The following is a 144,179-nucleotide window of genomic DNA, read 5'->3' on the forward strand; positions in this document are numbered from 1 at the left end:
CAGACGAAGTATCGGATACCGGGTGTAGGGAAGTCTCTCTCCATTTGTCATCAGGTGGTATCCCGGAGGATTCAGGAGGCAACAGGGGGTCCTCTGCCAGGTAGTAGAGATGCACAGACTCGGAGGTAATCACTGCTTCAGAGTACCCTTGGACAGGCTCACCGATTAAAGTGGGTGAAGCATCAGATACCGTGTGCAGGAAGTCCTCCAGTGTGGATTCTGGGTAGGCAGTAGTCTCTTCGGGCAGGAGAACTGGTGCGCTACCCATGCACATTACCCGTCGAGGCTGCTCCGGGATACCAGGAAATGAAGCTTCACAAGGAGCCTCAAGGTTGGAATCAGGAGGTCTTTGGGAGAACAGACCTTGGCGTGACGGCTTGCCTCTACGCCTAGCACGTCTGGACTGCCTCTTGAGGTCGTGAGAAGTATTCCGGAGAGCGTAGTCATCCTGTGTGGATTCTGGGTGGGCAGTAGTCTCTTCGGGCAGGAGGACTAGTGCGCTACCCACACACATTACCGGTCGGGGCTGCTCCGGGATATTGGGAAGTGAAGCTTCAGCAGGGGCTTCAGGGTTAGGGTCCTCAAAGACCATACGAAAGGCCACCAGGAAGGCCTGCAGGTCAAGGACGACAGGATCCCATGCTTCCCATAGGGGGGTGACCCATTTCAAGGCATCACCCGCTAGGTAGTCAATCATAAAGGCCACTTTAGCCCAATCGGAAGGAAAATAGAGAGGGTAGGCCTTAAAGTGTAGCATGCATTGCTCCTCAAGTGCACGACTCTGTCTTGGATCCCCATAGTACTGTGGCGGATCCGCAGGAACGAGTGCAGAAAGATCCATCTGGACGGGTGCGTAATTCGCCTGGAACTCAGCTAAAGAAAAAAAAAGAAAAAAAGAAATAAATATATATTTTTTTATTTATTTATTTTTAATGCACGTATTCGCTGGAAAACGTCTCAGAGAGCGAAGGCCGTGGGGCTCAACGGGAACCATGGCCTGAGCATGCTGTAATGCACACGCCCGGGCTGAGTGGCGTGTGCGTGTGTATGTAGTGATTCCACTGTGCCATGAACCGGAGAGTGCCTGGAGGGGCGTAACTAAGTATCTGCCCGATCCGACCAAGGTCGCACGATGGCATATGACGCCAGTGCACCAGGGAGGAACCGAGCAGAGGGACCAGGGTCTACTCCAGGTCAGACTTCGGACACGGCTGTTGACCCACACCGGGGAATACAGGAACAGGCAGACTAGAGCGCAGGCTGGGTAGGGTCCAGTACAGACTGGGAGACAAATTCGAAACCGCAGACGCGGTGGACAGGGCAGAGAAAAGCGAAACCGCAGACGCGGTGGACAGGGCTGAGCAAAGCGAAACCGCAGACGCGGTGGACAGGGCTGAGCAAAGCGAAACCGCAGACGCGGTGGACAGAGCTGAGCAAAGCGAAACCGCAGACGCGGTGGACAGAGCTGAGCAAAGCGAAACCGCAGACGCGGTGGACAGAGCTGAGCAAAGCGAAACCGCAGATGCGGTGGACAGGGCTGAGCAAAGCGAAACCACAGACGCGGTGGACAGGGCTGAGCAAAGCGAAACCGCAGACGCGGTGGACAGGGCTGAGCAAAGCGAAACCGCAGACGTGGTGGACAGGGCTGAGCAAAGCGAAACCACAGACGCGGTGGACAGGGCTGAGCAAAGCGAAACCGCAGACGCGGTGGACAGGGCTGAGCAAAGCGAAACCGCAGACGCGGTGGACCGGGCTGAGCAAAGCGAAAACGCAGATGCGGTGGACAGGGCTGAGCAAAGCAAAACCGCAGACGCGGTGGACAGGGTTGAGCAAAGCGAAACCGCAGACGCGGTGGACAGGGCTCAGCAAAGCGAAACCGCAGGCGCGGTGGACAGAGCTGAGCAAAGTGAAACCGCAGACGCGGTGGACAGGGCTGAGCAAAGCGAAACTGCAGACGCGGTGGACAGGGCTGAGCAAAGCGAAACCGCAGACACGGTGGACAGGGCTGAGCAAAGCGAAACCGCAGACGCAGTGGACAGGGCTGAGCAAAGCGAAACCGCAGACGCGGTGGACAGGGCTGAGCAAAGCGAAACCGCAGACTCGGTGGACAGGGCTGAGCAAAGCGAAACCGCAGACGCGGTGGACAGGGCAGAGCAAAGCGAAACCGCAGACGGGGTGGACAGGGCAGAGCAAAGCGAAACCGCAGACGCGGTGGACAGGGCTGAGCAAAGCGAAACCGCAGACGCGGAGGGGACAGGGCTCTGTTCACACGGAACAGACTGGAAGGGAAAGGCAGAACCAGATACACACAGGATACTTGCAATGAAGTAGAGAGTGGACTCCAAACTCACAAATGGGAGTACAGAGACAACGAGTAGGAGATAGGTACGGGATCAGATTCTGCAAGAAAAGGGAAGGTACGGACATAGAGAAAAACAGATAACAGGCTAGAAGAGTATACAAACAAGAGCAGGCAAGATACAGGAACGGGTCTAGGTATGCGGCCCCTAGAATGCGGAAAGAACAGGCTAGGAGCGTGTTCACACTGGCCTGGAAATACAGCCTCCAGGATAGGCAGAAGACAACAGGCTAGAGAGCGTGTACAGACTGCAGGTTAGAGTACACAGGTAGGACACAGTACAGACACGGGAACAAATACTGCAAGACAGGTAACATACACAGGACCTGGCATGTCAGAGACAAAAAGCCAACTGACAGGGCAAGATGCTCAGGCATGGGTTAATTGGAGCAGCTGGTTTAAATACCAGGTGACAGACAGCAATAGGCTGAGGACGCACAAGGGGTGTGCCTGCAGCAGGTATAAAAAGCAGGAAGTGATCGGGCGCCGCCCTTAAGCAGCAGAAACAGAGACAAACAAACAGCATGGAGGGAAGCCAGAGAGACATTCTGAATTGGAGATCAAGTGCACTCTCTTGCACAGTGGGAGATGGACCACTATGCAAGGACGCCGCCAGGTATGTTGCACCTTTCTTCTGTTTCTGGGGTATATCGTTTCCGAATCCAGCCTGAAAATGGATCCCAAGAAGGTATCTGCCGTCTTGAAGTGGCCCCGTCCAGACAGTCTAAAGGCTATCCAGTGGTTTCTCGGATTTGCAAATTATTACCGTTAATTCATTCCTCATTTCTCCTCTTGGACCGCTCCTATTTCAGCCCTGACCCACAAGGGTGCCAATCCTAAGGTGTGGACTCCAGAAGCAGAAAACGCCTTTGCGTCTCTGAAACAGGCCTTCTCCTCGGCTCCAGTGCTGCATCGTCCAAACAATAACAAGCAGTTCTTTCTGATGGTGGATGCTTCTTCCTCAGGGGCCAATGCCTTTTTTACTCAGAAGTCTTCATCCAGTCGCATTGTGACCTGCGGCTTCTTTTCCAAGATCTTCTCGGCTCCTGAACACATTTACACGATAGGCGATCGAGAATTGCTAGTGATTAAACTGGCTCTGGAGGAATAGCAATACTCGCTTGAAGGAGCGATGCACCCTGTGATTATATACACTGACCACAAGAACCTTGCCTATCTGCAATCCGCACAGCGACTTAACCCTCGACAAGCCAGGTGGTCTTTGTTCTTCACCCGCTTCAACTTCACTCTCCATTTTCGGCTGGCTGATAAAAATGTCAAGGCGGATGCTCTTTCCAGATTCTTCCAGGCCTTCGACCAGGAGAAGGAGCCTCAACACATCGTCGAGCCGCCCAGAATTGTTACGTTGCGCCATTGGATTTGTCTCGGCTCCCTTCCAGAAAGACCTATGTGGCTGAATCTGCCAGGAAGCGAGTTCTTCTGTGGGGTCACTAGTCTAAGTTGGCTAGCCATGCCGGACAGAAGAAAACGGCACTTCTCATTTCCCGACATTATTGGTGGCCGACCCTGCGCAAGGATATTGCAGATTTCATCTCTGCCTGTCCCTCTTGTGCCCAAAACAAGACAATAAACAACTTATGACCAGCCGGCTACTTCCTTTTCCCGTACCGTCTGCCCCATGACAGCATATTGCAATGGATTTTATCACTGATCTTTCAGTATCGGCGAGTGTACCGTCATCTGGGTGGTCGTGGATCGCTTGTCCAAGAAGGCCTATTTCACTCCACTATCTGGTCTCCCGTCTGCTTGCAGAGAAGTTCATTTTACATATCTTCTGCCTCCATGGCCTATTGCTCCACACTGTCTCGGATAGAGGCATCCAGTTTACTTCTCGCTTCTGGAGGGCCACCTGCAAATTAATAGACGTCACTCTGGATTTTTCCTTTGGCCTACCGTCCTCAGTCTAATTGCCAAGTAGAGCAGGTCAATCAGATCCTGACCAACCTCTTGCGGCACTTCGTCAATGCCCACCACAGTGACTAGGCCGAACTCTTGCCTTGGACTGAATTTTCTTACAACCATGTCAGTGAATCCTCTGCCAAGTCTTCATTTTTTGTGGTCTATGGTCAACATCCCAATATTCCTTTCCCTGTTTCTACTACTGCTGATATTCCTGTTGCTGAATTCTTCGTCAGGGGTTTTTCTAGGATCTGGGAGGACACCAGGTATACATTACTGAAGTCCTCTGAACGTAAGAAGAGGCACTGGGTCCTCAATTCATTGGTCCATTTGAGGTTCTGAAGCAGATTAATCCAGTAGCCTACAAGCTCAAACTCCCAGCCTCTCTACAGATCCCCAATTATTTTCATGTGTCTTTCCTGAAGCCTATCATCCTCGGTCCTTTCTTTAAAGATCCTGGTGCCACTCCTGCTCCAGTCAGCACTGAAGACGTTTTCGAGGTAGAGAACATTCTGGCCACCAAGAGGATAAGAGAAAGAACCTTTTTTTCTGGTGTATTGGAAGGGGTAGGGTCTTAAGGAGAAGTCCTAGGAGCCCAGGGAGAACATCCATGCCCCACTCCTCCTGGAGAGATTTCTTTTGGGCTTGAAAAAGAGGAGACGTAAAAGGAAGGGGGTACTGTAGCGCTGGTGTCCCTGCACACTGTCCCTCTTCCCCGGCAGGGACACCGTCTCACTCACCGCCACGGCTCCAGTCCCGCACTTCCTCCTCCTTCCGGGTCTGTGAGCACTCGGGGTGTGCGCAGATCCCCGGGCACTGTGATTAGGGCGCGTGCTCCATGTCTGTTAAAGGGACCTCCTAAAGTGTCCCTAGCCAATTGCTGAAGCCCTCCGGGCTCTCCTCGGACCACGGCACAGTGGTTCTGCCACCCAGCCTGTTACAAGGAGTAATTTTCATATTGCCCACACCCAGGGCCGGCTCCAGGTATTTCTGGGCCCCGGGCGAAAGAGTCTCAGTGGGCCCCTTTAACACATACCACGATTCATGATGCAGAGATACAGCGGAGAAATTTATATATATATATATATATATATATATATATATATATATGTATAGTACAATGCAAAGATTTCACTTCTTACATTACATGAGTGATATCTATTGTAAATTCCACAATAGCTCAGAAACCGGTGAATCGCTCCACACAGAATACTGGCCCCCATATAAGGCTCCATACGGAATACTGGCCCTCATATAACGCTTCATACAGGATACTGGCCCCCATATAACGCTCCACACAGAATACTGGCCCCCATATAACGCTCCATACAGGATACTGGTCCCCTTATAAAGCTCCATACAGGATACTGGCCCCCATATAACGCTCCATACAGGATACTGGTCCCCTTATAAAACTCCATACAGGATACTGGCCCCCATATAACGCTCCATACAGGATACCGGTCCCCTTATAACGCTCCATACAGGATACTGGTCCCCTTATAACTCTCCATACAGGATACTGGCCCCCATATAATGCTGCATGCAGGCTGTTACCCCCCACATAATGCCCCATACAGGCTGTCCCCCCCTTATAATGCTCCATGCAGGCTGTTACCCCCCACATAATGCCCCATACAGGCCCCCCCCTTTTAATGCTCCATGCAGGCTGTTACCCCCCACATAATGCCCCATACAGGCCCCCCCCTTTTAATGCTCCATGCAGGCTGTTCCCCCCCACATAATGCACTATGCAGGCTGCCCCCCCTTTATAATGCCCCATGCAGGATGTCGTCGTCCCCTTTATAATGCCCCATGCAGGATGCCCCCCCTTTCTCTTTATAATGCCCCATGCAGGCTGTCCCCCCACTTCCTCTATATAATGCCCCATGCAGGATGTCACCCCCCCCGTTTATAATGCCCCATGCAGGATGCCCCCCCTTCTCTTTATAATGCCCCATGAAGGCTGTCCCCCCCCTCTATATAATGCCCCATGCAGGATGTCCCCCCCTCCTCTATATAATGCCCCATGCAGGATGTCACCCCCCCCCTTTATAATGCCCCATGCAGGATGCCCCCCCCTTCTCTTTATAATGCCCCATGCAGGCTGTCCCCCCCCTCTATATAATGCCCCATGCAGGATGTCCCCCCCCTCTATATAATGCCCCATGCAGGCTGCCCCCCCCCTCTATATAATGCCCCATGCAGGATGTCCCCCCCCCTCTTTATAATGCCCCATGCCTCCATACATTAAAAAAAAAAAAAAAAATACTCACCTCCCTTCTCCTCACCTGCTGCCGCTGCCCGCTGCTCGCTGCTCAGCTCCGAACTCCAGCGTTGTCGGCGTCTTCCCGTTCAGCGCTCCCTGTGACGGCTCAGGGGAGGGCGCGGTGAAAAGATGTCACCGCGCCCTCTGACCTGAGACGTCACAGGGAGCGCAGAGCAGGAAGACAACGGATCTGCGGAGGCACGGGGAGAGGTAAGTATCGGGCTGCCGGGGCCCTGAGCAAGCGGCGGAGAAGGGCGGGCGCTGACACCGCTCTCCTCCGCCCATAGCCCAGCGGGGTGCGCGACCGCCAGTGGGCCCCTCTGCCTGCTCAGGGCCCCGGCATTTGCCCGGGTGCGCCGGGTGCTGACGCCGGCCCTGCCCACACCTGTTACCTGCCACAGGTGAGTTCAAACAAGCATCACATGCTTGACACAAAGTTGTTTAACCACATTTTTGGAAAGGTGGCAACAATTTTTTCTGGACGATTTTGGGGGTTTAGTGTAAAATTATATCCAGTTAGCCTTTTTTTCTGTTTTTTTTGTTGTTCCAATACACACAAAGGAAATACACATGTGTATAATAAAACATGTGTAATTGCAATAGTTTTCTGGGAGAAATACTTAATTTTCGGGAACAATTTCAAGGCTGACAACACTTTCGGCCATGACTGTATATCTACAGTCCATAATTCTCATATGGAGACAATCGCTGCACTCACTGTGAACTGTAAAATGATAACTACTCTCATAATAATCTGTACAAGTTTCTCTAGCATCAAAAAAATCACCGTTACATCAGTTCTTTTTATGGACAGTGCTCTGTTTTTACTGGCTGTCCAGGAATTTCTGGTCAGTTGGCAACCCTGGTTCCCACATTACCCCCATTCGGTAGCCACACTTTATGGGCCACAGAGCCTCAGATTGGAGACCTCCGTTCTAAGGGGTACTTCTATTGTCTTCCTGCTGCATTGTTTTAAGCCATGGGGGTATTTTCATCTAATGTATTTGAACAGGGGATAGTTGGCTTAGCAACATTAAGTAACACCAGGATTACTTTTCAATATCTGTAACGCTGTGTGAAGCAGAACCCCCACCTCTTCTGAAATGGGATTCTCCATATCTGAGTCTTTAGGGAATAATATATTTTATCTGAGCAAGCAATACTTATCATGGCACGTTGCAAAGCAATATATGCAGTTATCGGGTACTACCGGTAAATGCTTACAGGTAACGTTAACCTGCTGTTCGAATCTGTTAAAGGTATTTGACCTCTTTTTTCTGAAAAGAATAAAATTAGAACATTTTGATACATAAAGGGATGTTCCAGGGAAAAAAAGTATAAAATTCTCAAAATGCTTAAAAAAAATCACTGACCACAGTGGTGACCTGCTAATGCCATTGATCACCACCTTGATGACATTGCCTTATAATGATAATGTCCAATTTGTTAAAATGTATATTTAAACCGTTTTTTTTTTACCAGATGAAGTATATAAGATAGATATTAATCAGTTTAGCTTTTAAACAATTTCTTAATACTGAACAAAGTCCAAATAAACTTGCAAATTCTAATTATTTATCTGCATAGTCTTTGTATGACTTTAAAATGGTGAACAGAAAGTTTACATCACAGAAATGTTAGTGACCAGGTTAATATATAAAAGTCCAGCTAAATGTTAACCACTGGCATTAGAGCCTTCTTGTGACTGAGTTACACCTCCCATTCTCCTTCTTTGTGTCCTTTGTGTATTGTAGTGTATAAATGACACAAGCACTGCAGGGACCCCCAATACAACCAGAGGGTTAGTGAGTACGGGTTTCTTCTGAAGAATAAGCTGGCCTCTTAAGACATTTGCAATTCATTTGGCATCTGACCTAGCTTTCTTCAAGCCAATAACCCCAGCATTTACTGATTAATCGCTGCCATTAATGGATACAGACAGTCTGTCCAGCAGATCCTCCTCACCAGAGCTGGAGAGAAAAGACATCATCACCGTGAATCCTGGGCAAATGTTCCCGAAAGTGTGCCATGTACAAAAAAGGTCATCTCGAGGAAAAATAAGATCCTGCAGAAGAGAGAGTCAAGAAGATCCACATGGGCTTCGCTTAAAGGTGAATAGTCGTGAACGTCAACGAATGCACGACCTTAACCAAGCAATGGATGGCCTGCGCGAAGTCATGCCATATTCCCATGGACCATCAGTACGTAAGCTCTCTAAAATTTCAACCCTGCTGCTTGCTCGCAACTACATCCTTATGTTATCCAACTCTCTGGAGGAGATGAAAAAACTCATGACTGATGTTTGTTGTGCTCACCGTCTACCCAGCTGTTCAAGATCTTTGCTTCCCCAACATGTGACTGCACTACCCCCTGTCTTACAAACGTTGCCATCCTCAAATGTTGGCAGTTACATGGGATTATTGATCCAAGATGTCCATCACAACCCTGTTCTTGCTTCTCACAAAATTTCAGGACTTTTCTGCTCTTGTGCCATGTGTCAGCAATTTCCACAACATCTGTCAAGAACTGTTTCTACTTTACCAGCCTCAGGACCTCAAAAATAATGGCCCATTAAATATCTGTATGTATATAACTAAAATCATATCAAGCTTCTTGTGGAACTCAACGTCATGCGTATATAATGCTAAAGACAATTGACATTACAATTATGATCTTTTTTTTATAGCTCATTCGGCTAAATGTGAAAATATTCACCATGCTTATCTGTTCTGCTGTACAAAGCTTGTTGTATATGTTTCATAGATTTAGTAATTTTGAAGATGAACTACAGAGAAATACAATTTGTGAAGTCTCTATTTTAGTCTCCTTTGTACTTGTGGCCATCCACTTTAAAGTGTAACTCTCATTTTAGATGAACTTGCAGCAGAATGTCTAAGTCTACTTCTAGTACGTTTTACTCCTTACGAATAGAAATTTATGAGCAGCAACTGTCATCTTAAATCTCAAGAACGAGAAAATCTGTCTGCATTGAAGACAGATTTTACCCATGGGTTAAGAGTGAATGATCAGCCAAGAAGGAGAAAGAAGCAGATTTCTTTGATAAGTTACATTACAGGAAAAATATTTCTTTGTACCATGGTAGCCAGTAGATAGAAAAATATTAAAATTTGAAAATCATTATTGCCATCTTTTCAGTTAGCTTTTTAAGATATATTACAAAATTTCTAATCTTACCTTCACTATTGAGTCATGAAAAATAATGAATAAAAATGAAGGTTACTCTTTTGACATCAATATCTCCTAAATTCTAGGCTGATTTATTTAGGCTCTGATAATGTTATTCTGATAATATTCTAGCAGTATGCAATAAGTGCTATAGACAGTAGTAGATAAAAAAGGAAATCCAATGGCGCTGTCTTATTAAAACCAGTTTTATTGTTGATATGTTAAAACCAGGATAAAACAGTGGTAAATTACAAAAACAATGAAAAATAATAAAAAATGTTAACATAGTTTAAACTAACACATTTTTGGCTCTGTACCAGGACCTTCCTCAGGTTTAATATGTTCAACTAGTTAATGAATATAGTTCTTCATAGTTTGATGAACTATTAAACTTGACGAAGGTCCTGATGTGGGTCTGAAAATGTGTTTCTTCAACCTTTGTTAACATTATTTTTTTATTTCTTTTGTAATTTAACATGGTTTTATCCTGATTTTAACATACCAGCAATAAAAGTGGATTTGATCATGTGTTGTCCGCACAGGAGTCAACAGGCAGTCTGCACAGTTTGCACATTACTATGCTTGGTTGCATAGTGCCCAGGTAAGAGCTTAAAGGGGTATTCCCATCTCCAAGTTTCTATCCTAATATGTAGTAGGTGTAATAATTCTATTAGCAAATACCTCCAATTAGAAATGTAGTATAGTTCTTCTCATTCGCTACATCGCTTACCCCATGTGCAGGCATTACAGTAGCTTAGATATCCATGGATACGACCACTATCAACTAACTGTCACTATATGAGGGGTCATAACCATGCATACCTAAGCTACTGCAATGCCCTGACATGGGGTAAGCAACTTAGTGAATCAGAAGAACTATACTACATTTCTAATTGGAGGTATTTGCTAATATTATTATTATTATTACACCTACTACATATTGGGATAGCATCTTGGAGATGGGAATACCCCTTTAATTTTTAAAGCTATCCATATCAGATATTACAATATCACTAATGGAAGTACACTTGAATCCCTGATTTATTTATTTTTTGCTAGTATTTAAAGAACCACTAGTGGAAGCTTATTGCATATATGTTTTGTGAGTAGTACTCCGTGGTAGACGTTGGTTCACACACAGGAATGCAGTTTGTTGTTTCAAACAAACAGGCGATTTATTAAATGTCCATAAACCATTCAGGATAACAAAATAAAACAAAAGTTAATATCACAATTAGGATATAAAGTTATTGCCAATAACTACTGATGGGAGCCCCCCACACTTCAGCATTTCCAGAAAAAAATACCCATTCAAAGTTTATAGAAAGTCATTAAATATATCTATATAAATATGCATACAATAGTCAAAATTTATTTTATATAATTCATCTTTATTTATTCACACAAAAGCAGAAAACTGAATAAAAAAAATCCAAAATCATTGGCACAAACTTGATAATGCACCTTTTTGCATTTTTAATATGTGATGCTGTGTTCTCTGACATATATATATTACATTATTCAGTATAGATGATGTTTAAGCGGGACCTAGTGTTATACATCGGATCCTGCTGATAAATACAACTAGCAGCTATATAGAAATATATTTCAGGAGTAGTGCGTATACTTGATTATAAATTTAGCAATTTATTTGTACAGGATAGAGAACAATATCAATAAATAGATATTTTGGCTATTGATATTAAATTGTGTATTGTATACTAACTATTTTTGTACTCTGTTCTGCACCTGTACCAGCTTTGGTGATGAAGGCCGCACTATATTAAATAACCACAAGAGGGCAGTCTTGCCCTGAGAATCTGAAAATGTGAACAACAATGAATTATTCAAGAAATATTGAAAATAATTGAAATGTATTTAAGCTATATAGATTCTCTGATGTTCCATCTTTTATGGTTTAGATAATATTGTGCTTAAAGCTGAGTGGTTCTATACATATACTTGCTCATATGGCTCACGAAAACCATCTGTGGGAGAGCGCCTGTGCCGCGTCATCATGACCTCTCCCCCTAGCCTGGCGGATCTCACACTACGCGCACATGCCCATCTCGACTTCTAGGACGCCGGCCACGGGGAGCGACGCATGCTGGGCGGCGTGTAAGCGCCCATCAACACAGGGGATCCGTGCCTGTATCACCATAGCCTCTCCTCGCTAAAGGATTTTACAGATAACATTATCACTCCAAGTCACACCATGCAGATACAGAATAATATTTACATCCAGGCACTTACCGCTGACGTCTCGTCTGATTAGAGTCAGTTTCTGCTGCTTCTTCTTCATCTGGTCAGACCTTCATGTCGAGATCTCTCAGCCACGACTCGTCTTGTCACGATGATCACCGCAGCCCTAACAAAAACTAGGTCACATATATTGTATACATATATGTGTCTCCCCGACACTGCGTCCCTGAATACAGATATGTACCCCACCATTAATATACTATTAGCCACGCCCCAATCAAAATATATTCATCATTGTTCTATCTCCCCACACCTCCATCATTGTCATATCTCCTCCCATCTCCATCACTGTCATATCTCCTCCCACCTCCATCATTGTCATATCTCCCCCAACTCCATCATTGTCATATGTCCCCCACCTCCATCATTGTCATATCTCCCCCACCTCCATCATTGTCATATCTCCCCCACCTCCATCATTGTCATATCTCCCCCACCTCCATCATTGTCATTATCTCCCCCACCTCCATCATTGTCATATCTCCCCCACCTCCATCATTGTCATCTCTCCCACCTTCATCATTGTTTTCCTCACCCCCAACATTGCTCTCCCCACCTTCATCATTGCTCTCCCCACCCCCATCATTGTACTCTCCCTCACCTTCATCATTGTTCTCCCCATCACCATCATTGCTCTCCCCCACCATCATTGCTCTCCCCCATCCCCATCATTGCTCACCCCATCCCCATCATCGCTCTCTCCCACCTCCATCATTGCTCTCTCCCACCTTCATCATTGCTCTCCCCCACCTCCTCCATCATTGCTCTGCCCCAACTCAATCATTGCTCTCCCCACCCTCATCATTGCTCTCCTTATCCTCATCATTGCACTCCCCATCCTCATCAATGCTCTCCCCATCCCCTGTCAGCAGCGTGCCCATAGCACATTAGAGGGCAATCTGGCCATGGGCCCCACGGAGCCTGGGGGTCTGAGAAGCAGGCCACATTGCCATCATTATTCGCCGCCCTACAAGGGCCCCCCTGCATCTTCGAGTCCTGGTGCAGCAGCTCTGGCGGTGTGTCCACCACTGCGTCAGCCGCCGGCCACTGATAGGTCGGTGGCCATGATAACCAGCGGGTCCCCTGTGCGTCCTGCTTGGAGGCCTGCCAAGGACCCGGGCCCACCGGAGAATTCTCCGGTGTCCCAGTGCCCCAGTCCGACCCTGTAAATGAACAGAATTTGACCCAACAGGTGAGTAAGAGAATATTTTAACAAAAAATAAAAATGAAACACAGCTTTACATAATTTTAGATCCCAAATGTTTCATTTTCACAAGGAGAAAATGTGCCACTTAACTCTAATTGCAGTCACATGATAGTAAGAGCCAATCAGTGCTTACTGACTGCTGCCTCAGTTTCTGCAGGATTAATAGACTCCTGAGTATCCGCTGGTCTCAACTGTGCAGGAGGCAGGAGAAAGCCGCTGCTCCTTGGAGATGGCGCTGATGGAGCAGTAGAGCTGCTGGTTAGTAGCAGTCTCCATGCATCTTCTCCCATCGGCTCTCGCTGATAGAATGAAGCTTGGCCGAGTACAGGATTCCTGGGAAAACCTCAGCCCAACAATGAAGTCCTCCAGTAGTGAAACATCCCAGCTCCTGTCCTTTCTGTAGTTCTGCTGGAATCATAAAATCTTCTCTGGTGTTTTCACATCTTCGATAACCCTTACCTCCCCTTCTGCCTTCAGTATCTGTGCTGAACTTCCTGTACAGAAGGAGTTAACCTCTCAGACCTGCTCCCTTCATGCAGTACAGTATGTCCTATGTGCATTGTATTAGTGTTGAATCTGCACAATACACCTGCAACCCCCCTCCATTATGAATATATGTCATGAGGTGCAAAGAGGTTAATTTGCCCAATTTATATTATTTGTTATCCTCTGCTGACCTCTTGTGGAGAAATGAAGTATTCCATAGGTTCAAATAGGGAAAATGTTTCCCTTTTCTCTACAACTGAACTTCAATTATAGACCTTGGGCGGGGGAGGTAATGCCCAAGATGATGGGATTTGCTGGAGGTGCCACGGCCCAGGCCATATAGCCGCCCGTTGTGCCCTGACCCTCGAGCAGATGGAATGCAGCTTAGGACGCCGCTGTTCATACTATGCGTATCCGGCCTGCAGTGTGAACTGTCCACCCAGCGAGGGGCCACAAGCATGTCCTGTGAAGGTGAATGGTTGGCAGGTAACGGGACTACTAGACTCCGGGAGTCTGGTGACCCTTGTGAGGGCCACACTCCCTCTCCAACTGATCCCAGGAAAAAAGATTGGCGTACAATGCATTCATGGTGATGCTAGGGACTATCCCATGGCCAGGGTGGACATTGAAACGGCCCACGGTACTGAGTCACACGAGGTCGGCATTGTCCAGGACTTATTGCACCCCATTATTATAGGCTGGGACTTTTGTTTGTTTTGGGATCTGTGGGGGAAGGGTTCAGGGTTCGCTGGCTCGGTTAAGAAACCAGTTAATCCTGAAGAGGTATCACCACACCCAGAGTCGGACGGGATTCCCTTTTGTATTCTGGTGGGGGATGAGGAGGTAGTGTCCCCTGAGTCTGACATGCCGGAGTTAGGAGTGACCAGTGAGAATTTTGGGACTGCCCAACATAGGGATCTAACTCTAAGGGAAGCCTTTAACAATGTCACAGTCATAAATGGGATTGCACAGGAGCCGGGGGGCTGACACAAGATTTGCCTATTTTATGCTGAATGGGGAGTTGTTGTACCGTGTTATGAAAGTGAGGGAGGAGCTGGTGGAACAGTTAATAGTGCCGGGCCCCTATAGACGGAGGGTGTTGGACATGGCCCATACACGTCTTTTGTGGCCATCTGGGAGTGGAAAAAATGCAGGAACGGATCATGCAGAGGTTCTATTTGCCCGGTTGTCACCGGGAAATATTAAAGTATTGCAGGTCCTGCCCTACATGCCAGTTAACCGCCCCCACCTCTCAATTTTGAAGTCCCCACGTGCCATTGCCCAATATTGAAATGCCGTTTGATCGAATTGCTATGGACTTGGTAGGTCCCCTGGTTAAATCTGCTCGTGGGCATCAATATATATTGGTCATCCTGAACTATTCCACACGCTATCCTGAAGCGATCCCCCTGAGAAACGCCTCTGCAAAGAGTATAGCCCGCAAATTGGTCCACGTTTTTTCCCGGACAGGTTTACCAAATGAGATCCTAACTAATCAGGGAACACCCTTTATGAGTAAGGTGTTGAGTGAGTTATGTAAGGCCCTACAAATCTCTCTTCAGTGTACCATCCTCAGACAGATGGCCTTGTGGAAAGGTTTAATAAAACACTGAAGAGTATGCTGAGGAAGGCCATAGAATAGGACGGTAGAGACTGAGACTGTCTCCTACCATATCTGTTGTTCTGCATCCGTGAGGTTCCACAGGCCTCTACGGGGTTCTCGCCATTTGAACTCCTGTATGGCCAACATCCGTGGGGTCTCCTTGATATAGCAAATGAAACCTGGGAAGCCAAAGTCACGTCCCACAGAAGCGTCATCGAGCACATTGCACTGATGCAGCAGAGGATTGTGAAGGTAATGCCCATCGTAAAAGGACATCTTCTCCAAGCACAAAAAGCTCAGGACAGGGTCTACAATCAGTCAGCCAGAGTGAGGTAGTTCAATCCGGGAGACCAAGTGCTCATGCTAATTCCTACTGTGGAGAGTAAATTCTTGGCCAAATGGCAAGGGCGGTATGAGGTGGTGGAGAAGCTTAGTGATGTGAACTATAAGATTCATCAACCAGGAAGACGGAAACCATATCATATCTACCACGTCAACCTCATCAAGCCATGACAAGACAGAGAGCCGGCTGAAACTCCGTGCTTGCTGGGCAAGCCAGAAGACGAGGTTGGAGGTGTCGCCATAGTGGAGACACTGTCGAAGGCCAAAAAACAGCAGTGTCGGGAGCTGCTGCAGAAGAAAAGGGACCTGTTCTCGGAATTGCCGGGGTGCACAAAGGTCATAAAACACGAAGTTCTGACGGAGCCACATGTGCGCGTAAACTTGAAGCCCTATCGAATTCCGGAGGCCTGACGAGAATTGATCTCCATGGAGGTGGAGCGTATGTTGAAACTTGAGGTCGCTGAGGAATCCAAGAGCGATTGGTTGAGCCAGATTGTCTTGGTAGCAAAACCCGATGGCAAATGGAGGTTTTGCAATGATTATCGGAAGTTGTTTGAAGTCTCCAAATTCGACGTATATCCAATGCCGCGTGTTGATGAGCTGATCGAGAGACTTGGGCCAGCAAGGTACATAACCACTTTGGATATAATGAAGGGATATTGGCAGATCCCCATGTCACCAAAAGCCAAGAAGAAGACTGCATTTTCTACGCTGGACGGATGCTTCCTATATGTCCGGATGCCGTTTGGACTGCAGGGGGCCTTGGCCACCTTCCAGAGGGCCATGGACTGAATCCTTGCACCCCATAAGGAATATGCCGCAGCATACCTGGACGATATTGTAATCCTTAGCCCAGACTGGGGAAGTAATTTGGAAAAGGTCCAGGCATTGTTTGATGCCCTAAGAAAGGCAGGGTTTTCAATAAACCCCAAAAATGTGCCGTGGGGAAAGAAGAAGCCAAATACCTGGGATATGAAGTGGGTAGAGGCAAGATCAAACCCCCAATCAGTAAAGTGGAGGCAATCCAAACCTGGCCAAGACCATTTTCGAAGAAGCATGTTAGAGCCTTTCTAGGAATCGTGGGATACCACAGGAGGTTCATTCCAAACTTCCCCATGATGGCCGCACCCCTGACTGACGTCCTTAAGGGGACGATATCAGCCATGGCCCACTGGTCTGAAGAGGCAGAGACGGCCTTTCAAGAAATGAAAGGGGCTCTGTGTAAGCAACCGGTTCTGGTTGGCCCCGACTTCAAGAAAGAGTTTATACTCCAGACAGATGCCTCAGATGTCGGTTTAGGAACAGTCCTTTCCTAGGAGATACACGGCAAGGAGCACCCTGTTCTCTACCTGAGTAGGAAGCTGTCCTCGAGTGAAAAGAATTATGCTGTCATAGTAAAGGAATGCTTGGCCATAAAGTGGGCTGTGGAAACACTACGGTATTATCTATTGGGACGAAAGTTTAAATTGGTATCAGACCATGCGCCACTCAGATGGATGAGAGAAAAAAAGGGAAATGCTAGGGGGAAGAAATGCTGGGGTCACTATGATGATACAGCGTAAAATCTTAATTATGCTAGACATACTTTCTGATGGCAAGAGAAGCATACCTTTATTTTTATGTTGACTCTTTAATCTGTGTTCTTCTTTAGTTGATTAACACAGACTATTATTTGTATAACCCTGAATGTTATCTGCTCTTTGATTCTGAAACAATGATGTGTATTTACAAGAGCCCCTGTGATACAAACTATGTAAATAGATTAGCCAGAACAATGAATGTTTGCTAGATATGTTAAATACCATTGTAGGGTGTTTGCCAGTCAATCTTGGGGGATGAGCTGTGGATACTCAAGCCCTGTGAAATAATATCATCCCTAATTCTTAACCTGTGGATGTGTATTTAAGAAGGGACATGTGTTTCTGTGACAAAGTGAGTCTTGGGACAGAGATTCAGAAAGACCTTAGAAGGAGAATGAGAGACATCCTTAATGATAGCAGATGGATTGCACGGCACCCAAAGAGACACAGATTTGAATTCTATATGATTCTGGCCTAAGGGTATCGGCCCTGACTGGAAAGATTCGGATCTGCTCCATTGACCACCAGAGAGACCATGGATACTTTTGGGAAGTCCAGGAGAGGAAGAATAAGTCAGCTGGCCCCATGGATATGTTGTTTTGGGGTTGCTAGGAGAGACCCACCGGTCGCCTAGAACCCATGGAGACATTTGGAGTTACCAGGAGGGACCCACCGGTCGCCTGGCCCCATGGAAACTCTTGGAGAGGCCAAATTTGGACCCTCGGGTCTGCTGGTCTTGTACCTCGATGGACTACTAGCTTCCTAAGCTTGCCGCTACCTCCTCTCTGTGGGGGCCCGCCAGAAGCGGGGGGCAACTGGTTGAGGTAGTTGGCCCTGGAAGTCTCCAAAGTTGCAGCTGTTCTATCCCACGCAGGTCAGCGGAAGGGTGAGACTCTGTAATGTTGTACCATCTTGGGTATTTGCTGGGACTGTTCTGTGTTTATTGTCCGCTTTGTGGTTCAATAAAGTATTGCCATGCTGTTTTGCCCTCACCCTGCGTTGTCTGAGTAGCGTTACGCCCATGGAAGACCCCGGGTATTCACAATCACCCACTGGTTTTTAGCCCTACAGGATTTCAATTTCCATGTAGAACATAGAACAAGGAAGCTACATGGTAATGCCGATGCCCTCTCGAGATCCCCTGTCTAGTGGTAAAAGGTGCCAAGCCCCACGGCTTTAGGCAGAGAGGGAGGTATGAAAGGTGGCTAACGGACACATAGTCGATGGGAGGTATGTATCACAGAGATGACTGTCCTCTGTGATGTAACCCTGAATGTTGCTCTAGTGCACCTAAGCACTGGTGCACCTGGGGCCGGGTTACGGGCAGCTGTGAGAGATGGGCGGGTCTGGCTGCCCACATACCTCACCTCTGGGTGTGGTTAAGATATAAAATGGAGGGAGAAGGCCTCCTGTGTGTTGTTGTCTACAGACAGAGCCAGTGAACTGGACACCACCCAGCCTGTGTGCCCACAAGACTGGCTAACCAGAGACTTTGCATAAAGGACTCTTTGCTTTGTTTGCCTGAACAGAAAACTGTTTGTTTTCCTTTTGCTTTTTCCTTGATTTATGAAGTGCCTCCTGTTTGCCTCCCGACGCACCCAAGTGAGTAGAAACCCCACACTATCTATCTATCTATCTATCTATCTATAATTTATGTACACTAGTAGCCAAAATTGAGGCAACACCCTCAGGATTTATGAATTTTAGCATTTTGCCAATACAAATCCAAATTTCATAAATGTTTTTGATTTCACAGTAAAGTTTTTAAGTAGAAATAACAAAATCTCATATAGAAACACAATATTAGCAGGAAATTTGTTCATTTGTCAACAAATTGGACACTATTGTCACTCAGATGACTGTGGGAGAAAAGCCATTTATTTGTCCTATTTTCATATCTAACGCTAAAAAGTTAATACTTAGTTGGATAGCCCTTGGCCTTGATAACTGCCTGACATCTACTTGGCATGCTATCTACTAGTTTGTTTAAATTAGATAGTGTGATGATATGAAGCCATGATTTGATGATGGCTGCAATGAGTTCCTGCTTGTGTGAAGCCCGCTGTTTTGACACCGCTCTTTTGAGCCGAGCCCAGAGATTCTGAATAGGATTGAGATCTGGGCTGTTTCCTGGCCAATTCAATAGCTGGACATTTTTGTCCTTGAACAAAGAGAGACATTTTTTGTATGGCATGGGGCTCCATCTTGCTGAAAAATAAACGGTGTCCCTTCACCAAATACATCACGTGCCGAAGGAATGAGTTTAGGCTGAAGGACTTCCATGATGTAATTTTCACCATCAACTGTTCCTTCAATTACCTGCAGCCTACCAACTGCATCTCTGGGCTTCATGGTGGGTACTGTACACTCTGGCAAGCAATGCTCTCCAGGTTGTCGTCGAACGTAGTGGACATCGTTGCTGCCAAAGATGGATATGCGTGTCTCATCGCTCCATAAAACATTTCTCCATTGTTCAATGGTCCATTTAGAATGTTCTTTGGCCCACTGCAGACATTTCTGACGCTGTGAGGCATTCAAAAATGGCTTTTTACGTGGTATTCTGGCTCTTAACCCCGCGTTTACCAATCATCGTCGAACCGTCCGGTCGGACACTGTCACTCCAGTGTTGACAAGCTTCTTGTTGATGTCAACAGCAGTTGATTACTGATTACCAGTTATTTAGGGTGATTTTAACAATTCTTCTATCAGTCTGAGGAGTTGTAGCCTTCTTCCTTCCTCTACCTGGTTTATTCTGTACGAACCAGTCTCTTGAAACCCCTTACACACTTTGAGAATGCTGGCCGGTGAGATCCCTTTTCCAATTCGTGTTGCAATTTCCCTGTAGCTGTACCCTTCTTTAACAGCTTTGGCTCTCTTCTTAGGTGACCACTCCTGTCTAATACTGCTGCCACAATATCGGTCTTAAATCCCACCCAGGTCACTATAAACAAACATAGAATACACATCGCAGAAGAGGCGTGTGTTCAAGTAAGTATGTCAGTGAAAACTTTCATTAAATATCTATCTAAAAATAGGAAAAGCAGGAGAAGCACCAGAGTAATGTGAGTGCAGAACCTCCCTGGCAAAAACCAAACCATCAAGAAAAAAGTAACGAATGGAGGCAGCACACAAAGCACTATGTCAAAATGTCAAAAAAACAAATAGACAGTTTATTAGCCCATAGTGGCGGTTTTGTTATATAGATGTTCCTGTGACCTATAGGGTGAGTCATCTGAGCTAAATTTAATTATTGTGATTTTTTTCACCTGGTATTTACCTGCATAATTAAGCACTATTGCACTTTTTTTTGTACACTGTGATACTATAATACCTTACACTTACAGGTATTTTTAATGTACAGTACAGACCAAAAGTTTGGACACACCTTGCCATAATACAAATTCTAACAGTCTATTCAGTAGGACTATCAGCTGTGTATCCACCTGACTTCTGCACAACACAACTGATGGTCCCAACCCCATTTATAAGGCAAGAAATCCCACTTATTAAAACTGACAGGGCACACCTGTGAAGTGAAAACCATTTCCGGTGACTACCTCTTGAAGCTCATCAAGAGAATGCCAAGAGTGTGCAAAGCAGTCATTAAAGCAAAAGATGGCTACTTTGAAGAACCTAGAATATAAGACATATTTTCAGTTGTTTCACACTTCTTTGTTAAGTATATAATTCCACATGTGTTAATTCATAGTTTTGATGCCTTCAGTGTCAATGTACAATTTTCATAGTCATGAAAATACAGAAAAATCTTTAAATCAGAAGGTGTGTCCAAACTTTTGGTCTGCACTGTATATGCATGTGGTTATAAATCTGTATATTGTATATTCATCTTGTATATGTATTTTTATGTGTTTTATTACATTGTACAATCACCTTCCTAATCAATTTGCCTTTAAATATATGGCATTTGTATCCTATCACTGCTTGAGAAAGGTTCATACCTCAGGACCAAAACGTTGCCACAGCCCCTAAGGGCTAATAAACCATTGTTTTTTACCATATTGCTTCATGTGCTGCCTCCATTTGTTACTTTTGTCTATCTATCTATCTATCTATTGCAGGGGCATTTATGCATGTAGCATTTATGCATACTTCATCGAAGTGCTATAGTTTATCAAAGTGTATCGGCAGTTAGATATGGCAGTTCTAATATTCATCTCTCTTCTCTTCTTACAGGTATATATATCTCACTCCTCTGCTCCGTGTTATCTCTTCTAAAATCTACATTGTATCTCTATGTTACTTGCAATGCTCTGCAGCTAATCACTGGTATATATATATCATTCATCTACGTTGTTTAATCCATGATACTTTAAGGTCATCACACTTACTTTAACAGTTTATGATCCATGTTGAGTTGCCAGTCAGTTTTTTTTTTCTGCAGTTTTATTGTCTCCTGTTGTCTTAAGCTAGTTGATTGATTGCTAACGAGTTAAATCTGTGTAGATCTAAGCAGATACGTCCCTATATATTGAGACATAGTCAAGGGGCAGCATTTATGCAGGGGAATTTATGCATATAGCATTTATGCATACTTTATCGAAGTGCCATAGTTTATCTAGTTTATCAAAGTGTCTCGGCAGTTAGATATGGCAGTTGGACAGGGCAGGAGACAGGTAAGACATGCAAGACAATTAAACAAACTTGCTTCCAGGTCATCTGTTTTGCAAACAGTATTCACCATTTGTATTCGTGCCATTTACATTCTGGCTGCTACAATCATCCACATTCACCGTTCTCCCACAAATTCGGCACACTTCATTCATATTAACCCCTCTCTCCTCTCTTCTCCTATGTACAGCTGTCATGCTCTCTTCACAATGTTATACCACACAGATCCATTCATTCCCACCATACAACACAGGAAACGCTCACACAAATCACTCAACCATCTGCTCACTCTCTGTATCTTCCTTCTCTTAGTCGCAGGTGATATTTCTCCTAATCCAGGACCCTCCAGTAATAACACTAACTCTTTCCCTGTTACATTCAGTAACCCTGCTAATTTCATTAATATTCCCTGCATATCTTCTGTCTCATTCAACTGTGCCCTTTGGAATGTGCACTCAAGCATGTAATAAACTCTCTTACATCCATGACTTTTTCCTCTCTAATTCCCTCAACCTTCTGGCTCTCACTGAAACCTGGATCCAGCAGTCGGACACCACCGCCACTGCAGTTCTCTCCTATGGTGGCCTACATTTCTCTCATACTCCGAGACCTGACAACAGATCAGGTGGAGGTGTTGGTCTGCTTCTTTCAACAAAATGTACTTTTCAGGTTATCCCTCCAGTACCCTCCCTTATCTTCCCTTCTTTGAGGCCCACACAGTCAGACTCTACCGGCCCGTCTCCCTGTGAGTGGCGGTTGTCTATCGCCCTCCAGGTCCCTCCCGTCAGTTCCTGGATCACTTTGCTGCCTGGCTTTCAAATTTTCTATCCTGTGACATCCTCACTCTAATCGTGGGAGATTTTAACATCCCAATTGGCGATTCTCTTTCCCCATCTGCCGCTCATCTTTTATCACTAACCTCCTGCTTCGACCTTTCACAGCTTGCTAATTCTCCTACACATGAAGACGTAAACACATTGGACCTGATCTACTCCCGGCTTTGCTCAGTACATGACTTTACTAACTCTCCCCTTCCACTCTCTGACCATAATCTTTTTTTCATTCTCTGTCAAGAAATGTGACTCTACTCAAGACACCCCCACTTTCCGCACTTATAGAAATATACGCGCCATTAACACCCAGAAATTTATGAAAAAGTTGCAATCATCATTGGCCCCAATCTCCTCCCTCTCATGTCCCGACTTTGCATTGAAGCATTATAACGAAATAATGCTATGTGCCCTGGATGAAGCCGCACCTCCTACACAAAGAACAATTCGGCATAGACGGAGACAACCCTGGCACACGCCTCAAACACGTCTTTTCCAGCGGTGCTCCAGGTGCGCTGAAAGGCTGTGGAGAAAATCTAATCTGCCTGAAGATTTCCTCCATTATAAATTTATGCTGAAAACATATAACTGCGCTTCACCTCTCCAAACAAACCTACTTTAACAACCTCATCATCTCACTTTCCAATAATCCTAAACTACCCTTTGACACGTTTCATTCTCTCCTCAATCAAACAGCACAGGCCCTGATCACCGACCTCAGCGCTGACGATCTGGCCAATTATTTCAAAGAAAAAATTGACCATATCCGACAGGAAATTTTCTCCCAATCCCCAAACGCTATGCATGCTCTCCCCCGCCACATTGTGTCTTGCTCACTTTCTGACTTGGAACCAGTCACGGAAGATGAAGTGATCAGGCTCCTTGCATCTTCTCGCCCTACCACCTGCACCAGTGACCCTATTCCCTCACATCTCCTTCAGTCCCTTTCTCCAGCTGTCACCACTCACCTAACTAAAATGTTCAACCTCTCCCTCTCATCTGGTATCTTTCCCTCTTCTTTTAAACACGCCAGCATACATCCATTACTTAAAAAGCCATCCCTTGACCAGAACTGCACTGCTAACTACAGACCTGTTTCCAATCTTCCCTTTATCTCTAAACTCCTGGAACGCCTGGTCCATTCCCGTCTAATCCGCTCAGACAACTCTCTTCTTGACCCTTTACAATCTGATTTCCGCTCTTTACATTCTACTGAAACTGCCCTCACTAAAGTCTCTAATGATCTACTTACAGCTAAATCTAATGGTCACTACTCCCTGCTCATTCTCCTGGATCTCTCTGCAGCATTCGACACTGTGGATCACCAGCGCCTCCTCACTATGCTCCGCACTATTGGCCTCAAGGACACTGTTCTCTCCTGGTTCTCCTCCTATGTCTCTGACCGCTCCTTCTCTGTGTCTTTTGCTGGCTCCTCCTCCTCTCTCCTTCCCCTCTCTCCTTCCCCTTACTGTCGGGGTTCCTCAAGGATCAGTCCTAGGCCCCCTTCTTTTCTCTTTATACACCGCTCCCATTGGACAAACAATCAGCAGATTCGGTTTTCAGTACCATCTCTATGCTGATGACACCCAATTATACACCTCTGCTCCGGACATCACCCCTGCATTACTACAAAAGACCAGTGATTGTCTTTCTGCTGTGTCTAACATTATGTCCTCCCTCTGTCTAAAATTGAATCTGTCAAAAACTGAACTACTCGTATTTCCTCCCTCCACTAACCTACCTGTGCCCGATATGCCATTTCCATTTGTGGTTCAACCATTACTCCCCAGCCACAAGCCCGCTGTCTTGGGGTCATTTTTGATTCAGATCTTTCCTTCACTCCTCACATCAAATCACTCGCTCGTTCATGTCATCTACACCTCAAAAATATCTCAAGAATCAGGACTTTTCTCACCTTTGACTCGGCAAAAACTCTTACTGTAGCTCTTATTCATTCTCGTCTGGACTACTGCAACTCTCTACTTATCGGGCTCCCTCTTACTAAACTCTCCCCTCTCCAATCCATCCTTAACGCAGCAGCCAGGATCATATTCCTCACCAACCGCTACACCGATGCCTCTTCCCTGTGCCAGTCATTGCATTGCTTGCCCATCCAATATAAAGTTCAATTTAAACTTATCACGCTTACCCACAAAGCGCTCCATGCTTCAGTAAACCCCTACATCTCCTCCCTTGTCTCAGTCTACCACCCTACACGTGCCCTCCGTTCTGCCAATGACTTAAAACTAAAATCCTCCATAATCCGAACTTCCCACTCCCGTCTCCAAGATTTCTCGCGTGCTGCGCCAATTCTTTGGAATGCACTACCCAGGACAGTTCGATTAATTCCCAATACTCACAGTTTCAAGCGGACCCTAAAAAGCCATTTCTTTAGACTGGCGTATCGCCTCCACACACTATCTGTCCGTCCCAGTTTTCCCCCATATTAAAATCTTCTTCAATTTCAGGTTCATACCAACCATACACTTAATAGCCTCGGTCAGGATTGTACACATACTGGCAAGCGACCAGTCCATGTATTATTATTTATCCTATTTAGTATATCAAGGCTGCGTTATACAATATATGTACCTTCTACCTTTTGTGTTTCCCCCATTTCCTCATAGACTGTAAGCTTGCGAGCAGGGCCCTCACTCCTTTCGATATGAGATATGCTTATTCTGTATTGTCTGTATAAGTCCCCCCTAAAATTTGTAAAGTGCTGCGGAATATGTTGGCGCTATAAAAATGAAAATTATTATTATTATCTATCTATCTATCTATCTACAATCCTGCTCATCATTATTGGCACCCATGAAGCTTAAGTACAATATGTGAAATAACTCCTCAAAAAAATGAATCAAGTGAAACAGTTTTTTTGTATAGAGCGCTCGTGATAAATACAAAAGAGCAAATGATAAACAATAATTTAAAACAAAAAACAATGGGAGGGAAGAATAGAAAAACCTAAAGCTTTCTGTGACACTGGTATTGGCACCCTTTACATTAATTTAGTATGGAAACAGATTTTGACTCACCTGTGTTAAATCACAAAAGAGATTCTCCTGTGATTAATTGTCGGTGCTCATGTGACATGAATTAGCCAATGAATGATGACTTCAATGTTTTAAAAAGCCAGATGGTAGGATGTGTTCCTTTGTCACAATGGTGAATACAAAGGATCTGTCTGAGGACATCAGAACTGCTATTATTAGCAAACACAAGACTTCCAACGGGTATAAGGCCATATCCAAAAACCTTGGTATCCCAGTTTCAACAGTGCGCAATGTTATTAAGAAGTTTGCCAAGAATTGAACAGTCAAAAACCTTCCTGGAAGTGGGGGAAAGAGGAAAATTGAAAAGAGAAGTCTTCGAATGTTGTTGCGAATAGTGGAAAAAAACACCACGTTGAACATCCAAAGACCTGAAACCCAACCTGGAACAGTCTGGGGTCATGGTTTCAACAAGTACATTACTCTGCACACTAAACCAAGCAGAGCTTTATGGACGAAGGCCAAGGAAGAAACCATTGCTGAAGAAAAGACATAAAAAAGAACGACCGATCTTTGCCAAAGAGTATCTTGACAAACCACAATCCTTCTGGGAAAATGTTCTGTGGACAGATGAAACAAAAATAGAGCTTTTTGGCAATGCAAAGCAACAATTTGCTTACAGACGGTGCATTTAAACTTATAAGGAAAAGAACACCTTACCAACAGTTAAGCATGGTGGAGGATCCATAATGCTGTGGGGTTGCTTTGCTGCGTCTGGTACTGGAGGCCTTGGCTGTATCACAGGAATCATGAAATCAGAGCAAAATGTCATACCCAGTGTAAGAAAACTTGGTTTGAGTCGAGGATCATGGGTCCTCCAGCAATGACCCAAAGCACACATCCAAAAGTACATAGGAATTGTTGAAATAGAAAAATGGACTGTTTTAAAATGGCCAGCAATGAGTCCTTACCTCAATCCCATTGAAAATCTTTGGGGTGAACTGAAATCTGTCATTGGGAAAAAGAACCCTGCAAACATTCAAGAGCATGAACAAAGTGCAAAGGAAAAGTGGGAGTTTTCTTCCAGAATGGTCCTGTATTTGGCTCCGTCCATCTTCCCATCAATTTTAACCATCTTCCCTGTCCCTGCTGAAGAAAAGCAGGCCCAAACCATGATGTTGCCACCACCATGTTTGACAGTGGGGATGGTGTTTTGAGGGTGATGAGTTGTGTTGCTTTTACGCCAAACATATAGTTTTGCATTGTGGCCAAAAAGTTCGATTTTGGTTTCATCTGACCAGAGCACCTTATTCCACATGTTTGGTGTGTCTCCCAGGTGGCTCGTGGAAAACTTCAAACAAGACTTTTTATGGATATCTTTGAGAAATGGCTTTCTTCTTGCCACTCTTCCATAAAGGCCAGATTTGTGCAGTGTATGACTGATTGTTGTCCTATGAACAGACTCTCCCACCTCAGCTGTAGATCTCTGCAGTTCATCCAGAGTGATCATGGGCCTTTTGGCTGCATCTCTGATCAGTCTTCTCCTTGTTCGAGATGAAAGTTTAGAGGGACGGCCGAGTCTTGGTAGATTTGCAGTGGTCTGATACTCCTTCCATTTCAATATGATCGCTTGCACAGTGCTCCTTGAGATGTTTAAAACTTGGGAAATATTTTTGTATCCAAATCCGGCTTTAAACTTCGCCACAACAGTATCTCGGACCTGCCTGGTGTGTTCCTTGGTCTTCATGATGCTCTCTGCACTTGAAACAGAACCCTGAGACTATCACAGAGCAGGTGCATTTATATGGAGACTTGATTACACACAGGTGGATTCTATTTATCATTACCAGTCATTTAGGACAACATTGGATCATTCAGAGATCCTCACTGAACTTCTGGAGTGAGTTTGCTGCACTGAAAGTAAAGGGGCCGAATAATATTGCACGCCCCACTTTTAATTTGGTAAAAAAGTTTAAAATATCCAATAAATTTTGTTCCACTTCACGATTGTGTCCCACTTGTTGTTGATTCTTCCCCAAAAAATTAGAATTTTATATCTTTATGTTTGAAGCCAGAAACATGGCAAAAGGTAGAAAAGTTGAAGGGGGCCAACTACTTTCACAATGCACTGTATCTATTTAGATAGTTGGGTAATGTAAAGCTGAAACAGCTTAAAGATGTGCCAGGAGGAACTGAAATGCTGCTGTAACCACATGGCTTAATAAAAGCATAAGATTTTCTTTTTACTTGAATCTTGAGTTCTTCAAGGTTCATTGTACTTGCACACAGTTTTTGAAGGAACTCAGCAGGAGGTTATTCCAAATATCTTGGAGAACTAACCACAGATCTTCTGTGGAAGAAGCTTGTGCAAATCCTTCTGTCTCATGATGTAATCCCAGACAGACTTGATGATGATGAGAGTGACGCGCCCCCTGGGCCGTGTGTGGGGGAATACCCGGAGCCGGGTCTCTATGTAATGTCGGGGGTTGTAGTCTCCGTGGCGGCGACCCGGTCCCGTGGCTCAGGGTGGTCAAACCAGTGGCGGATCTGTTTACTTGGTTTTTAATGTTTAAATGTCCGACTACGCCACCCGTGGATTGCGGTCACTGAGAACCGCCACTGCGGGGCAGACCGCTGAGGCTGATGTTGTGTGCGCAGCAGAGGGTAGTATAACTCCCCACGGGAGGAGTATGGCCTCAGGGCAGCGTGTGTAGATGGTGAGGGTTGTGGTGCATGGGCGCAGCAGAAATGACTCAGAGTCCGTGCAGTGCAGTTCAGGGTCTTTACTGTTGGTAATGAAGAAGGCCCTGCCGGGAGTACTGGCTAACATTAGAGGCCTGGTCAGTCTGTGAGCGAACAAGAGTCCCCCTGGCCAGGTGGAGGTGTAGGCCTTCCCGTCTGACTGCACTCTTCCTGGCTACCTTGCTGTAGTCGTGTAGTAGCCCACGTCCCTGAGTGTACTGTGTGGTGCTCACCCGTATGGCTGGTGACTAGGGGCCTTTGGTGCCTTAGGCTCCTCGATGGCGGTGCCGGTCCCTTGCGTGTGACTGAGCCTCCGGGCTTTCTATGGCCAGAGGACCTGTAATCCCCTGCCAGGTGGTTTCTGCTGCTGGATGTGGATATCCTCACAGCCTCGGACTCCGGTGTCCGGTTCTCTGCGTCTTCTGCCAGGATGAGCTCTATCAGCTCCAATCCCTGGCTCTCTGCTCCTGGCTCCTTCAGAGCTCCTTGCTGCTCCTCTGTCCCTTCCTCTGGAACTAACTCCCTAACCCCGCCCCAGATCCAGTTTATAAAGGGCAGGTTCCTCCCCTCCCTGGACTGGGGCAGGAGGCGTTGCATGCAAATGTGCTCCTAACCGGGAAATCCCATGCTCGCTTTCAGACATGGTATTTCTACCACTGTGGCAACCAGACCCCTGGGGTGCCACAAGAGCATGGCTCTGTGGGGCCGTATCATCACTTCCAGGACTCCTCCTTCTTCTTTACACTGAAGATATTTCTTAATGACGTTGGCTGTACGTTTGGAGTCATTGTCTCACTCCAGAATGAATTTGAAGTCAATCAGACGCCTCCCTGATGGTATAACATGATGGATAAGTATCAGCCTGTATTTCTCAGCAATGAGAACACCAAGAAATGGACAATGTTCAAGACTGTAGATGCAGCGGTCGGGCAGTACTGGGATCTGCCTAGAAGTGGTCCTGTTGGCTATCTGCAGCCTAGTCTGTCTACACCATTAGGAGCTCCAGTGAACACCAGGTAGGTACTTAGCTACCCCCTACCTAGGCAGACGTGGCCCTGTGGCACAGTGGGTCCTCAAATCCACTTGCAGCGTAACACTGGACAGTGAGGGCGGACCTGCAGCGGGCGTTCAATCAAGTCATGATACTGTAGTGTGCTCCTCAGTGGGAGGGGGGAGCAGCCCAGTGTCAGGGACAGCTTTGGTAGCCTTGGCATCTCCGAGTGCTGTTACTGTTGATCACTTATGCCTGATGATGCTGAGGTCAAAATGTCACCCACTGCCGTTGCTGGTCCAGCAGGTGTGAATGTGGTGGTGGGTGTGAATGAGGCAAATTCATTGTCTATTGGTGTGGGTGCTGGTGTAGTGGAGATAATGATGTAGGGACTAATGTAGTCACTGGACCTGTTGCCCCGCAATAGTTATGCTGGTTTCACCTTCGGGGGAAATAGGGCGTCCCCCTCCTCTCCGGGCTCTGGGGACGTCATGTGACAGTGGCATCTCTTGGAGGCTCTAAAGAGGGGAGAAAGATAGCTAATTTTAGAGGGTCGAGAGTTTGATCTATCCTTCTGGATAGAGAGGTATGGCCTTGGCCCCTTCCGAGACCAAAAAAGGGGGAAACAGTATAGTCCCTCCCGACAGCCGGGCAGGGCCATGTTCGTAGGAATGTGGACTGTCTTTGGTGGAGTAGCTGTTATGTGTGTCCTCCTAGGTTTAACATTGTGGAGCTCCTGCTGAGGATGGGCTTAAAAGCAGTTGACATCTATGCCTTGATCCTTTGCCATGCCTGATGTCAGCTTTGTTCGGTCAAATTATGAGTTGGTAAAAAATTGAGTCGGCTGGCGTGACTTTGCCATTCAGGCAGTGTCTCTACAAGATCAAGTCAAGAAGGTGACCATGATGACTTGTGATGAGTCACTTTCTTGTTATGACATCATGGCGTGGCTTGGTCAGTACGGAGAAGTTGTAGAAATGCCAAAGAAAAAATGCGACAAGTTTGGTATCTGGTCAGGGGCCTGGACGTTTATGGTAAAACTTAAGTGTTTTGGTGTATGGTAGGTAGGGTATGGTAGCCCACATTCCATCATCTGCTTTCCTGGATAGGGATCATATGCTGGTCTTCTACCAGGGGCAACCGAAGCTCTGTCACAAGTGTGGCAACCTCTCACACTTCATTGCAATATGTACTGTGCAGAAATATGCATTGTTTGGGGATGTCGGCCATCTTGCTGCATCTTGTAAGGAGATTAGGTGCCACTTTTGTGGTGAGTTAAGTCACTCATTCAGCCGTTGTCCTCACTCCTTCACTAATGTTGTTGTGACCCCGGTGAGAGAAAGCCATGAGGCTGATTCAGCTGTGGAAGGGACTAGTAGAGGCGAGGGGGCTGAGGGGCTAGGGAGGAAAAGCAAGAAAAAGGCACCTGCCCAGCAGAGGCGTCTAGATAAGCGCAGACAGGAGAGGGAGCTGGACAAGCCCCGGGCTACCGGAGCGGCCCCTGTCCTGGATGCCAGTCTTGCTGCTGAGGCCCCAAGGGGTGGCGAGTTGAATGCAGAGATCGGGAGGGTCCACAGGGAAGTAAGCACCACTTCCTCAGAATCCTCCCATTATCAAAGTATAGATGAGGACAGTAGGCAGTGGCAAGAGGACAAGCATAAGCTCGACACCAAAAAGAAGAGAAAGAGGAGAGATAAAACATCTTCTCGTAACTCACACATACACGGGTAACGGGAATAATAAAGCCTACAACACAGAGAAGCCACACCCACACACTACTAGTCCCTGTACAGACTAGAAAATCCCTAACTGCAGAACTAAAAACACCACCTCGGACCTGGCTCCCTAAAAGGCAGCCAAGGGGTTTCTCGCACCTTCTGAGGAACCAGAGAGGAGGCTACTGAGCACAGCTAACTAGGAGAGGGAAATTGTGCATTGGGATACGATGATCCAGGGTGAGGAAACTTAAAGCAAGTGCATGAAGGAGAGCTTAGGACAATAATAAATTAAACCAGAATAATCTCCCACCAACCTGAGGAGAAAGAAAAGATGATGGGAAGGCCGACAGACACAGCAGAAATACAAATGGTGTTTTGCCTAGCATGGAAAATCCCTTCGCTGAAGGGCTCGAACTCCTTAGCACTAGTCCACTTAGAAATATAGCCAGCAAGGAAGTGTAGTGAAAGGAGAATATATACAGTGGGGAAAATAAGTATTTAATACACTGCTGATTTTGCTAGTTTTCCTACCTACAAAGAATGGAGAGGTCGGTAATTTTTATTGTAGGTACACTTCACCTGTGAGAGACAGAATCTAAAAATAAAAAAACAGAAAATCACATTGTATGATTTTTAAATAATTAAATTGCATTTTATTGCATCAAATAAGTATTTGATCACCTACCAAATAGAAACCTTCTTCCCTCAGTAAGAGCATTGAAGATGGGTCGTGGCTGGGTCTTATGACAATGACCCGAAACACACAGCCAAGGCAACTAAGGAGTGGCTCCATATGAAGCATTTCAAGGTACTGGAGTGGCCTAGCCAGTCTTCAGACCTGAACCCAATAGAAAATCTTTGGAGGGACCTGAAACTCAAGTTTGTCTAATGACATCCCTGACGCCTGAAAGATCTGGAGAAGATCTATATGGAGGAGTGGGCCAAAATCCCTGTTGCAGTGTGTGCAAACTTGGTCAAGAACTACAGGAAACGTCTGACCTCTGTAATTGCAAACAAAGGTTTCTGTACCAAACATTAAGTTCTGTTTTTTTATTGTAGCAAATACTTATTTCATGCAATAAAATGCAAATTAATTTTATAAAAATCATAAAATGTGATTGTGATGATACAGAGTAAAATCTTAATAAGCCAAACATTTAGATTTATTAAGCCAATAGAAGTACACTATTGAGTTTAAATTGACTTGTAAATATATGTGTATCTCTGTGGCTGTGGACAGACCAGTGTTTGTATATTTGCATAACCCTGAATTCTATTCATTTGGAAACAATCATGTTTACTATGCTGACAAATTGTACTAAAAGCCAGCTAGAGGTGTATTTACAAGAGCCCCTGTGATACAAACTATGTAAATAGATTAGCTATAACAATGAATGTTTGCTAGATATGTTAAAGTTGTTTGCCGATCAATCTTGGGGGATGAGCTGTGGATACTCAAGCCCTGTGGAATAATATCATCCCTAATTCTTAACCTGTGGATGTGTATTTAAAAAGGGACATGTGTTTCTGTAGCAGAGAGTCTTGGGACAGAGAATCAAGGAACATCAGAAAGACTTTAGAAGGAGAATTAGAGACATCCTTCAGGACAGCAGATGGATTGCATGGCATTAACCAAAGAGACACAGATTTGTATTCTACATGATTCTAGTCTAAGGGTACGGGCCCTGACTAGAAAGATTCGGATCTGCTCCATTGACCATCAGAGAGACCATGGATACTTTTGGGGAGACCAGGAGAGGACAAAGAAGTCACCTGGCCCCATGGATATGTTGTTTTGGGGTTGCTAGGAGGGACCCACCGGTCGCCTAGAACCCATGGAGACATTTGGAGTTGCCAGGAGGGACCCACCGGTCGCCTGGCCCCATGGAAACTCTCGGTCTCCTGGCCTTGTACCTTGATGGACTGCTAGCTTCCTAAGCTTGCAGCTACCTCCTCTCTGTGGGGACCCGCCAGAAGAGGTAGTCAGCCCTGGAAGTCTCCAAAGTCACAGCTGTTCTATCTCAGGTGGGCGGAGTGGAAGGGTGAGACTGTGCCATGTTGTACTATCTTGGGTATTTTGCTGGGACTGTTCTGTGTTTATTGTCCTCTTTGTGGTTCAATAAAGTATTGCCACACTGCTTTACCCTCATCCTGTGTTGTCTGAGTAGCGGTACGCCCACGGAAGACCCCGGGTCTTCACAGTGATTTTCTGGACTTTTTTTTTAGATTCTCTCACAGTTGAAGTGTACCTGAGATAAAAATTACAGACCTCTCCATTCTTTGTAGCTTCGGAAAACTTGCAAAATTGGCAGTATATCAAATACTTATTTTCCCCACTGCATATATTGTCTGTGGGGTTTAAATTTAATTATCTGCATATGTATATACACTGCACAGTACCACTTCTCTCCTGTATACTGGGTGTAATCAGTATCGGAATCAGGATAGCTCCACACGAAATTAAAAAAAATCGTCCGATTTTCATCCAGTAAGTGGGATGATTTTTTTCTCACTTTTCATCCGTGTGCAGTTTTTTTTATCAGCTGCTATTAATCAATTGCAGGACCATTTAGGCTATGTGCACACGGTGCATTTTTGCAGCGTTTTTTCCCGCACGGAAATGGGCCAAAAACTATAGGGAATCCTTGTGCCAGCTAATGCAATGACAATCCTGAAGTGCTGTGCACATGATCATGAATTTTCCTGTCAGGATTGTCATTGAGTTTAAATCTGCAGCATGTCAGTTCTTTGGGCGTTTTTGCAGCGTTTTTCACCCATTGACTTCATTTGAGTCAGTCAAATCCGCAGCAAAAACGCAGGTATAAAAATATTTGTGGATTTGCTGTGGATTGTTGCTGCATATTTAACTGACTCAATTCAAGGCAATGAGTCAAAAACGCATAAAGAATTGACAGTGGGAGACTACTCTTCCCATCACATCAACCTAAGGCCACTCCCGCTAATAATAGAGAGAGAAGGTGCCTCTGAGGGGAGAAGTTACTCATGCAGCACTGATGCAGTATGTGAAGCCCCGATAGCTCAGCGCTATACACTGACAGGAGTACACTCCTGTCAGTGTATACAGTGCTGTCCTCTAGAACAGTCACATCAGTGATTACTGATGTGGCTGCTCTAGAACTGACCCAAATCTTCGTGGGACACTCTGGATTATGTTGTCACTTCGGACTTGTGAGGGATATTGTTGTGTTTTAATTTTGTTTTTTTTTACAGGTGACAATGGCTTCAGCGGAATGGGTGTTAAGTGAGTATACTGTGCTTTTCTTTTAAATAAATGATTAAAATCGACTGGAATTTTATTTAAAATAAAAGATTTTATTCTTGCCGTGTCTTTATTTCCAAACCTTTACTACGGGGTTAGTAATGGGGGCGTCCATTACGAACCTGGGCTTCATGTCAGCTGCCAATACAAGGCTAACATGAACCCCCAACCCTATTACCCTACTTGCCACCACACCAGGGCAAGTGGGAAGAGCCGAGGCTAAGCACTAGATTTGGTGCAACTTATGGATGCACCAGTTCTGGGGCCACTGAGAGCTGACATTATTAGCCTCAGAGGAGGCCAGGATCCATGGCCCCTTCCCTGACTATTAACATCAGACCTTACATCAATTTTTTTCTGGGGTCCCCCTGTAATCTAGCCCTTAAAGGCTAAGCCAACAGCTGTGGGTTGTTATTAATAGCCAGGGAACATTTTTGGCTAATGGCCCCTTCCTCGGCTAGTAATATCAGCCCCCAGAGGTTGGCTTTACCTCTGCTGGTTATAAAAATGATGCGGGAGCCTATGCCATTTTTTTTATTTTAGGCTATGTGTTCACAATCCGGACCTAGCAGCGCTTTGGACGCAGCATAATTTTGCTGCATCCAAAACGCTGCATTCTATTGAATGCAGGTAAATCCACATGTGTTCAATGAACTATGCAGATTTACCTCATTCAATACATTGTAGTGGTCAAATTTCTGTTGCGGACACTAGCGACTCCGCAAGAGAAATTGACATGCTGAGGTCCTGAAAGACGCACCGCATGTCAGTGTCCGTGGGTGATCTGCAGCCTCAGATGCACGCATAGTGGTATTCTAGAAATACCATACACTATGCTGTAACATCTAGCTGCTGCGGGTTTGATGCTGCATAAATATGCAGCGTCAAACCCGCAGCAGTTCCTGATCATGGGCACATACCCAAACTCACCCGCATGTCAATTTCTGTAGATTTTGACAGATTGAAATGTTATTACAAGTGGTGGATCTGCATGTACTGACAAAACAAGTGAAGCATTAGAAGTAATTTGATTAGGGTTAATGGGATTAGGTGTCGCTGACACCTAACCCTAGCTTTAGTAATGAAGAGTTGTCAGCCAGACATCCTCATTACTAAACCTGTAAATAAGAAGGTAAATAAACACACAGAGAGTAAAACACTTTATTTGAAATAAAACAGACACATTCTTTAATCATTTAAATTTACCAATATACTCACCTCAGGTCTGACGGTAATCCAAGGGTTAAAACGATGTCTCACATTTCTTTTTTCAAATATCTTTATTTAGCTCCAAAAAGCATTCATTGCTTTACAAAAACGCATCAAGAAATGCAACAAAATGGTGGCAAAATGCACGTTTTTGCCGCAGTGGTTTTGCAGCCAAAAGATGCAGAAATTTCTGCAATCAAATACTGAACGTGCGCACATAGCCTTAGTTTCCTATGCTACAGTATTGTAATGTATCCGTAAATATCGGATGCTATACTCCGGCACCTGATTTTTTTTCTTGCACCCATAGACTTGGATGGGTGAGTCTCATCCAACTTCAGAGTCAAATCGCAGCATGCTTCAATTTTTTTTCTCATACCGAATCGGTATGTGAAAACAATGTTTCTCTGTACTGCCTCAGTGCATAACATCGATCAGTGTGCTATCTGATAAAAAATTGGATAGCACACGCTTGTTTGCATGAGCCTTTGGCAGCATTGGACATCTGGATGTCATTATTGGTTTATTATAGTCTACATTCCTATGGGCAAAAAAAATGTTTAAATGGGTTATCCCAAGTTTGGAAGTTATCCCCTATCTTCTGACTAGATCACTGCAGATCTGACCTCTGGGACCCTAACAATCCTGAGAAACATAGCTTTGAAGAGCACAATGTAAATGGAGCTATGGTTGATCATGTGCATTGCCGTGTCATTCAGATGTGATTCTTCAAATAACTCCTATAAGACAGTGGTGAGGGGAATGACTAAGTAAAAGCAGAATTCACTGATCGGACGTGGGGAGTGTTAATAGTATGTGGGCTGGTGGGGTTTGTGTGGCAGGGCTTGTCCCAGTCGGGCCTTGATAATGTTTAATAAAATGTATTGCCTTGTATCCCTGGGTGTTCCCCTTTTTTCTGCATTGAGTTTTCTTTTCTTACCTACACCAGTCTTCTGTATGGCTATATTCATACATCCATGTGTCATGGTCCATAATGATAAGCATATACACTGTGCAGAATAATTACGCAATTTGTGTTTCTGATGATTAATTTTATTAATGAACAACTACAGTGCTGTCGGTCAATCCAAAAGGTTAATAAACCAGAATATCTAAGAAAGAAAAGTGAGGTTTTTTCTTAGGAGAATATCAGAATTATTGGGCAACTAAATAGAAAAACGTACATTTTCCCATCTCAATGGTTTAGTTTAATCTGACAAAGTTAAAATAATAACCAAACAACTGTGACATGTAAAAGTAGTGCTGTTGCTTCAAAAGCATCTAGCAACTATTACAAATAACACAAGCACAGGAGACAGGAAGTGTTGTGCTCCAGAAGCATCCAGCAACTAGAGGGGTTAAGACAGTCACAGGAGACAGGGAGTGTTTTAGCAGGGGGATTGTGGGGAACTTGTTATTGCAGTCTCGCTGGAGCCGAAGAGAAAGGTGGTGTGTTATCAGTATCTGACAGAAGGCAACTGAACAGGATTCAGATCAGGAGAGAAACTAAACACAGGTCAGATAAACTCCCTGAACTAACAGTGCAGAGTATTATTGGGCAGGAAGATAAGGACTGGAAGGAATTGTGTCACAGGGATCATCTCCTTCATCAAAAGTTCTCCATGCAGGATAAAGAATGCTGTGTACTATTGTGTCCTTGTGAAGGAAAAGCCTGTGGTTGTGTATGCATAGAAGTGTGCTGCTAAGAGATCTAATCTATGCTGAATTATGCTACTGAAGAGACTGTAATACTGTGCCTTGTGAAGAAACGACTGTATTGTTACTGGAGCTGGCTGCTCAAGAAACTCAGACTGTACTGTAATGAAGATTGTTTCTGTAATATCCCTGAATTGCACTGGCCGTGCTTCAGATTAAATTCCACTGTTAAACTGTTGAAAAAGACTCTTGTCACATGTGTCTGGTCAGCAATTGAATCTATCGTGTGCCTGAGAAAAGTGGCCGCCTATGGTCTCCCTGAGTAACGGTTCCCCCAGGATTCCAAAGAATTCATGAAACCCGTCTTGCCCTATCTGAACCTAGCGGCGTGCGTGTAACACAACTCAAAATGGACAAAAATACATTTTTTTTGACATTTTAAAAATATATATCAGTGACCAATATCGCCACCCTTCTCTTCAATAACAGTCATAAGCCTTCCATCCATGGAGTCTGTCAGATTCTTCATCTGTTGATGATCAACTTTTTGGGCAGCACCAACCACAGCCGCCAAGACACTGTTCAGAGAGGTGACTGTTTTTCTTCACCATAAATCTCCCTCTTAAGAAGGTCCCACAAGATCTCAATAGGGTTTAGGTGAGGAAAGGAAGGGGCCAAGTCATTATTCTTTCATCTTTAAGGCCCTTACTGGCAGCCAAGCAGTGTCCTGCATAAAAAATCATGGTTTTCATGAAAGATGCTGACTTTTGCTGTACCACTGCTTGAAGAAAGTGTCTTCTAAAAACTGTCAGTAGGTTTGGGAGTTGATTTTGAGTCCATCTTCAACCCAAAAAGGTCCAACTAGGTTATCTTTAATAATACCAGCCCATAGCAGTACCCCACCTCCACCTTGCTGGTGTCTGAGTTGCAGTGAAGGTCTGTGCCTGTTACTGATCCAGCCACGGGCCCATCCATCTGGTCCATTAAGAGTTACCCTCATCTCATCAGTCTATAAAGCCTTTGAACAATCTGTCTTCAGATATTTCTTGGCCCGGTCTTGACACTTCTGTCACCTCACTAGGGGGCCGTCTAGAATGGAGTTACTAAAATGAGGTCCTCAAAAAAATCAACTCCAATCTAATAACGGGTGGAGATTTGTGGGAAGGGTTGTGACAATGACGGAGCGCATCCGACAGAATCATCATAAAAGTGGCGTAAATTATAACAGAAATGCTCTCCAGTGACCCCGGACAGCTCCGTAATAATTTATGTCACTTCTGTGCTGTACATTATGGTAACTGTCGGGGCGCTCTTTTACGCCTTTCCCCACAGAGCTCCATCCACTCACAATGTCGGTGCTGTTGGACAGGACTGGTGGACATACAGCAAAAGCTTAATTTTGGCTAAACTGCGCTTTATATTACAAAAAGCGACAATAAGGTTATGTGCCCACGATGCAGAAATGCTCCGGATTTTTTCCTGAGCGTTTCTGCATCTCCCTGGCAGAAAAAACGCATGCGGATTGTACATGCGGATTGTACATGCGTTTTCCTGCCAGGGACATGCGTAAGTGAAGCGTTTGGATCATGCGATGTTGCATGCGGGTTGTCCAGCGCTTTCCAAGCGATTTTAGCATCACTTGGAAAGTGCTTGTCAACTTGGTCACACTATATAAATCCATGCAAACGGCATGGATTTATATAGTGTGACCGTAAAAGAATGGTAAAAAATAAATATTATACTTACCTTCTGATGGCCCCTGGTGTCCTTATTCGATGTGTCCCGTCTCCCCGGTGTCTCGCGGTGGTCTAAAACGTCCTTCCATGACGTCATTTGGTCATGTGACCTGTCACATGACTAAATGACGTGATGGCAGGTCCTTTTAGACCATCGCGAGCTGCCGGGGAGACGGGACACATCGAATAAGGACACCAGGGGCCATCAGAAGGTAAGTATAATATTTATTTTTTATTTTATTCTTTTTTTTTTACAGGTTCTATGGTATCTGGGTCCGGAGGAGAGTCTCCTGTCCTCCACACCCGGGTACCATCCGCACATTGAATCGCTTAATATCCAAATGTACAGATGCAGTGATGCGGATTACATGCGTTCCAATGCAAGTCAATGGCGGCTAAAAGGCCACGATTCCGCAAAATAATTGGTAGTGCTGCAGATTTTTCCTTCTACCAAGTGTTTTCTAAGCGTTTCTGCAGCAAAATTGCCGCAGGGAAATGCTTAAAAAACGCATAGTGGGCACACAGCCTAAAAATGTAATTTTTAGTAATCAGGAAAAAAAAGAATTTTGCCAAATATATAAAATATATAAGTGTAAAAATTATTCATGTCTGACTTGTGATGTTTCCTCCATTTCATTAAAAACTTGAGGATCCGGGAACAGCTCCAGTTTAGTCCTGTCAGTGATGGCCGTCTATATCGGAGGGGATCTTTTAAGGTCCTCACTCCAGCACTCCAGTCACCTCAGCACTGAACTGTCTGCATTAAGATGGAGGCTCCGGTGAGATACTTAAAAGATCAACGTCCCTCTAGACGCAACCGCCCGGTGTGCACAGTGCCCTCTGATTGTACAGACACTACGCACTTCCGCTGTGCTACCGGAACTACGGGGTCAGAGTTCGGTAAATATTGGTGATGTCAGGCAGCCGACATGGCGGAAGGGTGAGAGTGGTGTTTTGTGTCCCGACATCCCCGCACGGTTTGTGTGGTCCTCCGCTGTTAGCTCGGTCCCTGTGCACTGTGCTGTGAGCTGTCCTGTGCCCGGCTCTCCTGCTCTTATCCCGGTCCCTGTGCTGTGAGCTGTCCTGTGCCCGGCTCTCCTGCTCTTATCCCGGTCCCCGTGCTGCCAGCTGTCCTGTGCCCTAGCTCTCCTGCTCTTATCCCGGTCCCTGTGCTGTGAGCTGTCCTGTGCCCGGCTCTCCTGCTCTTATCCCGGTCCCCGTGCTGCCAGCTGTCCTGTGCCCTGGTCTCCTGCTCTTATCCCGGTCCCCGTGCTGCCAGCTGTCCTGTGCCCGGCTCTCCTGCTCTTATCCCGGTCCCTGTGCTGCCAGCTGTCCTGTGCCCGGCTCTCCTGCTCTTATTCCGGTCCCCGTGCTGCCAGCTGTCCTGTGCCCTGGTCTCCTGCTCTTATCCCGGTCCCCGTGCTGCCAGCTGTCCTGTTCCCGGCTCTCCTGCTCTTATCCCGGTCCCCGTGCTGCCAGCTGTCCTGTGCCCGGCTCTCCTGCTCTTATCCCGGTCCCCGTGCTGCCAGCTGTCCTGTGCCCGGCTCTCCTGCTCTTATCCCGGTCCCCGTGCTGCCAGCTGTCCTGTGCCCGGCTCTCCTGCTCTTATCCCGGTCCCTGTGCTGCCAGCTGTCCTGTGCCCGGCTCTCCTGCTCTTATTCCGGTCCCCGTGCTGCCAGCTGTCCTGTGCCCTGGTCTCCTGCTCTTATCCCGGTCCCCGTGCTGCCAGCTGTCCTGTGCCCGGCTCTCCTGCTCTTATCCCGGTCCCCGTGCTGCCAGCTGTCCTGTGCCCGGCTCTCCTGCTCTTATCCCGGTCCCCGTGCTGCCAGCTGTCCTGTGCCCTAGCTCTCCTGCTCTTATCCCGGTCCCCGTGCTGCCAGCTGTCCTGTGCCCTGGTCTCCTGCTCTTATTCCGGTCCCCGTGCTGCCAGCTGTCCTGTGCCCTGGTCTCCTGCTCTTATCCCGGTCCCCGTGCTGCCAGCTGTCCTGTGCCCGGCTCTCCTGCTCTTATCCCGGTCCCCGTGCTGCCAGCTGTCCTGTGCCCGGCTCTCCTGCTCTTATCCCGGTCCCCGTGCTGCCAGCTGTCCTGTGCCCTAGCTCTCCTGCTCTTATCCCGGTCCCCGTGCTGCCAGCTGTCCTGTGCCCTGGTCTCCTGCTCTTATCCCGGTCCCCGTGCTGCCAGCTGTCCTGTGCCCTGGTCTCCTGCTCTTATCCCGGTCCCCGTGCTGCCAGCTGTCCTGTGCCCGGCTCTCCTGCTCTTATCCCGGTCCCTGTGCTGCCAGCTGTCCTGTGCCCGGCTCTCCTGCTCTTATCCCGGTCCCCGTGCTGCCAGCTGTCCTGTGCCCGGCTCTCCTGCTCTTATCCCGGTCCCCGTGCTGCCAGCTGTCCTGTGCCCGGCTCTCCTGCTCTTATCCCGGTCCCCGTGCTGCCAGCTGTCCTGTGCCCGGCTCTCCTGCTCTTATCCCGGTCCCCGTGCTGCCAGCTGTCCTGTGCCCGGCTCTCCTGCTCTTATCCCGGTCCCTGTGCTGCCAGCTGTCCTGTGCCCGGCTCTCCTGCTCTTATTCCGGTCCCCGTGCTGCCAGCTGTCCTGTGCCCTGGTCTCCTGCTCTTATCCCGGTCCCCGTGCTGCCAGCTGTCCTGTGCCCGGCTCTCCTGCTCTTATCCCGGTCCCCGTGCTGCCAGCTGTCCTGTGCCCGGCTCTCCTGCTCTTATCCCGGTCCCCGTGCTGCCAGCTGTCCTGTGCCCGGCTCTCCTGCTCTTATCCCGGTCCCCGTGCTGCCAGCTGTCCTGTGCCCGGCTCTCCTGCTCTTATCCCGGTCCCCGTGCTGCCAGCTGTCCTGTGCCCGGCTCTCCTGCTCTTATCCCGGTCCCCGTGCTGCCAGCTGTCCTGTGCCCGGCTCTCCTGCTCTTATCCCGGTCCCCGTGCTGCCAGCTGTCCTGTACCCTGGTCTCCTGCTCTTATCCCGGTCCCCGTGCTGCCAGCTGTCCTGTGCCCTGGTCTCCTGCTCTTATCCCGGTCCCCGTGCTGCCAGCTGTCCTGTGCCCTGGTCTCCTGCTCTTATCCCGGTCCCCGTGCTGCCAGCTGTCCTGTGCCCTGGTCTCCTGCTCTTATCCCGGTCCCCGTGCTGCCAGCTGTCCTGTGCCCTGGTCTCCTGCTCTTATCCCGGTCCCCGTGCTGCCAGCTGTCCTGTGCCCTGGTCTCCTGCTCTTATCCCGGTCCCCGTGCTGCCAGCTGTCCTGTGCCCTGGTCTCCTGCTCTTATCCCGGTCCCCGTGCTGCCAGCTGTCCTGTGCCCGGCTCTCCTGCTCTTATCCCGGTCCCCGTGCTGCCAGCTGTCCTGTGCCCTGGTCTCCTGCTCTTATCCCGGTCCCCGTGCTGCCAGCTGTCCTGTGCCCGGCTCTCCTGCTCTTATCCCGGTCCCCGTGCTGCCAGCTGTCCTGTGCCCGGCTCTCCTGCTCTTATTCCGGTCCCCGTGCTGCCAGCTGTCCTGTGCCCTGGTCTCCTGCTCTTATCCCGGTCCCCGTGCTGCCAGCTGTCCTGTGCCCGGCTCTCCTGCTCTTATCCCGGTCCCCGTGCTGCCAGCTGTCCTGTGCCCGGCTCTCCTGCTCTTATCCCGGTCCCCGTGCTGCCAGCTGTCCTGTGCCCGGCTCTCCTGCTCTTATCCCGGTCCCCGTGCTGCCAGCTGTCCTGTGCCCGGCTCTCCTGCTCTTATCCCGGTCCCTGTGCTGCCAGCTGTCCTGTGCCCGGCTCTCCTGCTCTTATTCCGGTCCCCGTGCTGCCAGCTGTCCTGTGCCCTGGTCTCCTGCTCTTATCCCGGTCCCCGTGCTGCCAGCTGTCCTGTGCCCGGCTCTCCTGCTCTTATCCCGGTCCCCGTGCTGCCAGCTGTCCTGTGCCCGGCTCTCCTGCTCTTATCCCGGTCCCCGTGCTGCCAGCTGTCCTGTGCCCGGCTCTCCTGCTCTTATCCCGGTCCCCGTGCTGCCAGCTGTCCTGTGCCCTAGCTCTCCTGCTCTTATCCCGGTCCCCGTGCTGCCAGCTGTCCTGTGCCCTGGTCTCCTGCTCTTATTCCGGTCCCCGTGCTGCCAGCTGTCCTGTGCCCTGGTCTCCTGCTCTTATCCCGGTCCCCGTGCTGCCAGCTGTCCTGTGCCCGGCTCTCCTGCTCTTATCCCGGTCCCCGTGCTGCCAGCTGTCCTGTGCCCCAGCTCTCCTGCTCTTATCCCGGTCCCCGTGCTGCCAGCTGTCCTGTGCCCGGCTCTCCTGCTCTTATCCCGGTCCCTGTGCTGCCAGCTGTCCTGTGCCCGGCTCTCCTGCTCTTATCCCGGTCCCTGTGCTGCCAGCTGTCCTGTGCCCGGCTCTCCTGCTCTTATTCCGGTCCCCGTGCTGCCAGCTGTCCTGTGCCCTGGTCTCCTGCTCTTATCCCGGTCCCCGTGCTGCCAGCTGTCCTGTGCCCTGGTCTCCTGCTCTTATCCCGGTCCCCGTGCTGCCAGCTGTCCTGTGCCCGGCTCTCCTGCTCTTATCCCGGTCCCCGTGCTGCCAGCTGTCCTGTGCCCGGCTCTCCTGCTCTTATCCCGGTCCCCGTGCTGCCAGCTGTCCTGTGCCCTAGCTCTCCTGCTCTTATCCCGGTCCCCGTGCTGCCAGCTGTCCTGTGCCCTGGTCTCCTGCTCTTATTCCGGTCCCCGTGCTGCCAGCTGTCCTGTGCCCGGCTCTCCTGCTCTTATCCCGGTCCCCGTGCTGCCAGCTGTCCTGTGCCCGGCTCTCCTGCTCTTATCCCGGTCCCTGTGCTGCCAGCTGTCCTGTGCCCGGCTCTCCTGCTCTTATCCCGGTCCCCGTGCTGCCAGCTGTCCTGTGCCCGGCTCTCCTGCTCTTATCCCGGTCCCCGTGCTGCCAGCTGTCCTGTGCCCGGCTCTCCTGCTCTTATCCCGGTCCCCGTGCTGCCAGCTGTCCTGTGCCCGGCTCTCCTGCTCTTATCCCGGTCCCTGTGCTGCCAGCTGTCCTGTGCCCGGCTCTCCTGCTCTTATCCCGGTCCCCGTGCTGCCAGCTGTCCTGTGCCCGGCTCTCCTGCTCTTATCCCGGTCCCCGTGCTGCCAGCTGTCCTGTGCCCGGCTCTCCTGCTCTTATCCCGGTCCCCGTGCTGCCAGCTGTCCTGTGCCCTGGTCTCCTGCTCTTATCCCGGTCCCCGTGCTGCCAGCTGTCCTGTGCCCTGGTCTCCTGCTCTTATCCCGGTCCCCGTGCTGCCAGCTGTCCTGTGCCCTGGTCTCCTGCTCTTATCCCGGTCCCCGTGCTGCCAGCTGTCCTGTGCCCGGCTCTCCTGCTCTTATCCCGGTCCCCGTGCTGCCAGCTGTCCTGTGCCCCAGCTCTCCTGCTCTTATCCCGGTCCCCGTGTTGCCAGCTGTCCTGTGCCCCAGCTCTCCTGCTCTTATCCCGGTCCCCGTGTTGCCAGCTGTCCTGTGCCCGGCTCTCCTGCTCTTATCCCGGTCCCCGTGCTGCCAGCTGTCCTGTGCCCCGGCTCTCCTGCTCTTATCCCGGTCCCCGTGCTGCCAGCTGTCCTGTGCCCTAGCTCTCCTGCTCTTATCCCGGTCCCCGTGCTGCCAGCTGTCCTGTGCCCTGGTCTCCTGCTCTTATTCCGGTCCCCGTGCTGCCAGCTGTCCTGTGCCCTGGTCTCCTGCTCTTATGCCGGTCCCCGTGCTGCCAGCTGTCCTGTGCCCGGCTCTCCTGCTCTTATCCCGGTCCCCGTGCTGCCAGCTGTCCTGTGCCCGGCTCTCCTGCTCTTATCCCGGTCCCCGTGCTGCCAGCTGTCCTGTGCCCGGCTCTCCTGCTCTTATCCCGGTCCCCGTGCTGCCAGCTGTCCTGTGCCCTGGTCTCCTGCTCTTATCCCGGTCCCCGTCCTGCCAGCTGTCCTGTGCCCTGGTCTCCTGCTCTTATCCCGGTCCCCATGCTGCCAGCTGTCCTGTGCCCTGGTGGTCTGCTCTTATCCCGGTCCCCGTGCTGCCAGCTGTCCTGTGCCCTGGTCTCCTGCTCTTATCCCGGTCCCCGTGCAGTGAGCTGTCCTGTGCCCTGGTCTCCTGCTCTTATCCCGGTCCCCGTGCTGCCAGCTGTCCTGTGCCCTGGTCTCCTGCTCTTATCCCGGTCCCCGTGCTGCCAGCTGTCCTGTGCCCGGCTCTCCTGCTCTTATCCCGGTCCCCGTTCTGTGAGCTGTCCTGTGCCCTGGTCTCCTGCTCTTATCCCGGTCCCCGTGCTGCCAGCTGTCCTGTGCCCCAGCTCTCCTGCTCTTATCCCGGTCCCCATGCTGTGCTGCCAGCTGTCCTGTGCCCCAGCTCTCCTGCTCTTATCCCGGTCCCCGTGCTGCCAGCTGTCCTGTGCCCCAGCTCTCCTGCTCTTATCCCGGTCCCCGTGCTGCCAGCTGTCCTGTGCCCCAGCTCTCCTGCTCTTATCCCGGTCCCCGTGCTGCCAGCTGTCCTGTGCCCCAGCTCTCCTGCTCTTATCCCGGTCCCCGTGCTGCCAGCTGTCCTGTGCCCCAGCTCTCCTGCTCTTATCCCGGTCCCCGTGCTGCCAGCTGTCCTGTGCCCCAGCTCTCCTGCTCTTATCCCGGTCCCCGTGCTGCCAGCTGTCCTGTGCCCCAGCTCTCCTGCTCTTATCCCGGTCCCCGTGCTGCCAGCTGTCCTGTGCCCCAGCTCTCCTGCTCTTATCCCGGTCCCCGTGCTGCCAGCTGTCCTGTGCCCCAGCTCTCCTGCTCTTATCCCGGTCCCCGTGCTGCCAGCTGTCCTGTGCCCCAGCTCTCCTGCTCTTATCCCGGTCCCCGTGCTGCCAGCTGTCCTGTGCCCCAGCTCTCCTGCTCTTATCCCGGTCCCCGTGCTGCCAGCTGTCCTGTGCCCCAGCTCTCCTGCTCTTATCCCGGTCCCCGTGCTGCCAGCTGTCCTGTGCCCCAGCTCTCCTGCTCTTATCCCGGTCCCCGTGCTGCCAGCTGTCCTGTGCCCCAGCTCTCCTGCTCTTATCCCGGTCCCCGTGCTGCCAGCTGTCCTGTGCCCCAGCTCTCCTGCTCTTATCCCGGTCCCCGTGCTGCCAGCTGTCCTGTGCCCCAGCTCTCCTGCTCTTATTCCGGTCCCCGTGCTGCCAGCTGTCCTGTGCCTTGGATGTCCTGCTCCTATCCCATCCCCGTGCACTGTGCTGCCAGCTGTCCTGTGCCCGGCTCTCCTGCTCTTATCCCGGTCCCCGTGCACTGTGCTGTCCTGTGCCCAGCTCTCCTGCTCTTATCCCGGTCCCCGTGCTGCCAGCTGTCTGCTCTCCTGCTCCTATAGCGGTCTCCATGCTGTGCTGCCAGCTGTCCTGTGCCTTGGATGTCCTGCTATTATCCCGGTCCCTGTGCACTGTGCTGCTAGCTGTCCTGTGCCCGGGTCTCCTGCTCCTATCCCATCCCCGTGCACTGTGCTGCCAGCTGTCCTGTGCCCGGTTCTCCTGCTCTTATCCCGGTCCCCGTGCACTGTGCTGTCCTGTGCCCAGCTCTCCTGCTCTTATCCCAGTCCCCATGCTGTACTGCCATCTGTCCTGTGCCCTGGTCTCCTGCTCTTATCCTGGTCTCCTGCTCTTATCCTGGTCTCCATGTTGTGCTGCCAGCTGTCCTGTGCCCCGACTCTCCTGCTCTTATCCCGGTCCCCGTGCTGCCAGCTGTCCTGTGCCCCAGCTCTCCTGCTCTTATCCCGGTCCCAGTGCTGCCAGCTGTCGGCTCTCCTGCTCGTATAGCGGTCTCCATGCTGTGCTGCCAGCTGTCCTGTGCCTTGGATGTCCTGCTCCTATCCCATCCCCGTGCACTGTGCTGCCAGCTGTCCTGTGCCCGGCTCTCCTGCTCCTATCCCATCCCCGTGCACTGTGCTGCCAGCTGTCCTGTGCCCGGCTCTCCTGCTCCTATCCCATCCCCGTGCACTGTGCTGCCAGCTGTCCTGTGCCCGGCTCTCCTGCTCCTATCCCATCCCCGTGCACTGTGCTGCCAGCTGTCCTGTGCCCGGCTCTCCTGCTCCTATCCCATCCCCGTGCACTGTGCTGCCAGCTGTCCTGTGCCCGGCTCTCCTGCTCTTATCCCGGTCCCCGTGCACTGTGCTGTCCTGTGCCCAGCTCTCCTGCTCTTATCCCGGTCCCCGTGCTGCCAGCTGTCGGCTCTCCTGCTCCTATAGCGGTCTCCATGCTGTGCTGCCAGCTGTCCTGTGCCTTGGATGTCCTGCTATTATCCCGGTCCCTGTGCACTGTGCTGCTAGCTGTCCTGTGCCCGGCTCTCCTGCTCCTATCCCATCCCCGTGCACTGTGCTGCCAGCTGTCCTGTGCCCGGCTCTCCTGCTCCTATCCCATCCCCGTGCACTGTGCTGCCAGCTGTCCTGTGCCCGGCTCTCCTGCTCCTATCCCATCCCCGTGCACTGTGCTGCCAGCTGTCCTGTGCCCGGCTCTCCTGCTCTTATCCCGGTCCCCGTGCACTGTGCTGTCCTGTGCCCGGCTCTCCTGCTCTTATCCCATCCCCGTGCACTGTGCTGCCAGCTGTCCTGTGCCCGGCTCTCCTGCTCCTATCCCATCCCCGTGCACTGTGCTGCCAGCTGTCCTGTGCCCGGCTCTCCTGCTCCTATCCCATCCCTGTGCACTGTGCTGCCAGCTGTCCTGTGCCCGGCTCTCCTGCTCCTATCCCATCCCCGTGCACTGTGCTGCCAGCTGTCCTGTGCCCGGCTCTCCTGCTCCTATCCCATCCCCGTGCACTGTGCTGCCAGCTGTCCTGTGCCCGGCTCTCCTGCTCTTATCCCATCCCCGTGCACTGTGCTGCCAGCTGTCCTGTGCCCGGCTCTCCTGCTCCTATCCCATCCCCGTGCACTGTGCTGCCAGCTGTCCTGTGCCCGGCTCTCCTGCTCTTATCCCGGTCCCCGTGCACTGTGCTGTCCTGTGCCCGGCTCTCCTGCTCTTATCCCGGTCCCCGTGCACTGTGCTGTCCTGTGCCCAGCTCTCCTGCTCTTATCCCGGTCCCCGTGCTGCCAGCTGTCCTGTGCCCGGCTCTCCTGCTCTTATCCCAGTCCCCATGCTGTACTGCCATCTGTCCTGTGCCCTGGTCTCCTGCTCTTATCCTGGTCTCCATGCTGTGCTGCCAGCTGTCCTGTGCCCCGACTCTCCTGCTCTTATCCCGGTCCCCGTGCTGTCCTGTGCCCGGCGCCTGCACTCTGCCCCCAGCGCACATATGTCGCCCCAGCCCGGAGCCTCCCGTCAGGGGAGAGGTCGCCACTTGTTGCTTCTCCTTATGGTCCTGCCCTCACTTACTTGTCACTTCTCTCACATACAAATCCTTTCCTGTGCCACAGTTCTCCATGTGCCCTTATATCTCTATGCAGATGTAGCAGCTGGCACTGCCATAGAGCCTCAGTGTGACGAGCTGTGCCAGCTCTGCTACATCTCTATCCTCCTCCTATGTGGCCTCATGGCTTGGTGTACATTGACCTCTGATGTCTTTTCCTCGGCAGGGAGGATGGGGGTTGGTGGAGAAGCTGGCTACACCAGAGTTACAGTAGTGTCCGGGAGAAGGTACGTAGCCATTGTCTCCTACTAGTGATATATCCATTGTAACATCTGCAGCCTGCTACTCTCCACACTTCATAACACCCATTATAATGTCCTTTATTAACAATATGCCCACTTACTCTGATTATGGCTGACTGCTCCTCTCAGTCCTATCCTGGGGCCGGTGCAGGGAATCTTACTGCACTTCTCCCTCCAATAGTGTATATCTACACTCTGCGCCGCCTGCCTCTGAATGTGCCCATACTGGCTACCATCCCCCATCCAGGAGTTGCCTCTGAATGTGCCCATACTGGCTACCATCCCCCATCCAGGAGTTGCCTCTGAATGTGCCCATACTGGCTACCATCCCCCATCCAGGAGTTGCCTCTGAATGTGCCCATACTGGCTACCATCCCCCATCCTGGAGCTGCTTCTGAATGTGCCCATACTGGCTACCATCCCCCATCCAGGAGTGAGGTTCATGTAAACACTTCTGTGCACAGGCTGCCATACTGGGAGAGGATAGATTGTGTCTGATCCGTTCCATAACGCTCCTCCGATGGCCAGACAAGTAGTTGCCACATCTCACAGGAGGCGCCATGTGTGTCTTAGGCTCTGTTCACACGTCTATTTTTGGGAGCATAAAAATGGAAATAAAATGTGCAATTAAGACACATTCATTTGAATGGGTTTTTGGTTCCTATAAGGGCATCTTCTCTGTTTTTGGTCAATTTAAAAAATAAAAAAAAAATAGTGCACAAGATTTTTATCTTTCCCAAAAGACTGATAGCAAGTGGATCTGTTATCTTATTTTTTTGGACATTACATTCTATCCGAAATGGATAATAGCAGATGGTCTTCCGTTATAACATGTATATATCAGACAGCCTCTAATAAAAACGGATCAGCTCAAAACAGGAAAAGGAATGGATACAAAACGGGTTCATATGACATCTGTTCATGGACGTAAACTTTTAGCTTCAGCTTTACATCCTTTTTTATTATGCTATAAAACACATACCAGCTTCTTTTTTTTTTGTACTGTATTTGTTACAAGCTCATAGCCTTACTGCCGCTTTCCTCCTTATAAGTAATACTACTGAAGAAATAAATATATTCGAGGGGGAAGACTGATGACATGGGCACCTAGCAGAGTTGACAACTTGACTTTTTCTTTAGTTTATCAAAAAATAAAAATCCAGGACCGACAATATTTTTTACAGACATATTGGACAACCATAATAAATCATTCTGATTGTAAGTGATACATGTCCACAGCCCATAATTCTGATATGAATCTGTATTCACTGCAATCTGTAAAATGGTGATAATTACAGTCAAAATAATCTGTAGAAGTTTCCTCTAATTCAAGAAATTCACGGACACCTTACATTTTTTTTTCACAGACAGTGCCCTATTTTTAAGGACTGTCCTGGATTTCTGGACAGTTGGCAACCTTGGCACCTAGTGGTTTATTTCCTCCTGGGGCATAAGCAAGATTTTGTAAGAAGGGAGGTTCACGGCTATGAACATGTACACACTTGCTTAGAATACGCACACCCTTTGGTTCATGTACACCAAATAAACACTGACACACGTACATATATTGATACCCACACACAGTGACATCTAAAAGAAAGCAAGTGTGATTTTTATAGGTGGCACAACAGAACTGGAGTGTTCCTGAAATTGTGAATCGGGACCTTTTTCTCCCCATCCATAGTCTCTACTCTTGGGTATGCTGTTTGTTCTGCATTCTGCCATCTGCTGGTAAAAGGTGCACGTCTCCCATGTAATGCTCTCCTCTCACCAGTAGATGGCACAGCAAATACACCACAGAGCTGTGGGGGATGAGCCAGCGAAGTATAGAGGGCACATAGGGGAGATTGTAACAGTCCTCGTGTACAACCCTGATCTCCTGGTAAACTGATCAGCAAGAAAGGTTCTGTTAGTTTAGGTATGTGGTACTGTAACAGCATTGTGGATAACTATCATTTGCATGATGAGTTTGGTGGTGGGGTTGACTCCACTGATATGACAGTAAAATCTGCTTATTAAAGCTTGGCAGTGCTGTAGAAGCGTCATTGTTGGGAATATTTGATATTTGGAGATTGAGCCCGTATGCCTGAAACCTGTAAGAGATTGGAAAATAAAAATACCTGTTTTCAGCCCTGCTGTGTAAAGCTCAGAATGGGCTGACGTGTTCATTTGGATCAGTGTGATATAATAAAGATATAAGGTTACACCTTCCATGAGTTCTGATACTGCACCATAACTGGTCGCTGTCGGGGCATTATCAATGGTGGGGGATCAGAAGTTGAATGAGCCACATGATCAGTCTTATGATGCTACTTCATATTTACTCCATCTGTTAAATGTCTTATCGTGGCAGTAATTTGCACAAAAATGTTGGTGCAGTTTTGGCACATAATTTGCACTTCAAGCCATAGCCTCTTTCACAGTAAGCCACAGGTCTTGTTGGGCCACTGTGAAGTATCTAAAGCACATAATAAATCTGGAGCAAGGCATGTATGCCTTTTTTTTGTATAACTTATACTAGAATTCTGGCTCGTTTAGTAAGACTCCCCTAATATCTTTGAGGCTTTGAGAATATACAGGCCTGAGGGGAAAAGCTGATGTTGGTGCGGGACAGGAAGATAAATTCTAAAAATAGAGAAAAATATATTATGTGTCTATCACTTCATTGGGGGACACAGGACCATGGGTGTATGCTGCTGTCGGTAGGAGGTTGACACTAGGCAAAAAAAGGAAAATGGCTCCTTCTCCGCACTATACAACTTCTTACAGGCACCAAGCTCACCAGTTTAAGCTTAGTGTCTGTAGGAGGTAGACCTGGATCTTCACAGATCCAACCTGTTGTGTTTATTAATCCTTGTTTTTTCTCTTTCAGATACAGCTCTTCAGGCTAACAGGGAACACTGCGTCCCCTGTTAACCCTCAAGCGACCGAGAGAGCAATGTGGCCACCCCCACATCGCCCACTCTCTGACCCGCTGGGCAGGACTTATCCCCTGTCACCTTAGGGTGTCTCGGGGTGATTTCGGTGGCCAGTCCTAGCCTGTTCCCCACCCCAGCTCCCTCCTCGGAGCGGCCTGGGAGGGAGATGGTGGTCCCTGCGGGTGACCTTCCCCCAGTTTTCTGGGGTTGACACCGTCTCCTGTACTGTCCAGGACCGGACAGTGCGGGAAGGAGGAAAAGCCAGGACCCCCCCCCCCCCCCTATCCAGGAAGGCATCCTGAGACCATCCTCAGAAGGAGAAAGGAAGAGGTGATTCCGGACCCACTAGGACAGGTACTTCCCTGTCTTTCAGCTGTAGGTCCCAGTCCCCCGGCGTTACCTGCCTTCCTCCCCCCTCCCCCTCTCACCAAACATGGCGCTTAACAGCTCTTCCCTGGGCCACTTCCTCCTTCTTCACTCTGCGCGGCAAATTTGCCGCGCTTTTCTCCGTCGGGGGGGGGGCATGTCCAGTGGGCAGTCCCGCTCCGACGGCTATACGCCCCCTCCTATTTGACCAAACAGGGCCGAGGAGCATAGTGACGCTTCAGTCACGCCCTCGAGCCTTCCGTGGACCTATCAACGGGGGGCCTTTCAAGCCACCCCCCTTCCCATCCACCTATCAGAGCCTCGGCGTGCTCCGTCATCAACGCAGCGTCCTCTGCTCCTCCCCCTACACAGACGCCATCACTCTGCCGCACGCAGCTCCCTACTCCGTCGGCACCTACTGTGACCCTCTCCAGCCTCACCTTCGGAGCCTTTCAGGGGGACACGGGACCGCTTCTCTGCAGGATCTTGTAGGCTGTGTCCTGACACCGACCCCCACCCTTCCCTGCCCACAGCGCCTTCCTCTGCAGTATCCCTGGTCAGGCACATATGCCCAAACCCAGGGAGCTCTCAGTCCGTCCCTCTCACATTGTCACATACTACGCCTGTGCTCTTTGCGGTACTAAGTGGCCCGCGGGTCTCACTACGGCCTTCTGCTTGACCTGCAAACCTCCCGCCATGCTGGCACCCCAAGATACCCCCACCCCTCAGGACGTGGTAACCCGCTTCCCTCCGGAGTGGGCTGTTGCTATGTCAGTCTGTCTCTGACCTCACCAAAGTTTCTCAATCTCTGGTGCAGATCTTAGAGTGCTTGCCAGAACGTTTGCCTATGTTATCCACGGCCACCAGCGATCCGAACTTCCCCACAGACGATTCGCAGGCACCCCTGTCCCCTCCTCACAGGGACAGGCTGACTGCACGTTTTCAGAAACGGACTCACACAAGCTCATCCTCCAGCTCTCCAGACTCCAAGATGCTCCCTGCGTCTCAAACCTCTTCCCCGGAGGTCGCCCTGGGATCTAACTCTGCTTCAGATTCAGACTCTGGTTCCGACACAGACCAGTATTCCAAGATCCAGGACATGATAGACAGCCTTGTAACAGCTGTCAATCAGACTCTGCATGTTACAGAAGACGAGAGCCCTTCCCGGGACTACTCAGTTTCCTTCAAAAAGATTAAGCGTCCTGCACGCACTTTTTCTAATCATGCAGAATTTGACAGAGTTTTTCAAAAGCAGTGGGAGCATCCAGAAAGGCGCTTTACAGGAAAGAAACAGTTAAACGTCCTATACCCCTTTAACCAGGACCTTGTCAGCAAATGGACGGAGTCCCCATCTGTGGACCCTCCCGTCTCTCGCCTTTCCGCCAAGACGGTACTCTCTCTTCCGGATGGTTCCTCCCTTAAGGATACCACGAATAGACAGGTTGAGGCCCTCACTAAGTCAGCCTTTGAGGCCACGGGCACCTCCCTTTGCCCTTCCTTCACCACAACTTGGGTATCAAAAGCAGTGTCCGCATGGGCCAAACAGCTCAGACAGGGTATCCTAGCAGGGGCCTCCCCGGACGATCTGGCCGACTTAGCTGATCAAATCGGCCACGCTGGAAAATATCTACTTACGGCGTCCCTCGACTCCGCTGCATGCTCAGCCTGGGTTTCCAGTAATCTCGTTGCCCTCTCAGACCCAAGTCCACACTCCCTTTGCCTATGCATGAGTGTCCTGGGAAAGATGGTAGCAGCCATGGAGGCAATTCCGTTTGCCCAGTTCCATACCCGGTCTCTTCAACTAGCTCTTCTCTCAGCTTGGGACAAGAATCCGTCATCTCTAGATAGACGCATCAAGTTACCTCGTCAAGTAAGACGGTCGCTAACCTGGTGGTCCCGCCCTTCTTCCTTCAGACCCGGGAGATCATTCCTTCCGCTTCGCTGGCAGGTGGTCACGACCATAGGCAGATTATAATGAGGGCAATCCGGGCTACCGCCCGGGGCCCCGAACCTGCAGAGGGCCCGCGGCTCCGGGCGGGGTGTATAATGCCGGATTGCCCTCATTATATGTGCGGGCCGCCGCGGCACATACCGGTAGCAGTGGCGGGAGGGGGGCCCCGGACCGCTCCTCCAGCAGGGGCCACCGCTACTTCTTCATCGGCCAGGCCAGCACTGCAGCAGTTAACTTCCCTGTGCTGGCCCGGCCGCGTCACTGCTAGGAGACACTGCCTTGTGCGCGGCCATGTCATCTAGCTGTGACATCACGCAGTGCGCGCCCGGCCTGCACTGCTGCAACGGAGAAGTCAGAGCAGGCAGGAGGAATGGAGCCGGGGGATGGTGAGTGTGTATACATATATGTGTGTGTGTGTGTGTGCGCGCGCAGGCAGATATCATTGTGTGATGTCTGTTTATATGTATTTTTGTGTTTCAAATGTTTGTGTGTGCGCGTGACTGCGTGCGGCCTCCTGCTGTGTATAGATGGCGCCGTGCGGTCCCCTGCTGTGTATAGATGGCGCCGTGCGGTCCCCTGCTGTGTATAGATGGCGCCGTGCGGTCCCCTGCTGTGTATAGATGGCGCCGTGCGGTCCCCTGCTGTCTCTGGGGGGGGGCACTGTGCGGCCTCCCGCTGTGTATAGATGGCTACATGTGCTCAATATTGAGTCATACAATTAATGTAAGGCTATGTGCCCACGATACAGAAATGTTCTGGATTTTTTTTGAGCGTTTCTACATCTCCCTGGCAGAAAAAACGCATGCGGATTTTACATGCGGATTGTACATGCGTTTTCCTGCCAGGGACATGCGGATGTGAAGCGTTCTTCACTTGCATTTCCGCATGCGGGTTGACAAGCGCTTTCCAAGCGATTTTAGCATCACTTGGAAAGTGCTTGACAACTTGCAACCAGCATGGATTTATATAGTGTGACCGTAAAAGAATGGTAAAAAATAAAAAATATATACTTACCTTCTGATGGCCTGCCAACGTCAGCGGTCGCGTGACCAGTCACATGACTAAATGACGTCACGGCAGGTCCTTTTCAGACCATTGCGAGCTGCCGGCAAGCCAGGACGCATCGGATAAAGACACCGGGGGCCATCAGAAGGTAAGTATCATATTTATTTTTTATTTTATTCTTTTTTTACAGGTTCTATTGTACCCGGGTCCGGAGGAGAGTCTCCTGTCCTCCACACCCGGGTACCATCCGCACATTGAAACGCATGGATTCCGCATCTACAGATGCAGGGATGCGGATTCCATGCGTTCTAATGCAAGTCAATGGCGGCGAAAACGCCACGCTTCCGCAAAATAATTGATAATGCTGCGGATTTTCCCGCAATGATAATCCGCAGCGGAAATTTCCGCAGCATGTGCACAGCGCATGCGGATTATCATTGGGGAACATGGCAGACCTTCTACCAAGCGCTTTTTAAACGTTTCTGCAGCGGAATTGCCGCTGCGGAAACGCTTAAACGCATAGTGGGCACACAGCCTAAAAAAAAAATATAATTAATATTGTGCCAAATTAATTTCCCGTGAACTATCACATGATCTATCACAGGGGATCATGTGACATGTCACGTGATAAATCAGGTGGGGGGGCGCGCCTTCTAAACTGCCCGGGGCCCTTGCTACTCTTAATCCACCCCTGGTCACGACCGATGCCAGTCTCATCGGTTGGGGGGTAGTTTTTCTACAACACATGGTCCAGGGCCGGTGGAGTCCCCACGAAGTCTCCCTTCCCATCAACATTCTGGAGATAAGGGCGATTTACCTGGTGTTGCGTCACTGGCAGAAGATCCTGGCAGGGTTCCCAATCCGTGTACAAACGGACAATGGCATACATAAACCATCAGGGAGGAATGCGCAGCAAGCCCGTTTTAAAAGAGGTGGCAAGAGTGCTACTTTGGGCCGAGAAGACTGTCCCGGCAATCTCAGCAGTCCACATTCCAGGGTTCGACAATTGGGCGGCCGACTTCCTCAGTCGGCAGGGCCTCGCCTCAGGAGAGTGGCTCTCTCCATCCCGAGGTGTTTCACCAAATCTGCTTACAGAGGGGCACGCCGGACGTCGACCTCATGGCGTCCCGGTTAAACCACAAGGTTCAGTCCTTTGTAGCTCGGTCCCGGGATCCACTAGCAATCGCCCAGGACGCGCTAGTCATATCATGGTCACAGTTCCAACTGCCCTATCTCTTTCCACGTCTACCTCTGATCCCTCGAGTCATCAAAAAGGTCAAGACAGAGGGAGTACCAGTTCTCCTAGTAGCCCCAGATTGGCCCAGACTCGTCTGGTACGCAAATCTGGTAAATCTGCGTGTCGACTCCCCCTGGAGACTACCAGACCGTCCGGACCTCCTCTCTCAGGGTCCTATTCTTCATCAGAGTTCTCGTTCTCTGAATTTAATGGTATGGCTGTTGAGGCCGCGGTGTTGAAGACGGCGGGCTCTACTGACAATGTCATTCAGACCCTAATTAACGCCAGAAAACCCGCTACCTCGCGCATATACCACAGAACTTGGAGAGCCTTTTTTCGTCACTGCGAACAAGATCAGCTGACTCCTATGTCTTTTTCTTTGCCAGTCATTTTGGCTTTTCTTCAGTCTGGCCTAGAGGCGGGACTCTCTCTCAGCACTCTCAAGGGCCAAGTTTCGGCCTTGTCCATTCTATTCCAACGTAACTTAGCTAGCCACCCTCAGGTCAGGACGTTTCTACAAGGGGTGGCCCACCTGGCGCCCCCCTATTGCCCTCCAGTGGAACCATGGGACCTTAATATGATCCTAAGCGTCCTACAACAGCCTCCGTTTGAACCCATTCAGGACATTCCAGCCTCTCTTCTTTCCTGGAAGATGGCTTTCCTGGTGGCTGTTACCTCTATTAGAAGGGTCGCAGAACTCGCAGCCCTCTCTTGTTGGTCGCCTTTTCAGGTATTCCATCAAGACAAAGTAGTGCTCAGGCCGGTGCCTTCCTTTTTGCCAAAGGTGGTTTCTGCTTTTCACATTAATGAGGACATCGTTTTGCCTTCCTTTTGCCCTGCTCCAGTGCATCCACAGGAGGAGTCCCTGCACAAACTGGACCTGGTCAGAGCTCTACGTGTGTACCTTTCTAGAACAGCCTCCCTTCGGCGCTCGGGTGCCCTTTTTGTCATCCCTGAGGGGGCATCTCAAGGGTCTCCCTGCTTCCAAGTCAACCATCGCCCGTTGGATACGTTCGACCATCTTGGAGGCACATCTCATTTCAGGCAAACCTCCCCCTCCCGCATTAAGGGCTCATTCCACTGTAAGGCCGCAACGTGGTCTTCTCTTCACACCTTTTCAAGGTTTTACAAGGTCCACACTTATTCTTCGGCTGATGCCAGTCTTGGACAGAAGGTCCTGCAGGCGGCAGTTGTCGCAGTCTGACCTAGTCTGTGACTATCTTCTGTTCTCCCACCCAGGGGACTGCTTTGGGACGTCCCATGGTCCTGTGTCCCCCAATGAAGCGATAGAGGGATTTTTGGTACTCACCGTAAAATCTTTCTTGGAACCTTCATTGGGGGACACAGCACCCTCCCTGTTTTTGAACATATGTCCAGTTGGCCATGTTGGGCATTTCATTTAGTTTTCACGGTTGTGCCCCGTTGGGCAATGCATAGTTGGTTATTTTATGCTTCTCCTACTGCTCTAGCCACTAACTGGTGAGCTTGGTGCCTGTAGGCGGGTGGATACTGTGGAGGAGGAGCTATTTTCCTTTTTTTGCATAGTGTCAACCTCCTAGCGACAGCAGCATACACCCATGGTCCTGTGTCCCCCAATGAAGGCTCCAAGAAAGAGATTTTACGGTGAGTACCAAAAATCCCTCTTTTTTTAAAATTTCTTTTATTGGGGGAGGGGTGGGAATAGGGGATTGACTACTAATTCACAGCAAATTGTAACATTTTTCTTTCTTGACCAAACTGGTGTGTTTTGCCTTTTATATTGACACCTAGTAACCATTTCACAAATGAAATTCAGCTCTTCTGACATGTCTGTTTTATAGTGGTACAATAATTGTCCTATATGTTATTATAGAATAATGCAGAGGCTCTCTTGTATGCCTTGTGCATACCTGTTTTAGCTGATGTGCTATTTCTCGGTTGTCTGGCATTTTGGCTCCTAGTTTCCCTCTGCAGACTGTGTTCCCATTACATGTGTGGCTGTGCAGAAGGAACCCTGTCATCACGTGATTGATCAGTGACCATGAACTGCTGTCCCCTGACTCACACTGCAATCTGTGTATCTTATGTGATTCAGCTTCGTAATGAGCAGTCTTAGTTTATTCTTATGTTATGCTGCTTCACACTACGAAGTCTGTGTATTATATGTGATATAGCGTCAGCTTGTCTCCCCTTCCTCCTGCTTGTGATGGGTTTGACCTTTTCAGCTTGTACAAGCAGAAGGCAGGGGAAAACAATAAAGCTGTCTCTCAAATGCACTGGAGATTCTGTACAAAGCACATACAGAAAGTATAAACCGGTGGTGTGAGTCGGAGTTATATAAGTTAATTATTGTAGGGACCCCTCTACTATGTCATTGCACTCCTCCTGCCATGAGACTGTAATGATTTTGATTAAACACAGGGCAGAGCTTGGTGTGAAGTAGAGTTTTCTGAGAGTAGCCAGGAGATATTATATATTGTAGTTCACAGTAATTCAGAGAATGGCCTCCGGTCTACAAGAGAGCGCATGTACTAGACTGGTGGTCACACTGAGATCACATGAGACAGCTGCCCATAATAGAGGGGTACAATGCAAGAGATGGGATTAAAAAATTACTTCTCAAGAAGATTGCTGATGAGTCGGCATTATGAGTAATCCAGTAGCTGAAGTGCTTCCCTAAGTAAATGCGTGAATTCTCTATGACATCAATGCCGAATGTGTTTAGTTAGAATTCTTCGTTGTGTTGTCCCTCTATTATTCTTCCTGGAAATGTAAATAGGCTGGGATGATACAAACCTTGCCGGCACTGATTAGACAGTCCCAGACTCTACAAGCACACAGCCTACTGTGAGGGAAAATGATAATACCCAGTTGGATAAATGTCCAACATATCCATGAGGAATGACTTAATGCCTGTATGGGTTTATTTGAGTTTTCTTCTACATTGTCTTCCCAGTCTGCAGAGGCTTTGGAGTTTATGAAGAGGGACCTCTCGGAGTTCTCGCGAGTCGTGCAGCATGATACAGCGTGCACCATTGCAGCTACCGCTACTGTTGTCAAGGAGAAGCTGGCGGTGAGTTTGACACGGAAAGGCTTTGGTAATGTGCGCGGCTGCTAAAGAATTGGCAAAGAATGTTAGCTATGACACAGATTATTAGACATGACAGTGATAAAATTTAAAAAAAAACATGCTACATGAGAGAGATGAATTATGAAGGACCGTGCACCCCAATTGTAAAATGTAATAACAAATTGCATATTTGTATTTGACTTTTTCCTTTTTTTCTAAGCAGTGTTTAGACTGGCAATAAAATGCCAAATAGATGCTTATGTGGGGTCCTCTGATTGGTGTTTGGCTGCCACAGAAACCCCTCAGACCCCCACAATTGGGTTGCGGTGGCTGACCAGTGGACAAAGAAGACCCTTCCACACACAACTTTCTAATATCTGCACAGAGAAGGAGAGCATCAAATCTTCTATTTACTAGTTGTTTTTGGTTATGGGTGGAAAGGCTCTAATGGGGTCCTAGTTTGCGCATTTTTGTAGTAAAGAAAATTAGTATAATCCTGTATTATGTATGAATATATATGTAAAAATGACCTGGTGCATTCATCAATAATGGCCCTTATTAAAAGATTGGATAACTGTTGAATCCATCATTTCCTCCTTTCTTAGATTTTTGTACTATCTGTCCTGACAGGTGGAAGGTTCCACAGGGACTACAGAAAAGGTGAAGAAAAGTCTTTCAGATTTTCTAGGAGTGATCTCCGACACTTTTGCTCCATCTCCGGACAAGACAATTGATTGTGATGTTATCACGTTGATGGCCACACCCTCTGGGACTACAGAACTTTATGACAGCACTAAGGTACTAGATCCTGACTTTCCCCAGAGATGACTAATGTGTTACTTGAATGTCTAGTTCTTTAATAGAAGTGACAAACCAATCCTGTTTAACTACTTTCCATCATTCCACTGCTTTTTCATGTCCTAATAGAACATGCTAGTTTCCATTAGGACGTCAAAAGGCAATACATCTTCCCTGTAACATCTCCCACTTGTAGCTCAGACAGAGCAAGTAAGAGCTGTCAGCAGTCTGCAACGACTCAATTAGCTCCGTAAATGCTGCGGTAAGTAGCAATCGCAGCATGTAAGGGGTTTGACAGAGGGAGATCACTACCTCTGTCTCTCCTTCAGCTTCCTGCAATACAGTTGCGGGGAACAAATGGTTACTATGGCAAGCAGAGTTGTAACAAGTACCATAGATCAAAGCTTAATAGATCATACCAGAGGTCAGCGTATATCATAAGTAGTGAGGTGTTTTCTCTATGCAATCAAAGGATTGTATGTTCAAGTTCTCTTGTGCAGCTAAAAATATTGGGAAAAAATTAACACCTGTTTCGAAGTGTTTAAATAGTAACTAAACCTTTTTCTAAAGTTTTTTTTTGTTTTGTTAGTTTTTTCCATGTTTTAGTGGCTTTATAATTGCAATTAGATAGGTGGGAGCAATGAGACCTCCACAGATCTTTCTCGCTCTCTTTCTCGCTCAGCAATACGGATTTAAAACAAAGAATAGGCTTCAAGTCCTATGCTTTCTATTGAATCCATACTCCACATTCAGAAAGGAGCCGTGTTCACTCCTGTCTTCTGAACTGTACACCTTTCGGGGGATGAGAGGGGTTAGGAAATCGGTGGTGGTCTTGGGACACAGAACCCACCGATCTGCATGGGCGATAAAATATGAAAAAAATCTTATAAAGATTTAGTTACTTACAATTAATGTAAAATAAAACGAATTGAAAAAGTCTGCATTTTTGTTTTTTTTTTTTTTAATTGAATAAAATGTAGTTTTATCTAATAAAAAAAACGCCAAAAAAGAGACACACATCTGGCATCCCCGCTACCATACCAAACCATATCCAGAATTTCAAACCAACCTTTTATTTTAATATAGCTTCCTCTGCTTGCATTAACTCTTTAAAAGGGTTCTTCGGGTGTGAGCTAAATTTCTGTAGCCACTCATGTAACTGTATATTGGTGAATCCTGAGAATGTGCACTATGCACACTGTAATGATTCCCATTATTTGCTAAATCGAGCGGGTTGTTACATGACCTCTAGTGTGCGATGTGCATACTGGCAATCACATGCAAAGTAGATTCTCATCCGCTTCTCTCACTAGAACATTAAGGGAAGCGCATGAGAATCTTGGCGGCACCTGACCGCCAGTATGAAAATAAAACATTGAGAGTCGAATGAGAATCTATGTGGCACGTGACAGATTGAGCAGGCGGTTGGGTGACACCCCCCCCCCACACACCCCCCCAGTATGCAATCTGGCAATTGTGGGGAATCCAGAGTTTGTGTAATGCACACTGTCAAGATTTTCCAATCTGCCGTCACAGAGACTGATATCAGAAATTTAGCTTAAGCACAGAAAACCCCTTTCAGGGGTTAATGCAAGCAGTGGAAGGGGTTGTCCGGGTCTAAATTGATAGGTCTGCAGTCTCTCTGTACCTGCAGACTTATGATTTCCCCCAGCCTATTTATCTGTCTATCTGTGGATTATCATTCCAGCCACATAAGCATCAGCAGAGGGCACTACTACAGGTGAAAATGTAATGTATATACAAACCTGAACACTATTTTTAATGGATGTTTATTGCAAGTTCACTTTTCACACATTCTATTGAGTTTTGAACAATATTGTAAATATGGAATTTAAAGGGAATCTGTAAGCAGGTTTTTGCTATTTGATCTGAGAGCAGAGTGAGGTAGGGACTGAGACACAGATTTCAGTGATGTGTCACATATTAGGCTGTTTGCTGTTGTTTTTATACAATGAATGTTTTATCAACAGGAGATTATCACTGCCAGGACTATAGCTCACGTGAGCCCTGGTCTGACCACGCACCTTCTCCTAATAAGCAGTTTATTGCCAATAGACAATATATACAGAAAGCTGTGGGTGGGGTTAGCTTTCTGAGCTCTGCTACATCAAGAAACTCTGATTGTGTCACAACTGCTGCACCCAGTAATCTAAGTGATACATCGTTGGAATCAGGATCTCTTTCCCTACATTACGCTGCTGTCACATTTCCTGCCCATCAAGCTGTACCAAGGTTCTGCAGTCAGCCTCATTCACTGAAACTCCCCTATGCAGAGGGAAACAAGACAGTGCTTCTGACCCTTTATTTTCAGGATTAGTGAAAGTCCTAGAAGTGTGGCCTCAAAATCGACTATAGTTTAGGTGTTTGTGTCTAGTATTTTTTTTTTTTTTTGCCAATGGGTTGGTTTTTTTTTTCACATTGTCTACTGCAACCTTTCTAGATTTGTTTGCTTTTGTTTCAGAAAATCCACATGTACCTTGGTCTCAATAAACTGACTCAGACCATATCTTTTGTATTAAAACTTTTAATCATGAGCATGTGCAAAGGTCATTGTGCAGGGAGGGGGATACAGGTTCAGGGCATCACCTATTGTGAATTGTAGATCCTGTGTGATCAACTGTGTATTGACATATTATATGACATTGTAATCCATTCTGCCTCTGAAGATAATGAGACTTCTGAAAAGTCTTTTGTGAAGAGCAGGAAGTATGAGTCTAAAATAGCCCAAATGGCCAGTGTGAAAATTGCAAGGTTACTAATTTTAGTTGTTTTGTTTTTTTAATACAGATCATGGTATGAAAAAAAAAAAATTTCATTTTTGTAAGAATACACAAACCTGATAATAATTGCTGATGTAGACAATCAGATCCCATACATATGAGAAAGAGTCAGTTTTTTTTCTGGGTGAAAATTGGAAGATTTTTCTATACGCTTATGCGTACTTGGCCTAAATATGCTGGCGAGTCTTTATCAGTGACTTGACAGCTAATGGAAAGTGTGATCAGACTAAAAGTGGTCTTCTTTTTAAATGGGTGTTGTATTAGTGAGGATACCACTTTAAATTAAAGTGCTTGTCACATCGTTGCTTTAATGTTTATTCAACGCACCTAATACTAATTTGTTTTTGCCTTGTATTGGTAAAGGAGGTGCTGATAAAATGCTGGAGATTATGGGACAGCCTTCTCACCAGCAAGGATACCCCCACAGTACAATAAGTATTCGTACCTCGTGATACTTGCTCTTTAAGGTTTAGCTATAAAGCTGGATCCTGACAATGGGAATCTCGTTCATCCATTTATGCACTCCACCTGACTGATTTTTGTTTTATAAGGATCTGCTCTTACAGATCTGTTTTTATTCTTTTCACAGGCACGATTATACAGTTTGCAGTCTGATCCAGCTACATACTGCAATGAACCTGATGGTAATTTATTATGTAATTCAACATGTGGCTGGTGTTTACATTTAATTAATGCTCCTAATCCACTATCAGGATATGACATTCCTTAATGCAAAGTGACATGATTGCCATCTGCTGTGCTTGTCAGATCATAGTGGGACTCTGACCTTAGCTGAAGTTGTGATTTTGGGCTGACGATGGTTTGCTATGGAAGCTGGGGGCCTAGCAATGGCCATGTGTCCACCATCTTAGAACATCCTTTAGTCACGGACAGAGGAGAGGCTTAAAGGAGTGGTCCGAAACTAAATTTGAATTTCCACTTAAATGTCTATCTAATTTATTAAACTAATGACCTTTCTAATACACTTCAATTAAATGTTCCCTACCGTTCCTTCTCAACTCTATCTTCCTGCTTATTTTTTTTTTTTCAATACTTCCGTTCAGATGACGTTTTGTTTCAGAATCCCCAATGCATGTGGGAATGCTCAAATAAGACCTCATAAAGTTGCTGAAGCCGCAGGTACTGACTCAGCTGCTTTTCCCTTTCTGAAAAAAAGCATAATCAGTGACGTCCTTTTCAGGAGCTGGGCTAGTCCCTGCTAAGCACACTTTGAAATAAATCTTCTCTTTGGCTGACCTGAGGCTGGAGAAAAAAATGATTTTGCTTAGTCAGCCAATTAGAACATTTATTTCTTCTCCTGTCACTCCCTTCTCCTGCAGTCCCAGTATGTGTGCTTATGATACCGATCTTTTGACAGCTCCAATGTTGTCAAATGTTTGTTCAAACTGTAGCCCTTCTTGACATTTGACTAGGATCTGCTTCCGTTTGCATTTTGTGACAAAGGACATTTTATTACATCTTTTGAGAACCTCATGAGGGTGAAACAGAGCAAGTTGTTCACTACTCGACAACCCCTTTTTAATACACCAAACCAAATGTGCTGAATAAAATAAGAAAAAAACGTCCTATCTACCCCAAAATGGTATCCCTGAAAATATCAGTTCAGACTGCAAAAAAGAAGCCCTCACCCAGCCACTTCAGCAAAAAAAATGTAAATGTTACAGATCTCAGAAAATGGTGAAACAAGCTATTTTTTGTGAATTTCTGAATTTTTTTTTTTTCTACTTCACAAATGTAAAAAAATCCAAGTTTGGTGTTGCTGTAATTGTACTGACCTGGAGCATCATACTGCTTGGTCATTTTTAGTGCACAATGAATGCCATTAAAAACAAATTGCAGAATTATATCACATGGTAAAATGGATTGTGTCATTGAAACATACAGCTCATCCTGCAAAAAGTAGACATCATATGGCTATGTTGAAAGTAGAAAGTTAACCGCAACACTCGATCATGACTTCCAGGAACCAGGTCACCATACCCACATGGATGCAGAGTCCTGGTCTCCAAGGAGCTCACTTGGATAAATTAATCATGAGTAGAATAGAAGGACAGCATCCAAACTTGATTGAAGTTAAAAAATCTTATTATTCTGCCAAATACAGTGCAATGTTTCGACAATCCCAATCTTTATCAAGCATGCAAGTATTCTACTGGTCATGTGGTTATGTTCTCAGAAAAATACAAATAGTTATGGCTTTTGAAAGAATACAAGAAAAAAATCAAAAGCACAAAACTTAAGTCTTCCGGTCCTTCAGGGGTTAAGGAGGAGCTCTCTACCCCAATATATTTTACAAGACATTAAAGGTTATGGACAGAGTTGAACCCAGTTTTTATTGCATGTACTTTTACAAATAAAATGGGTTTTCTATAGGTTTTCATTAAATTGTCTACCTTTTTGGCTTCTGATGAATGACTGACTGTTTATGCATTACAATGCAAGCTGCTTGATGTTGTGCTGCCATTCTTCTATCAGACAGCTCTCTGACAGCTGTCAGCTCCCTTGAGTACTAATCAAAAGTTGAATTTAAAAAGCTATAGATAAAACCAAATCTAATAAAAATAGAGTTTGCGCTTAGTTTAGTTTCAGGAGAATTCAGAGAGGGGCAGACTGACAGCTGTCAGTAGGCTTTCGGGTAAAATGAGGTAAGAACAGCATTGAGCAGTTTGCATTGTATTGTATACACAGACAGGCTCCAGAAAGCATAAGAGTTTTCCTCAAAAAATAAATAAATCAGCTGATACATTCTATGGAGCTTTAGAGAAAAACGTAGTTTAATAGCTGCTAGGGAGACTAGTTGGACAGGTGGGTTCTGGCAGCTTCTACCCGCCTGCTTCCCTTGAGTGATGGGTCCCTCACATTCAAGGAAAGACCAGTCACTCCAAAGCCGCTAGGGACCCGTTTGTCTGACTAATCTCCCTAACGGCTATTAAAATATTTTTTTTTTCTCTGAAACACCACAGCGTTTGAGTCAAACATACATGACTGAGATTGTACAGCCAAAGTCTGATACATGATGCCTGTGGATCAGCTATCAGGTTCCCTTTGATGAAAATCTATAGCAAACCTATTTTTGTTAGTAAAAGTATATGAAATAAAAAGGTTTCAAAGGTGTCTGTAGCCTTTAATTATTACCATAGATAATCATATCTGTTCCTTGCTTTTAACTAACTCACTATTTTAACATGTCTTATGAATGACAGGTCCCCTGACACAGTTTGATGAGTGGTTGACATCCTGGGACTCCGAGGAAAGGAAAGCGGGGATCTCAGAATTACTGGTTTCCAGCCCTTCCATCCGTGCACTCTACACAAAAATGGTAATTCTGTATGAATTTCTTGAGTACTAAAGCTGTGTATACTGGGTATATATGTAGAAGTGTTTAAAGTCAGACCTATATATTCTTCCCTGGACAGTTCATTGGCTTATAATATAATCTTCTTGGTTGTTGGTTTAGACTTTTGATTTAGAGCACTGAGTTGTTGTGGTAGAGCAAATGTATTTGACCCCTTACAGACATCTTGCCCGCATCTTTCCCGGCAAATGATGGTTGTGATATTCAGCTATCATCTGCTTCTAACAGCCACGTGTGGTGCGGAGCTTTACCCTAAGGGAACTAACAGATACAGTAAAACGTAAAAAAAATATTTTAAAAGTTCAAATCACCACCCTTTTTGTTTCATTAAAAATAAAGAAATGGGGCGTGGCCTAGCTCTTGATGTGAGAGGTCGGGTGGCAGTGCCTCTCCACCACCATTAGCTTCAATTATCCTGCACAGAGCCCGAATCAGCCAAATCCCTTATCAGGAACTGCTGTCTGAGGGTCCCGGGAGTCAGAGGCGAGCTTCTGCCAGACTCAGAGAGACCAACATGGGCCGCAAAAGGCAGAAGGATGCCGGGGCCTGCAGCAGTGCCTCAGCCCAAGATGGCACCGAGACAGAGGAAGAGGCGGGAAGGAGGAACACAGCCTATGCACGGAGGCTGGAGGCTTCAGCACGGCTGCACAGGTATGCGAGGGGCATGGAGGCAGATGAAGAAGGAAGTGAAGGCAGTGAGAAGCATGGAGATGAGGAGGAAGACGGTGAGGAGATGCCTGTGCTACATAATGTACAGCAGGAGGAGGGGGATGGTGACACTGTGCTGGCAGCTGAAAGTTCAGATGAGGCAGAGCCGACTCTGCGAGATGTATTCCAGGCTGTCTTATACTGCAAGACTGCTTTAACTGCTCTGACAAAGCAGGTGAATGGTCTGAAAGCTGACATGGGAGGCATTGAGGCTTCTATGCAGAAAGTTACAGCCAGATTGACTGAGGTGGAGGGCAGAGTTGGCGTAACAGAAGATCATTTAACCTCAGTGCAAAAGACGCAACAACAGCACACTCAGAGGATCACGGTAGTGGCTAATAAAAACGATGACCTGGAAAACCGGTCACGCAGGAACAATTTGCGTATTGTGGGCATCCCTGAAAGAGCTGAGGGTGCTGACCCCACGACCTTTGTTGAAACCTGGCTGCTGGGAAAGTTTGGGTCTAATATCCTGTCGAGGGTGTTTGCTGTGGAGCGTGCCCATCGTGTGCCCATGAGACCCCCAGTGCCTGGAGAGGGCCCTCGTACGATGTTAGCCAGAATCCTGAACTGCAGAGACCGGGACACTATCTTACGTAAGGCCAGAAAATTGACAGATCTCACCCTGGAGGGCAAACGCATTGAAATATACCCGGATTACTCGGCTGAGGTGCAAAAGCTGCGGCTACGGTATGGTGAAGTGAAGAAACAGCTCCGCTCTTTGAATGTGAAATACTCTACAATTTATCCTGCTAAATTAAGAGTGGAAGCCTTTGGAAAGGTCAATTTTTTCCCGTCACCGGTAGAGGCCGCTTCGTGGTTGGAGCGGAACCGGAGCAAATTGAGAGAAGCTGAGGACTCTGCACGGTGAATACACGACCCTGCTATCCTGACTACTGGACAGGGTTGTGGTTCTACATTGCTCTGCGAAACCGCAGAGGAGGGGGAGAAACCCCCGCTGGGATCTACGTTTTATAGTTTTATAGTTAATTTGTTTGATTAATGGTTCGGGACTATGCATACTATTGATTATGTGGTGGAGAGACTGCCAATGCTGGAGGAGGACACGGCGCATGTTGATATGCGGTATACTACGATGTTGCTCAGGTTCTTTGAGCTCCCACTCTCACGTTGGGAAGAGAGCGACAAGAGAAGGGTGGGGGGGGGAGGGAGGGAGGGGGGGGGGTGGATGGGTTGGATTTGCGGGAAAATGGGGTTGCTTATGCTGTTTGACCTGGTATGCTGGGGAACAAAATGGAAAGATGTTACTTGATGATGGTGGATTGTTTTTTCTAATGCACAATGAGTAACCGTACGGTTCGGATTTTAAGTTGGAATGTACGTGGTATATCTGACAGGATTAAGAGGGCAGCAGTTCTGAATCACATCAGATCTTGTGATCCTATGATTGCGTGCTTACAGGAGACCCATCTCACTAGAGATACTAGGCACTGGCTATCGAGAGGGTGGATGTTAAAGACATATCATTCTACTTATTCCTCGTACTCCAGGGGGGTGTCAGTCCTAATACACAAAAACGCTCATTATGAAGAGCTGGCAGTGCAAGTAGACAGTGAAGGGCAGTATGTATGGATTGCGTGCAGATTGTATGGACACAAAATGATTTTAGTGGCTTTATATATCCCTCCACCTTATTCTAAAAAGGAACTTCAAGCAGTAATGGACTTGACGGCCAGATGGGGGGAGGCTCCGATGTTGATTATGGGAGATGTTAACAACACCATGAATGATCACTGGGATAAAGTACGTCCGGCAGGTATGGAAGCTGGACGGGACGGAATGACTGCATTTGGCACCTACGTGGGGGAGCTGGGGCTGGTGGATCTGTGGAGAGTACGAAATGAGGGTAAGAGGACCTTCTCGTGTCACTCGGCTACACACGGAACACTGTCAAGGATAGACCTGGCTTTTGGGGATACTGCTATGGATGGGATGGTGGGGGAGGTGGAATACCTACAGAGGACTCTATCGGATCATAGTCCTATGGTTGTCACGCTTCTAGTGGGATCTGCTCAGGGTCAGAGGGGAGGTTGGCGTCTTCACCCGACGTGGCTTAAAGTGGTGGATATGGGTGGCATAACCAAAGAACTAGAGCACTTCTTCCAAGTTAATGAAGGGAGTGCTGAGGCTACAGTGGTGTGGGAGGCTATGAAGGCATTTACGAGGGGACTCTTTATAAGTGAGATCTCACGGTGTAAGACCAAAACTAAATTGGCAGATCAACAAATAAAGGATGACTTGACAAGGGCAGAGGCAGACATGATTTTGGCGCCAACGAGTGTAGCTCACAATAGACTAAAATTGGCACAGGAGGCAGTTAATAAACTGCACATGATGCAAGCCGAGAGGAAAAGGGCATTTCAGCAAGCCCAATTCTTTGAGGAAGGAGAGAGAGTGGGTCGCTTGTTGGCGGTGATATCTGCGGCACAGAGGGAGTCTTCCAGGGTGTACAGGTTGAGAGACCAAGCGGGGACGACTCTGACAGACACAAAGGACATATTGGAGGTCTTTAAGGAATATTACATGGCACTGTACAATTCAAGAGTACGGGACACAGAGGGGGCCGTAGAGGAATTCTTGGAGGGCATCTCACTGTCTAAATTGTCTGAGGAAGATAGGTTAAGGTTGGATGAACCTGTGAGTGTGGAGGAGGTGGAATGTGCAATTCTGTCTATGCCCAATAACAAATCACCGGGTGCTGATGGTCTACCTGGGGAGGTGTACAGGGAGCTGGTGGAACTGCTAGCCCCAAAATTGAAATCTGTGTTTGTTTGAGGCTTTGGAGAAGGGGACGTTACCGAGATCAATGGAGGAAGCGGTGATAGTGGTTCTGCCAAAGGAGGGGAAAGACCCCATGGATGCGGAGTCGTATAGGCCCATATCGTTGTTGACAACGGATGTCAAAATACTCGCTAAGATCCTGGCCACCCGGCTCACCGGGGTTGCGCATACTGTTATTCACGAGGACCAGTCGGGCTTTATGCCCAACCGCTCCACGGCTGTTAACTTGAGAAGATTATTTCTTAATATGCAGCTGCCTGCTGATAATGGTGGCGGGAGAATAGTGATGTCGTTGGACGCTAGGAAAGCATTTGATAGTGTGGAATGGGAATATTTATGGAAAATCATGGAAATAATGGGATTTGGCCCCGCATTCATGGCCTGGGTGAAGTTATTGTACTCATCCCCAAGGGCGGTAGTTAAGGTGAATGGTGAACGGTCCGGGATGTTTGACTTACATAGGGGCACAAGGCAGGGGTGCCCGCTGTCCCCGCTATTTTTTGCGGTGGCAGTGGAGCCCCTGGCGGCCAAAATAAGAGCTGAGAGAGGAGTGGTCGGATTTAAATTTGGGAGGCTGGAAGGAAAAATATCACTGTATGCCGATGACATCCTGTTATTTCTGGAAAATGCAGGAGAGACATTGGGGTGCACGATGGATGTAATTAAACAATTTGGGAGCATTTCGGGACTGGAGATAAACTGGCACAAGTCTTATGTCATGGCTGTAGATAGACCAATAAAAGCGGAGGAGATAGATGAGAGGGGGAAGCAGCTCCAGCTGGTTTCACAATTTAAATACCTTGGGATATGGGTGGCGCTTCCATTGACACGATTCACGGATCTGAATTTAGTTCCTCTGCTAGAGAAATTTAAAAAGAAAATAGGCGCATGGTGCCAATTGGCTTTGACGGTGACGGGTAGAACTAACCTGATTAAGATGGTCCTTATGCCACAACTAATGTACGTTTTGCACAACTCACCGATATGGCTACCAAAAAAACGGGTTCAGGGTATTGATTCTATCTTCAGATCCTTGATATGGGGCAAGAGGCAGGCAAGGATTAAATTGGGAACGCTGCAAAATGGGAAGGAGGAGGGAGGATTGGCCGCTCCCAATCCCTGGGTCTATTTCTTGGCAGTACAAGGCCAGCATGTCAGGGGATGGAGAGAGCCCGATTGTGGAGGGGCAGCTTGCCGGGTGCTGGTACATGTGTCGGGGAGACGCCCACTGGTCCAGGCGTTAGAGGATGGTACCTTTAAGAAATTGGGAGCAATATATCCTACCTTAGGCTTGACTCAGAAGGTATGGGACACTATTAAAAAGATCAGGGGGGTGGACGGGCTGACTAAGTACTCACCGGTGTTGGGCAATGAACATCTGCCGGAACTTAATAAGCTGTGTCAAATGGGCAATTGGAAGGCGCAAGGAGTGAGATATGTGTGCCAGCTGCAGAGTGGAACGGACCTGAAGACCTTTGAGAAATTGAGAGAAGAATTTGATTTGCCTTTGGTATGGGGATTTCAATACTATAGGCTTCGACATGCTTGGAGGGCACAGTGTGGATTGGGAGACATGACGGTTCAGGGTGACATTGTACTAGACTTTGTGTGTATGAAGGGAGGGACGAGGGGAGTCATATCGAGCTTATATCATGACCTACTGCACTCCTATCTGGGGGGGAATCACCTCATTGCAAAGAGTAAATGGGAAAGGGAGGTGGGTACCCTCACAACAGAACAATGGGAGGCGATTCTAGAATATGTCCCAAAGATCTCTTTAAGCGAGCAGGCACTGATTTCCCAATTATACATAATACATAGGACATACAAAACACCGCTGCGCCTCTACAAGGCGGGCTTGAGGGGAGATTCCAATTGCCCTAGATGTGGCACGGACCAGGCCGGACTGCTACACATGCTATGGTCATGCCCACAGTTGGTGGCTTATTGGTTGTTCGTTGTCAGCAAAATTGAAAGGGCTTATACATGTACAATTGACAGAAACCCGGTGCTGTGTGTTTTGGGGGAGGTGGATGGAATACCTGTCTCAGAACATTACAAAGTAGCGATAGCGCGATTGCTATATGTGGCACGCAAACTAATATCACGAAAATGGACAGATTCGGAACCCCCCACTAGGAGGGAATTTATTGCTCAGACACGTACGGTAATGCATTTAGAGGAAAGCATTTATAGGCGGAGGCATGGAGAGAGAACTTTTGGGAAAATATGGTCCGCATGGATGGCGGTAATATGATTGTCAATGTTCCCAGGTATGCCCGGCATAAGGAGTATTGGCGGGAGGGGGGAGGGGGGAGAGGGTTTTGACTGTATTATTACACGTTATGTGAATTGTTATATGTATATTGATAACTGTTTGCTGTTAAATTTTTGAAACCTAAATAAAAATAATTGGTTTAAAAAAAATAAATAAATAAAGAAATAAAAAATCTGCATACGTGGTACCATTACGTCAGTAAAAGTCCAATTGGTAAACGGCGTAGAGAGAAAAAAATCTTTATGGCAGAATTACACTTTTTTGCCTGCCGCAACACTGCAATAAAATGTACTAAGAGGCGATCAAAACATTGTACCTACCCCAAAGTAGTATTTGATAAAAATTTTCGCTCAGGGCACTGAACATAAGCCTTCGCACAGCCCCACTGACCAAGAATTGAAAAGTTACAGTTCTTAGAAAATGATGAGACGAGCCAAATTTAATTTATTTACAAATTTTCATTTTTTTTGTTTTTACTAAATAAATGTTAAAAAAAAAAAAAAAAAAACTGTGCATGTTTGGTATCTCCATAATCATACTAGCTTGGAGAACATGCCAGGTCATTTTTACCATATAGTGAACATGGTAAACAAAAAACAATTATGGAATTTTTCACAATTATGCCACACTTGGAATTTTTTTCCCCGCTTTCTAGTACATCACGTGATAAAATAAATGGTGTCATTTAAACGTTCAACTCGTCTTACAAAAAACAAGCTCTCATAAGGCTATAAAAAATAAAACAGTTATGGCTCTTGAAAGAAGAAGAGGAAAAAAAAGAAAATCGCATTATCAGGAAGGGGTTAAAGACTGTCATCCAAAATACATAGTCTGGTTAATTGATTCATTCATCCCAAGCTTATCTACCGTGTACCTAAGGTATGAGAATCACAATTCTCATGCTTCATTTGTTAGATTGTTTATTTCATAGTAAGGAATCACCTATCAGTATTTTATGAGTGTAAAAGGTAGTTTTCTTGTCTCTTGAGTTTCTGCACAGCAGAGCTTTGGAGACCTGCCCGCAATGTAAATCTAATGACTGATGATCTGTAATGCAACAGTCATTAACCCCTTCCTCATGTGGGATGTAATAGTACCGTTGAAGGCCCCCATGGTTGCCATCTTAGTCTTCCTGTGAAGCCCAGCCATTACTGCAATACTAAGAGGGGGAAAAAAACTATTTGGCATTGCCATGTCTGTAAAATATAAAATTAACCCTGATGATAGAAATGTGACAGCCTGCTCAGCACTGATGCACTGTAGAGCTGGCTGTCAGTCAGTGCCGGGCTGTGCTTCCAGCTGCCGCTCACTATCTACTGAGCGGTGACTGAAGCAGTGCTGACCGCGCCTCTTTGACTGGAAGCCAAAGCTGAATGAATCAAGTTCATTTCCTCCCGGTAGCCAAGCTTTCAGTGCCGCAGCCACATGGCTTTAGAAAGCTGTTATCCTGCAAATTAACCCCAAATATGCAGGATAATACTGTTTTTTGACATGATAGGTTCCCTTTAAGTATGAGAGTAGCTCTTTTCTATGTGTTCATGATGCAGTATGCTGTTTTCCCTGCTTTCCTACCACCAATTCAGAGTTTTTCTTATGGACCGTAATATGGAGAAACTAAGTCAGAGGCTAGAGGGCAAGGGATACCCTATTATGAATATATTAGACTCCAACTGTCACAACTGTGTATGACCAGACTAAAGAACCTTGATACCTGATCTGTTGACTGTAATTCTTTTTAGCTGGGTTATTGTTGAACTTTTAGTGCATTTTTCAAAGATTGTTTTTAGCAATAAGAAATTCTTCTGATAGACTTATGGGACTGCAACCGTGTATTAATTTGGGAAACACAATATTGCCAATATTCGTTCTAGCTATAGTTTCATAATTTTCAATTGGTGTATATATATGTTACAGGTCCCTGCAGCTGTTTCACACTCTGAATTCTGGCAACGATATTTCTACAAAGTTCACCAATTGGAACAGGTATATTAAAATGCATAATCTTGTTTGCTCCTTTTTTTTATGTAATTGTGCTTTCCTCTGCCATAGTAATTTTACTAGTTAGACTGTGTGTTTACACCATGAATTTTTGTTTATTTGGCCAGAATATGGCTGCATTCATGCAGGCTAATAGATTAAGATTACAAGTTGCTATTACCTCCCATGTACATTGTACCATTTTGACTGCTGTTTCTCTTTTGTAGATGCATTCTAGTTTTTAACCGTCATTTTTAATATTTATTTTGTAAATAATACACATGAAAATAAGCAACTTTGCAATATATCTTACCAGAGAAATTATTTATTATCATAGCGCCATTTATTCCATGGCACTTTACATGTGAAAAGTGGGGTATACATAGCAAAAACACTTACAGTAATCTTAAACAAAACGAGTCCGTGTCTGGTACAGGAGGAGAGAGGACCCTGCCTGCGAGGGCTCACAATCTACAAGGGATGGGTGAGGATACAGTAGGTGAGGGTAGAGCTGGTCATGCAGCGGTATGGTGGAGCGGTGGTTACTGCAGGTTGTAGGCTTGTCGGAAGAGGTGGGTCTTCAGGTTCCTTTTGAAGGTTTCCATTGTAGTCTGCGGAGGTTGCGTGTAGGTAAGTACCGGGAGACTAGGTTACAGATGTATGGAGGAGACAGGTTGTGGATGGCTTTGTATGCCAAGGTTAGGGTTTTGAACTGGAGTCTCTGGGTAACGGGGAGCCAGTGAAGGGATTGACAGAGGGGAGAGGCCAGGGAGTAGTGGGAGGGAAAGGTGGATTAGTCGGGCAGCTGAGTTTAGGGTAGATTGGAGGGGTGCGTGTGTGTTAGAAGGGAGGCCACAGAGCAGGAGGTTGCAGTAGTTGAGGTGGGAGATGAGGGCATACACTAGTGTTTTTGCAGTCTTTGCTGAGGAATGTGTGAATCTGGGAGATATTTTTGAGTTGGAGTCAGCAAGAAATGGAAAGGATTTGGATATGTGGTTTGAAGGAGAGATCAGAGTTCAGGGTTACGCCAAGACAGCGAGCTTGTGGGACTGGGGAGAGTGGACAGCCATTAACTTTGACGGATAGGTCCGATGGAGGAGTTGAGTGAGGTGGAGTTTTATCCATGTTTTAGAAATCTAGCGGAGAAGGATGAAATAGCGGACAGACATTGTGGGATTCTGGTTAGTAAGGATTTGATATCAGGTCCAGAGAGGTAGATCTGTGTGTCATCAGCATAGAGGTGATACTGAAAGCCGTGAGACTCTGAGCTGTCCCAGGCCAAAGGTGTAGATGGAGAAGAGCAGGGGCCCTAGAACTGAACCTTGGGGGACACTGAGTGGGAGACTCTGAACGTTCGGTCTGTTAGGTATGAAGAGATCCAAGATAGGGCAAAGTCTGTGATGCCAAGAGATGAGAGAGTCTGTAGTAAGAAGGAATGGTCTACTGTGTCGAAGGCAGATGACAGGTCCAGGAGTAGGAGGACAGAGTAGTGTCTCTTGGATCTGGCGGTTTATAGGTCATTGGTGACTTTAGTCAGGGCAGTTTCAGTGGAGTGATGCGGTCAAAGAGGGAGCAGGAGGAGAGGTGGGAGGACAGTTCAACATGGATGTGTTGTTCCAGTAGTTTTGAGGCATAGGGGAGAAGTGATATGGGGCGATGGCTAGTCAGAGAGGATGGATCAAGGGAGGGCTTTTTGAGGATGGGTGTGATTAAGGCATGTTAGAAACATGAGGGGAAGACACCAGTTGTTAGTGACAGGTTGAAGAGATGAGTTAAGGTTGGGATGGAGACTGTGGGTAAGTTTAGGGATGAGTGGGATGGGATTGGGTCATGTTCACAGGTGGTGAGGTGTGATTTGGAGAGTAAAGAGGAAACTTGATCTTCTGTAATGGTGGAGAAGTTGGTTTTGGATGAGGAAGGTTGAGTAGATATGATGAGGGTCTGTGGGGACTTTAGGAAAAAGCTTTGTCTGATGTCAATCTTCTGCTTGAAGAATGAGGCAAGGTCTTCAGTTGAGATGAGAGGAAAGGGAGGAGGCGCTGGGGGACGAAGGAGAGAATTGAAAGTGTTGACTAGCTGTTTAGAGTTGTGAAACATGGAGGATATGAGAGATGAGAAGTAGGTTTGTTTTGCTGCAGTAAGTGTGGACTAGAAAATAGTGAGGGATTGTTTGAATCCGATGAAGTGCTTGTCGGAGTGGGACCTTTTCCGTCTCCGCTCAGCAACCCCAGGAGGCCCGTCACAGTTCTTTAGTCAGGTTGGTGTGTCAGGGTTGCCTTATTTCACCTTAACCAAGAAACTTTTATTAAAACCAATGTCAAAAGTAACAGCAGAACAGTTGGCAATAGACAGATCCTAATATAACTCTGGTACATGAGTAGCGAGTATATAAAGCAATGTTCATATATTTTACAAACCAAATTCTTCCCCCTCCCTCCGATTAAACACCCTCCTCCCTTATCCCCTCCTTCCTCTGTCCTTTGTGGTGTGCAATGAAAGATGACCAATCAATGTAAGACCGGATTAAAACGTCTCTCAGAACCAACAGACTGAAAACAACATCCTTTGCCAACACCTCAAACTACAGCTGGGCATCTAATCCAGTCTCCCCATTGTTTCCCAAATTTACTGATGGCTCCTCTCTTAATATAGACCTTTTTATTCCATTTAGATTGTATTGTTCAAGCCCTGGATCACTACATCCACCGAGAGAGGACCATTTGCCATCCAATGTTTGGCAATAAACTTCCTAGTTTGATAGAATATTTTAGCAATTGCACTTGGGAAGATCCGCTCACGTCCTCCAACAGGCCTAACACACAGGATATTGATCTGAGTGGTATCTGGATATTATACACCTCCATAATCAATCTGCCAATACTTTTCTCATATCCCAACTAATCGAGGGCATGTCCAAAACATGTGCATTAAGTCTGCACCCTCCTCTCCAACGTGGACAAGCCATCAGCCCTAAGGCCCATTCTATACAATACTTTTAGAATCCTGTAGACTGTTTAAGAAACAATTGGGACCTACTCTGCATCGTATCTATTGAGACCAATCCTGTCTTCTAGCACGTCATTTCACTATTCAGTGGAAATGCTGCCCACGTCCCTCTCCCTCTTAGCCCTGACCAATGGCATTTGATTTCCCATAAATTTTAACATTTAGGAGTTAAATAATAAAGATATAATTCCCTTAGCTTTTGTTGTACACATTAAAACTACTAACGACCCATTAGGAAATGGTAAGATCAGAGATGGTTTCCTGAGCCCTTAATGCATGTCTTAGTTGCAAGTACTTAAAGTTGGAATTAATCAAGTTAAACTCCTGTTTCTGGTGGTCAAATGAACAAAAATGGCCATCTAAGAACAAGTGATAAAGATACTTCAGTCCCTGATTTCTCCATTCTCCAAATCCCTGTAGATGCTGCAGTTCCCTCAAGTTAGGATTATTCCAAAGAGGAGTAAATTTTGAGCAGTCCTGCATCACTAGCCATTTTTTACATGTCCATCAAATTTTATGAACTATGGATAGGGCGGGGTGGCATCTCAAGTTGCCCTTAAATTTGTGAGATTCTAGTAAATTATCTCCCCACCCACCCCAAAATGTTTTAGTACTGTCAACCCTGCCTTCTGAGTCCCCTCCAAAGCCCATACCCTAAAATGCTGAAATTGGGAAGCTAAGTAATACCCCCAGATATGAGGCCAAGCTAATCTCCCCCTGATTTTTAGGTAGCCGCAGCTTTTCCAACTTTATTCTGGGGACCCCTCTTTTCCACACTAGATCTCTGACTAGATTATGCATTTTCCTGAACCAGTACTTAGGAAACCAGATGGGGGAGATATGCAGCACATACAACATACATGGCCTAAGGCTCATTTATTAAGGTTCGTTCTTTTGGTTACCAGAGGGCTGAGATTTAAAGGGATATAATCATATGGCTTTCTGGTAATGTAATTACCCAGGTACTTAAATTTCTGTAACACATGAATATTTAACAAACCATCTGACAAAGAAGTGTCCATAGTATCTAAAGGAAGCAGAGCAGATTTTGACCAATTTATAATCAGGCCTGAAAAGGTTCCAAATGTTCAAATTATTAACAAATAATAAGAAGTCATCTGCGTATAAGGCAATCCTTTGCTCTTTATTCCTATACTTAAATTCCTCTGTGAGATTTAAGTATAGGAACAAAGCAACTAATAGAATAGTATTTAACAGGGAGAAATGCAAGATTCTACATCTGGGCAAGAAAAACGAAAATGACATCTACAGAATGGGTGGAATAAAACTAAGCAGCAGCACATGTGAAAAAGACTTGGGTATACTACGTAATATATCACAGACTGCACGAGACAACAGTGTGATGCAGCAGCAAAAAAGGCAAACGCAGTTCTGGGATGTATTAAGAGAAGCATAGAGCCTAAATCGCGTGAAATAATTATCCCCCTCTACTCCTCATTGGTCAGACCTCATTTGGATTACTGTGTCCAGTTTAAAAATTACTTTGAAAAACTGGAGCAAGTTCAGAGAAGGGCTACCAGGATGGTGAGAGGACTGCAAACTATGTCCTACGAGGAACAGTTAAAGGATCTGGGAATGTCAGTGTAGAGGGATCATCCTTATTCTCATTTGCATATGGAAACACGAGAAGTAATGGAATGAAATTGAAAGGGAGAAGATACAGATTAGATATTACAGAAAACTTTTTGACCATAAGGGTGATCAATGAGTGGAACAGGCTGCCACGAGAGGTGGTGAGGTCTCCTTCAATGGAGGTCTTCAAACAGAGGCTGGACAGACATCTGTCTGAGATGGTCTAGTGAATCCTGCATTGAGCAGGGGGTTGAACACTATGACTCTGGAGGTCCCTTCAAACGCTAACATTCTATTATTCTATGATCCCTTCTCCAAAGCGTTTGATACCGTGCCACACAAAAGGTTGGTATATAAAATGAGAATGCTTGGTCTGGGGGATAATGTGTGCAAGTGGGTAAATAGCTGGCTGAGTGATAGAAAGCAGAGGGTGGTTATCAATGGAGTAAGCTCAGGGTGTGTCAGGGTTACTAGCGGGGTGCCTCAAGGGTCTGTCTTGGGCCCTATATTATTTAATATATTTATTAATGATCTAGTGGAAGGGTTGCATAGTAAAATGGCAATATTTGCAGATGATACTAAACTTTGTAAAGTAGTTAATACAGATGAGGATAGGGCACAGCTACAGGAGGATTTAGATAAATTGGGGAGTTGGGCCAAAAAATGGCAAATGGGGTTCAATGCCGTTAAATGTAAGGTCATGCACATGGGAAAGAAAAACAGCAGTCACCCATACATATTAAATGGGAAACCTTTGGGGAAATCTGACATGGAGAAGGACCTGGGCGTCTTGGTTAACAGCAAATTAAATTGGAGTGCCCAGTGTCAGGCAGCATCTGCGAAGGCAAATAGTCATTGCATGCATCAGAAGAGGAATAGGGGCATATGATGAGAACATTGTTCTTCCTCTGTATAAAGCCCTGGTAAGGCCGCACTTAGAATATTGTGCACAGTTCTGGGCTCCGGTGCTCAGGAAAGACATATTTGAGCTAGAGAGGGTACAAAGGAGGGCAACTAAGGTAATAAAGGGAATGGAGGGACTAGAATACCCAGAGAGGTTGTCAAAATTAGGCCTATTTACGTTGGAAAAGAGAAGGCTTAGGGGAGACCTCATAAACATGTATAAATACATCAGGGGGCAGTACAGGGATCTCTCCCATGACCTGTTTATACCAAGGATGGTGACAAAGACGAGGGGGCACACTATGCATCTGGAGGAAAGGAGGTTCCTGCACCAGCATAGAAGGGGATTCTTTACGGTCAGAGCCGTGAGACTCTGGAACTCTCTGGGAGAGGAAGTGGTGATGTCCAACTCACTTAATGAGTTCAAGAGAGGCCTGGACGCCTTTCTTGAGAACAATAAAATTACATCTTATGCTTAGTGATAGTTAATTAATCCAGGGATTTAATCTGACTGCCAGATTGGAGTCGGGAAGTGAATTTTTCCTCAATGATGTAAATTGGCCTATACCGCACAGGTTTTTTTTGCCTTCCCCTGGATCAACGCTGCGGAATAGCTGCAGTGCACAAGTAATAGGCTGAACTGGATGGACGCTTGTCTTTTTTCGGCCTTATAAACTATGTAACTATCCCGATGTGTCTTTTAATGATGCATGCTAATGGTTCAATTGCAAGAGCAAAGAGTAAGGGCGATAAGGGGCAGCCATTTCCTGTACCCATAAAAAGCTCAAATCCATCAGATATCTCCCCATTAGCATTTACTCTAGCCATCAGTGGACTTGTATAGTAGCATAATCCATTTTATAAAGTTGCGACCAAACCCCATATCCTTTATTACCACCCACATATAGCTCCACTCCACACTGTCAAATACCTTCACCCCTTCTAGGGAGACAATTGACTTATTTCTCGGGTCAACCTGCATCACTTGCAAATTTAGGAAAACCATATTTAAATTAATGGCTGGTGATTTTGAGGACATGAGCCCAACCTGGTCAGGATGAATAACTGAGGAGATGACAATTCTCAGCCAAGATCTATGTAGCGTGCTAATGGACTCATTTGTCATATGCGTATCTTGCAATCCAACAATCGCCACATTAGATTTTCTAATATGTTAAAAATTACATGTGTTTTAGAGCTGTCTCTCATACCGCGAATGTTCCATGAGACACTTAACTGTTAAGCCCATGTAGTAGGAGGAAAGATATTAGCCCATATTGTCAACATAACATCATAAAACAGAACAGGCAAGCTTAAAATTAACCAGAAATCCTTACATTTGCACACCAAGAGGAGAACCTCCCCTCCCCCCCCAGATGACATGAACTTGCCCTTACCCTTAAGGGCTGGGGCTCAAAAACACCAAGCCATCCAATATGCTCCCATGCTGATTGTAACCAAAAATATAACACACTATAAAACAACTTGAATCTAATACAGAGCTTAGTCAATTATTGAAACCCTCCCCCTCCTCCTCTCCACAAGACTGTGCCAAGAGTCCACATTCAAAAGTGACGGAACCAGGACCTCACATACAACATCTTAAACTTTTAGGCCCAGAGGCGCAGTGCTTATTTTATATAGCGTCAATGATTTAAGACCTTCCGGCCCTCATTTCCTGGCAGATCTGATGATTGAGTTTCCATCCATTTGAAGGTATCCTTCGGATTCTCAAAAAATGTAGTAGATCCCAGAGCAACCACACTCAACTTTGCAGGATAGATCATGGAATATTGCAGGCCCAGTGCACGCATTCTTCTTTTGATATCTAGGAAAATGGCCCTCTTTCGTTGAACTTCCACCGAAAAATCTTGAAAGAAAAATCTTTTGCCCACCAAGAGTAATATCTTGCTTACCTCATGCCTTCCTCAGAATAATGTTTCAATCCTTAAAATGGAGGATTTTAATCAGAATAAGCCTAGAAGGTCTACCCACTGGTCGTGGTCTTGTGGGGACACTGTATGCCCTCTCCACCGGAAACAAAGGAGCGAGGGTCTCTTGTTCCAAAAGTGTCCAGCAGCCATTTCTCAAACAAACTGTCAGGGTCATTCCCCTCTACTTTCTCCGGTACCCCAACCAGCTTAATAATATTGCGTCTTTTGGCTATTTTCCAAGTCGTTGACCTTAGGAAGTAGTCCCGCCACAGCCTGGAAATGACTTTGAATGTCCTTAAGAATGGTGGGGGAAGAGGATCCTCCAGCTTGCTGACTCTGCCCTGGACTGCTGTATCCTTTTGGATATTGTGTCTGATTATGAAGATGGATTCCTGGATGTGACCAACCTGACCCATCAGCATATCAAGTGTGGAATTGCTTTTGATTACTGCATTAGAGACCTACAACAGGGAGGGGGATTCCTCCAGCAATACTGCACCAGGATTGTATTCCTTTCCCTTAAGAGAATATCCTGCCACTGGAGGTTCCTGAGAAGACTGGACCAGATCAGGGGGACCATCATTCTCTACTTTTTCCAGTGCTAAGGCCGTGTATCAAGATTCTGTTGGATGTATTCTGTGGCCCTTGCAGATGTGCCCCTAACTCCTGTTACCCAGAAACTCCAGGGTGAGCATTATGGGCACATTTTCCCATCCTTGCTGCTATGTCCCCAGAGACATCTATTTGCCTCTACCCGCAAGACGCACAGGTGCCATCTTGGGACACAGCCTGCAATTCTCCATCTTCCAAGCCCATCCTTTGGCTGCGGTTCATAGCAGCATTTCAGCCTTAGACACAGTCACTCAGATAGCCAGTGACTTCTTCCCCTGAGCTGAAGCTCCTTATATGCACGAGCTCCAACTGCAGGATCTAAGTACTGGAGGCTTTAGGACACAGGGAATTTCCTAGTGCGGCGTTCCCGGAGACTGCACATAAATCAACCCCGCACTCAGGCAGTGAGCTTTTCATCAGCAGGGACCTATGGTACTCCTATGGGAGTAAGTCTTGCCTTGTCGTCATCATGCCGTCTGTTGTACCTTCACAATGCTGGGGAAGCGCACCTAACATGGCTGCCCTCACTTCTCAGCGTGCCAAGAGCCGAAGTCCACCCGACAACAGCGCTGAGGTCCTCAAGCATCAAAGTGTCTCACAGCACCACTAACTACTCTTCCCCCTCCTCCACCTGTATAGTGCAGCTAGTGACAGGGAAAATGGGTTTTAAAGCAGGATATCTATCCAGGATAACGGGAGCTCTGCTCAAACGCGTCTACTCAGTACCTAAGCATGGCCATGCCCCCCCATTGAATGACAGATTTTCTTTTTAATGTGATAGCAGGTGACCGTTGCATTAGCATAAGATTGCAGCCATGTTTCTCCATGTTGCGCATACATCAGCGTCCATCCAGCACTACTGTACAAGCGTATGTTGGTTAATAATGGCTGTGGAGTCCCCTTCACCAGGCATCCTTTGTTAGCTGACTGAAGATAACTGAACTATATAGCAGGATCTAAAGGAATGCGAGGCGTCCTCACAGCCAAGAAACCACAATCGCATGATTACAAGGAAAAAATAAAATAAACATCCAGCAGAAGTGAATGCAGATTATGATACAATACGAATAGGAGCATTTACAAATCATGTTATTACTAATTAATACATATGATTGGTAATCAATAGTGATGAGCGAGCGTGTTCTGTTAACCCTTTTGGCGACCATGCTCGGGTGCTCGCTGAGTATTTGTGGCGTGCTTGAATGTTATGTTAGTCACTCGGTGTGCATGATTTGAGACTGCTTGACAGCTTTAATACATGTGAAGAATGCTGCAAAAACAGGCATTCCTCACATGTATTAAAGCTGTCAAACAGTCGCAAATCATGCACACGGAGTGACTCAAACATAACATTCGAACACGCAGAAGATACTCTGAAAACACCTGAGCATGCTCGTAAATCTCGAGTAACGAGCATGCGCGCTCATCACTAGAAATTAATCAAGTGTCATAGGAAAACCTCACAAATAAGTTATTAATCTTCCACCATACAACATAACTGTTAAAGAAGCACTCTTCCCATCAAAATTGTTCTCCTCTTAATATATTGCAATCATTATGTTATATGGCACGGTTTACTTACAATTGCTCATTTTGCCTTTCTACCCAGTTAATTCTTCTATTTTCCATTAGGTCTATGACATCACGTGATTAAAAACTGACTTACTGAGTCCTTCTAAGGCTATGTGCCCACGATGCAGAAATGAAGCAGAAAATTTCCGCTTCATTTCTGCATCTCCTTGCCCGGAAAAACGAGTGCGAAATTTGACACTCGTTTTTCGCGCGTTTTCACATGCATAATAGATGTCGCAGAAGCTGCCTAGTACAATACAGTAGGTGGCAGCATATATAGAAAACCTACAGAAGCAATGAACATCCCAAGATTTGCCATATGAATAGAGTACAAGTCCTCTTTTTCTCTGAAGAGGCAATTTGCATATTAAATTTCCAGAGGAGCATTGCATGGCGAATAAGCCTCATTACCTTGACCTGCCAGAGCTGGTATGTCACTCTCCATAAGGAGAAACGCTGCCCCTTAGACCTTTTAGTAAAAAAAAAAATTAATACAAAAAACAACAACAAATGTTTATAGATTGTCAAATAAGCATAACCACCTGTGTTGACTAGAGATAATGAATATAGAGACACCATCATACTGTAGAGGTCATAGCTGTCAATCCTGTTGAAGACGCACTACATGATAATATTAAAGCGCTTGTATAATTAGATACTTGGGACTCCAGGTAAGCCAAAGTCCCTCTGGACTCTTTTCTTCTTTTAAAAAAAAAAATTGTGGTGTGACCAGGGTTCTGGTCAACCCTTAACCTGCACCCCCACCAATTGTATGGCATTTAGGTTTGGTGGCAGTCAGATGTAACGTTTGAATGGGACTGTGCAGCTCCGTTCAATATGTAGCTGGCCGGGTGCTATAGACGAGCCCTATTCTCTTGAATAGGAGCTGCAGTGCAGTACTCGGCAGTGTCCACTACACATTAAACACAGCTGCACAGTGCAGCTCCCTTCAGCCTTTACATCCAAAACAGCTGATTGGTGGAGGTGCTTATTATTGGAGCTCCACAATCTAATATTGATAGCCTGCTTTAACCCCTTCACTCCCGGGCGAGTTTTCATTTTTTTCCTCTTCTTCCAAGAGCCACAAGTTTTTATATTTTCCGAAATAACACCTGTGCGTAGCCACAATAGCCAGACCCTGCCCTATCTTTTGTATTGGTGCCTAATGAGGGTGAGCAAAGATCATTGGCAAGGAAGGGGAACAGGGTCAGCTGTGTCATTGCCTATTATGATAGGTGGATCCTGTGTTATCAGCTCTCCATAGCTGTTACCTGTCATTGTAAACCTACCTCTGATAAGAAACCTTTTCCTAAAAGGACAGAATGTATGAGTCTAAAAAAAAGCTCCTTTGGCCACTGTAAAAATTGCAAGATTACTCTTTGTTTTTTAATAAAAATTGTGATCTGAAAAAAAAAAAAAAAAATCCCTGGTTACAAAAAAATGTAAAAATACTTGTAAGGCTGCGTGTCCACGATCAGTAATAGCAGCGTTTTGGAAGCAGCTCACCTGCGGTGCGTCCAAAACGCTGGGTTCTACAGGGTGGGCCATTTATATGAATACAACTAAATTAAATGGAAATGGTTGGTGATATCAACTTCCTGTTTGTGGCACATTAGTATATGGGAGGGGGAAAACTTTTCCAGATGGGCGGTGACCATGGTGGCCATTTTGAAGTCGGCCATTTTGGATCCAACTTTATTTTTTTCAATGGTAGAGGGTTATGTGACACATCAAACTTATTGATAGTTTCATAAGAAAAACAATGGTGTGCTTGGTTTTAACGTAACTTTATTCTTTCATGAGGTTTTTACAAGTTCATGACCACTTATAAAATGTGTTCAAAGTGCTGACCATTGTGTTGGATTGTCAATGCAACCCTCTTCTCCCACTCTTGACACACTGGTAGCAACACCGCAGAAGAAATGCTAGCACAGGCTTCCAGTATCCATTGTTTCAGATGCTGCACATCTCATATCTTGATGGTATGGTGTGGTATATGGGGTACAAAGATAGTGGGGCCATTCTTCATCAATGGAAGCCTCAATGCCACTGGATATCTGAAATTGCTACATGATGATGTTTTGCCCTCTTTATGCACTGAAGATGGCACGTTCCCTGAGTTTTTCCAACAAGATGGTGCACCACTACATTATGGGTGTCGGGTCCGAGCGTTCCTACATGAACAGTTTCCTGGAAAGTGGATTGGTCATCGTGGGCCAGTTGAATGGCCACCAAGGTCTCCCAATCTAACCCCCTTAGACTTTTATCTTTGGGGTCATCTGAAGGCAATTGTCTATGCTGTGAATATACGAAATGTGCGGCATCTGAAACAACGGATACTGGAAGCCTGTGCTAGCATTTCTTCTGCGGTGTTGCTATCAGTGTGTCAAGAGTGGGAGAAGAGGGTTGCATTGACAATCCAACACAATGGGCAGCACTTTGAACACATTTTATAAGTGCTCATAAACTGGTAAAAAACTCATGAAAGAATAAAGTTACGTTAAAACCAAGCACACCATTGTTTTTCTTGTGACACAAACTTATTGAGAATTTCATATGACCCTCTTCCCATTGAAAAAAATAAAGTTGGATTCAAAATGGCCGCCATGGTCACCACCCATCTGGAAAAGTTTCCCCCCTCCCATATACTAATGTGCCACAAACAGGAAGTTGATATCACCAACCATTCCCATTTAATTTAGGTGTATCCATATAAATGGCCCACCCTGTACATTAGAAGCACAGTGGATGGGATTTATAAAGACCTCATGCCCACTGTGCTTCTGTGACGCCGCGTAAATGCACAGGCGGCACGGGTTTACAATTTCTGTTGAGGAGACGCTAGTTTCCCCAATAGAATGGATAGGGTGCGGTAACTCCACGTGTGTTCAATGAACACATGGGGATTTACCTGCGTGATCAGACGCAGCGAAAATACGCTGCTTCCAAAGCACTGCTATAACCTGATTGTGGGCACATACCCGAACACAAAAACCTGATTTAAACAATGTCATTTTGTGATGATAGCTTCCCTTTAAGTTATTTGGAGCTGGCAACTCCATTTCCTCACAATGACAAGGTCATCACAAGAGGAACAGTTTGCAATGAGCCCTAATACTGCGCATCAGAGAACAGTCTACATCTGTATAGTTTTCATTCAGATTTGATGAGCCCATGATATTCTTTATTTGTATTTATACTCCACTACTAGCTTACCAACTATGTCTTGTGGATGTGGTAATATGCAAGGATCTCCTCACTGTATCGCTTTCATGTGTCACTTTGTATGTAACAGAAAGACTTGACAATGGGTTTATGTTTTTAGGAAGAAGCTCGGAGAGATGCTCTGAAACAGAGAGCAGAGCAGAGTGTTCATTTTGAAGATCCAAGATGGGAAGAGGAAGAAGGTGAACACATTTCTTATCAACACTATTAATCAATAGTTTTATTCTCTCTATAAATCTAAACCGCTTAGATGGCTGGATGCTTCCTCTTGGTTCACTTATTGAAAACCCTCCGTGTTGGTCTTTTTACTCAATTAAAGTTGAAATAGGTGTCTGTTTTCTCAATTTCACTTTTTCCTCATCTTTTTTTTTTTCTCTTACTTTATAGTGCTTGGAGAGTTTTAAGGTGGGTTTACACCACCTGACTAGTGTCACTAAATGACCAACAATCTGTACATTCCGCATTTAATGATACGCACTGAACCATCTGTAAAGCCCCCGTCTCACATAGCGAGATCGCTGCTGTGTCACGGTTTTGGTGACGCAACAGCGACCTCACCAGCGATGTCGCTATGTGTGACACTTTGCAACGATCAGGCCCCTGCTGTGAGGTCGCTGATCGCTGCAAAGTGTCCTGGACCATTTTTTGGTCGTTGCCCTCCCGCTGGTCAGCACACATCGCTGTGTGTGACCAGCGGGAGCAGTGATCAGGCTGGTAACCATGATAAACATCGGGTTACTAGGGGCACACGCGCACCTAGTAACCCGTTGTTTATCATGGTTACGAGCCTGCTAAAGTGAGCGGTAACCTCCCGCTCACCGTAGCAGAGTGGTAACCATGATAAACAACGGGTTACTAGGGGCACGTGTGCCCCTAGTAACCCGATGTTTATCATGGTTACCAGCCTGCTCCTGGTTCAGCAGGCTGGTAACCGGAGCAGGACATCGTGGAAAGATTCTTTCCACGATGTCACTGCTCCCCTGATCGTTGGTGAGCCTGCTTGTTTGACAGCTCACCAGCGACCACATAGCGACACAGCAACGATCCCTGACAGGTCGTATCGTTGTCGGGATCGTTGCAGCGTCGCTAAGTGTGACGGGGCCTTAACAGATCAGTGTGCATAGACTGAGTGTTTACAGAATTGCTGGTACAGTTTACACAGGACAATGTGCTGATGAGAACAATGTGCAGTGCAACAGATCATTTCACCAGACGAACAAGAGTTTTACTTGTTAATCGGATGATTTGGGTTCCTAGGATAATCATGCAGTATAAATGGACCCTTACTTGCTCATGTTTACTTTAGGAACCTCAAAATGGGTTTGGATGACTTGTTGGCGATGTATTCAAAGAGACTTTTTTTGTTTAGTTACTGAAACCAATGCATTAAAAAAAAAAACAGTTATGTTTAAGTGAGCAGAATCCCTATATTGTAGCTAAAATTGGGATAGATTAAAGCTTTCAAAAGTATTTTAGCATTTATTTAACCCCTTAGCAACAACCACCATATATGTACAGTGACCATGCATTTCATGGAGCAGGCTCGGGAGCTGAGTCTGCTCCATGCACCATAGGTGCTGGGTCTGTTTCAGAGCCGTCACCTGACAGTAAGGGCAGGTTCACACGAGGTAAAAAAATCATTCATCCAGAAAATTCAGACTATTTATTTCTCACTTGTCATCAGCTTGCAGTCCATATGCAATATGTTTTTTCACACCAGCAGTTATTAATCATTTACAAAACCATTTACAGTTTCCTATGTTACAGAAATGCAATGTATGTGTAAAAATCTGATGCTTCACATGGTATCCGTTTTTTTGTTTTTTTTTCTGCTCACCGATAGACTTAAACGGGGGAGTCTCATCCGATTTACTGAAGAAACTAGTGCATGCTGCGAAATTTTTTTTTTATTATTTTTTTTTTTTTCACAAGCAGATTTTGTTATTGAAAAAATTGCTGCACTGCCTCATTGAATAACATTGGTCCACGTGCTGTCTGTTTTTTCCACAGACAGCACTTGGACCAAAAATATGCTCGTGTAAGCAAGCCCAAACTGGTGCAATGAGAAGCTGCTCAGATAGCATCAGTTTAGATCCTTAGATGCAGCTGTCAAACATAATTCAGGCAATTCCAAGCCTTCAACATGATGGCTAGCACTTCTTAAGGCTGTTGGAATTGCGAGGTTTTAGTTAGTTTTCAGTAATTGGTATTGCCACTTGCATAATTGCCTGAAGTAATAAATTGTAAAAATATTTATCCCATAAGGTGAGCACCGAAACAAAAAAAAAAGGCCAAATCTGCAGCAGTGGCAATGACATAACGGCACCGCTCAGATCAGAGTTATTATCGGTGAGAATTTATCAGGTCCGGGCACCAGGGCTGCGGCAGGTACGTCATCCAGTGGTGAGTACACGTGATAGGATGAAATCGCCACCGGATCGTTGGTGCCCGGATTTTGTTAGCTTTCATCTGCAATTACTGTGATCTGGGCCAATTATAGGTGACAGCACTGGTCTACAATAAAATGGCCTGCCTAGTTTACCACAGTTAATGTAGATAAACACTTGCCACTCAAAAGGGATTGCAGTGAACGAAAAGTTTTTTTATTTTGGTAATCTTTATAATTAACATTTTGGTCCTACACTAGGACCTTTGTCAGAACTGATTACCACTGGAAAGGGGAGACACTGCCTCTGTAGCCCTAATGTATGCGATGCACGTCGCTCAGGAATAGCGCCATACCCTCAAATGAAAATAGCAGCACCCAGTTATAAAAACAAGTAAAAACACCTTTTAAAGGGAATCTGTCTCCACTTTGGAGATATCAGACCTCTACTATGGGCATACAGGTTATAGAAAAGTAAATCTATACGTACCTGTATGGCCCATAGTAGAGGTCTGATTGCAGAGAAGAGCTTTAATCAATTCTATTTTGTACAGGATTGGCGTCCGGGGGACTCCAAGCAATCCCTGCCTATGTGCTTACTATTCCCCCAAATCCCCACCTATATGCTTAATTATCATATTCCCCCCCTCCCCTGCATGTCACAAGGCCCTGTGGCGTGCACTGTGCTCCCTGACTCCCCTGGCATGCGCAAAACACAGCTCACATAGAGCGCGCTTTGCTTCATCCCGGCCCCGTCTGTCTGTGCTCTGCGCCACAGGGTTCTATTGCACAGGCGCCGGGAAGTGAGGGAGACCAGTGCATGTCACAGGGCCCTGTGACGTGCCGAGGAGGGGGGGGGATGTGATAATTAAGCACATAGGCGGGGATTTCTTGGCGTCCCCAGGACGCCAAGCCTGTACAAAATAGAATTGATTAAAACGCTTTTCTCTGCAATCGGACCTCTACTATGGGCCATACAGTTATGTATAGATTTACTTTTCTATACCCTGTATGGCCATAGTAGACGTCTGATAACTCCAAAGTGGAATCTGTCACCTCCAAAGGTGACAGATTCCCTTTAATTGCATACATTTTATTAATAAACTTTTTAACAAATTCCACTCATTTAAAAAAGCAACAATAAATTGTGACATATTATCCTAAGGGATTAAAACTCTCACATGAGTCATGTTACAATCTTGACTTGTTTCAAACAGATTGGCTTCTTAACAGGTACCATGGAATGAACTCTCATATATTGTTTGCTTAAAGAAGTTTCTTTTTTATTCTCCCAACGGCGCCTTTTTTATTTTTGGGTTTAATTGAGATGATGTGTGAAACTATCTAATGGGTTGTTGTATCTAGTATAAGACTAAAAGAAACAGTTCTGAAAGATTTTCTTCAGCTAAAGTTGGTTGGAGGATCAACATATGATACATTATGTATTGAATTTACTATTTTTTTTATACTGGGTTTTGGTTGTTTGAAGTTTGCTAGTGTCATGTAGAGACCAAGTGGATTTAGAACAGTCCGCCTTTAAATAATGAAGCTGCCCATGTGGCATTCATAGGGGACACTGTACCCTAGCATTGGAAACCCTAATGGGCATCATAAAATTGTTCACTTATTTTGTGAGAGTCTTTTGACATGTGCTAGGAAGGCTTTGCCTTAACAAATATACTGTTCTGCTTGCAAACCTCTTATCTTCTGGTCAGTAATCTCAAACCTATGCCTCTCTATAGTTCTGTAGGATCTCAGTATATCTTTAAGACCATACAAAGCTGCTGCATTGAACTATGGCTGAATCTGCTCTGGTTTCATGGTAAATGCTCTTCCTTCTGAGCATTGAATTGGTTAGATATTGTGAATACCTGCAAGGATTCCAAGATAGAAACATTTATAAAATAAAGCGGTATCTCTAGTGCTTTCTCTAAAGACTGGTAATTTTTTAGCCTCCAAGAGTTGGCAGTTTCTTCCATGTTCTAAATCTTACAATCCTTAGACATTTGCCTCCTTGTTCTTTGGCAGTTATTACTAGCTGTGTATGTTCCATCATTGGTAGGCAAAGTATGACGATATCCTATACAGTGCCTACAAGTAGTATTCAACCCCCTGCAGATTTAGCTGGTTGACACATGCGTAATTAACTTGGCATTGTGACATTTGTACTATAGATCAGCCTGGAAGTGGGAAATGCACTGCAGCAAATTTTGTTTTTGTTATTTTTTTTATTTTTTTTTTAAAACGTTAAAAGTTAATTCAGAGTGTCATTTATTATTCAACCCCTCAAACCACAAGAATTTTGTTTGGTCCCCCTAAAGTATTAAGAAGTAGTTCAGGCACCAAGAATAATGAGCTTCACATGTGTGGATTAAAGATCTCTTTTGCCAGCCTTTTCTGACTATTTAAGACCCTCCCCAAACTTGTGAACAGCACTCAGACATGGTCAACATGGGAAAGACAAAGGAGCATTCCAAGGCCATCAGAGACAAGATCGTGGAGGGTCACAAGGCTGGCAAGGGGTACAAAACCCTTTCCAAGGAGTTGGGCCTACCTGTCTCCACTGTTGGAAGCATCATCCGTAAGTGGAAGGCTTATGGAACTACTGTTAGCCTTCCACTGCCAGGACAGCCTTTGAAAGTGTCCTCCCGTGCCGAGGCCAGGCTTGTCCGAAGAGTCAAGGCTAACCCAAGGACAACAAGGAAGGAGCTCCGGGAAGATCTCATGGCAGTGGGGACATTGGTTTCACTCAGTACCATAAGTAACGTACTCCACCGCAATGGTCTCCGTTCCAGACGAGCCCGTAAGGTACCTTTAATTTCAAAGCGTTATGTCAAGGCTCGTCTACAGTTTGCTCATGATCACTTGGAGGACTCTGAGACAGACTGGTTCAAGGTTCTATGGTCTGATGAGACCAAGATCGAGATCTTTGGTGCCAACCACACACGTGACGTTTGGAGACTGGATGGCACTGCATACGACCCCAAGAATACCATCCCTACAGTCAAGCATGGTGGTGGCAGCATCATGCTGTGGGGCTGTTTCTCAGCCAAGGGGCCTGGCCATCTGGTCCGCATCCATGGGAAGATGGAAAGCACGGCCTACCTGGAGATTTTGGCCAAGAACCTCCGCTCCTCCATCAAGGATCTTAAGATGGGTCGTAATTTCATCTTCCAACAAGACAACGACCCAAAGCACGCAGCCAAGAAAACCAAGGCCTGGTTCAATAGGGAAAAAGTCAAGGTGTTGGAGTGGCCTAGTCAGTCTCCTGACCTTAACCCAATTGAAAACTTGTGGAAGGAGCTCAAGAATAAAGTCCACATGAGACACCCAAAGAACCTAGATAACTTGGAGAAGATCTGCATGGAGGAGTGGGCCAAGATAACTCCACAGACCTGTGCCGGCCTGATCAGGTCTTGTAAAAGACGATTATTAGCTGTAATTGCAAACAAGGGTTATTCAACAAAATATTAAACATAGGGGTTGTATAATAATTGACCCACACTTTTATGTTTAAAATTTAATAAAATTCAACTGAGCAACATAACTTTTTGGTTTGTAAGATTTATGCTTCTGTTCATAAAACCTACTCTCGTTTGCAGTTTGAAGGCTCAAACTTATTTGCATCTTATCAAACCAGCTAAATCTGCAGGGGGTTGAATACTACTTGTAGGCACTGTATCCATTAACATTTTAGAATACCTAATTCCCCAAAATGATAGGAAAACACTGTTTAATAGGCTAAAATGCTCAGTCTGCAGGCTTGTTTTTTATATTACTAAGGTGGTGTTAGGAATTGAGGGGCAAGGAGTCCCGCTGTGCAGGGCAAATTCTTCAGGGAATGCCACACTTAGTGTCCCTTCATTGTCATGATTGGTAAGAGTCTTAAAGGTATTGTCACCAAAATTCGTAAAATTAAGGCATATGTCGTCACAGGATAGGAATAACTTTTTCATGATGATATTGTTAAACTGACTGTGAATATTATCTTTAAGCACATGAAAGCTTAAATATATTCTTGATTTTATCCCAGAAGAATTTGTTGGAGCAGGCTCATCTCGTAAAGCTAGCTATGAAAAAAATGTAAGGATATTGCCTTCTGCAATTCCAACTCTAAGTGTGGAAACCAGTTCTGAGGAGCCAGAACATCATGGCAAAGAAACTGTCTGCATCACAAGTCCTTCAGAGAGCAGTGAAAGCATCTCCCCTATCACTCAGATTGACAATCCAGCTTACCATGGTCCCACAGCTCAAGATGAAGACTCTGCCTGCCCATCTACAGTAATTGAAGAGTTACTAGAAGACAAACCAAATAAGCAATCTCCTCCAAACTCTGAAGATCAAGCGGCCAAAGGAAACACACAGAATGCAGTTCGTAAGGATGAACCACCTTCGGATCTTCGGGTGTTTGAGCTGAACAGTGACAGTGGGAAATCCACACCCTCTAACAATGGCCAGAAAGGTATAAGCCCTACCGGAATTTTTTTATGTAACTTTTTCCAAAAGTTCAGCCAAAGTTTTTGTATACATTTAAGATTAGTGTTATGCTGGTGCCAATTATTAACTGAATGAACTGTCCAGTCAAATAAAATAATACCTAAAGTCCTTTTCCTGGCATACATATTCCTGTCCACCACTGTAGAATTGAGTGGGTGGGCAAAATCTGGTGACCCAACCTCTGCATGTTTGCCACATTGGAAAGACTGTGCTGACTTATGATCAAGGGTTTTTTCTTTGAGCAAAGCACATTTTAAATTACAGTTCTTGTAATAAAAATAATTTCCACAATTAGATGTATTAAAAGAAAAAAACAAACGCTCCTGTGCTGAGATAATCTTATAAATGGGTAATGTCTGTGTCTCACTGTGCAGGGACATGATCTGATCACTCCATATCTCCTGGGCTGGGGAGGAAGCAAATGAGAGTATACAGACAAGACAGCATGGGATCGCAGTTAATTCTCTCTGTGACGTAAAACATTTAAAAACAAGCCGCAAATGTTTTACCTCACAGAAATCGGCAGCAGTGATCCCATATTGTCCTGTCTGTATACTCTTTTATTCCCCCACCCTGCCCAGGAGATGTGGTATGATGAGACCATGTTTCTACATGGTCAGACAGAGACATTACACAGTACATAGAAGGAGCACAATTATGATTGTCTCGGGAGAGAAACTTTTTTTTTTGCTTTTTTTTTTTTAACACATCCAATTGTGGAACTTATTTTTATTCCAAGATCTATTGATTAACTTGTACTTTGTTGGTTGGAAAACCTCTTTAAGTGCCAGCACTGCCAAGGGGAGGTTCTCTGACTAGCCACCTACCATATATTGTCACTGGCACCATACAAATGCGAACAATGATGGTGCAGGGCTGATTGATTAGAAATTGCCAGTCCGTCTGTTCAGTTGTCCTAATTGTTCTATGGTTGATGTAATTTGGGATTTTCTTTTTGCAGGGTCAAGTACAGATGTCAGTGAAGACTGGGAGAAAGACTTTGACATGACAGAAGAGGAAGTACAGCTGGCCCTGTCCCGTGTGGAGGTATCGGGAGAGGTGAGCGCTTGAAGTCAGGTTGACTTTTACTTGAATGTTGTTTTTCTACCTGCTAAGTATTCTGATGTTTATGTGGATAGATATCCTCACATCAATTAAATGAAATGTCACCTTTGTCATTATCAAAAAAAATTGCATGAAAAAAAACCCCACCTTTTTTACAGATTACCATTTTTTTTAATGCCTTTATTTTCCATTTTTTAAACAGAATGAAAATATTAACAAGAGCAACCATTAGTCAATAAGTATCATCAATGTCCACTGAAGCCAGTTCAATGTCTGACTTTAGATCAATATAATCTAGTTGCATATAATGTATTAACAACTAAAGAATACACACAATCATACCAGTCCCCATGCCCATCATCTCGCCCCCTAAATGTCATTAAATATCACCTTATGCCGACATTTTATACTCCGTATAGGGAAGGCTCTGCTTGGAGTCCTTTTGGGCAGTGTCTGCTATTGCTAACCACCATGCCCGTACCTTATCAAATTTATAAGCACATCTATTCATATAGAGGACTTTATATACTGGAATATATTTATTGACTAATTGCAGCCAATGGAGCAAATGTAAGCAGGTTGCAGCAGCGCAGACAATGAGGAGACAGTGGTACTTAACCAACGCGATTTATTTAACTAACAAAAAAGGAAAATTTATTTATAAGTAAGCACTAGATTACTGGTAACAGTAACAGTGTCAATACAGTATATTATGACCCAGCAATACGACTTAATACAATATCTATACAACGTTCTCTTGCATACACAGTTCTTGTTATCTAGCAGTTAAATGACAGTTAATGCCTTTCTGTCTCAACTTCACAGGCGTCACTCTCAGTACTAGGGCCGTCCTCGTCGTCATCCCTATAAACACCTCTGATCGTTACACTGGCCCTACCGGAGGTCACTGGTACGTCCTGCTAGGCCTCAAGTCCTTGATATGTGAGTCACTGGGTGTATAGTGTGCTTGTCGCACTGGCCGTCTCCATTCCCTGAAGCACGGCCCCAGCCCACACTCTGTACCAAACATCTGCAATGGAAGGAACGGCCCACAGGAACGGTCTACAGCCAGGTTGTCTCGCGAGCTTGGTTCGGATCTGGTCACGGACTTCTACTGTCGCTGCTTATGGATGTTTTACTGGTGCTGCTTACGGATCTTCTACTAGCTAGGGGAATGAATCTTCCTCAAAGCTCAAGCCTTCTCCGGCATCTGATCACTCTTGGAACCTTCTGTGGCGATGTTGGTTGTAAGCCCACCTAGCAGCCACATGACCTGTTGTGGTACAGGTTCTTGTGCCAACTGCCTCTTCTCAGCCTGGCCAGGCCTTTTATGATTAGTATCTGCGACACAGTTGTCCCTGAGTTGGTGTCCTCTTTAAAACTTTTCCTGTGGTAACATAGGTTCCCACTATTAGGTTCCTACTACTGTAATTCTTTCTTTACTTTCGCCTTCGACCCGCAGATGGCGGTGTTCGCTTGCAATTACCCAGCTAGGCATCAACGTCAACTGTATTTCTCCTGTCTACTTCCTTACGCATACAGGGGACGTTCATGGATTTCCATGCCATTCTAATTATTTTTGTAGTACAGAAAAACCGAAATCTAAAAAAAAAAGTCTATAGTCGAAGATTTTTTAATAAGTTCATCTATAATACCCAGCAAGCACACTTTAGGGGGACAACACCCTAGGGAATTCAAAGTGTTGTCCGGGGTGTAATAAACTCTGTTTAGAAATTTTATCTGAATCAAACAGTCCCTAGCACAGATTACTATTTAAATGCTGTTTCATGAAGCCAGTTCCTTTTTAAAAAAAAAAAAATACAAAATTAGGTGATTCCTTCTTTTTACATGGGTCTGGTTTCTCCAATTATAAACTATTATTTGTTATTCCTGTGGAAATCCTAATTTTCCCTGCAGTGGTTTTCATCCACACGAATAGCCAGCCATTACAGTGTCTCTGTTCTGGCCTATAAAGGTGGATCCTTCTGAGTGTCAATAATACCTAATAAAGCATTGGTAAAGGAGTTGGCAAACTAAGATAACCATTTAAAAAGGTTTTTCCACTCTTATATAAAATCTAATCATTGTTAAGAAGTGCACACATTTCTATTATATTTTGGTGTTTTCTACAAATGGAAATATTTCAGAGTTTGCTACAAATGTATCTTCTGTATGCAAACTTCTGTGAGCTAAATATAGTGGAGTCTAGGCTGTTATATTTTCTGTCAATGTTCCCATGACAGCGAGCAAAGCTCTTGAAAATGGTGAAAAGTTAAAGTATTAGTAAGTATTTTTTATGCAATAATTTTCCTTGTCAGTCCTTGTAAAACAAGGACTACATAATACCCTAAAGCTGTGTTTACATGTTGGGGCCAATGTGCTTTGCAGCAAAACACTGCACATTGGCCACAAAATGTGAACAACGTCAAGAGGTATATTAATTAGCAAAAGGAGAAGAAATACCGGAGTTTTTAGGCTAAAAAAACATATTGCATATAAGATACACAGTGGTCCTAAAACCAAATGCAAACATCTAGCATGGGTTAACGTGGGTTTACAGCCACAATGAAATCTTTAGTGTGAGTGTATTAATATACTCGCCTACCACCGCTCTCTCCGGTGTCCAGTGCTGTTCTGTTCTGCTTCTGAGTGACCTCACCGCAGTTGCGACTAGGCGGCTCACTTTATGCCAGAAGTCTCTTTTTACAATGAAAGCCTATTGTGCCTCATTCTGACACTCCATAGACTTACATTGTAAAAGGCATTTCCGGGTCACACAGAGTAGTAGTGTGACCCAGACTGTCTGCAGAGCGGAGACGTCACTTAGAAGAGAGAGCAGCTATAGGTGAGTATATTAATACACTCACACTACACTACATGCACATATACACATATTTCATTAAAAATTATACATGGGAGTGCTTATTTAATGACCTACCAAAGAAGTAGAGGCTAGAGGAAAGGAGGTATGACAGCAGGAACATACACTACATATGGTTTCCCAACCAGAAATTACACCTAGTACATAAAACCAGAATACCAGTCAATCTGTAAAAGTAGGGGACTTTTTCCATTGTTTGTGATATTAATTTTTCTTTTAAAGGCTGTTGGTACTTCAACAGGTTTTTGTGAATGAAATGGTCATCATTTTACATCTCGTAGTGAATCCTGGTAATTAGTTTATATTGCCATGCTGAGCTATAGACAAGTATTTCTTATAATCTTTATCATTCATTATGGTTTTCCAACTTATATAAAAATCATGAGCAGCCGACAGTTTTTACAGACAAGTTCTTCAGGAAAAAAAAGAAACCTTTTCGTTAAATTTGAGTATTTAATAAAATCTTTTCAAACATGGACATTTAATTTTGGTAATTTCTCGAATAACTACGTAACTCGGCCGTAAAATAGGCCGTGTTCACCTTTGTTACACTAATTTTGATATATTTTCTATATCCCTTTACCATAATTAAAAAAAATAAAAATAATAAAAAAAAGTGAGATTAGAGGGTTTTTTTTATGTGATCACTAGGACTAATAAAGGCATAGTTATTGCCTCAATTTTATATAGCGTGCTCATGGAGGGATACTCCATTTCATGCTGGATTGATTATTCTATATCAAAGTAGTTAACTCTCTTGTCCATATTTTCAGCTTGAGGATGAAGACTGGGAAAACTGGGAATAACTAATAGAAAAGAGATCTCTGCTTCTTCACCTGGACACTACATGAAGAGCTGAAAGCTTCCTCCTCCAACTCCATCTGCCAGACATCCATCATGCTCCTCTAATCTGTACTGGGTGACACATCATTTACACAGGAGAGATGAAATGCATTTGTAGGCATCGGCATAGCAGGGTTTTAAGGCATAGTTGAATATTTTGTCTTAAGTTTGCCCTTTCTCTGCAGGACCTTGCCTTTACGTTTGATTAAAAGGCAATGTCTCAATCCTGTTGACATTTCTTGCTATCTGGAGGCAATGCATGTGGATGTGATGTTCCTTGGCAGGACTGCTTAGTAGTTGCTTTTTTGTGTTGTAAAATGCCTGAATAGATTTGCATTCTGATTTGGGAACATGACATTGGAATAAAATGAACTGATCAATGTGGTAAAATAAAAAAAAAAAAACACCTTAATTTGCTCATTTTGGGGCAAATTGATTTAAGTGAATAAATTGCTTATGCAAAGCATAAAGCAGAATTCACCGTACAGAATGCGTGGTTCATATAAGATTAGGTTTCCTAACCTGCCGAACGTTACACCTTCTATGGCACCTAATTTGAGGCTTTCCCTATATAGTAACATTTCAGACAAATATCGACTCAAATCGTTTCATTCAAACCTAGAAACAATAAAAACATAATCTGTCGATTTTAAATGTTGCCAAATGGATCGGAAGACTGCTATACACTGCTAAATGATCATTTCTGTGTGGATAATGTGGGTGTCCTTGTTTTAATCATTATAGGGACCCAATTAAAACGAAAAGAAGAGATGCTCACCTCCCACAGTTTTTGCTATGTCAGCACCACTATTCCTTACGGGTCACTTGACGTTGTTACATCATGTAATCATCAGTGAGAACATCAGCTCTGATGGAATATTGTTGAGCTGAAGCTGATCAGTAGCTGCTGATTGGCTGCAGCGGTTATGCGACACCGACGTCGCAGCAACTGTGGTGGGTGCATATCTATTATTTCTAAATAGAGCTCTGAAGTGATAAAGCAAGGGTTGTCCAGCAGTAGACAACCCCTATAATGCAGTAATATGTTTGGGTTCAGCATTTTGCTGTGGGGACCATATTCTAAAGTGTACAGGCCCTTGTTATATTAGCCTTTCTTATCCCTTCATCCTGCTATACAGTCGTTGTGCAATATATATTTCCTATTTATTACAGCAGAAAGGTGGAGGAGGGCAACATTTTAGGGGAAATCTCTCAAAGAAATTTCACATCTGCTTTATGGTCTTTTTTTTTTTTCCAACTGAAACTTCCACCAGACTTTCATTTAGAGGTTAAGACTGAAATGGTTGGATGAGTTACTCTTTACACTTACTGCATAGAAATCCAACAAAATGCTCCTTTATTTTATAGTAAATAAAGTACGTTACGCAACCCTGTACCTCTTCTGAATGTATTATTTCCAGGAAATGTTGCATCAATTTTACGTTTGGAGTCAGACCTCCATGGGCTTAAATAGCTTTGGGTAAAATATTTTTGCTGCTGATGGATTACAGCTAAGTGACTGACTGAATAGCCCTCTTAGCAGAGAGTAGGAGGAGTACTTAATTTATCACAAGGAGATTACTTAATTTTAAATTACACAAACATTTAAAAAAATCTTTCACTTTTCACACTGGTCATAAGGGGAATTAATATGCTGATACTTTCTGTTCATGTAGGTTCCTTGTCAGCTTTGCTGTATATACTGGGATAGTATGAGTGGAGCCATTTAATTACCTTGAGAGAATATGTGAGGAAAAAAGAAAACAAAAAAAAGCAACATTTTTTATTTTACAGACTTAAATGTAATTAATTGAACACAAAAAAAATCAATTCTCAAAAAGGAGTGGGGATGATTTTGTTAAAAGTACAGCAGAATAACATAAAGATGTGTGCATCCAAACATGGGGTCACTGTTTGCGGCAAAGTTGAAAGTAATGTCAAAATATGTTTTTCTCACCTTTAAAAATTATAGAAAATGTTTCTTTGGGATTTAGAAACTGTTGATGGGTTTAAAACTGACACGGCTAGACACTTTTTTTTTTCTGTAGTATGGTAATTTATCCCTAAATCAACAACCACAGTTTCAACAAAACAGGCTTATTTTTTAGGGTGCTAAGACATGATGTCCCTTCTGTTATTTCCCCTATCCCTTACCCATAGTTATTCCCTTCTGGATCCTGCACTTGCCTTTCACCTTACTGAACCCAGCACATGCCTGCTCAGTGATGACCGTGTGACTGAGTGTTGCATGTCAAGCAGCTCGATCTAGCATCTGCTTTTTCCCTCTCCATTTTCAAATAGCTATAACTTTTTTTTTTTTTTTTTTTTCCTTCTCCGATATCGCAGTATGAGGGCCCATTTTCTGTGGGATGAGTTTTTTTGTAAGAGGAAATACCCAAAAAACGAAAACACTGAGGACATCCTGAAAACATGATCAGTTGGTGAGCATTGAGCACTGGAGTTGAGGAACACTGCCTTAGGAGACATGAACCTGAAATCATTTGATCATCTCTATACAACAATACCAGCAGTATTGTTGTAAATAGTAAAAATGGCAGCCTCCTATGATGCCCAGCCACAGGCTAGATGTCAAAGGAGAAATCATATAACGGGCTATGGGGCTTTCTGTTGGCCCCCGACTGTCATAGCAACCCATTGGCTCTCCATGATTGATGGTCTTTGTGCAAACTATGATGTCTAAACCGGCAGCGGGTTTCTTGACCCATGCTTGACAGTCTCAAAAGTGTCCGGAGACTATGGCCTGACCAAGCATGCTGGATCTGTGAAATCAGCCTAAGGCCTCATTCACATGTCCATGTTTAAATACACACGTGAAAACCACATTCGGGAACCAATAGACTTGTATTGGCCCTTTTCATCTGCGATACCGGAAAGAAACAAACATGTATCCATGAGTTTTGCACAGGCTCACGGTCTGGGAAAAGACACGGACGTGTGAATAGTACTATAGATTATAATAGGTACGTGTTATATCCGTGAACAAAACGGATAAAGACATGGATGTAGATTGTACAACACTAACACAGATTTCAGACTCTCTGCTATGATTCTTAAAGAGAATGTGTGTGTTTAAATCATGCTTTTTAACTGGGTTTTTTTTTGTTTTCAATTTTTGCAATGTGTTTTTTTTTTTTTCTCTAACATAAATCTTGCCGTTTTCACATGAGCCGCTAGGATTATTTTAGACTCTTAACTTCCTCCTTCAGGAAGTTCACATGTACATTAGCAGCAATAAACTTGCCTTACTTTTGTATTTAAGCATTTAATGAGCATGTGCAAAGGTCTTTATAAAGAGAGGGGGGAAGTGGTGAAATCACCTACTGCAATTGCGGGAGCTTGTGGTAACAGCAGTTTCCTTCTCCCAGGCAGCATTGTAATGACAGGTAACACCTGTATCCTCAGCAGATAACTGTTTCGGTAAGTATGAGTCTAGTCACCCCAGTGTCCAGTATGAAAATTGCAAGATTACTAACTTTATTTTTAATTCTAATCGTAATATGAAAAAAAACATGCATTCAAGTTAGGGAAGTTTTTATCATAAAATGACCCATTGTTTACATCAGGTTTTTGTTACATATGGTTTTTTTTTTTTAAATGGCACTTTTTTCATTTCACGATCTTTACACTTTTTTTTTAATAATCTTACAATTTTCACAGTGGCAACTGGGGCTTTTTGAGACTCATATTTCCTGTTCTTTCAGGAAGAGTTTTCAGCAAGGCTCCATATTATCAGAGGAAGGCCACGGCCCTACTATCAGTATTTGGTCAGTATTCGGTCAGTATTTTTTCTCAGGAGTGGGAGCCAAAATCAGGAGTGGGTGATAAATACAGAATTGGTGACTTGTTTCTATTATACCTTTTCTCTGATTGTTCCTCACCTGGTTTTGGCTCCCACTCCTGAGAAAAAATACTGACCGAATACTGACCTAATACTGATAGTGGGGCCGTGGCCATAGGATTACAATGGTAACACCTCTATACACAGCTGATAACACAGGATCAACCGTTCACAATAGGCATTTCTGATGATACGTTCCCATTAAATTTGAGATAAAGTTGATTGTTAAAAACAAGATGCACCTTGAGATGTTTCCACAGCGTGATTGAAGACTACTGCGGTAAATTGATATGATATGGAGATTTTGTCAATGCAGACCTGTGTGTATATTAGGAACTGTCAGAAGATGGTGACAGAAAGTGCTGCAGCATTAAAAGTCCCAAAAAGTTTGGTACAAAATGAGTAATTGAGGGTGAAGGGCATTGATTAGGAAAGTTGAAGAACAAGAGTTGAGCGAACACGCCAGTATCGGACTACAACCTGTCAAGAGAAAGGTGAAAGTAGCATAGTACAGAAAGTTCCTTGATGAACAACTGTAGATGTCTGAGTGGCTGAGCTTCACCAATCACACGGTCTTGAGAAAAGCGCTGTGTACCAATACGCCACATTCAACCTGTTAGAATACAAGAAGACTTGCAAAGATAAGAAAAAAAAAAACAATAAGGTGTGACAAATTTGTAGCATATCCAAGAAAACTTGACAGTAATCACTTTAACCCCTTCACGCCATGGCCCTTTTTTTTTTTTTTTTTTTTTTTACTTTTCGTTTTATTCTCTCCTTCCAAGAGCCATAACTTTTTTCATATTTGTGTCAGTATAGCCGTGTGAGGGCTTGTTTCTTGCAGGACGTGTTGTACTTTTGAATGACGCCATTCATTTTACGATATAGAATACTGGAAAACAGGAAAAAAAAAAAACAAGTGGGGTGAAATTGCAAAAAACAGTGCAAATCCCCAATTGTTTATTTACCATGTTAACAATACTGCTCAAAAAAATAAAGGGAACACTTAACAGAATATAGCTCCAAGTAGATCAAACTTTTGTGAAATCAAACTGTCCACTTAGGAAGCAACACTGATCGACAATCAATTTCACATGCTGTTGTGCCAATGGAATAGACAATAGATGGAAATTATTGGCAATTATCAAGACACCCTCAATAAAGGAGTGGTTCAGCAGGTGGGGACCACAGACCACATCTCGGTACCAATGCTTTCTGGCTGATGTTTTGATCACTTTTGAATGTTGGTTGTGCTTTCACACTCGTGGTAGCCTGAGACGGACTCTACAACCCACAGAAGTTGCTCAGGTAGTGCAGCTCATCCAGGATGGCACATCAATGCGAGCTATGGCAAGAAGGTTTGCGGTGTCTGTCAGCGTAGTGTCCAGAGGCTGGAGGCGCTACCAGGAGACAGGCCAGTACACCAGGAGATGTGGAGGGGGCCGTAGGAGGGCAACAACCCAGCAGCAGGACTTTGTGCAAGGAGGAACAGGAGGAGCACTGCCAGAGCCCTGCAAAATGACCTCCAGCAGGCCACAAATGTGCATGTGTCTGCACAAACGGTTAGAAACCGACTCCATGAGGGTGGTATGAGGACCCGACGTCCACAGATAGGGGTTGTGCACACAGCCCAACACCGTGCAGGACGCTTGGCATTTGCCACAGAACACCAGGATTGGCAAAGTCGCCACTGGCGCCCTGTGCTCTTCACAGATGAAAGCAGGTTCACACTGAGCACATGTGACAGACATGACAGAGTCTGGAGACGCCGTGGAGAGCGATCTGCTGCCTGCAACATCCTTCAGCATGACCGGTTTGGCAGTGGGTCGGTAATGGTGTGGGGTGGCATTTCTTTGGAGGGCCACACAGCCCTCCATGCGCTCGCCAGAGGTAGCCTGACTGCCATTAGGTACCGAGATGAGATCCTCAGACCCCTTCTGAGACCATATGCTGGTGTGGTTGGCCCTGGGTTCCTCCTAATGCAGGACAATGCCAGATCTCATGTGGCTGGAGTGTGTCAGCAGTTCCTGCAAGATGAAGGCATTGAAGCTATGGACTGGCCCGCCCGTTCCCCAGACCTGAATCCGATTGAGCACATCTGGGACATCATGTCTCGCTCCATCCACCAACGTCATCTGGGATGTGTTATTTGAGTGTTCCCTTTATTTTTTTGAGCAGTGTATATGGTAAAACTAACCTGGCAGTATGATTCTCAAGGTCAGTATGCGTACGTAGATACCAAACATTTATAGTTTATTTTTTATTTGTGTTGAAAAAAAATCTGAAATTTGTATGGAAAATTTTTTTGGGCGTTTGTCGCCATTTTCCAAGACGCATAGCTTTTAATCTTTCAGCATCTGGAGCTGGTGATGGCCTATTTTTTGCGCCCTGCGCTGCCATTTTGGGTGCATGTCATGTGCAGGGAAAAATGCGGCCTCAGTGCCAGAGCCCGCATCAAACTTGGGGACACGACACATGACGTAAATATACATCAAGCGGTGAAGGCGTTAAAGGTGTCTCGAAAATAAGAGATTAACAGATTTGTGCAAATTTTACCAAAACTGATTTTACATTTTCATTATGCTGTATTGTGTACAGAATGGCGCAAGAAAATACCCATTTTAAAATAATACTGTAACATAAAATGAAAAATATAAAGGGGTCTGAAAAAGTCTGATTGCATTGAACGTTATGGTAAGCATATTTCATAGAATAAAGGGTTGATTGTCTATGCAAATCTATACGTCATATGCCTTTAATTTATCACTTCCCTTTTCCCCATCTCTTCCCTTCATCCAGCTTATATGTTATAAGTTCATAAATGCAACACTCATACTATTGCTATCCTCCAAAACATCAACATAAACCTGTCATTAGAGTATGGTCATAATGTAATGCATGATATTTGCTTCCGGCTATAATCATCTTTTGCAGAAGGTTATCTATGCAACCTGGGCAAAAATGATTTTTCTATGCTTATATCATTTCCTCCTGTGCAGCTGTACGTGACCATGTCTCATAGAACTCTGATAATGATACTATGGTAAACTAGATGCAAGTCTACACGAGCAAAGTCTGGACTAAATAGACTACACAAAACAAAAATCTACGTACCCGGCTACACCCAAACTTACAGTCCGAGACCAGACCAAATCCCATTAGAAACAGATTTCAGGGCTTACCCCATAATAAATACAGACTTCTAAATAAATTCAGGTTCACACTATCCCTCAATAATTAATATTCCACTTTTGGACAGAAGAAACACCTATGAGGGGCTGCACATTGTATTTAGCACCAGCAAATACTTGGTGTTGTAAATTACGGACATATATACAGTAGGTGAGGCAGTAACAACAAGGACAACTGAAAACCTCTCCTGTAATTGAAAGTTGGAGGAGATGGCTGTCCACTGAACAATTGTACAGCCAACACCTATCTAATGTTTATGGGGCTGCCTAAAATACCCTTAAATAAATGCTGACCCTAAAATAAAAACAGATTCCAGATTGACCCTTTGGTGTCACAGCCCCTTTTGTCTTTGTGTCAGACCTGTTTTGTTTTTGTATTTTTTTCATTATTTATTTTACTCACTTATATATCGCTATTAATTTCACAGCGCTTCAGACATTATCATCGCTGTCTCCATTGGGGCTCACAATCTACATTCCCTATCAGTATGTCTGTGGAGTGTGGGAGGAAACCGGAGATCCTGGAGGAAACCCACACAAACATGGGGATAACATGCAAACTCCTTGTAGATGTTGTCCATGGTGGGATTTGAACCCAGGACTTTATTTTTCTATATTTGCGTATTAGGAGCTATAACTTTTTTTATTTTTTTTGCAATATAGTCATATAAGGGCTTGTATTTTTTCAGGATGAGTTGTATTTCTCAGTGGCATCATTTTGGGGTTCACAGCACCTATTTACACATTTTTATGAACTCTTTATGGGAAGGAATATAAACAAAACAGTTCTGCCACTTTTTTTGCGTTATAAATTTTACACTATTTGCCGTATTGCATAAATAAAGTGTTTTCCTTTATTTTGTGGATCAGTACAAATATGTATATACCAAAATGATATAGTTTTATTTCTTTTTTTTATTAGTTTATTAGTTTTTATTGTAGTTTCCATTGGTGGCAATTTGAGGTACATGTGACTTTTTTATAACTTTTTGTTAACACTTTGGAAGGAAAAAAAAAAGCAATTCTAATTTTATTTTGTTATCTTCATTCTGCTGTTCGATACGATCACGGCAATACCAAATTTATATAGGTTTTTTTTATGTTTTGCTACTTTTGCACAAGAAATTACTTTATAAAATAAATAATTATTTTTTTCTTAGTCACCATATTCTGTTACCCACATTTTTTTATTTTTCCATAGATAGAGCTGTATGAGGGCTTGTTTTTTTGCAGAACAAGCTGTTCTTTTTACAGAGTTCACTGTGCAATGTAATTTTTGTGTTAAAATTAGTCTGCAGGTTGCATTGACACCCAGCTTATAACTTTTTTTGTTTTACTACTTCTACTTTTTTTGTTTTACTACTTTTTCACAAGAAAAATCACTTTTTAAAAAAATATCACTTTTTTTGGCCACCATATTGTAAGAGCCCTTTTTCATTTTTTTTTGTTTATAGAATTTTAGTACAGATTGTAGTTTTTATTGGCATTTTGGAATAGATATAACTTTTTGATCACTTTAATCTTTTGCATCAAGATTAACAAAAATGGCAATTATGGCATAGTTTTTCATAATTTGTTTTATAGCATTCACCACATGGGATGAAAATTTATAGTTTTATAGTATAGGTTGTTACAAACGCACTGCTACCAAATAAGTGATGTCTCTGCGTGAGATCTCGGGGGGGAGGGGAGGTGAGTAAATATAATTCATATTTTATTAATAAAACTGATTCAAAATCTTTTTTCTTTTTACTAGTCTCCTAAGGTGACTTGGACCTGCAATCCTCTGATGACATTGATAATACACTGTACTACTTATGTACTACAGTGCATTATATTCCCTCCTAGTTTTTGATTGACAGTTTGCCACTCAGGCCCGCCCTCCAGAAATGGAGGAAAAATATGCCAAATTAATAAAACTAAAATATTAAAATTTGAGAGTTCTCCGTGGTTGATACCTTTTAATGGCTATCTGAAAAGATGGTAATAGCAAGCTTTCCATATTACTCCGGTCTCTTCATCAGGCATAGTATAACACAAAATCTGAAGAGTATCATATTAATACACAACATGACATTCAATAGTGCAGTAATGAGACAAGTGAAGTGAAGCAGAACTTTCAATATGGGACAGAGAAAAACAGTTGTGGCAATAAATATTGCAGCAGTTCATAGCTAAAAGTTTTATTGTCCCCTGATTAACGTTTGGTTCAGGGTTGTTTTGCTCCCAAATGGTTTGAGGAGCACACTCCTTACTTGATATAAAAAGACATAAATCCATGCAACACATTCATTTGAGAATTCAGAGCAGGAATACGTGTATTTTTTAAAAAATATATATATTTAATTTTTAATGGGGGGAAAAGGTGGGTGATTTGAACTTTTCTACTTTTTTTTTTTTTTTTATTTATTATATCTTAGTCCCCTTAAGGAACTTGAACCAGCGATCATCCGCTCACTTGTGCTATACACAGCAATAAATCAGTATTGCAGTATATAGCAAAAATTACGATTTCCTATGAACACCAGCCACAGGCTGGATTACACAGGAATACAATCATGACAGGCACAGGGTGCTTCAGCAGACCCCTGGCTGTCACGGCAACTCATTGGTGCCCCTCAATCGTGTCGTGAGAGAATGGCATGCTGCCACAGATTGAAAGCTGCATTTAACAGGTTAAGAACTGTAGGCAGAGCTCAGCTCCATGCACTTAGAGGCAAATGATGGATAACTATCACAACAATCATCTGCCTGAAGTTTCTGAGCCCTCAAATCACAGATCAACGTCCATGCTCGCTGTTTCCTAGGACTTTTTTTTGTCCCTGTCAATTTTTCTCCCCCCTCCTTTGCACCACCTCCCGTGCATACATCCAGCAGCCGCCGAGCGTTGATCAGTGACGCAAGTCACTGATCCGCACAAGTGCTTGCTTTTTTCCACAACTTTTTTTTACAATTTTTTCTCCCCCACCCCTTGCACCACTTCGTGTGTGCATCCTGCAGCCGCTGAGCCACTGATCAGACGTACACCACTGATTAGCACCCGTGCTAGTTTTTGGCAAGGACTTTTTATCCCCTTTTAGCACTACATCTGTGCATGCGTCCTACAGCCGTCGAGCGCTGGTCGGTGATGAACATCGCTGACCGGCCTCCGGTTGTTTTTTGTTTGTTTTTTTGTGAAAAAAAAAATCTAAAAAATAATTTAGATAGATCATAGGATTAGATTGGGGACAGTAAAAAAATGTACTGTAGTAATTGTCTACTACAGTATTTTTTATTGAATTGAGTTGGTAAATAGTAAAAATATGCTGCCGTAATCGTCATTTACTACGGTATTTTTTACTGAATTGAATTTGTGTCAGTGCGGAAAAAAATAATCATCCATGCAACCGTCCTACAGCCGTCGAGTGCTGATCACTAACGCACATCAGTTATCTACCTCCGGTCATAGGCGGATTATAATGAGGATGATCTGGGCTATCGCCCGGGGCCCCGAACCTCCAGGGGGCCCCGAACCTCCAGGGGGCCCGGGGCTCCAGGGTGTCTATGGCCAGATTGTCCTCATTATATGCTCGGCGTCGCGGCACATACCGACAGACAGTGGCGGGGGGGTGCCCCCGGACCATTCCCCCAGCTGCGGCGCACGGCCGCTGCTTTTTTTTTGGCCGGGCCAGCACTGCAGCAGTTAACTTCCCTGTGCTGGCCAGGCCGCGTCACTGCTAGGAGACACGATCCTGTGTGCGGCCTTGTCTCCTAGCTGTGACGTGACGCAGTGTGCACCCGGCCTGCACTGCTACTTACCACCGGAGAGGAGCAGGAGCAGGAGGACTGGAGCCGAGCCGGGGAATGGTGAGTGTGGGTGTATGTATGTGTATGTGTGTGTGTGCAGGCAGATATCATTGTGTGATGTCTGTTTATATGTATTTTTGTGTTTCAAATGTGTTTTTGCGTGCATGTACAGTACAGACCAAAAGTTTGGACACACCTTCTCATTTAATTTTTTTTCTCTATTTTCATGACTATGAAAATTGTACATTCACACTGAAGGCATCAAAACTATGAATTACCACATGTGGAATTATATACTTAACAAAAAAGTGTGAAACAACTGAAAATATGTCTTATATTCTAGGTTCTTCAAAGTAGCCACCTTTTACTTTGATGACTGCTTTGCACACTCTTGGCATTCTCTTGATGAGCTTCAAGAGGTAGTCACTGGAAATAGTCTTCCAACAATTTTGAAGGAGTTCCCAGAGATGCTTAGCACTTGTTGGCCCTTTTGCCTTCACTCTGCGGTCCAGCTCTCCCCAAACCATCTCAATTGGGTTCAGGTCTGGTGACTGTGGAGGCCAGGTCATCTGGCGTAGCACCCCATCACTCCCCCTCTTGGTCAAATAGCCCTTACAAAGCCTGAAGGTGTGTTTGGGGTCATTGTCCTGTTGAAAAATAAATGATGGTCCAACTAAAAGCAAACCGGATGGAATAGCATGCCGCTGCAAGATGCTGTGGTATCAAAGGGAAGATTAGAACCGAGTATATGGTTGCTTTGCAAAAGTATCATAAATAACTATATAATTTCCATATTGCAACCAACTCATAGAACCATATATCACGGGCCATTCGTGGAAAAAACATATAGAACGAGGTGCCTAAGCAAGGGAAACCACGAATATATAGCCAATATAGTAGAAAAATAGAAAATAGCTTTATTTGAAAAATTTATCCTCAGAAGCAGAGATGACTCTTGGTCTTCCTTTCCTGGGGCAGTCCTCATCTGAGCCAGTTTCTTTGTAGCGCTTGATGGTTTTTGCAACTGCACTTGGGGACACTTTCAAAGTTTGCCCAATTTTTCGGACTGACTGACCTTCATTTCTTAAAGTAATGATGGCCACTCGTTTTTCTTTACTTAGCTGCTTTTTCTTGCCATAATACAAATTCTAACAGTCTATTCAGTAGTACTATCAGCTGTGTATCCAACAGACTTCTGCACAACACAACTGATGGTCACAACCCCATTTATAAGGCAAGAAATCCCACTTATTAAACCTGACAGGGCACACCTGTGAAGTGAAAACCATTGCCAGTGACTACCACTTGAAGCTCATCAAGAGAATGCCAAGAGTGTGCAAAGCAGTCATCAAAGCTGTTAATTCATAGTTTTGATGCCTTCAGTGTGAATGTACAATTTTTATAGTCATGAAAATACAGAAAAATCTTTAAATGAGAAGGTGTGTCCAAACTTTTGGTCTGTACTGTATATGTCTGTATATGTTTGTGTGCGTGCGGCCTCCTGCTGAGTATAGATGGCGCTGTGCGGCCTCCTGCTGTCTCTGGGGGGGGCGCCGTGCGGCCTCCCGCTGTGTACAGATGGCGCCTTGCAGCCTCCCACTGTGTATAGATGGCATCGTGCGGCCTCCTGCTGTGTATACTGTAGACGGCGCCGTGCGGCCTCCCGCTGTGTATAGATGGCACCGTGCGGCCTCCCGCTGTGTATAGATGGCGCCGTGCGGCCTCCCGCTGTGTATAGATGGCTACGTGCGGCCTCCCGCTGTGTATAGATGGCGCCGTGCGGCCTCCCGCTGTGTATACAGTAGATGGCGCCGAGCAGGCCTCCCGCTGTGTATAGATGGCTACGTGCGGCCTCCTGCTGTGTATAGATGGCTACGTGTGCTCAATATTGAGTCATACAATTAATGTAAGGCTATGTGCCCACGATGCAGAAATGCTCCGGATTTTTTTTGAGCATTTCTGCATCTCCCTGGCAGAAAAAACGCATGTGGATTGTACATGTGGATTGTACATGTGGATTGTACATGCGGATTGTACATGTGTTTTTCCTGCCAGGGATATGCGGAAGTGAAGCGTTCTTCACATGCATTTCCGCATGTGGGTTGACAAGCGCTTTCCAAGCGATTTTAGCATCACTTGGAAAGTGCTTGACAACTTGGTCACACTATATAAATCCATGCAACCGGCATGGATTTATATAGCGTGACCGTAAAAAAATGGTACAAAATAAATATATAATTACCTTCTGATGGCCTGCCGACGTCAGTGGTCGCTTGACCCGTCACATGACTAAATGACGTAACGGCAGGTCCTTTTCAGACCATCGCGAGCTGCCGGCAAGCCAGGACGCATCGGATAAATCAGAAGGTAAGTATAATATTTATTTTTTATTTTATTCTTTTTTTTATAGGTTCTATGGTACCCGGGTCCGGAGGAGAGTCTCCTCTTCTCCAAACCCGGGTACCATCCGCACATTGAAACGCATGGATTCTGCATGTACAGGTGCAGTGATGCGGATTCCATGTGTTCCAATGCAAGTCAATGGCGGCGAAAGCGCCACACTTCCGCAAAATAATTGGTAGTGCTGCGGATTTTTCCGCAATGATAATCCGCAGCGGAAATTTCCACAACATGTGCACAGCACATGCGGATTATCATTGGGGAACATAGTAGACCTTCTACCAAGCCTAAAAAAATTATTATAATTAATTCACATGATCTATCACAGGGGATCATGTGACATGTCACGTGATACATCAGGTGTGTGTATGTGTGTGTGTATGTGTATGTGTGTGTGTGTGGGGGGGGGGGCCGCGCCGTAAAAAAAGTTTACACCAAGCATTCACACACACACACACAACTGAATAAAATGTGGTACTCACACAAACACAACATACGTATAAAAAAAAAAAAAAAAGTACGCTCGCTCGTCCCAAACCATGTATTCAGCAGGCTTTCCTTGCCTCCGACAGTGATGGAGAGGATCCCACCTTCCTTTATTTTTCCTCCTCCTGTTCCTCAAGTGATGCTGAAGCGCCAAGCAGCTGCCCCAGGACAGAAAAAAAAACAGCGCCCACCGTTACTGACCCCATATGGACCTCACCCCCACGAAGATTATGAGCCACTGATTCCTGATTTTGCAGCGCAATCAGGAATCAAATTTGACACCACCGACCTCACAGAAATGGACTTTTTCATAGTCTTTTTCTCTGAGGATTTTGTTAACCTAATGGTGGGCCAAACAAATCTGTTTGCCTAGCAATTTTCGGCACAAAAACGCTCTTCATCATTTTCTAACTGGACTGCTATAGACGCAGTAGAAATTATGACATTTTGGGGCCTGGTCCTTCACATGGGGATACTGAAGAAGCCAGAACTTTGGCAATATTGGAGTGTTGATGTTTTATACAACACAATATTGTTCCTAATGGCGATGACCCGTAAAAGTTTTGCGGCCATCAAAAATTTTTTGCCTTACAATGATAATGCACGGTGTCCTCCCCAAGATGATTCCAACAAGTTGGCTGAGGTGTACGTGCCCCAAAGGGACATCTGCGTGGATGAGTCCCTAATCCATTTTAAGGGGAGGCTCAAATTCCAGCAGTACTTGCCCAGTATGAGAGCCAGGTACAGAATTAAGCTGTACAAACTGTGAGAGTACCTCAGGGTAAACCCACAAGTTTAGGGTTTATGAAGGGAAGGACTCCCAGATTGAACCCCCTGAATACGCCCCTGTCCTGGGAGTGAGTGAGAAAATTGTGTGGGATTTGGTGCGCCCACTGCTGGATCAAGACTATCACCTCTACATAGATAACTTTTATACCCGCATCCCACTCTCCAAGTCCCTCTGTGCAAGAACTACCGCAGCCTGCGGTACTCTCTGCAAAAATCAGAGAGGACTTTCAAAGTCGCTAATTGGGCAGCTGCTTACAAGGGGTGAGAGCAGAGCCCAATGTAGTAACAATATGATGGTGGTCAAGCACAAGACAAAAAGGGATGTACTTTTCTTGACCACCATACATGGTAATGGCAGCACCCCCAGCACTGTACGAGGTACCTCTACACAGATACACAAACCAGACTGCGTACTGGGGTACAACAAGAACATGGGGGGAGTTAATCTCTCTGATCAAGTCCTCCAGTCGTACAGTGACTTGCAAAAAGCCAAGATGTGGTACAAGAAGCTGGCCGTGCACATCGTACAGATGGCAATGCACAACACTTTCGTGCTATCACGGTGTTCAGGCCAGACTGCTATGTCGTACCTTCAGTTCCAGGAGGCAGTGATCAAGGCCCTGATATTTCGCAGTCAGGAAGGAGCAGGCCCCAGATTGGAAGGTGCTCATATTGTACCAGGCCAAGATTTCCCAGGGGAGGTCGCAAAAGAGGTGCCGAGTGTGTTACAGAAGGGGGATACGCAAGGACACCACTTATCAATGCGACACCTGCCCCGACAAACCTGGCCTATCTATAAAAGAATGCTTCACACTGTACCACATATCCATAGACTACTAATTCATTTCTGACTTACACAACTCACGTATGCCAACCTGACGAACACTAGACAACTCACGTATGACAACTTGACATACACTACACAACTCACATATACCAACCTGATGCACTCAACACAACTCATGTATGCCACTACATTATAAAATTCATCTACCAGAAAACCGCAGATCAGTTCCAAAATGGGGTCACTTGTGGGGCATTTCCACTGTTTAGGCACATCTGCAAAGACGACATGACGCCCGCAGACATTTCCATCAAAGTCTGTATTCCAAAACATCACTCCTTGCCTTCCGAGCCCTGATGTGCGCCAAAACAGTGGTTTTGTCCCACATATGGGGTATCAGCGTACTCAGGAGAAATTGCACAACAGATTTTGAGGTCCATTTTCTCCTGTCGCCCTTGTGAAAATATTTTTGGGGGGCTAAAATAAAATTTTTGTGGAAAAAAATTGATTTTTTTTTTATTTTCAGAACTCAACGTTATAATTTTCTGTGAAGCACATGAGGGTTCAAGGTGCTCACCACACATCTAGATAAATTCCTTGGGGGGTCTAGTTTCCAAACTGGGGTCACTTATGAGGCATTTCTATTGTTTAGGCACATTAGGAGCTCTCCAAACACGACATGGCGTCCACTCTCAATTCCAGCCAATTTTGCGTTGAAAAAGTCAAAGGGTGCTCCTTCTATTCCGAGCCCTGCAGTGTGCCCAAACAATGGTTTTCCCCCACATATGGGATATCAGCATACTCCGGATAAATCGCACAACAACTTTTGGGGTCAATTTTTTCCTGTTAGCCTTGTGAAAATAAAAAAAAATTGGGCTTAAAAGTAAAAATTTAGTGAAAAAAAGTTAAATGTTAATTTTTTACTTTCAAATTCCATTAATTTCTGTGAAGCACCTGAAGGATAAATAAACTTCTTGAATGTGGTTTTGAGCGCCTTGATGGGTGCCATTTTTAGAATGGTGTAACTTTTGGGTATTTTCTGTCATATTGAGACCCCCCTCAAAGTCACTTCAAATGTGATGTGGTCCCTAAAAAATGGTTTTGTAAATTTTATTGGAAAAATGAGAAATCGCTGGTCAACTTTTAACCCTTATAACTTCAAAACAAAATAAAAAAAAAATTTCAAAAGTTTTGCTGATGTAAAGTAAACATGTGGGAAATGTTATTTATTAACTATTTTGTATGACATATCTCTCTGATTTAAGTGCATAAAAATTCAAAGTTTGAAAAATGCTAAATTTTCGCAAAATTTCCATTTTTTTCACAAATAAATCAGATCGAACAAATTTTATCACTATCATGAAGTACAATATGTCACGAAAAAGCAATCTCAGAATAATAAAGTGACAGTGGTCAGAATTGTAAAAATTGGCCTGGTCATTAACGTGGAAACAGCTTTGAGAGGGGTTAAACATGGCATAAACCAATGCAGGATTTAACAAAATAAACATGGCATAACAGCAAAACAAAAGATAACTTATAACACAGTCCATATGCCTGCAAGATTTGCCCGCTCAGGATACAACAAACTTAGCTCCCACTGGAGCTCCAGACTGGAGACTTCCTTGTCTCCAAACACACAGAGTAAAAACTCAATGGCTTGACATTTAACTTGCGAACCACACGCTTGAGGTGGAGATATGTTGAGTAACCGTCCAGCCCATCTCTTACAGCTACTCACAAAAAAAAACAACCCTGTCATGGCTGGTTAACCCCTCTCAGCACATAATATGCTGGAGAGAAACTTCTGGATTTCACACAGGCCCGGCAACAGCACCTGGCACACCTGGGCAAGTGCCGGGGCCCACTCGCCGTCGGGCAACCATGTGCGCTATGGGACCCGTGAGCGGCGGAGAGCAGTGCCAGCGCCCATCGCCACCCTCCCCCGCTTGCTTAGAGCCCCGGTAGCCAGCACAATACTTACCTCTCCCCATGCCTCTGCAGCAGGCTGCTGCACTGACGTCTCACTTCAGAGGGCGCGGTGACGTCTTTCCATCGTGCCCTCTCCTGAGCTGTCACATCGCAGAGCGGGAAGACGGTGGCGTGGGTGAGGAGTCCGGAGAAGCGGCAGCAGGTGAGAAGTGAGGTGAGTATTTGATTTTTTTTTTCTCTTTATTCATGGACGCATGGGGCATTATGTGGGGGGGGGGGGTGACATCCTGCATGGGGCATTATATGGGGGAGGAGTGGCATCCTGCATGGGGCATTATATGGGGGGGAAGTGACATCCTGCATTGGGCATTATATGGGGGGGGAGTGACATCCTGCATGGGGCATTATATGGGGGGAAGTGACATCCTGCTTGGGGCATTATATGGGGGGGAGTGACATCCTGCATTGGGCATTATATAGGGGGGAAGTGACATCCTGCATGGGGCATAGTATGGGGGGGAGTGACATTCTGCATGGGGCATTATATGGGGGAGAAGTGACATCCTGCATGGGGCATTATATGGGAGGGGGAGTGACATCCTGCATGGGGCATTATATGGGGGGGAAGTGGCATCCTGCATGGGGCATTATATGGGGGGGAAGTGACATCCTGCATTGGGCATTATATGGGGGGAGGTGACATCCTGCATGGGGCATTATATGGGGGGGGAGTGACATCCTGCATGGGACATTATGTGGGGGGGACAGCCTGCATGGGGCATTATGTGAGGAGGGAGAATCAGCCTACATGGGGCATTATGTGTGAAGGGGGGAAACAGCCTGTATGGAGCGTTATAAGGGGGGCAGTATCTTGTATGGATCGTTATATAGGGGCCAGTATCCTGTATGGAGCATTATATGATGGCCAGTATCCTGTATGGAGCATTATATGGGGGCTAGTATTCTATATGGAGCGTTATATGGGGCCGATAATACTGTATGGAGGACTATACTATCCGGTCAGCACTGTGCGCTGCGAGGATTTGTCGGTTTCTGAGCTATTGTAGAATTTACTATAGATATCGCTCATGTAATGTAAGAAGTGAAATCTTCGGCATTGTACTATATATATATATATATATATATATATATATATATATACAGTACAGACCAAAAGTTTGGACACACCTTCTCATTTAAAGATTTTTCTGTATTTTCATGACTATGAAAATTGTACATTCACACTGAAGGCATCAAAACTATGAATCAACACATGTGGAATTATATACTTAACAAAAAAGTGTGAAACAACTGAAAATATGTCTTATATTCTAGGTTCTTCAAAGTAGCCACCTTTTGCTTTGATGATTGCTTTGCACACTCTTGGCATTCTCTTGATGAGCTTCAAGAGGTAGTCACCGGAAATGGTTTTCACTTCACAGGTGTGCCCTGTCAGGTTTAATAAGTGGGATTTCTTGCCTTATAAATGGGGTTGGACCATCAGTTGTGTTGTGCAGAGGTCTGGTGGATACACAGCTGATAGTCCTACTGAATAGACTGATAGAATTTGTATTATGGCAAGAAAAAAGCAGCTAAGTAAAGAAAAACGAGTGGCCATCATTACTTTAAGAAATGAAGGTCAGTCAGTGCGAAAAATTGGGCAAACTTTGAAAGTGTCCCCAAGTGCAGTTGCAAAAACCATCAAGCGCTACAAAGAAACTGGCTCACATGAGGACCGCCCCAGGAAAGGAAGACCAAGAGTCACCTCTGCTTCTGAGGAAAAGTTTATCCGAGTCACCAGCCTCAGAAATCGCAGGTTAACAGCAGCTCAGATTAGAGACCAGGTCAATGCCAAACAGAGTTCTAGCAGCAGACACATCTCTTCAACAACTGTTAAGAGGAGACTTTGTGCAGCAGGCCTTCATGGTAAAATAGCTGCTAGGAAACCACTGCTAAGGACAGGCAACAAGCAGAATAGACTTGTTTGGGCTAAAGAACACAAGGAATGGACATTAGACCAGTGGAAATCTGTGCTTTGGTCTGATGAGTCCAAATTTGAAATCTTTGGTTCCAACCACCGTGTCTTTGTGAGACGCAGAAAAGGTGAACGGATGGACTCTACATGCCTGGTTCCCACCGTGAAGCATGGAGGAGGAGGTGTGATGGTGTGGGGGTGCTTTGCTGGTGACACTGTTGGGGATTTATTCAAAATTGAAGGCATACTGAACCAGCATGGCTACCACAGCATCTTGCAGCGGCATGCTATTCCATCCGGTTTGCGTTTAGTTGGACCATCATTTATTTTTCAACAGGACAATGACCCCAACACACACCTCCAGGCTGTGTAAGGGCTATTTGACCAAGAAGGAGAGTGATGGGGTGCTACACCAGATGACCTGGCCTCCACAGTCACAAGACCTGAACCTAATCGAGATGGTTTGGGGTGAGCTGGACCGCAGAGTGAAGGCAAAAGGGCCAACAAGTGCTAAGCATCTCTGGGAACTCCTTCAAGATTGTTGGAAGACCATTTATGGTGACTACCTCTTGAAGCTCATCAAGAGAATGCCAAGAGTGTGCAAAGCAGTCATCAAAGCAAAAGGTGGCTACTTTGAAGAACCTAGAATATAAGACATATTTTCAGTTGTTTCACACTTTTTTGTTTAGTATATAATTCCTCATGTGTTAATTCATAGTTTTGATGCCTTCAGTGTGAATGTACAATTTTCATAGTCATGAAAATACAGAAAAATCTTTAAATGAGAAGGTGTGTCCAAACTTTTGGTCTGTACTGTATATATATATATATATATATATATATATATATATATATATATATATATATATATATATATTTCTCTGCGGTATCTGTGCATCATGAATCGTGGTATGTGTTAAAGGGGCCCACTGAGACTCTTTCGCCCAGGGCCCAAATAACCTGGAGCCGGCCCTGGTTTCACATCACGGAAGATAGCAATCTTCATGATACATATCTCCCCTCACATACATTGCCAGTGACCCTGTCACAATATACAATATATATATATTCAGTGCATTGGAATAGGAGGTGTATATACCATACCCTCACTGGGAGTACCCCAATAACTGGCCTAATAGTGGAAGCAGCCGCGGCTTCATCGTCACTCATCAGTTAATTGCATAATTCTCATGATGACTGGAGGCATCGGCGTTGCATATCCTTGACAAACTGGTGGCAGCAGTGGGATCTGCGTGATCTCCCTGGTGTTACCCGTAACAAATTGGTGGCAGCAGTGGGACATGTGCAACCACCTCTCCTTAACATTTACCATAAGAATTATTAACTCCTTTGTGACCAAGCCAATTTTAAACTTAATAGTCAGGCCAAATTTTTTAAATCTGACCAGTGTCACGTTATTTGGTAATAACTCTGGAACGCTTCAACGTATCCCAGTGATTCTAAGATTGTGTTTTCATAACATACTGTACATTATGTTAGTGGTAAATTTAGGCAGATACGTTTTGCATTTGTTTGCGAAAATATCAGAATTTTGACTAAAATTTTAAAAAATTCGCAATTTTTAAACTTTCAATCTTATATCTTTAAACCAGTTAGCCATAATAATATTTCTCATATGCCTACTTTATATCTGCATAATTTTTCAAATGTCATTTTATTTTCTTAGGATGTTAGAAGGGTTTAAAGTTTAGTATTAATGTCTAATTTTTTCAATTAATTTATGAAACCTGTTTCTTTAGGGATCTATTCAGATTTAAATGGACTTTGCGGGGCCTACATATTGGAAACTCCTTAAAAGTTATACCATTTAAAAACCGTTGAATGAAAAAAAAAATTGTAATTTTTACTCTAAAATGTTGCTTTAGCCCCAATTTTTTCACTTTTACATAGAATAGCACAAGAAGATGGACCCGAGAATTTGTTACCTAGTTTCTTCTGAGCGTGCTGATACCCAGAAACCTTTGTTTGGGCAAGCGGCAGGGCTCAGAAGGGAAGGAGCACCATTTGAATTTTGGAACACAAATTTGGCTGAAATAGATTTTGGGCACCATGTCGCATTTGCACGGCCCCTAAGGCCCCAAACAGCAGAAAACAGCCAAAAGTGACCCAATTTTGGAAACTATACACCTCAAGGACTTTATTCAGGAGTATAGCGAGCATTTTGAACTCACAGTTACTACACAGAATTTGATAACATTAGGTTGTCATATTGAAAATGTTAATTTTTTTTTCACGAAAATGTTGCTTTAGCCGCACATTTTTCACTTTTGTAAGAGGTAACATGAAAAAGTGGACCACAAAGTTTGTTACCCACTTTTTCTGAGCGTGGCGATGCCCCACATGTAGTCAAAAAGTTCAGTTTGGACACAACTGAACAAAGGAAAGGAAAGAGCACTATTTGATTTTTGTAGCATAAATTGGAGCCCCTAATATGCCAAGACATCAAAAATCCCCCCACAAGTGACCCCATTTTGGAAACTAGACCCCTTAGGGAATTCCTCTAGGGGTGTACTGAGCAAATTTATAATTTCCACAAAGGGTAATAGGAGAAAATGGACCCCATAATGTGTTACGCAATTTTTACTGAACATGGCAGTACCCCAAATGTAGTTGTACACTACTGTTTGAGCATACGGCGGAGATCGGATGAGAAGGAGCGCTACTTTGCTTTTAGAATGTAGATTTCGTTTGAGCAGACTGTGAGCTCCATTAGTCGAGCACCTGAGGTGCCAGAACAGCACAAAACCTCTCAAGTGACCCCATTTTGGAAACTACACCCCTCAAAGGATCCATCTAGGGGTGTACTGAACATTTTTAACCTACAGATGATTCACAAAAAGGTGTGAAAACCAAAAATGTAATTTTATCCACTAAAATACTGTTTTAGCACTAAATTTATCATTTCCACGAGAGGTAATAGGAGAAGATAAACCCCATAATTTGTTATGCAATTTTTACTGAACGTGGCAGTACCTGATATGTGGTTATACACTATAGTGAAAGAAGCTTATAGATGGCTACAAGAAACGTTTGGAGGCTGTCAGCAATGCCAAAGAGTGTGCAACAAAGTATTAATTAGGGGTGCCTTTATTGCTGCACATGCTGTTTATTCTGTTTCTTCTTTGAAATTGCAACATTGAAGTTGAAAAACAATGTTTTATTGTTGTATTACTTTGGACCACTAATTAAAAAATCCTGAGGATATACCTTTGGTACATTTCCATTTATTTCTTAAGATATTGTACAGTCTATGAAAAAAATGAAGGAGTGCTAATAATGGTGAGCAGCACTGTATGCAGAGTCCCTAAGGTACCAGAACAGCAGAAAAAAAAAGAAAAGCGACCCCATTTTAGAAATTGCACCTCTCAATTACCGTATTTTTTGGACGATAAGACACACCAGACCATAAAATGCACACCAAATTTTCAGGAGGAAAATGAGGAAAAAATGTAATGCGTTAAATGAGGGTTCATCTTACAGTCCGAAATCAACTTACCGGCGGGGGAAACGGTGGTGGAGCGGGGTTACAGGAGGTGCGACGCTGCAAGTCCTATCCCAGGCTGGTATAAGGGGGTGCTCGGCGGTGTGGGGGCTCAGCCGACATTTTGCGGAAGCCCGGAGCCCCGCACCGCCAAGCACCGCCGAACACCCCCTTCTATCCTTCTACCAGCCTGGGATGGGACTCGCAGCATCAACACGCAATGTTGAGCACCAGCCTGGGCTCGCAGCAAAGCCCAGCAGCGTCACACTTCTGAACACACCCTCCTCCCTGCCCAGGGCCCACAGTATCACCCGACTCCTGCAACCGCCCCCGGTAAGCTACATTCGGTCTACAAGATGCACCCCCATTTTTCACCCAAATTTGGGGAGGGGGAAAGTGCGTCTTATAGTCCAAAAAATATGGTAATTCATCTATGGCTGCAGTGACTCTTTTGTAACATCCACATCAGGTTTTTTTTTTTCTGGAGAATTACAAATCTGCCAGTTTCTGCCCATATATTTTGCCATATATTGTAGCGCCCCCATACATTGTACCCAGCTTGTGCTTCTGGAGACACACACCATAAATTGTTAAATGTGCTCTCTCCACTACATTAATGCCAAACCTGTGGCAGCTTACTGCGGTTTAGGAACCGTTGGGCTCAGAAGGAGGGAGGCATTTGGATTTGGGAACACAGATTTCACTGGATTTTATTTGAGGGGGTGGGAGCCATGTTGCTTTTCCAGAGTCTTTGTTCTACTAGTAACTTAACAACCCCTTATATTTCCATTGACAGATGACAGACCTGGATGTGGGCTGGTTTTGTGCAGATTAAGTTAGGGGTTTTATTGGTAACATTTTGAGGTACATCATTTTCTTTTTCACTTCCAGACTAAGATTAGGATCACATTCTTGTGTTCTATGCTGAGTACTAAAGTCAGGGTTTTTGTGAAAATCCTCAAAATTGCGATTCAGACCCCCGATGGAACCACTCATCATAATGAGGTAGATGAAGACACTTTGGGCTCTGTTTGTTGTCTGGTTCCCATAGTATCCATCTTTTTAGGTGTTCACAGAACGATGGTCATCCACAATTGTGCGCTAAAAAGATGCCTAAAATGATGGGACTCTGCTGGAACAGAGCCCAGACAGAGTCCAAAGTGATTCCATCTGCATCCATCGTAAGTGTGTGGTTCCATCGGGTTTTACGCCTGAATTGCATTTCTGGGGATATACACGGAAATCCCGATTTAAACGCTCAGCGGAAAGTTCAGGATAAGTGTGAGCCGAGCCCTATTCCTATTTTTGAGAGGTGGAATGAACAATGAGACAGCAGTACAAGAATAGCTCTTAATTTTATTTTTACAGTTCACAGTGCGGTATAAGTCATAAGACTGCTTTATTCGTCTGGTTGGTGCATAACAGCAATATCAGATTTATATTGTGTTTTGCTAATAACATGCAATAAAAATGCTTTTTTTTAAATAAAAAAATAGGTATGTTTGTCGCCATATTCTAAGAGCTGTAACTTTTATTTTTTGGCAAACAGAGCTGTAGGAGGGCTTATTTTTTTGCGTGAGGAGTTGAAATTTTTTTTGGTACCATTATGGGGTACATAATGTTTTTTGATCACTTTTTATTCAGATTTTTTAGACGCAGAATGAAAAAAAATCAGCAATTCAATTATTGTTTTTAGTCTTTATTTTTTTTTGTGTGGTTCGCTGTGTGGTAAAAATGATAAGACCAATTTGTTTGGCGGATCAGTACGATTACAGTGATACCAGATTTATATATTTTTTTTATGCTTTGCTACTTTTACACACTAAAAACAATATTTTACAACAATTGATATGATTTTGCATCGTCATATTCTGAGAGCTGTAACTTTTTTATTTTTCTGCCGAATGATCCATATTAGGGCTTGTATTTTGCAGGACGGTTTGGCGTTTTCATTCATTCCATTTTTTTTACATACAGTATGTCTTTTTGATCGCTTTTTACTCATTTTTTTTCTGTCGGTATGATAAAAAAATCAACATTTTTGGCGTGTTTTTAATTTTTTTACGGTGTTTGTCAAACAAAGAAGATACTGTGACAGTTTTATAGATCGGGTCGTTTCGGATGCAGCGACACCAATTGCGTGTATGTTTTTATTTTTATTTTAATGCAAATGCTGCGTTTTTAGTGGCAAAAAGCTTTTCGAAATTTTTTGTGTGCGCTTTTTTGTGTTTTTACTTTTTTACACATTTTATGTAATTTTTTCTATTTTTTCACATAGTCACACAGTGGGACATATATATTTTTCACTTTAATCACTGGTCTCATGCATTGCAGTACTCATGTACTGCAGTGCCAGTGACCTCTCAGTGAGTCACTAACAGAGCCTGTAAGACCATGCTTATAGCAGGATCTTATAGGCCACCGTACCCTTGGGTCATCAGATGACCTCAGAGTACAATGCCAATGATCGGCACCTGCGATTACAGGGGTGTGTGAGGACGATACTGCCATAGGGGTCTTTTAACCCCCTTTTATCCACTTAGATAGTCGTGATTGACAATGGTATTTGAGGGATTAATCAGCCCCAATCGGTTCCAAAACCGGACAGGGCCAATGCATGCCAGCTGTCATGTACGGCTGTCATCTGCAGGAATTTCTTCAGCGGGGCGGTGCTATTCACTTATTCTTGACCGCCATTTTAAAATGGCGATTAGGTATAAGGCCGCTTAATGGGCGCCATTTTAATGCATATTGTTGGTCGTTAAGGGGTTAATCTGTGGAATAGTCTACATCAAGAGCTAGTCACAGTAGGGATTGTTGGTTTAAAAAAGGGCTTAGAAGCTTTTTTTAGAAGACACTAACAGGCATATATGTAAATGTGTAAAGTTGTTTTCTGAAAGTTTGTTCCAGTAGATATACAATTGAGATCAGGAGGAAAAGATTATCTCTATTAGGGTAGACTAGATTATGCATTATGGTTGTACATATACCCATTCCACTTATCCTTTCCCATGCCTTGGCGCACTTGATGGGCATGTGTTTTTCTTTTCAACCATATTTACTATGTAACCTTTTAAGTGTCCACCTATATCTGCACTCATAAAATGCTAATTTTAATATCAAGCAGTAACAGTACCCTCATTTTGTGCCCCACACAATAAGAGTGCCCCCTTTGTTCCCCTACACAGTAATAATGTTCCCTATTTACTTCCTCATAGTAAGAATGTTCCCATGTACCTCCTTATTATAACCTCCTCACAGTTATATAGTACCCTATAGAAATAAAAACTCCCTTGCGACCTTTTTAGAATAATAATGACCCTATATATTCTTATAATAACCCCCCTTGATGTCTATATATATAATGTTCCCCCAGTGTGCTTCCTTATAATAATACCCCCCATTATGCCTTCTTATAATAATGACCCCCAGTGCTTCTTTATTGTACTAATGCCCGTGAGCAAGGGTATACATATAAATCATGGGACCCCATACCAAAAATCCTATCACGGCACATAGGCATACCTATCACAGAAGGGCATACCTCCCAACTTTTAAAGTCAAGGAGAGAGAGATGTATTGCAGTATTCACAGTTATTTTGCCCCTACTGAAACCCCTTAGTGTGCGCTAGTAGGGGCCCAGCCCCTGTATACTCTAAGTCCAAAGAACTAGGCACTCATAGATATGAGATAGGAAATTTATTTGCAATCCAACAGTGAGTGCACACTCACTTTTGGATTGCAAATAAAATTTCCCATATCATATCTATGAGTGCCTAGTTCTTTGAATTTACCAACACAGTAGGATGACCCCACAGAGCCCCTAACACAGTATGATGCCTCCACATTCCCCTACCCACACAGTCTAATGACACCACAACCTCCACACACACTATGATTCCCCAGAGCCCCCACACAGTGTGATGGCCTCCACCGCCCCCCCAAACAGTATGATCACCATAGACCCCTCACACAATATGTGTCACGCAAGGTGTGGGAAAGACTTGGTGCAACACAAAGGGTAGAGGGAAAGGGAGCCCAGACTTTAGGGAAAGGAAGGGGGAGTGGAGACCTTCTAGGTTGATCTAGCATCACCCTGTCTTCCCTAACGTCCCTGTATTGGCTCTTCACCAATCGCCGCAAGCGTACCTCGCCCTGTCTTTCCCTGGCGTTTGGCTCAGGCTAGGGAAGGTAGAAGATGAGCACTAGTCAGTCTCCACTAAACACTATAGACAACAAGGAAGGACAAACAGGGGGAAATAGCTTAGCTTTAGACGACTCCAGACAAATGCGCACACGTCCTCAAGCTCCAAAGAGGACAAAGTACTGCTCTTGCTAAAGCCTTTACAGGTAGTAATGAATATCACCAGCACCTCCCTGTAGAACACACCAGGTATTTATACACCCAAGCCAGGGAGTTAATTAGCCAGAGGGAGGTAGCCGCTGGGTCCTATAGACAGCCTCCAAGAAGATGTCTGTAATGCCAAACGTAGAGATCTCCTGCAACCAACTGCAGGGAGACTGTCTGTCTGTCACTTTTGACACACCCATGACAATATGGTCACCACAGTCCCTCCACACAGTATAATCTCCACTACAGCCCCCTACACACAGTATAATGGCCCCACAGCTCCCTATATTCAGTATGATGGTCCCACAGTGCTGTACAAAGTATGAATATCCTGGTAGACCTCGACACAATATTTTGGGCCCACAGCTCCCTATACACATTATAATGGCCCATATGCACCTTCACACAGTATGATGGCCATCATAGCATCCTATACCACACTATGAGGTCCTCACAGTTCCTTATAAACAGTATGATGGCTCCCACAGCTCCCTATACACAGTATGATGACCCCCACAGTCCCCCTAAACACAGGATGATGGCCCCCACAGCCCCTCTATACAAGTTGATAGCTCCCAAAGCTTCCTTATATACAGTATGAGGTCTCCACAGCTCCCTATACACAGTATGATGGCCCCCACAGGCCCAATATACAGTATATTGCCTTCTTAGCTCCTTATACTCAGAATGATAGCCCCCACAGTCACCTAAGCACAGTATGATAGCTTAAAACACATCAAATCTGTTCAAACAAATTTATCCTCCGCTACTTCATAAGATTAATCAAGACTTTGATCGCTGGACGACTGGTCCTTTTTCATGGTTTGGCCATTGTACAATATTCAAAAAGAACCTCCTGCCTAGCTTATTATACTTCTTCAAAACCCTCCTCATCAAGGTTCTATTACACTTCTTCCACTGCCTAAATGCTGCTTTGCGAAACTTCATATGGGATGGAAAACTTGCCAAGATCAAAAGGTCCATCTTATATAGACATAAGGTCAGAGTTGGGATGGGTCTTCCTACTTTTCACTTCTATTACCAATCGGCTCTCATAATACGTATGATGGATTGTTCTAAGGGGACCCAATTGTTTGTTGGCACCACTATTTTTATCTATAATTTCTCTTCCTTCCTTGAGCTGGTTTGACCCAATACACTGGGGCTTAGTATACTCACATCCTCTCATAGGCCCTACACTATCTGTCTGCAAAACCATATTTTCATCTCTAAACGTGATTCCATCACTGTCCCCACTTTTCCTGGATCTTATGGAATTAGGTCTTCCTGGTGTAGAAGACACTGTGTTTTGTATTTCTTCTTTTGAGAACTTATTTTTGTGGTCTGGTCTCTCAAAACACACACTCCAATAATGTCAGTTTTTGCTGAACTGACTCAGTTCTAGATTTCAGAAATCTGGGTACAAGATATTATCCAGATGGTACCATGTGACTTCACACTTACACAGCCTACAATCATCCATTCCTTCCATGTGTTGTAGATGTTAGGAGGAAGGGGGTACCATGTTCCATATTTTCTGGTCCTGCTGTGTCCTTGTGCCTTTCTGGGATACTGTCCAATAGATTATTTATTTAAATTTACCGGCCTCCAACTTCTTCTTGCATCACAGTAATATCTCTATACAGACATACAAGCACTCTCTCCTTCAGCACCTGATTAATGCAGCTCGCTCTGGCATTCCTGTCCTGTGGAGGTGCCCAGATCCTCCCTTGTTAGCTCTCTGGTTCTGCAAGGTCAATAAAATTATGAGGATGGAAGACCTAATCTCATTATCACACAACACAACCTCCCCTTTTAGCAAGACCTGGTATCACTGGGTACTATGGAATACTGGTCAAATCTAGCATAGTTCTAACACCTGGTTAATTAAAGAGTTGTTCAGACAGTAGTCATTTCACTATAAAGTACCAACAGATTAAAAAAAAAAAAACAGAGTAGCTCAATGGAGGGCTAACAAACAACTCCCCAAGGCTATAAACAGTGTATAAATAGTATGCCTACATACAGGTGCATCTCACTAAATTAGAATATCATCAAAAAGTTAATTTATTTCAGTTCTTCAATACAAAAAGTGAAACTCATATATTATAGAGAGTCATTACAAACATTAACAGAAATAAACACTTGAAATAGATCACTCTGTTTGTAATGACTCTCTATAATATATGAGTTTCACTTTTTGTATTGAAGAACTGAAATAAATTAACTTTTTGATATTCTAATTTAGTGAGATGCACCTGTGTGTATGTATATGTATACATATATATATATATATATATATATATATATATATATATATATACACAGTATAGACCAAAAGTTTGGACACACCTTCTCATTTATAGATTTTTCTGTATTTTCATGACTATGAAAATTGTACATTCACACTGAAGGCATCAAAACTATGAATTAACACATGTGGAATTATATACTTAACAAAAAAGTGTGAAACAACTGAAAATATGTCTTATATTCTAGGTTCTTCAAAGTAGCCACCTTTTGCTTTGATGACTGCTTTGCACACTCTTGGCATTCTCTTGATGAGCTTCAAGAGGTAGTCACCGGAAATGGTCTTCCAACAATCTTGAAGGAGTTCCCAGAGATGCTTAGCACTTGTTGGCCCTTTTGCCTTCACTCTGCGGTCCAGCTCACCCCAAACCATCTCGATTGGGTTCAGGTCTGGTGACTGTGGAGGCCAGTTCATCTGGCGTAGCACCCCATCACTCTCCTTCTTGGTCAAATAGCCCTTACACAGCCTGGAGGTGTGTTTGGGGTCATTGTCCTGTTGAAAAATAAATTATGGTCCAACTAAACGCACACCAGATGGAATAGCATGCCGCTGCAAGATGCTGTGGTAGCCATGCTGGTTCAGTATGCCTTCAATTTTGAATAAATCCCCAACAGTGTCACCAGCAAAGCACCCCACACCATCACATCTCCTCCTCCATGCTTCACGGTGGGAACCAGGCATGTAGAGTCCATCTGTTCACCTTTTCTGCGTCGCACAAAGACACGGTGGTTGGAACCAAAGATCTCAAATTTGGACTGATCAGACCAAAGCACAGATTTCCACTGGTCTAATGTCCATTCCTTGTGTTCTTTAGCCTAAACAAGTCTCTTCTGCTTGTTGCCTGTCCTTAGCAGTGGTTTCCTAGCAGCTATTTTACCATGAAGGCCTGCTGCACAAAGTCTCCTCTTAACAGTTGTTGAAGAGATGTGTCTGCTGCTAGAACTCTGTGTGGCATTGACCTGGTCTCTAATCTGAGCTGCTGTTAACCTGCGATTTCTGAGGCTGGTGACTCGGATAAACTTATCCTCAGAAGCAGAGGTGACTCTTGGTCTTCCTTTCCTGGGGCGGTCCTCATGTCAGCTAGTTTCTTTGTAGCGTTTGATGGTTTTTGCAAATACACTTGGGGACACTTTCAAAGTTTGCCCAATTTTTCGGATTGACTGACCTTCATTTCTTAAAGTAATGATGGCCACTCATTTTTCTTTACTTAGCTGCTTTTTTCTTGCCATAATACAAATTCTAACAGTCTATTCAGTAGGACTATCAGCTGTGTATCCAAGAGACTTCTGCACAACACAACTGATGGTCCCAACCCCATTTATAAGGCAAGAAATCCCACTTATTAAACCTGACAGGGCACACCTGTGAAGTGAAAACTATTTCCGGAGACTACCTCTTGAAGCTCATCAAGAGAATGCCAAGAGTGTGCAAAACAGTCATCAAAGCAAAAGGTGGCTACTTTGAAGAACCTAGAATATAAGACCTATTTTCAGTTGTTTCACACTTTTTTGTTAAGTATATAATTCCACATGTGTTAATTCATAGTTTTGATGCCTTCAGTGTGAATGTACAATTTTCATAGTCATGAAAATACAGAAAAATCTTTAAATGAGAAGGTGTGTCCAAACTTTTGGTCTATACTGTATCTCAAATAAAAGAGTATAGGATGCAGATTTAAATAGTAATAATGTTGAGCTCTGTTAGGTGTGTAGCCCTGCGCCTCATCGCGTGTTTCACCCAGCTTTGTCAGGGGGCATGCAAACTATATACTGTTTATAGCCTTGGGAGGTTTGTTGTTAGCCCTACATTGAGCTACTCTGTTTTTTAACAAAAATCTGTTATGATATTTTATATTTGATAAAGTTGATATATTTGTGAAATATTTTGTACTACCATCTTTCTTTTGATTTATCTCGTGATACTGAGGTGCATATCTCTCTTATTCAGCCAGATACTTTTGGTTATAGGACTATTGGTTGGTCCTAGCAGTCATTTCAATGTTGACATGTTCTCTCCTCTTTCCTGTTTGTTCTCTTATCTCCCACTTCATCCTTTTCAAACCATAGTGCTATTTTGTAAGTTGTTAAAAAGCATAGCCCAGGATCCATAACTACTTGGTCAATATTTGTTAAAATAAAGAATTGGGGAAAACAAGAAGCAACCTGCACTTCCCCGGAGACATAGACTTTCGGATGAACTAGATTTCCAGATTCTCTCCAATATAAGCAGACATGGCCTCAGGGAGGGATATAGGATATACTCTTCCTCTGGGTGGTTCAGTACCTAGAAGAAAGGGTATGGTGCATTCAAACGGACAATGTGGAGGTAGAAAACATCTGCAAAGTCCTTGTAGGAACTAGTCAAGTTGGAGGAAATTGAGGCAGAGCAGAGTTTCACAGAAGGTGAATGAAGTAGAACTTTGAGGCAAGTATGAAAGCAAGATGATCCCAGTGGGTAATCTAGTGGGGCGACCAATAACCAGAGCAAGTAAGCCTTTGCTCTGGAAGTCGCAGAAGCAGTGGTACATTAGAAAGGGGCAAAACTAAAAAAGAAATGTCCTCAAAATGAAGTGATCCAATCTGAAGTGTCAAATTCTCACTCCAAAATGGATAAGACAACCAAAAATTGCAAAGTCAGTCACCAAATTTAAATTAAAGGGGTATCTTCAGAGAAATTAAAGGGGTATCTTCAGAGAAACCAAAGGAATCTTCAGCCTTCCAGCTAGTGAGAGGTGAATAAAGTTCTCTGTAGCTCTGGAATCAATAAAGGCTTGTTTCATAACCTCAGGGGAATTAAAGATAATGAACATAGGCACAAGAAGCTTGTCTTTAGTAGAGGATAGCGTTAATCCAAAGGTGATCCCTCCATTTTTACCTGCTGTGTGAAATTTCCCTGTTTCATCTTGAGTTGGAACAATCCAAGCTAGAGTGATCCCTTTTGCCGCAGAATAGATAAAGTGCTTCAGTAAGGCAATGGGAACTTTCAGACAATTACAATTTTTTTCTAGCAAATTGGCATGGTTTCTTGTATGAACACTCTGGGAGGAGATTAGAAGAAGCTCTAGAATGTAGGACAAGAGAATCTTGAGCTTTTCCCCTTGACCTCTTTTTAAAATGAAAGTCCTAAAAATTGTGAAGATAGCCTACATCCACATGTGACTAATGGATTTTCCACATTGAAAATCTGCAACAGCAAAATCTGCACGGAACTGTGCAGATTTGGGTGTAGATTTTGTTGCAGAAATGCTGCTGATTTACCACAGACTTTTATGGTGAAGATAAATTGACATGTAAAATAACCAGCGTTAGTCAATTAGTTAGTGTTTCCCAATCTCCCGTCCTCACGCCATGATCTCAGGATTTCCTTATATTACACAGGTGACGGAATTATTATTAAGGCATCAGAAATTATCACAGTTTTTGTCACCTGTGCAATACTAAGGAAATCCGGAAAACATGATGTGTTGGGGGCCGTGAGGACTGGAATTGGGGAACACTGGTCTAGAGGGTTTTCTCTTCTGTGTATGGATTACATTTCACAAAATTTAATCTAAAACCCTGGAAAAATAAGGGCTGGTTCACACACTACTTTTTGCCACATTTTTTTCCTCTTTTTTTATTTGCCTAGGAAAAAAGTAGTGTTTTACAGTAACAGCAAAGTGAATGAGATTGTCATGCACATGCTACTTATTTTTTTTTCCTTACAGATTTCCACCAAAGCATTTTTAATTTTTTTCAAATCCGCAGCATGTCAATTCTTTCAGTGTTTTTCTAATATTTTCATCAATTCGAATGAATGGGAAAAAATGGCATGTAAAAAACATCATAAATCATTTTTTCTGTTGTTTTTTTGCTGCAGAAAAATCTGCTGCAAATACTCAATGTGTACACATAGCCTAATGGGTAGCTCCATGCTCTGACATGATAACAATAATTACATGATTTACATGCTGTAAGATTGAATTAAATTACCCCCTAGGATCTTAGGTAATTCCATATGTCATGTGCTATGGTGCAGAAGTTTCTCACCTCCCTCTAATCTAAGTTCAGTTTTTCTTTCTCTCTAAGGCCAGGGTCACACATTGAGTATTTGGTAAGTTTTTTACATCCGTATTTGTAAGCCAAAACCAGGAGTGGAACAATCAGAGGAAAAGTATAATAGAAACACGTCACCGATTCTGTATTTATCACCCACTCCTGGTTTTGGCTTACAAATACTGAACTCACCAAATACTCAACATGTGCACGTGGCCTTAAAAGATCTGATAATTTGCACTTGGTTGACAAAACAGTAGCACATAAAATTGCAACATGGGATGGATCTTTTAGGGGACAAAATCTTACTGTTGTTGTATAGATTACAGTACAATGTTTAACAGCTATTGACAGCTGACTATATCTCCAAGTCTTGCAGAAAAAATAGTACTAATTTAAAAAAAAGATAGCTTTAAACCTCTGATAACAGTAAAATATATTCTGCATTGATCCGATGTTTTCCTAGAAAATGTATTTCAATAGCAGGAAAATGCTGTTCTGTCACCACCAGATGGCGATAGAATGAGTGGCACACAGTTGGTAGTGCCTGATCAAATGTATTTTTGACATATTTACCATTTAAACAAATCTACCAATGAATAGTGCAAAAATCATTTAAAAATTGTAGACTATGCCCAGAATACAAGGCTTTTGTAACATTTATAATGTTGGTAGTTAGTTCTGCGGGGTATCTTTTAATTGCATATTGATCTGTGTGCCTGCATTAAAGCTTATTTATATGAACATATGGGAATACTGCTTATATTGTGATTTTTTGTTGTTTTGTTATATGGCTGATTTAAATTGTTACATTTGTACATAACTGTGTTTCACAGTAGAATTAATTACATTTATCTATACATATCATTTGAAAGAAAAATACATACATACATTCTATGCATGCCTAGTTTTTCAGAAACTTTTTGACACATTTTATAAAAACACACACATCCTGTGGCAAATAGAAGTATTATTAGTTATCAATTTAACATTGTATATAAAAATATTAACAGGCTGAAATACTGGACTATTTAACACCCTAATAAAGCAGACAGTTTTAGCAATGGTTCACGGACAGGCGTAGGTTGTGGTTTGCCAGCCCTAACTTTTTAATTTGTTAGGTTACCAAAATAAATGTTGTGACTTCTTTAAGATGCATGGGGCTGAATAACAATATTTTTTTTATATATATAAATATTGTTTTTCCTTAGAATTAAATTGCACAAAAAGTAAACTTTTCTGAATACACTTGGACCTCATAAGCATGGATATCATCTATAGGTAGAATCAGAAAATGCTTGTTTTAATATCAGGATTATACAGCCATTCTGACATGGGTTTACAAAATAATTACACCCGTCTCATCAGGTCAGAGAGATCAAAATATGCTAAAAGCAGTTGTGAAGCTTAAAACATTATATTTCTAATTTTTCTTTTAGTTCATTCCCAGAATTGGCTAAAGCAACATTCTTACCAAGGGCTGCATCAAAATATGAATCAAACATAGATTTACATTTTATGGTCAAATTCATAAGTTCTACGGTAATGACATGGGAGTATAAAATGCATGTGGGAAACTTGATTCACATACTGCAGAAATCTGTTTATTTGATGGCTTGGCGCAGATTTTCAAATCCACATCATTCTCTACGACGCTGCAGATTTATTTTTTCCCATTTTAATTTAGCTTTAAATGTTGACATTACACCACAAGAGTGACAGAACAAATCCTCGTTAAGATCTGCATTTTAAACAGATTTCTCTTTGATTTTCTGTTTTTTTTCCCAATAGACATTGCTGCTACTTCTGTATATGACCCTCATCATGATGCTACAGTAGCTGACTGTCATGGTGCCCTTCTTACTGCACATTGTAAAGCTATTCTGGCATTTTCTAGCTATCCTCATTGTGATAAGCAGTATTATTATCATTTATGGACGTAAAATGGAATGTTTTAGGTGAGATTCCATTTGGGAGATAGCTGCTGGAGTTTGGCTGGTTTTAGGCACACACCCCTCAGCATTAGGATAAGGCTGGAGTTGAGCGGATGTTTACAGCGCCCTGACACTATGTGAAATATTAGGAGTATATACAGACATGTGTGACGTGACCTGCTGCGGGTGGGAAGGGGCAGCTTGGACCTGTCCCAGGCTGGATAGAGGGATATCCTGTCCCAATGCAGGCAGGATACAGCTGTGCACACATCCCTCGGGAAATCCTTCCGCATTCTGACACATCAGCTGGATATACATATGTTTGTCTATGGCCATTCATATACTGTGTTTAGCGCATGTATATACATATATATATATATATATACATATATATATACATATATATATATATATATATATATACACACGTTTCCTTTTCTGTGACTCGTATGCCCTGGACAACGGTCTCTCCGGCCGCCTCAGTACTGGCATATTATATCTGACATAACTGAGGGATATATACTGCATATAATGTGACGAGTGCAGGAAATATATACGTTAATTCGTGGCATTTTTCGATGGTGACTTTGCGCCTCACCACTAAGAATTTTGCACAGTTGATTTCATTGAGCTGTAGAGAGAAAACTGTTGCTATGGTGACTGGTCAGGAGCGGAGCATCCTCAGTACACATCTCCTCCTAGTCCTGGCTCTTTCGCTCCCCTCCCTCCTTCTCTGGCTTGTAATTCCTCCTGCCCTTTCTCCTACCTGCCTCCCTGTAGGACACCTCTCTGTCTCTCTTTCTACAAGTCTTTTTTTCCTTTTTTCCCCAACCCTTCCCCCTCATTCCATTCCCTGTCTGTAAAATTCATGTCCTCTGTCCTGCATTCCATGTCTCTCTCCCTCCTCCCTATTTCCCCCACCCCCACTTCCTACCCTTCCCTTCATTCCTTCTATATATCCTCTTCCCCACCTCCCTGTAGCAATCCATGTGTTGAGAATTCTTCCATCAGAGACATGATGCAGTTATTGGGGGGCTCTAAGCTCTCCCCCCGAAAGTGCTTCCATGGCAACAGCATCTGTGTTACCATGGCAGTCTCTGATGTAATTCGCTCCTGTATCAGCGGAGCAGCAAAGCTTTGCTATAGAGTAGGGGCCATAGTCTGTTGCAGAGGCTATTGATCACCGTATTTTTTTTGGGGGGGTGGGGGGGGGTTTCTATAAATATTTGCAAAAATCTTCTGCTTAACTCTTTGAAGCGAGCTTTGTAAATGCGCTGTAAATACCAATGAATTGAATTTGCAAGGGGAAGTACACTCAGTCTTCAAAGGGTTAAGGAAATACTACCATGCATGCCAATGATAGCACTACGCATACCAATGATAATTACATTACACAAACCATATGTCAGACCCCCTTACCTTCTTCTTTTGTGAATCTGTTAATTAAAGTTTGCATCATGCCCTATACCATGAGCTAAAAATTCACATATTTCCATCTAGTAGTGTGCATTCATTTACATATCTCTGCCTCCTCTGCTGTCTCTGCTGCCGAAATTCTAGAGAAACTAGCTTGCTATTAATCGGAAATAATGTCTGTCTGATCTTTATTTCTAGTCACTGTACACACTTAAAAGGGACCTGTCACCAAGTGAAAAGTGGCCAGATTTTGCTCTTATTGTATTCCAGCTGTCCCCCTAAATATTCCGATTTTCGGGTAGTTTTATTTATTTTTTTAAATCCCCCATACCATTCCAGGGATATGCTTCTTTTTATTTAGTGCTAATTTTTATGCTCTTTTCCAAGGAAGTTGCGTACAGGGTGATAATACTGAGCAGCCTAAATTCACGCAATTGGAGAATCCTGTGAGTCGCGCCCCATCATAAAAAATAGTAGAGCGAGATGCGCCTGTGCAGGAGCGCGATCGGAAGACACTTTGCGGATGATGTTGGACACGTCATCCACATGAAGCAAGCAGGAGGACGGTGACTGTGGGAAGACAGGACGTACCAGATCAAGACCAAAGATGGTTCTTGGACCGCACCACACTGTATGTGGGTATAATAAAAGGGTTTTTTTCTGCTATGCAGAAGGCATTGAGGACATATACAGTATATACAGCCTACTAGAATGGTGTAAAAGAGGCCTTAAAGGGGTGGCCATACTTTATATTTGGAAAACCTGGTGACAGATTCTCTTTAAGTATAGCATGAGACTCAATATACTGAAATACTATTGCTCCACTACAGTAGAACCATCCAAGAACATTCTGTACCAGTTCACAATGTAGAAAAGGATTACAACTAGGGATGGGCGGACCCGTAGAAGTTCGGGTTCAGCCAAACTTTAGTCCAAACTTCGGTATCAGAACTTGACCCGAACTTGACCCTGAACCCAACCTAAACCCCATATAAGTCAATGGGGATGCAAAATTTGGTGCTGTAAAATGGGCAGCATGGTGGCTCAGTGGTTAGCACTGCAGCCTTGCAGCACTGAGGTCCTGGGTTCAAATCCCACCAAGGACAACATCTACAAGGAGTTTGTATGTTCTCCCCGTGTTTGCGTGGGTTTCCTCTGGGTTCTCCGGTTTTCTCCCACACTCCAAAGACATACTGATAGGGATTGTAAATTATGAGCCCCAATGGGGACAGTGCCGATAATGTCTGTAAATTGTCTGAATTGTAAAGCGCTGTGGAACATGTTTGGAGCTATATAAATAAAAAGATTATTATTATGGTCGTAGTAAGGGCTAGCAAAAGGAAGCAAAATGGGGTAAGAGCAGACACTTGCCCTGCAAACAAATATGGATAGGGAAATTACTTAAAATAATAAAGAATAAAAAATAATAATCTTGAACCAGGAGGCGGAGGTCTAAGTGGAGAAGTGGAGCAGTGCCTTTCATGTTGTTAGAACATGAAAGGCACATCTAATAGATGCGACATTTCTGGAGCGGCTGAGGGCTGGTCTTATTATGCTGGGATAGGGGCCAATATCCATGGACCTTCCCAGCCTATTAATGTCAGCCCACAGCTGTCTACTTTGCCATAGCTGGTTATTAAAAGTAGGGGGGACCCCACCTCATTTTTTTGGGGTCCCCCCATTTTTAATAACCAGCAAAGGCAAAGAAGACAGCTGGGGGCTGATATTAATAGGCTGAGAAGGTCCATGGATATTGGCCTCTTCCCAGCATAATATGACCAGCTCACAGCTGTCTGCTTTCAATTGGCTGCTTATTAAAAATAGGTGAGACCCGATGTCTTCTTGTTTTTATTATTTATTTATTTATTTATTTTACACTGTCCCTACACTAATCAGAGCACAATGGTGGCGCCACCCGTAATCCAGCGTTTATACAGGCCGGGTCACATGTTACGCTGGGCAATCACAGCCATGCCAAGTATTGGCTCCAGAAGTGCCCACAGCCTAAAAAGCTTGTTGATTAACTGTGCTGTAGCCTTCCAACAAACATTATTCGGCACCAAACCCGAACAGTAAAACGGACTTCTGGGAAAAAGTCTGTCTTTGGAGTTAGGTATCAGACACTAAGTGTCTGGTACGAACCCCAAACTTTACAGTTCATGTTCACTCATCCCTAATTACAACCGGAGCAGTAATACCTACAATTTGACCTTTGCTGTAATGTTAGCTCACTTTGACAGTAAATTGAGACATTTGTAACTTCTGTTTGCTGCCTTAAGCCCCCGTCTCACATAGCGAGATCGCTGCTGTGTCACGGTTTTGGTGACGCAACAGCGACCTCACCAGCGATGTTGCTATGTGTGACTCTTTGCAGTGATCAGGCCCCTGCTGTGAGGTCGCTGATCGCTGCAAAGTGTCCTGGACCATTTTTTGGTCGTTGCTCTCCCGCTGGTCAGCACACATCGCTGTGTGTGACCAGCGGGAGCAGCGATCAGGCTGGTAACTATGGTAAACATCGGGTTACTAGGGGCACACGTGCCCCTAGTAACCCGCTGTTTATCATGGTTACGAGCCTGCTAAAGTGAGCGGTAACCTCCCGCTCACTGTAGCAGAGTGGTAACCATGATAAACAACGGGTTACTAGGAGCGCGTATGCCCCTAGTAACCCGATGTTTACCATGGTTACCAGCCTGCTCCTGCTTCAGCAGGCTCGTAACCAGGAGCAGGACATCGTGGAAAGATTCTTTCCACGATGTCGCTGCTCCCCTGATCGTTGGTGAGCCTGCCTGTTTGACAGCTCACCAGCGACCACATAGCGACGCAGCAACGATCCCTGACAGGTCGTATCGTTGTCGGGATCGTTGCAGCGTCGCTAAGTGTGACGGGGCCTTTAGGGTGCTTTCACACTGAGGTCTGGCACCCTATCTACTACGTCTGGGTGTCTGCTTCCAGTAGGCATACATGCCCGAAAATGATGCACATCAAAGCACCCGTTCGCTCTGTCGGCACCATTATAGTCTATGGCCCCATCGGCGCATACGCCCGAATCCAGATTTGCGGGGGAGTCGAACGTAAGCCCTGACAAAGCCACTAAATAGGTGCATGAACGCAGTGTGAAAGCACCCTTACAGTCAGACCATGCACATAAAGTAACCTGGCCTCTCCATATGTTTGTCATTGTGTACTTTTACAGCAGAGATGTGTGCAATTGACATCACTCTGCGTAGGGAGTGAAAACTGTTTATACAGCTACTATTAAGTCAATAAAAGCAACTAGGACATTTGCACATACGTGATGATGTACTCACCACTTCTTAGAAAGCAGCCCAGTGTCTCAACAGGAAATAGAAATCAGTCTGAATCTGAATAAGAGAAAATAATAATAAAAAATTAAAAGTGACATGGAGTATTCACATGTAATATTTATGTTTTTATCGATGACCCAGCAGATACAATATGCCATCCATAAGCCACATAGGTTGTATATTTACAATGCCATCAGTGCTTTAGGTCACATACCTGATAAAAATATAAACAGTACTAATAAATGCACACTAGATGATTTAAGCTTAGTGTATAGTTTCTTGCAATCATGTTAGCTTAATTACCTTACTTTTATAATCATCTCTTATTAGGAATTCACTAGAGATAAGTGGATCGATCGCGGAGGGACGAATTTTAAGTCGAATTTCCTGAAATTCACAGATCCACGCAAATTGAAACACTCAGCAATTCAATTCTCAAGGATCATCAAAAAAATAATAAAAAAATAATATCTGTATATCTGGCGCCATGTTTCACACTGGTGGAGACTCCGTGGGCATGTTAATGGCAACAGGAGCAGGCACGTGTTCTTCCCCATAATGCCCTGCAGCATTCAGTTCACATGGTCTAGTCCAGTCAATCAGGGAGGCATATCACAGCCAATATAAAAGTTAGAGGCCGGCCAAGGGACGTCATTTTATGCCTGTGCTGTGCAGGGATAGGAGTATAGTTTAGGAATAGAAATAGTCCTAAGGTTATTGTGGTGTATTACTTCTGTGCTGATACAACATTAAAAATGGGAGTGATAGTCTCAGTCTGCAAATACTAATCCAAAGATTAAAGTGATATATAGGGAACTGCTATAGCTGTATAGTCACTCAGCATGAGGCTGTGTGCCCAAGATGCGTTTTTGGTGCGGATTTGGAGCGCGGAAACGCTCCAGAAACGCATTGCATACCTTATCCCATGACTTCCTATGACATTCTGCAAGTTCTGTGCACATCGTCAGGATTTTTACTGCGTGGATTTTACTCGCAGAAAAAATCCGGACATGACCAATTCTGCATGCAGATTTGCCTATACAATGCATTGGAAAAACGCATGCAAAAACGCGTCAAAAATGCATGTAAAAACCGCATACGTTTTTCTGCCAAGGAGATGCAGAAATGCTCAGGAAAATTTCTGCTTCATTTCTGCATTGTGGGCACTAAGACTGACTGTGAACTGATTGATCTGTGATATACTGCAGTAACAGCACCTTAATAGCTGCATTTTTTTTTACATTTTTCACACAGCACAAGCAAAGAAGGTCTGTGTTAAACCCCTCATTGCTAATTGTGCAACTTAAACCAAATTCTAAATTCAAAGCTTGTGTGACGCTGAAAGTGTGATTCCTGTATTTTAAGATATGCTACTCACTTTTTTTAAATGGTGCTCAGTGTGGCTGGTAGCTTTGTCATGCTAAAAGCGTGGAAAATCTAACATTTGTTAAAATTAATCAGGAATGGTTCAGTGCCGACTTTCATTTACTTACGGGAGATGCCAATGATTAATTTTACCATCTTACAGCCTGGCTGTTTTTTACACTACTCTGCTGCTGCTGCCAGTGCGAAATGGCTACGCCCAGCCGGTCTTAACTTTCTACTGTGCTGCAAACTGTGTAGTGCTAGACTGTACTGCTGCTGCCGGGCGTGCCATTGCTGGACCTAGATGACCACACATCTCCTAGCCTGCCCAGTCCTTTTTCTCCATCATGTTGCTCCTGGCTGCTGTGTTTCATTGTGCTATACTGTACTGCTGCCAGGGCTGCTGTCGCTGGCCCTAAACTGACAACACATCTCCTTGTCTGCCCCGTCCTAACTCTCCATCATGCTGCTCCTGCCACAGCCACTGCACAGCCATCTCCGGCTTGCCCACTGTGTTTCACAGACAGTAGTACTGATGCTGGGAAATGTACTCTCATTAAACAGCTCCCAAAATAGGGCTAATTTGTTGGAATGGATTGGTGACAACAAGCCATAGATTCTTCACTTTGCATACAGTACTCCTGTTTTGCCTCCCTAAAAAAGGGGATCATTTTTGGATGGTTTGATAAAAGTCTTTGTAATTGCCTAATCATTTAATGATTAGAAAACCAGTTGTGGACCCTAAAAAATGAATAACTTTTGGATCCTAGTTAAGAAACAATAACTTCTTCACGTTTAAAACAGTTCACCTGTGTTATCACCCTAATTAAATAAATAATGTTTCAATGGCTTGTGAAAAGGCTATTTATTTAGTAAGGTGCTAAGCTCTTCATACTTTTGAAACAGGGATCACTTTTTTGCATCAAACCGTGTGAAAATGCCATGGCTTCTTCCGTTTGCAACGCCTGTTTATAAAGAACAACGATGTAGGCATCTGTCCTCGAACAGGATTGATATTTGGACAGTTTATACAATATAAGTAGCCTAAAAAGCCTGAAACTGCTGTATGTGGTTAAATAGGCTGCTGTTTACCATTGTTTACCATCCGTTTTCTCCTAGCCAGATAGAATGAGGTCACTTGGACATTAAAAAAATCTGTGTTTGACACAAAAGGGTTGGGAGCCTATTATTCAAAGTAAAGGAACAGCTTTCTTGGACACAGTAGTGAGGAAGGGGTCAACGAGAGGGGTAATCTTGCTCCATTATAAATGTCTAATGGAACAGGTCCTCAAAAAATGAGGTAGTAATCTTAAAACTAAATGGGAGCAAGACCTGGGCCCAATAGAGGAAGACACATGGGAAGATATTTTACAGTCCATACCACTAGTGTCGACAAGGGAGGGGCAAAAACATTCGCAATACTATCAGATTCATGAAGCATATTACACTCCTTTGCGCTTACACAATTTTGGTTACAAAAACGACTCAAACTGTTATAGGTGTGGCAATCCTGATGCAGATCTATGTCACGTAATGTGGAACTGCCCTAAACTTAGGGGATTTTGGATAGAGGCCAGGAAAGTGATAGCTTCGCACTGGAAAGACAATGAACCTCCAAACATTAAAGAATATATCTCTAAAATCAACAATATACTTAGACTAGAGAGATATGTGTACCAGAGAAAGGGGGAACCCTCTTAAATTTGAAAAATTGTGGGCACCTTGGTTGGATTCTCCGGGCCTGGCCCCTATGACATTAACATGGTCAAGAATGTTAGCGACTGCATTGATTAGATAAATCAGATTTGATTGTAATATAAATGTAATGACTTCAACTAATTGATAATTAGCAGATTGATAAGAAGTAGCTAAATGAACTGTGCACGTTAATAAATAAGGGAGAGATAGAAAGTGACCAACACATCTGATACGTAATAAAATAAATCTTTTTATTGCATAAGAAACAAGTTTTACAATGTGAAGAAATTGGCAATGTCTATAAACTGTCTCTCCCCTTTAAGGTCGAAAGAGCCGGCGGGAAGGGGTGGGAGTTGGGGGGAAATTTGAAAGGATGTGATTGTCAACTTACCTGTTCATGTTGAAAATGTTTAAATAAAAATTATTTGCATTGCAAAGCTCAAAATGGGTTCAATAGACTGCAAAGGGAACCCTGAGTATTATACACATATTTTCCAGGCAATTAGAGACTTTTTAGTTATGTGATTCACAACAAATTTACTTGCAGAGGCTCAAATTTTCTGGAAAAATTCAATGAATCTGCCAATTTTAATTTCAAGACAACTCAAGAATTCACCTACAGGATGTATGCAGATGAGGTATGAGTTGCTCCTAAAATCACTCCACAATTATCCCCAAAACGCTTGTTTGTAGAGTGATTGGATTGTTAATGCCAGCATAAAAGTTTACCTTGATTATTATTATTTATTTATAGAGCATCCCAATCTTCTTTCTTGCTGTACAATGTGAACCAGGGGCGTAACGACCGCGGTTGCAGATGTCACGACCGCGGTTGCAGATGTCGCAACCGGGCCAGTGCGGTTGGGGACCTGCCGATGCTAGTAGAAACTTCAACTGGATGTGCATCCTCGGACATACATCCAGTTGATGTGTATTGCGGCGCACCGACCCCCCAGGTCAATATGCGACAATAAATGCTGCCGGCCAATGAGAGGCCAGAAGCTGAAGTCGGCGTGCACGTGACTGAGGGAGCATGACAGTGACATCATGCGCTTCCATCACTTGCAAGCTGAAGTCAGCTGCCAGCTTCAGAAGAGAACGCCACACGGCAAGGTAGCGGAGGAAAGGTGAGTATAATGGGGTTTTTTTTTCGAAGCATTAAAGAACAGCGGCAGAATGGGGGAATATACCAGGATGGGGGATATACACTGCTCAAAAAAATAAAGGGAACACTTAAACAATACAATGTAACTACAAGTCAATAACACTTCTGTGAAATCTACCTGTCCAGTTATGAAGCAACACTGATTGTGAATCAATTTCTCCTGCAGTTGTGCAAATGGAACAGACAACTGTTAGAAATTATAGGCAATTAGCAAGATACCCCCTATAAAGGAATGGTTCTGCAGGTGGTGACCACAGACCATTTCTCTGTTCTCATCCTTTTTGGCTGTTGTTTTGGTCACTTTTTCATTTTGCTCTCACCCCTAGAGGTACAGTAGCATGAGGCAGTGTCTACAGTACAACCCACAGAAGTTGCTCAGGTAGTGCAGTTCATCCAAGATGGCACATCAGTGCAAGCTGCGGCAAGAAGGGTAGCTGTGTCTGTCAGCACAGTGTCCAGAGCATGGAGCAGATACCAGGAGATGTGGAGGGAGCCATAGGAGGGCAACAACCCAGCAGCAGGACCGCTACCTCCTCCTTTGTGCAAGGAGGAACAGGAGGAGCACTGCCAGAGCCCTGCAAAATGACCTCCAGCAGGCCACAAATGTGCATGTGTCTGCACAAACGGTTAGAAACCGACTCCATGAGGGTGGTATGAGGGCCCGACGTCCACAGATGGGGGTTGTGCTCACAGCCCAATACCATGCAGGAAGCTTGGCATTTGTCACAGAACACTAGGATTGGCAAAGTCGCCACTAGTGCCCTGTGCTCTTCACAGATGAAAGCAGGTTCACACTGAGCACATGTGACAGACGTGACAGAGTCTGGAGACACCATGGAGAGCGATCTGCTGCCTGCAACATCCTTCAGCATGACTGGTTTGGCAGTGGGTCAGTAATGGTGTGGGGTGGCATTTCTTTGGAGGGCCGCACAGCCCTCCATGTGCTCGCCAGAGGTAGCCTGACTGCCATTAGGTACCGAGATGAGATCCTCAGACCCCTTGTGAGACCATATGCTGGTGCAGTTGGCCCTGGGTTCCTCCTAATGCAGGACAATGCCAGACCTCATGTGGCAGGAGTGTGTCAGCAGTTCCTGCAAGATGAAGGCATTGAAGCTATGGACTCACCCGCCCATTCCCCAGACCAGAATCCGATTGAGCACATCTGGGACATCATGTCTCGCTCCATCCACCAACCACAGACGGTCCAGGAATTGGCGGATGCTTTAGACCAGGTCTGGGAGGAGATCCCACAGGAGACCATCCGCAACCTCATCAGGAGCATGCCCAGGCATTGTAGGGAGGTCATACAGGCATGTGGAGGCCACACACAATACTGAGCCTCATTTTGACTTGTTTTAAGGACATTATATCAAAGTTGGATAAGCCTGTAGTGTGTTTTTCCACATTAATTTTGGGGGTGACTCCAAATCCAGGCCTCCTTTGTTTAATAAATTTGATTTCCATTGATGATTTTTGTGTGATTTTGTTGTCAGCACATTCAACTTTGTACAGAACAAAGTATTCAATGAGAATATTTAATTCATTCAGATCTAGGATGTGT

At 44.7% G+C, this 144,179-nt stretch overlaps 2 protein-coding genes across 5 annotated transcripts; both read left to right on the top strand.

Moving 5' to 3' along the window:
• The first annotated feature begins 8,476 nt into the window (after positions 1-8,476).
• Positions 8,477-9,112, top strand: LOC141252818 (oligodendrocyte transcription factor 3-like). Its single transcript, XM_073670576.1, has one exon. It carries the CDS (start codon positions 8,477-8,479, stop codon positions 9,110-9,112), a length of 636 nt encoding a protein of 211 aa, XP_073526677.1.
• Positions 9,113-39,850: 30,738 nt separating this feature from the next.
• Positions 39,851-99,731, top strand: BSDC1 (BSD domain containing 1). 4 transcript variants are annotated; one of them, XM_073665683.1, is made up of 11 exons: positions 39,851-39,938; positions 48,477-48,537; positions 58,965-59,081; positions 59,709-59,876; positions 63,267-63,321; positions 65,902-66,017; positions 73,756-73,824; positions 86,764-86,845; positions 93,083-93,511; positions 94,508-94,605; positions 98,266-99,731. In XM_073665683.1, exons 1-11 carry the CDS (start codon positions 39,928-39,930, stop codon positions 98,296-98,298), a joined length of 1,239 nt encoding a protein of 412 aa, XP_073521784.1. In that variant the 5' UTR covers positions 39,851-39,927; the 3' UTR covers positions 98,299-99,731. The 4 variants fall into 4 exon arrangements, with proteins under 4 accessions (XP_073521784.1, XP_073521781.1, XP_073521783.1 ...); XM_073665680.1 differs by lacking the exon at positions 98,266-99,731 and adding an exon at positions 95,437-95,496; XM_073665682.1 differs by lacking the exon at positions 98,266-99,731 and adding an exon at positions 95,437-95,496 and having other exon boundaries at positions 93,086-93,511.
• The last annotated feature ends 44,448 nt before the right edge of the window (positions 99,732-144,179 follow it).

This window comes from Phyllobates terribilis, unplaced genomic scaffold (assembly GCF_046119375.1).
Source record: "Phyllobates terribilis strain yellow unplaced genomic scaffold, ASM4611937v1 Scaffold_2__4_contigs__length_985480577, whole genome shotgun sequence".
Classification (NCBI taxonomy): Eukaryota; Metazoa; Chordata; class Amphibia; order Anura; family Dendrobatidae; genus Phyllobates; species Phyllobates terribilis.

What these genes read in the sequence shown, in the direction of transcription:
- LOC141252818 (XM_073670576.1), top strand. Translation starts at nt 8,477, where the DNA reads ATGGATACAGACAGTCTGTCCAGCAGATCCTCCTCACCAGAGCTGGAG.
- BSDC1 (XM_073665680.1), top strand. An exon ending in GTGCACTCTACACAAAAATG is followed by an intron (nt 66,018 to 73,755) that starts GTAATTCTGTAT and finishes TATATGTTACAG; the next exon opens with GTCCCTGCAGCTGTTTCACA. An exon ending in AAGATGGGAAGAGGAAGAAG is followed by an intron (nt 86,846 to 93,082) that starts GTGAACACATTT and finishes ATTTTATCCCAG; the next exon opens with AAGAATTTGTTGGAGCAGGC.